General features: G+C 37.9%; 2 protein-coding genes across 4 annotated transcripts; one reads left to right on the top strand and one right to left on the bottom strand.

The window, feature by feature from the left end:
• Window positions 1-70,738: 70,738 nt before the first annotated feature.
• RAB28 (RAB28, member RAS oncogene family) lies at window positions 70,739-130,467 on the bottom strand. 3 transcript variants are annotated; one of them, XM_085223462.1, is made up of 9 exons: window positions 130,326-130,467; window positions 123,463-123,559; window positions 118,526-118,614; window positions 110,397-110,526; window positions 81,822-81,925; window positions 79,023-79,100; window positions 74,053-74,100; window positions 72,366-72,466; window positions 70,739-71,383 (listed from the first exon to the last, which is right to left on the bottom strand). In XM_085223462.1, exons 1-8 carry the CDS (start codon window positions 130,401-130,403, stop codon window positions 72,371-72,373), a joined length of 720 nt encoding a protein of 239 aa, XP_085079588.1. In that variant the 5' UTR covers window positions 130,404-130,467; the 3' UTR covers window positions 70,739-71,383; window positions 72,366-72,370. The 3 variants fall into 3 exon arrangements, with proteins under 3 accessions (XP_085079588.1, XP_085079589.1, XP_085079590.1); XM_085223463.1 differs by lacking the exon at window positions 74,053-74,100; XM_085223464.1 differs by lacking the exons at window positions 72,366-72,466; window positions 74,053-74,100.
• LOC146544524 (uncharacterized) lies at window positions 130,402-135,316 on the top strand. Its single transcript, XM_085223466.1, has 2 exons — window positions 130,402-130,712; window positions 131,193-135,316. The coding sequence occupies exons 1-2, from the start codon at window positions 130,402-130,404 to the stop codon at window positions 131,248-131,250; spliced, it is 369 nt and encodes a 122-aa protein (XP_085079592.1). The 3' UTR covers window positions 131,251-135,316.
• The last annotated feature ends 8,863 nt before the right edge of the window (window positions 135,317-144,179 follow it).

The following is a 144,179-nucleotide window of genomic DNA, read 5'->3' as shown; positions in this document are numbered from 1 at the left end:
AGGGATTACTTCTCATATCATGCTTTAATCCTACAAACTGAGGAGAAAACTATTTTACTGCCTTACACTTTCTGTAACATTTTAAAAACACACATAAGAGTGTGGAGAAGGACAGGCTCATTAAGCCTCTTGTGAGAGTAAATGGTTTAGACAATGCCCCCAAGAAAAAAGGCTTGTAATAAACCTCTGCTTGCTTTATCTTTTCAAGGCATGGATAATTTATCCTATGTCAGACGATACAGGCTAGTCAAGCACAAGAGAGAAAGATTTTCTCCAGATTCTATCCTGCAGAAGCACAATAGTATGCAAAGCATTTTATGAAGCCAACAAGCTACATATTAAAAGCTGAATTTATGCTATGATATAATGTAGCATGAACATCACTAGAGAAATGACTTATTTCAATGATAAGTTTTATCATTCACATACACAGTACGTTCAGATGTACTGTGGCTCAGTGATAAGTTATTTTTTCATTTTGTTAATGCCATGCATTCCCAGTTTCTTTTCACAAAGATTATTACATTAAGAGAGAACTTAGAATTTAAGTGCAGCTTCCCTTCAGTATACATGAATGAACATAATCATGAAGGAAGATCAGTCTTACATTTATCTCCATTCATCCAGACACCTGAAAAGACAGATGACTTTGCTACAGCATTTCCTACTGCAGGGACACTAGGAGTAGGCAGGAGGTCTCTCGCCCTTCATATCAGCAGTTATTCTGCAGATGTTACAGCAGTCACTGAAGTGATAAAATTATCAGTAATACAGATTTTTAAAACCCTTGTTTTCTGTTACAAAATTCTAGTATTTTTGAAAAATTTCAACTATAATAAGAAGTCAGACTTTAAAAACACCTGTCCATCAAATACTGTCAGTTTGCCCTGCCAAAAAAACTTTGTTTCAAGCTTAACTAATGCATTAAGTACAAAGCCAGAAGCACCATTTTAAATAGAAATGAAATACCTTCCTGATCCAGCACTTCATTTGCACTTTTTCAAAATACAATGTCATTGACAGCTTCATTTCCCCACCAAAATATATCATTCACCAAAATCAATGTTTTCTGATAAAGAACTTAAATAACATACAGAGATTTCAAATGCAATACAGGTAGGATTCTTTTAACTTTCGGGGGAGAGGGGAGGGGAAGAGTCATACAATCATTTCCTCATATCTTATTTTCTCTATCTCTTGTGTTTTCTTGCACACCCATGCAGGTACACATGTTCACTCACTCTCAGAGATCACAGCCATCTTCCTCCCCTTTCTTCACCCATTCAGCCTCTACACTGTTTCAGCTGAATCTCCTGCAATTACAGTTTTATTCCATTGCTTTATTCACTTCTCTGAACAAAATTGCTTTTCCACAGCACTTTTAGTTCTTACTGTAGGTCTGGTTATTGTCTTCATAGTCCTTATCTTACATGTCATTGGCCCCTTGTTTCCAGATAACTTTATAACTCTGCCAAACTTTTTCATTTCACAGCAAATAGACTGAAAACATACAACAGCAGCTAGAAACCAGAAATAAATCCCACACAGATTGACCAGTCTGCTTTCTGCAGACCACCAACAAATTCTATCTCAATTTGTGAGTGTTCTGGATTTAGACCTTGTGAATTGCTGCCCAGACAACACTGGGTTTGACTCTTCTTTTATTTACATCCAGTAGGAAGCTTGGCAGTGACTGCAAATGAAACTGGACCAGGAATCAATAAAGTAATGTAATATAGCCAAGTTCTCATAAAAACAGAGCTTTTGAATCATGGCTGTGAGTCGTTGCTATCAGAATCAGAAAAGAGGCTACACAGTTGCTGAGCCTAATCCAGTTTTGCCTTTTCTCCCTTCTACATTGTTAAAATAATCAGTATCTCTGAAAAGAAATTACCCTCTTATACTCCTGCTTCATTTTCCAGAGTCACCTGTTCTGGCCAACAAAACAATGCAGTGTGGAAGAAACTATAATATCCCCTATACAAGGTTGTTGCTTAGAAGGCAATTTTGGCATTTAATTTCGAGGTCCTTCAGAGCAGATACTCATTTTCCCATTTAAATCATGGAAAGAGAGAGGAAAATGTTTAAACTTTGCAAAGCAAAGCAACAATTCAAAATCTGGCAGTGCTAGTCTCCCTGTTTCCCAGGGGAGGATTAATTTGCTTCATTTAATTCTTTGCTTTTTATTATTTCAATTGGAGGATATAAAAATGCTAATGAAAGTTTTGAAGGATAAATTCTATATGTGGCAACTGCTTAAGATAAGAATAAAATTTATGTAGACTGTAGACATTTTTATCACATTTATGTGACCTATTAATGATAAAAGAAATTTCCTTCATCTAATGAGCTCTATCTTTATAAATGTAACAAGGGGGGATATAATTCTTACAATAAATTTAATAAAGCTAAAATCTTAACTCCGAGGTACTTACTATGCTTGATTCTGTATTTAAAGGAAATGTTGTTAATCTTTACATTGTTTTTATTACCTACAATATGGAGATCACATATTTCAATATTCATTTTACTTTATAGATCAGATCTTGACAGAGATTTTAAAGAAGCCATCAGATAATCAAACTGAGAAAAAATCATAAATGCTATTTTTAAAAATTTTTGCAAAATTCTCTATTAACACAGCATAAATAATACAGGGAATTACACAAGACCAGAAAATAGCACCTAAAATATTTTGCTATTTTATTGTCTTGTTTTCTATTAAAGCCAAAATAAATACTCATCAGTACTGACAGAATGCCCATATGGAAAGGCAGAGTGTAATTGTTGGCAGGGCTGAAAAGTGCAAGATGAGTTGATGAAGAAATTTCTTAGGTAAAGCAATGGGAACATCACTAAAACAAGAAAAATTGTGGCAGGAAAGAGAGCTGAGATAGGACCAGGTACGCGTATCCACATTTCTAAGATTACTTTCTATCACATGAAGCTTTTAAATCGTATCTTCTTACATCTGCATATGTCTTTGGCAGGTCTCGAGACAGATGCTTCTAGACTGACTTCAAGAGCTGCCTCAACCTGACAGTTAAAATCAGTTCTTGCGCTGTCACATGAGTTAAAGTCATATCAAAGCCTATAAATGCTATCTTGCCTTCCAGGAAACACTCAAGAATTGGAGCAGAAATTTTCTTGTGCCAAAAAAGAGCTACTTCATAGACAGGAATCATGCCAGGTCACTGATGTTTGCTGCCAATTATAAAGTGTACTAGGGAATAAAAAATAGAAAGAGTATAGAATTTTTTTAAAACATAATTTCATATCCCCTTATCCAAAATCTCTTTCTGACTAGAAAATAGAGGACACATTTTTAATATACTTCAGGATTCTCTCTTCACTTAAAAGTGATAAGATTCCATACTTTTCTCAGTGTTACTTCCCATACAGTGACACATTTTTCCCCAGAAGCCTGTCCAAGTAAATAAATGATACATTTAACCATCCACAGCAATTAAAGTGCATGGCCTGAAACCAAAATTTTCTGGTTTAGATGCAAATATTTGTATAATTAAAAAAAAAATACTTAGAAGTTAAAGTTTTATAAACAACTAGAAAAAAAATGATCAAAGCGAGTGTTTTATTTTTAATTTAAAATCCAAATAAAGAATAAGTATATTTCACCTTTCTCTATATGCGTATCACAGCCATCTATTTAAAAAAAAAAAAAAAAAAGTTCAATGGTAATTGGCAGTATAAGAATCACATTCCTTCTGCCCTTTGCTCAGGCACGATGCCACATAAGTTTGATGCCATAAAATTTAATTTTTTCATTTTGAATGATTTACAGTGGAGCAGAACTTGTAAATCAGAACAGTAACAGGGGTTATGAATAGGGATGTATGTTTTTCCAAAATGTCTAAATGAAATATTTTGAAACATGGTAAAAGAACTGCACAGTTCTCCACCTGGCAGCCATAATTGAAGTTAATAACACTTGTTTAGACATAAGGAAACTCTTTGACACCTAGACCTTTTTTTTTTTTTTTTTTTTTTTTAATAAAATGATCAAACAATCATCATCTAGTCTTAAGAAATCAAAGCAGTTAGGTCTGGCAGCATGTTATTTGAAGGCAGTCTTGCTTTCAGCTATGTTTCCAACTGTGCCTAATAATTTTGAAAATATGTACCCATTTCTTAGCACAATCCCCTATTTTAATAATATACAATATTGTAAATCCTATTGCAGCACTTAGGAGCCATTACCATCATTCCAGTGACATGAAACACATCGTATGAAGAGGCTTTGATAATTTCAATGTGCACTATTGATTGAACAGCATTTCAGATGCACATTTAGACTTTCCAGTCTCTTTCTTTGACTATGTCATAGCTGTCATCTGATGGGATGCAATGGTTTATTTCCCCAAAGCTAGTACAAGCACATTTTGGAATATTACTGTTATTGTCTGTGAGGGCATTCAGAAAACGCAACCCTATAACTGGGTATAGTTCCTCTAACTTTACATCAGCCTTTCTTGAAAAAAATAAAACCAAACTAGTCAAAGTTTTGAGGCCCTCTGAAAACGGCTGATCAGCTGAGTCCTGCAAAACACTGCACTAGTTCATTCCTGGCCAGAGTTTCCAGAGTTGGTAAACTTGGTAAACTTAAGTACAATAATGCAGAAAGACATTTCACTTCACATAACTCATCTGTTCCAATCTTGAATTTTCAATCTACTAGACTTGCAAACTCCTGAAAGCTGTAAAATTCTTTTTCTTTACTACCAGCAACCTTCTACGTCCTCTCATTGGGCTCTGGGTCATCTGGATCATCTAGCTCTTTTGTTAGCTGCCTTTTTATCTCTTGTTTCTATAATACCACAGCACTATGAACAAAACCCCAAGGAACATACATCTCAGAAATCAGATTGGTGCAGTAAAAGGAGAAATTGTCCTCATGATTAGACTTTCGTACCTTGTTTTACATAATATGGTGCAATTCTACAGCCATCACAGTTATGCTTGGACCACATCAATCTCTTTTTGAATGTTCTGTCATTATTTCATGCAGCCTTAAAATTCTCACTGGGAAGAATACTTTCCAGATCTGTGAAATATTCATCACTTCAACATTTTACAGACTGCACAACTTCAAATGAAGGCAACATTTAAATAGGATAATTTAGAATAATAATAATAATAAGGCAACCTTGAGCAAGCTGGTAACACAGTGTTTAGCTTTGGCTAACCACTGATAAGTCACTCAATCAGAAATGTAAATGCCAACTTAAGAATCTGCGTTAAATGGAGGTAGTTAAATTGTTGTAAGTCCTTGTACCTGCAAAATCAGAAAAGGCACATTCATTCAGTAGGTGTCCACATGAGTATAACTCATGACTGCCAGCATGGATGACTTAGGAGCATCAGAAGATTTTTAAAAGTGTATTAATGGGTCTGACCCTATATAGATTGTACAGATAAAATTTCTGTGGCTTTCAAAATGAGAGCAGGATCTACAGCATCCTGGCAGCCTAAGTAGGCACTTAGTAACACGAAAAGCCAGGGGTTGATGATGTCATCCGTAAGGGCCTACCCCTATAAACACAGGAAATACCAATCAATTTATATCTCATCATCTTAACCCTGTACTTCTAGGTAATGGTTTTAACCTGTATTCCTTCCTTTTCCAAAATGTTGTTCTGTTCCTCTTAACTTGATTTACTCTACTTATTTCAGCTGCTGACTTTGGCACATTATTTCCAGCTCTAACCAACCACAGTTTGAAGACATATCCCTGAGCTGCTCCAGTGTGGATTGGTGGGGAACTCATTCACATCTGCTCCAGCTCGGGCTGATAGCCCTACCCTGGTGAAAAGGGTTAGGCCCATTTAACAGTCTCAGACCCCATGGGCACAGGTGCCCACACCTGCTAAGCCCCAAGAAGAAAACAAGGCTAAAGTACTATTGGTACTTTATTCAGTATTTGACTTAGCTGTTTTACATGGAAGCAAAACCAGTCAAAGGGAAAAGCAGATTTTGCAACCTCACAAGCAAAACTGTGCACTGGCATGTGGCTGAAGGAAGCCCTGCGTTTTGTTTCTCAAGGCTTTATACTCTTTATACCCAAAAATAAAATACCTAGTGCATGGCAAGAAGGTCACCACCTGATTCCTCAGCTGAGCAGGTGAAGCCTTGTTTTGTTTGTTTTTCCACTTGAAACTACAGAAAACTCTTCCTGGTATAATTCACTTTAAGGTCTAGAATTTTTGCCAGTGATAATTGCTGAATTTACATGTATTTAGAACCCAGTGCTTAAATAAAACAGCTACATAGGGTGATTATATATAAATGCTGTGCCAATTTATCTGAATAGGAATGTAGAAAATTACTACTGATTACACAAATACTGATTAAAATTTGAAGGCAAATAAATAGCATCAATATATGTTATATATTTGTCCAAATGCTCTTAAGAGTCATGCCAAGCATAACTTCCAGTGAAAGTAGAGGATGGAAACACAGAATTATGCTGTTGGATGGCCTGGATTTAATCACAAAGACAACAGTGACCATTGGTTTAAGGTTTGCTCTGTCTCTCTGTGTCTCTGTTTTTCCTTGTTACCTCCATGACACCAGAAGCTGAGCTCATACCAGGAAAAGTCTGATATTAAATCACACTTGGAGTTCTTGTTGAATTTGCTCAGGTTTTCCTTTTGCATAAGTTCATAAAAAAGCAAAGAAGTAAAGTACTGAAGTCAAGAGCAATGTTCTCAAACCTTACGCATTGCTCATCCACGCAGCACTTGCAAGTGCCTTCTAAATCCTTTGAACCCACAGACGCAGATCTGCCTTTGGAAATGATTACTGTGTTCAAAACGTTCTCTTCAAGCTGATTTACTAGAAAGAATGCTGAAATTTGCATAAGTTCTGCCTTGGACAAGGAAAAAATTATCATTTTTATACTCAAGAATTAATAATCTATTTAAAATTACCTAATGCACAAGAGTGTGTTAGTAGTAGTTAACATACACAGAGGATGAAATTACCCCAGTGTAATCATTACTCGCAAATTTCTATACTATTCGTCTTCTAGGTTCTTAGGTGACAAAGGTCAGTACAACTGCATTAGAAACGGCAACACTGTGCTGATTTGCTGATGTTATCTCAGGTGAAGCTGCTGAGTAGTCATGCAAACAAAAGGATCCTGGACTGAGTACAGATGTTTCCTGCAGTACCACTTCATCAGCTATTAAGTTTACACTTGTGAATGTCATAGTCAGTGGTGTCCCACACAGGTTTGTAGGACTCCAGGCAGCATTTCTATATAACTCTATATATCAGCATACTCTCAGAACCTAACAGCAAGGTTTCATGGTGCTCCATACCATTGCTGCCTCTCTTCTTAAGTGTATTTAGTACCATTATATCCATCCCTTGTCCTTTTAAAAATAACTATAAAAGGCAGTCCATGCTCCCTTCCAGAAGAAATCGCTCCCAGCACTTTTGTATTCATGTGTCTAACAGTTTTCATTTTCTAATTAAATTTTGCAGTTGAATAATACAGTGCATCCTTTTGGCAATTGGGAAGGTGAAGGTAAAACAGATGAGAAGCTGTGGTTTAGAGACTGATACCAGATTTCATTCACAGATTTTTATTAGAAACAGCACGCATTTTAAATGAGAGGAACTGTTCCTTCCTGTCAGCCACAGAACAGTCAGAATCTGCTCATTCTAGAGAAACCTTTCCATTTCACAATGCTTAACATGGATATTCCTAATACATTTGCAGACACTATAGAAATAAATCCTCAGTGATGATAAATTATACACAGATATACAGACTCTAATATCAGATATGAGCTTTATAACCTAGAGTTACATATTTGCCACTAAAGTTACTAGTTTCTTATTCTTGTACACTATTCTTGTATAGTTGTATATTATTCTTATCCCATGTAGCATGCAAGATTAACAGAAACAACCTTAGCATTCCAACAAGACAAATGAAGATAAAACTAAAGATTTAACTAAACTAACAGATTAATCTCTATTTGTTATCTTCCCTGAAATACTCTAGTGAGCTAGCGTATAGGTCTTTTTTTTATAATCCTCAGGGAAAATAAGGATTAAGTCCAATTTCTGCACTGCTTTACATGTTTTTCAGACATGGGAGTACTTACCACCCCTGCTTTTTAACTACATCATTACTTAATCAAAATATTTAAAATGAAGTAGTAGGAATAAACAGAACCAAACTGAAATGTTATGGTCTCTAAATTTTCTGTAGCTTTCTTTGTCTCTTATTTGAAAAAAAAAAAAAAAAAAAAAAAAAAAAAAAAGACTATGGTACAATGCAGATGACAAAAATATGATGTCATTGGGGGAACATATGCTTATTTTTACAGATTCTGCTGGGAGTCCTCTGTATATGTAGAACTGCTCAAACTGAAACTCAGGTTTCGTCCAGTTGATTTCTTGCGAACCATAAAACAGATTTCAGTTGTCTCTGGTGTTATTTGTAGAAATACGTATCAGTGAGATCAGAAAGCTATTATACATTCTCTTTTTTAAACATGTCCCAATAAGCAGTCTGTTATATTTCTGGTGGTGCAGCATATTAAGTTACCTTTTAAGTTCCTGCCAGTTGAGAGCTCCTTCATTCAAGGGAGAACCCCAGTTTAGCTTCAGGCTAGAACTTAGCAATAATCATGTTGTTTTAAGGATCTAATTTAGACTTTCTGTAAATTCAAAGTGTTGAGTTAACCATGCTCTGTTTATTTGTAGAATATTTTCTGACACCTTGTTACACAATTAATCTACAACCTCACTTATAACCCTGGTCCTAAGAATAGAGGCCTGATGTACACAACCCTTGTCACCTGTAACATAATGTATTCTTTCACTCTTGTCCCACTCGTAGATACGAGTTTCCTGGACAAAAAGGGTCAGGCTGAAAATTGGCTATTCAACACTGCCGGTAGAAACAAAAATGTACAGAAGTGAAAACAAGAGAAAAGAATGGATGAAAGAAGTCATTAGCAGCAGCCCACTTCTAAATCTCTGACTCCATTTAAGTGGGGAAATATTTTGTCTCGGGCTTCAAGCTGGCCCTTACTCACCAACATCCAGTGGCAGCTCAGGCTCTGCACTTCACCCTGTCTGAATGCTTTTACCAGCAGCTCCTGCAGGCAGGGTTGGAGGCTTCTGCCATGTGTATGACCTTCAGCCCTTCTGAAACAAGAGAAGAAGCAAACAGATGAAAAGCCATTCCATTCATTCATAAACATAATAGTTTTTACTTCAATACATACAATGGATAAATGTTTTTTATATATATGCTATATATACACACAAAAAAAAACAAAGTGACAAATTGCAGAAATGTTTGCATAATGATTAAAAAAAAAAAAAAAACCATGAAAAGGGATTTCCATCATCATCCAAAATACCTGTAACTCCCTCCTTCCCCCCCCCCCCAAAAATAGTATATATCCCAGTCCAAACAGCAGAGGTAAATGGTCAGATCTTTCCAGTGAGATTCAATCTCAGCTGGTATTGTTGCAGTAAACAATCATATTAACAGATACAGAAAGAATACCCACAATCTGCAATCCTTTGACAGTTTCTTCTTTTCATCTGCTCAGATATGGGCAAAACCAATTAGTACCTGACATACTGGTTGCTCCTTGTAATGTTATCAAACAGCTAAAACTAAGCTTCAAAAACCAAATACTAATTTTGTTTTTGTAAATTGCAAACATCAATAGCAATAGAAGTTAATGCTTAGAATATACTACTAATAATCAAATCATGTATTAATAAACAAATGAGCTACTGTTTCTTGGATGTTTAAAGATCACCAGAAAACTAAAAATAACTCTCTAGATAACAGTGAATCTTAATGTTTTCATTCCCTTTAGCTACTTCAGTAAAGCCCATTCCCTCTTACTTACTATTAAGCTATCAAAAACCAGCTAGGGCCACTGACTGATCTGTATGAATAAGAAAACTGTTCAAGCTGAGTAGCAGCTCAGAACTTACCTATCAAGAAAAGGAAATCATCAAAGCTATCCCCATCTAGGCTATGTTAGTGCAATATAGAATAGGCATAATAATGTATAGCAGCATTTATACGTATATGACAAATGAAGCAAGAGCTGATGAATTGTCCAGCAGTTTTAAAATGGTTTGCAATTTCCCTCACATGTCACTCCATTAGTTGTTAGCTCCTGAACTTGCCACATAGAAAAATTACTTGTGATTTGCTGAGCAATAAATATACATTTATATTCAATGGAAAAGTTTCCATCTCCCAAATCTTGAAACATGTGCAAAGCCTCAGATCCCATTATTTCTTCTAGATCGGATTCTGTATATGTTACTTAACAGTTACAAATTTTTGCAGTAATTCAGACATGCAGAGAGGAAGCTCAGACAAATTTCCCTAGAAGACCAGTGAATAAAATTGGATTCCTTAGACCAAGTTCTGGGATGTCCCAGCTTGCAGATAGTATCCTGCAGACTGAGCTGAATACAGAGCAGAAGCTCTCAGACTTTAGAGTGCTTTCATAACACTGTGTTTGAAATATAAACTGCCTGATTTACTCTGACCATGAAAAATATGCTGAATGGGTGGGACTTTGGCTCTAATGTGCCCCATATTCGCAGTGTCTTCATTTGAAACTCTCCTAAGAGTAATGAGTAAAATCTACCAAATATAAACGAACAAATAAATACACCACAAATTTAACACAAACAGTGGCAAAGACTCTGTGAAGATTGTTATGGTCTTGACAGTTGCTCTATTTTATAGGAAAGATGCTCAAATACTGCTATTGTGAACAGTAACCTATAACTGACGCACCACAACAAACCACCCAAGCAAGACAGATATACTCAAGCTCTACTCCTGAATGCTGTAGCTTAAGCAAAGTTACTTATTCATGAAACTATTGACATGACCTGAGCTATCTGACATATTAATGATCTAGCAGGTAGATTTTTGCTTGAGTTGTGAAAATGGGATTATTGGAGCACGGTCGTGGCAGCTGCTCTTCAGAACTATAGGAAAGCTTTTATTTTGCAGGCTGCCCTTCTTTCAGTGAGACTCTCTTTAACCTTGCAGGGATCATGCAGGAAACATAAAAGTTACTGAGGCCTTACTGACCTTGTCAAAGCCACGTGTGGGAATTTTTAAAGTTTGAGTTGCTTCAAAATTATAGCAATTACTAGAAATATTCTGGGGAAAAAAAAGAAGAAAAAAAAAAAAAGAAAAAAAAAAGACTTTCTTTTTTTCCTTCTGTCAGTTCAGATTTCCCAATTGAAATTGTCATTTTCATCTGCTAGTCTCTTAAAAAAATAGAATTATAGACACTTTTTTGGTCACTGGATAACAGATGGTATAAAACAGTGTGGCACTCAGTCATAATTAAGTCAGACCTAATATGCATCTGTCAGAAACTGTTGACCTTTGCTGATGATGGTAGGGAAAAAGCTTTGATATTCTAGTACACATTTAAGGATTTTTGAAGGAAAAATGTCAAAGGTTTGGGTGTTCTGGCAGGAAATTACCTCTTGCGTTCCTAATGACAAATGTTTTTAGCTTAATCTAAGTAAACAATGAAATGGTGATACTTCAGTTGGGATTTCTAATGCAAATTATCATGTTTCCTATGCTTTCCTTGCAAAGAGTCAAGGAATTGTAGAACATATGTAATTTTTAAAATGACAACGTGTCAAAGAGAAAGAATAAAATCTCCTAATACAACTGGCAGCTTTCACCTACAGCATGTGAAGATGAAGGAAAACTTCAAAAGGTAATTAAAAAAAAAATGTTTTCCGACATTTAACTATACTACATGACTTATATATCGTGGACAGCAAGAGGACTGAGTACACACAGAGCTACTTGGCAAGTATCTGCAGCTTAGCAGCAGCCAGCGTTGGAACTTGTAACACCGCTTATGCTGTGTATTACTCTTAGTCTCTTACCGTAGCTTTTGGCACAAATTGCATGTCAGGTGCCTGCTAACAGTGCTTGTTTACAAAGTCTAGACACTGCACTAGAGCTACACTGGAGCCAAATGACTTTACCCAACATGATTGTGTAGGCATTATACGAGCAAACATCCACAAGGACTGGTAGGTGGGTAGCAAAAGGAGAGGGGCAGAAGGAAATGATACCCAATGGCTAGAGTACTAACCCAGCTTCTCTGTGCAATCCCAGATTCAATTTCCTGCCTGACCAAGGCTCCCAGTGACTTCTTGGCCAAAAAGTTTCAGTTCATATCACAAAGGTCCCCAGGCATGCAGGCTTCCTAGCTCCACCGATATCAGCATAATTAGAGGATTTACACCACGACATTCCCTTATGAGCCCAGCCCATAATATTTCTCAGCCTTCCCTCTCTAGATATAAAATAGTAGTGATATTCAGGGAATATTTCCTCAGGGAAACATAGCAAGGATTAATGAGTTAAAGATGAAATGGTAAGAGAAAACAAAAATCTTTCAGCAGAGAAGGGAAACATTATTTTTCAAGACCTACAACTTTGAGAGAGCCAGACATATTTCCCCTGTATTGAGAAGTTACAAAGAACTCTTTTAAAGTCGTTTCAGTATTTCACATTAATTTATATTAATTTAACCTCTTATTATATTATTTTTACAATCTCCTAAAAGTATATCCACTCAGCTCCCACACTCCCAAGTATCTCTGGATTAACTGGTGCACAAGAAAAGGTGGTGTTGTCATAGCTTGATTCCTTTAAGCAAGTTATTGTATTGTTTAGCTTCCAGGAAACAGAAATTTACCTAATCCCACACAGAAATTCAGGCTTGAAAGCTGTACCAAAGCCATGACAAACAAACGAAAAGCTGATTTGGGAGATGAAGGAACATAATCTTTTCCCAGTGCATCTGCAGAGGAGACTGCAAGACAAGTGTCAGTGAGAAAAATATCAAGTAACATTCCTCACTGCCTAAAGCAAATAAATAATCTAATGCCAATGATTAATGATCAGGTTGTTTAATTTATATGCCTTCTTGGCCACTGGAAGAAATGCATGTGGTAGCATATCACATTTAGTTTCATTAAAATTTTTTTCCAAATGCAAGGTGCTCTGCAAAATCAGCCTTCAGCTTTGGAATAGCTCTTGCTTTCCAACTCCAGAAAGGAAGCCAGTGCTTCCCAGCTTTACCCTGGAAATGCCATTACTGCACCTACCTAAACAACAATAAAATCAGAATGGAAAATAAACTCACATGGAGAAGAGAGCAACAGGGAGCAGCACCACCAAAACAGGAAAATAAAATTACCACACACATTTAGATGTAGAAGATCTTGTTTTAAAGATACAATGCCAGGTGATTCAGCCATCATTCACTTTCCATGGTTTGACAGCACATAATATTACTTGTTCTTTTGAATTAACAGGGCTTTAGTGATATTTAAACTTCTTGCTGCTACACTAATAACTTAAACTTTTGAAGTACATTTCTAGATTTTTTGAAAGACAGTCAAAATCACTCCAAGAAAGGAAATGCTGTTCAGAAGGCAATCTATGACTGAGCTCCTGATTCTGCTTTTATGCAATGAAATATTGATGTTTTCATTAATCGTTTTGTACTCTTTTTTTTGCTGTGAAGAACTACTGTAAAATTTGCAACACCTTTCTTATAAACCTCCAAATCTTTCTTCTTATTTTCCAATTAAATTAATGGGCATGGTAATTCTACCTGATATCAATTTTCTGCAACTATATTCAACGGCCTAGCAGAAATAGTACTTCATCCAATTAAACGCTACTCTATTGCATTTCTTGCTAATACTCCAATTTCCAATTTTAATTAATCGTGAAAATGTTTGTTATCAGTGTCTCATCTTTATCTAAATCAGCCCCATCACCTAAATATAATGTTCTTCACATCAGCCATATTCTTATTTTCCCCAATCAGACAAACTTGGAACATTACAACACTTCTATAGAAGAGACTTTGGCTGCTCCCCTTGTGTCAGTGCAGGACCACCTCTCAGCATTGCCAATTCACCCTCCCTATTTCAGTCTCTAGCAACTACATTCAGAAATTTGCCAAAAAAAGAAGTCAGTGTTAATTTTTAACTTCAGAAAAATAATCAATCAAGGCTTGGTCACCTCCCCTGAACCACTGAAATTTGACTTTACCTTTGTTTTCACTCTCCCATTGTCCCCTATCTATCTATCTATCTATCTCTTTTTCTGTGAGTGTTACTAAAGAACCTGAGTTCCCAAGAACATGGCAGACATCCTTTGCATTCATTCCCAATGCTTCCTGCTCACATTTCATTTCTTTATTAAACTCTCCTTTCTTTCCCTTCTACTTTTATGAGTATCAAACCTCCACACTGATCTCCAAGCACAGCAAATGGTGTGGAAATCTGGACCCCAGCCTCGTGAACAGCTTCTATTTCTCTTATGGTCCAAACTAAATGCCCTGATCTGGCAGGAGTTCAGAAATCCAAACAAGAGCACAGATCCCACAGAGCTCCAGCATGTATCACGCTCCATGAAGGTGAACGGGCTGCTTTGCTGCCATTGATCTGCTCACACATTCAAAGCTAAACGTGCATCCAAGCTGCCAAAGGGAAATTACAGTCAGAGCTCTCTTTCACTCATGCTAATCCCTTATTTCTGGAATAACACCTTGCTTTCTGCCTGTTGAGAGGGCCTAATGCAGATGTCGCCATCCCTTTCCCAGCTCTGCTCAGGTTGTTGGAGCCATTTGGACGAGGGGCTCCTCACTGTCAGGTCAGATCTGTCTCTGCTGACAAGGAAGCTCTGGATGCAGTCGGGCTTACCTCCAAAGGTTGTTCTGCTTTGTTTTGATTCTTGACTCCATATGGAGGGCAACGCTAGGGTTTGATATTCATCTGAACATTTGGGTGAACACTCAGTGCTTTGTCAGGACTCTGTATGAATACTGAATTCTGAAGAACTTCAAGTGTACCATGAAACTGGAAAAATTCAGCTGCATGCTGAGAGAGGTGGCTGGAATAGAGGGTAAGGTCATAACCAGGAGTGATCGAAACTATAAATCTTGAAAAATTGTTGTTTGACCAACAAATATTCTTCCCTTGATGTCCATTAAATTTTATAGTGCAGGCAGTACTTGAAAACTCAGAAGTAAAAGTGTTTCGTACAGCTTAGCATTGATGGTAAGCACTTGAGGTAGAAAAAAGCCTTCAGGAAGGATGATCTGAACATGTTTCTTCTTATTTAAAATCTTAAAATCTTAGAAATAACTGACCAGTGTTAAAGGAAGAAAATTTCTCCAAGGGACAAATGCCCAAGCTCCTTTGTCTGAGGCTGGTAAGTCCTGGGAACCCAAAACTGCCTGTAAGGATTCTCTGGCCAAGCTATGGTTTGTAGCCCACTCTGATGGGTGACAGAGTAGAAGAATTAGGCTGGTCAATCCTTTAAATATCTCAGGGAGGAAAGGAAGGCTTTGAGTTTTCCATAAAGGCACTATGATAAAGAAACCATCATTTTACCCTGACAATTCAAATTTCCACTGTCCACAAGAGAAGCTATGAAGAGCCATCTCTCACAGAACCTAATTCTCCATGTGTTATTGACCCTCTATAACTGAACAGGGCAGGAACTGTGACCAGGTCTGCTGGCACATCTCCTCATGGCAGTGGTGAAGAACTGTACAGCTGTCAGCTGGGTTACCAACCACAGCAAAATCACAAAGGTCTTTTCCAAAACCAGACACAGGAAGATGTTGTGCTTAATGTTGAAGTTTCACGTGAGATGTGCTTTGTCCCCTGATAAAGTCAGAGAGAGCTCTACCTTCCTCTCAGGTTTTCAGAAAGTAGTTCATCCAGCTCAGCTCATCCACATCCTCTGATCTGAGAAAGCTGTTGATGGTCTGCATTAGACACAGAAGAAAGGGTCAGTGCTGAGAAATATGATGCAGCTTTGGCTGAAGAGAAAAAGTATCTGGCAAACAACTTGAATCGGTGATCTGTGACTAACTTCATCTATCTCCTATGACAAGTTTGCACCCTGTGGCGGCTTATATCTCCACCTGCTGCTCAAAGCCTATGTAGCAGCAGATACCCTTTTTTCCTTTTGCTGCGGCTGAGTTGTAGACAAATGTAGACACCCAAACAGCTGATAGACCGCAGCATTAATTAACAGAAATTACGTGTGAGTATCACACTGCAGAGGTAAAGATGAACCCTAGTGGTACAAAGAAAAATCACTAATTGGCTAAAGAGCAGAAGTTAACACACAGCTTGCCAAAGGCATTCAGGGGCCATTTGGCCCCAAACAGTGAAAGGCTTTACACAGTTCCCAGTGCCAATACAACCATGTAATTGGGTCGCTGCAATGTCAGCAGGCACACAGCTCAGCAGATACAGGAATCCCACTGTCTCAGGAGCTCTATACATACATAGAGATAGAGCAGCTGCTTAGAAACTGAGCTTGGCTACTTTTAAGTAGTATATTAGCTGTGAGAAATGGTATTTCAGCAGTGCTCTAAAAACCGCTGAGTGCTTATCAGTTGACAGAGACAAGGCGTTGACACTGAAAGGTAAAGCCTCATGAAAGTCTCATCTGTCTCCCTTTGTCATGTTATTGCGCTCCATCCAGTAGAGAAGCCTTATCTAGAAAGAGCAAGGTCCTTCTTTTGTTTCTCGCCCTTGGGCCAGTGGGCAGATCCAGCCCTGCACTGATGAGAAGACACAGAATTACGCTGACTTTGCAACTGCAAAGGACAAAGAAACATGCAGAACAACTGGGATTTTATTTCCCAGTGATATTTTGCTACAGTTCTCCAAGTAGGGCTCAGATTTCTAGGTTTCTCCTGGTTTACATGGCCCTGAAAATCTCAAAAGCAAGAACAAGCAGAACACTGACTGAAGGCTGAGAAGTGAAAAAAAGTAACTTTATAGCCCTCTTCAGTTAAGGTGCAGACAGCAGTTAACCCTAAGTTTCCCTCCCGTTGCACACAAGGGGTCATGGATAATCACTTATGACTAATTGCACACTTGTGTCAGGGAGATGGCTTTTCACATCTGGTTCAGATAATCCTACAGTCCTGAAATGTTCCACCAAATGTTGCAAAAGAATACAACCTGTGCAGTATAACAGCTGTTGGATGACCTGAGCCTGCAGACTGACACCTAATAACACATTTGCACCCTGCAAGAAGATCTTATTACACCATGGTCATTTTACATGGTGAAGAATTATCATCTTCAGGATGAGAATTCCACCTTTAAAGCAGACCTATAAAGGTTCAAGGAAATATTGACCAAAGAACTGACCAACATGCCATAGATCCACATGTCAGACTTAGGGAGAGGGGTCAGGACAAGGAAAAAGATCTTCTTTATAAAGTTTGAGTAGCAGCTCCTCAGTCAGGGGTCATAACTTTCTGACAGATCCACAGCTTCAACCTGCAACATGACTTTTTCTTTATAAAGCGCTTCATACCAACCTCATGTATCTTCTTACTAATCTCTCAATCCAACGATTTTGTCAGAAAGATGAAGGCAGTTAGATGTGACAATTCAAATATACGAGAATCACCTTTTTCTCCCAGGAAAGGACGGGTGAAGATTGTCTGATGGATCTGCCAAGAGATCCTAATCTTTGTTTACAGGTGTTGACAAAAGAGCTTCAGACCTCTCTCTCAGTTATTGTAATTGTTTATTAGCTCTGAATTAGTTGGTTCTCACTAACCCTTATAAAGTGCATTTAAAAGTTTGCTCCAGATATAACTGTTCCGTAGATACAATACGAGGAATATAAGAGGTACTCATCACAGACTTGAAGAGTTTGAGTTCGCAGCACAAATCTCTCCACACGTCACCTGTAGGAAAGTGGTTCTATAGACCAAAAATACTCCTCAAGGACACTAAATTACTAATGGAAATACACCCTTCAGGAGCAGGTAGAGCTATTTCCCTACTCGCTACACATGTGAGCAATTTGTTTTAGAACATCTATCTCCCAAGGCAAAGCTGAATTTTTGTATTCAGTATATTCAAATACGTCTAAAGTCTTCCGTATGTTATCACAGTGGCAAGTGTGGAAACCGACACGAAGTGTGACATCTGTGAGGTTGCTTTCTTCTCCTTCAAAATGTCCAGCTTAATGAGATGGATTCTGTACAGTCAATGAATTATAAAGCACAATCGATGTCCACAAAAGAAGTATCTCCAGAAATGCTTATATATGCCGTTAAATATTGCACACGACCTAGTGAGCCCAAAACCTCTGCTGCCTTTGCAAAGATATTATTAGAATAGATTCAAACACAAAAGCAGTTGTTGACATTACAATAAGTCTCACTGCTTTAAATACATTAAGATGAGAATATAAGAACAGTTACAGAAAATTCTAAAGTGAATCATAATGGATTTTGTGGAATTGAGATGAAATAATACTGTGCAAATATGTTTTCATAGTGAGAATGAGGTGACAATATGAACTTGAAATAAGGTACGCCATTTCATTATTACAATATAAGGAATGATGAAACGTGACCATTTATATTATCTAATTCAGAGAATAGCAAAGTGGAAGTATAAATTAAATAACTCAGAACAAGTAAGACCAACATAGAATTATAGCCTTCAGGTCCCTCTAGAGTGCATTTCATGGAACAGTCCTGCTGTTTAAATTGGTTTTGCTTGTGTTTCAGTTTAGAAAGGCATGTCTGTCGTAGTTTACTGAAGTCTAATTTCAATCTTATCTGGTTTTAAAATCCCGAATTGCCAAGCTTTGTTCAGCTCAACACATAAAATCATAGAATCATAGCATTGTTTGAGTTGGAAGGGGGCATTAAAGGCGATCTAGTCCAACTCCGCTTCTCAGTACTACAAGGTCAGACATTGCTAAAACATCCCATCTACCTCCCTGTTATTCTTCTAGGAGGATCCTGCATTCCTCTCTATCACAAACTCTATGACAGCAATGCAGGGGAACTGTGATTGCAATGCACCTAGCAAATTTTCTCATCAGAGAAGGACAAACTTCTATTTATGCTAATATGTACTGTAGTTCCAAAATGCCTCATCTGGCATGCACTGTTGTTTAGTTAAGGCCACAACAATTTATGGGCTTACATGCACATATATTGGACAAAAGGCCAGTGTAGATGTAAGTTAGGAGGATCTAGCATTGTAGCAAGGAAGGATCTACTCAAGGCTGGATAGAGTAAGAATGACTTAAGAAAAAAGAAAACAAAAAAGGAAAAACATGGCAGCAAAGTACAATCTTTTATGTTAAATAGATATGGAATTCAGACACAACTCTGTAGTACTACTCTCTGTTTTCATTACAGAGCGATTACATTTCAGTGAAAAAGGTTCCTAGCCCAAAACAGTTTAATGGATCTAGAAGACTAGTCTTTCTAACCAGAGGGGAGAAATCAATATGGGGTGAATGAGGCTTCTTTTATAAGAACAAAAATATGCACTTTTTTTTTTTCCTATATAATAAAAGATGAATCACACCATTTCAATGGCTTGCTGCTAGAAGAGCAAAAATTGTTGCAAAAAACATTGTTCAGCACGGGCAAAGGTAGGTCCCAAATGCACAACTGGAAACCTGCATTAATGAAACCAGCTGGGAGTTCCATACATCCCCTTGTTCATGGCCTGTGTGTTCCACAAATCGCAAACTGCAGATGTAGGATAAGCCTTAAAAACTTTATGTTAGGCGAGAGTCCACTTTATGAGTAGTACTGGCAATATTCCACAACTCAAATCAGTTTTGCATAGTGAAATGTACTCCTACAAACTGAACCCAGCCAGTTTCTCTGACCTGCCCAAGATAAACTTCTAAATGAAAAAGCAATCTCTTGTACATTATAATAAGATAAAGATATAATGAAACATGACTTTTAGAAATATTATAAGGAAAAAATAGGTAAAAATCATAGTATTTAATGTAGAAAATATTCCAGCAACTGGGAATATCATAATCTCAGCCTTCTGCAAGGTCCACCAAGGCAGAACATGCCTCAAAAATCAAGCATGTTAACTATTCATACCATACTCACACTGAAGTATTATACATCTATGGAGCAAAAGATAACTTCAAAGGCCATGAGTGGGGTGACTTTCTTACAGTGAAAGCTGCGTACAAACACAACAGACCCACTACCAGCTCTCAACTGTTCAGAAGCACCCCTTTGGGTACTTTTCACCTTGAGATATATCAGAGGTTCTTCTTAGGATTAAAAAAATCTAAAAGCTCAACATATCAAAAGAGATACTGAAATTCAAAATAATATTTCTGCCTGATTACTGTAAAATTCCTCTAATCCTAAATAGACAATGTAAGAAAAAAAAAATACATTCCTAGAAACAATTTAGTGAAGAATCTAACAATGATTTAATACAAAATTATTACAAATGAGTGTGAATATTGTGATTCTTGTCACTTTCAGAAATTATACACGCAAATACTCCTATCACTCACTATGGCCTCTCTGTGCAGCTCCAGTATAGCAGAGGCAGCATAAATTGGTTTCCAGAAATTCCTAGAATTCAGAGTGGCTGGGGGCCAGCACAGGCAGAGTCATGGAGCTCTGCCACACCGACAGGCTGGGGAGATGCTGCAGGGAGTGGCTGCTTCTTCTAGCCTGCAGTTCTAGTCTAACTACTTCTTCTAGTCCAGGCTCTTCTAGCCTGCATTTTTTTCTGGCATGCTCTGCCTCTCTAGAAAATTTCTTGAACCCCAAAATGCCATTACATGCATTTTACTTGACATTATAAAAACCTTATTGCTCTCACCTGTGTTTTCCTGACTTGGTTCCGCAATCAACTTTTAAGAACATTCTTGAAATCCAGAGACAGGCTGAAGAATTTCTAAAAAATATGCCTAAATCACAGTGCATGTTCTCTTCTGTTGTGTGCAGCAAGTGTAACATACAATTGCAACAGTGGTAAAGTACAGCTTGGAGAACTTCTCAGATCTTCTCAGAACTACTTCCCTTTTTAGCTAAGCAGATAAGATATAAAACCAGGCCCATGTTCATCTTTTGAGTTTTGTTTAGTGGTATTACTGAATAAGTAATCTTTCCCCCCTTCAATTCTGGATACTCTTGGTTGGTAGACTGGGTTGCTAGGGGAATATTTGCAGTGGAAGACAGAATTTTTTCCTATATGTTCCTGTTGAGACCTTCAATAAATTAAATTGGTGGTTTTGAAGTTTTTCTGCCTACTTGCTACCATAAGTCTCTAAATAGAGCCTCTATAGTTTTTTCTATATAACCCATCTTAGTGTTTATAAGGTGGTAGGAGTTGTGGAACTTACCTGCAGGCTTGCCAAGGTCAGTGTATGAGCATAGCTCTGCTTTATTAGACTTTGGATACATTCCCATTTGGAGGTTCATTTTCGAATGTATAAATCTCAGTTGGTAAAATACCATTACCTTCTAGCAACTTCTAAGCAAAAAGTCTACGCTCACCTCATACATCAGCATAAATCTAAATCATATCACCTTTTATTCCCCCTTCTTCCACAGCTGGTCCAGCACTCAGTGGGAAACTCCTGAGTTTCACATCTCGGGGGAACACTTTGCTTTGCAGTGGTTGCCACTGCACCAGCGCAGTAAGAGCCATTTTTATCTTTGCATGTTTTGCCAGAAAAAAATATAATAATTTGAACTCCCGGAAACAATTGCTATAGCAAATAATCCTCAATTACAAAACTTCAGAAAACATTCCTCTTCTTCTTCCCTTTGCAAGAGAGGTCAACAAGAGTTTCGTTTTTCTACATGATTTCTGCAGAGTTGCCACAGAGACTTTAAAAATGCTTTTACAAAAATGCATTTCCAGTCAGCTTGCACTCCTGCAGGTGCAGGAGACATGGTTTGCATGACCAAAATCTCCTGTTCTTGTGAGGGCTCCTCTGCCCAAGAAATAGCACACAGCACTTCTAACTCTCCTCAAAGCTCCCCTAAACTCAGAGTCATCCCCCAAGAAACTCCAGAATCATTCACAGAGCTCCACTGACTGAGACTCATCAGCTGGTACCAGCTTGTTTTGGGTCACTTGTAGCAAAATTGATTCAACCATGTCTTTGGGTTGTGGCAGCCTCCAGAGCTTGCAGTCACCTAGGCACTTACTCAAAACTGCACTGAATGAAGCTGGTGGGTGTTCTTATTGAAGTTGTGCTCCATTACTTTATATCAAATGCAACCGATTGTATGGAGACTCTACCAAATAACTCCTTGGCCTTGAGTTTTTTTCCTCCTAATTCCTAGTTTCCTCTTGAAATGTTTCTTGAAAAGTTTCTTCTTGATGATGCTAGAGCCCATCTTTAAGCGACTGATTCTTTTACACAGTCAACTAAAAATGTTGTCCAAAACCTTGCAAGAGAGCTTGCATCTGTTCCACTTCCAGAAATACAAGAAGGAGGAAAAGAGGAAGACAGGGAGGGAGGGAAGGAAAAGAGAAAGGAAGAGAGAAAGATGAAAGGGAAACAAGAATGGAGGACAGGAAGGAAGGTGGTGGAAGGACAGACTGAAGGAAGGAAAAACAGATGGAAGGATGGAAGTGAAAAAGGACAGCTAAGCAATGTATTTCAAATTTCACATTTACAACCTTTTTATTGTCAGCTGTACCAAGAAGAGTTTAGTCTGCTCACAACATCCTGAGGGCCACATTCATTCACAGAATTGCTCTGTGCAAAATATATGCTTTTATGATAAAAACAACTGTGAAAGAAAGAAGTAACATGAGCTGGGGAGAAAGGTCAAATAAGTCTAATAGTTCTCCAATGCATAACCATTTTTATTGTATTTTCCCACAGCATTCAACATACATGCCTGCAACAGTACTGGAAAGAAAAGAGGCTGGGGAATAAAAGAAGGCAGGAGAAACTTCAAAGAAAAACTGCAGAAAATAAAGAAAAATTGGAATCTGAGAAAAGGGAGTTAAGTAGGAAAGGGAGAGTACTTCTACCTGCATAGGAGCAGTTCCAACTAGAGCTAAAGACTAGTCTGTAAATCTCCGCAGGTGCAGAGAGGGTGACAAAACTAAAAGTAGTGGAGATATGGAAGAAGGAGACATCATCAACAAGTTTTGCTGCCGCAAACAGATGCGAAACTGGGTGAAAGGGCTCCTGCACCCAAAATGAAAAACAGCCAGAGTGGCTCCCTCAGCCCCACAGCAGTCCCACTCACTGCCTGCCCCGTCCCTGTGTTTGCAGCCTGTGCTGGAGGCAAGAGGAGTGCTGCGCTCATGGCACTGTATGCACATGGAGAGCAAAGCCCGCAGCTCCGGCTGTTCAAAGCATTCTTTTCTAAACAGTCTTCTCATTTTAAAAAATCTCTGAAACTCAAGCCTCCCACACCATTATATTTCTTCTGCCTCCCATGAATGCCAACATATACTCAGGCAGTGTTGGGCTAAGAAATGCATTCCTACCACCTTGAAGGAAAAGATTAATTTAAAGCCTCCCAGAATTCCCTACAATCAAAATACTCTTTGGCTATTACCATGTCTGAAACATTACAGTCAACTTCTCATGAGCAGTATTACAGAAATAAAATAAGCAACAGCATACGCTATTAATTTGTTTAGAAAATGCCATGTACATTCTAGATGTTCAAAAAAAGACAGTTCCTACCCAAAGAATGCAATTCATAGTGTAATGACAGCACACTGGATAGTAATGAAAGCAAATGGAGAAAGCAAACAGTGAGAGAGCCACCATTAAAACACAAGTGAGACGTTTTGCATTGGCCAGTTGTAAAGTGGAAGGCAGAATAATAGCCTTTCTAGCACTGATTCATAGTACAGCTACGAAAAGAAATACTTTAAGACCAGTTCAATCTACCATAGTAAGATCTATCTGAATTACAGAGCCTACAAGTCAAGATATTTGTGAGCGTGCTGTTCCTTGTGTAATTTACACTCCAGCCCTAAGTGATTACTGGATCAGCCAGCTGACATATGGGAAATATTTGCACAGAGCTGTGACACAGGGAAGTTTGTGGTTTAAAAAAAAAAAAAGAGAGAGAGAGAAGGAAAAAAAAAAGGTGCTGTTAGTATGGAGACTGTGCCACTCCAGCTGAGTGAAGCCAAAGTTTCACTTGGAAGATTTCCCACCAGAACTTCCATCCTCTAAACGGTGTTAGCAAGAAAAGTCTTTTGCATTCACAATGTGTTGCTTTCACAGGTAGAAGGGCCCATTGCAGCGAGCAGCTAACGCATCTCTCTCAGAATCTCCCTATTCAAAGACCTCTGACAAAAGGAGACATTTACAGAATGAGTATAGAGCTGATGTCAGAACTCAGGTGTTGAGCTCTACGTGTGCCTGCACTTGCTGTCTGCCACGCCACTCTTCACTGCTATGTGTGTTGAACTGATGCCATGATTCGGTTGTTAAGTGGCCAGCTCTCAGTGGTAGCAGAACAAATTAACACACTGTATAAATGAGCTTGGCCGTAAAGCCCTTTTAAATCTACCTGTATGATAATTGCTTCTATAGCCAAAGAGGGTGAGCCTGTGCTTCATCTGCCCTCCTGGGGTTACTGCTCTAAACTGGTTTGTGTTTTTTTGTTGTTGGTGGTGGTGGGTTTTTTTTGTTTGTTTGTTTGTTTTACAGAAGATGCAAGATCTCATCCAATGAAGTGCCAGTTCATTTTCCTGCTCTGGAGTTGCTCCTGCCCAGCTCAGTCAGCCTGTCTCACCAGCATGGCCATAGAGAGAGGAGCTGCCCACCTCCCAAGCCCTATAGGTTTGCACAGTTATTGAGACAGTTATAAGGAACTGCTTCTCCTTGTGTGATTTGCTTTAATATTGAGGAAACCACTCTAAAGTCTTTCAGAGCCCTTCATGCTTAAAAATAAATAAATAAATAGAATTTTAAAAATCATGATTTAAAAAAAAAAAAAAAAAAAAAAAAAGATTTGACACTTCATACATGAGATGAACCAAACTAATTCATGGAAATGTACATCCTCTAACTAAGGAAAGTATTTTGTTACCATTGGTGTTACCAGCTTATGAGAACTGACAAGATCACAGCCCATGGTGGTGTGGCTGAATGCCTGCAGAAAGAAAACGGCTTTTGTAAGTCATCTGGAAAGAACCTCCTCACAGCACTGACTTCTGCTTGCAATGGAAGAAACAGTCTACTTTCAAATGGGAATCAAAAAATATTGCTAAAATATTTCTCTCCATCAGCCAAAAGATTGGTCTTATAAATATGCTTTTCTGCTAATTCCTCAGAGGATGACAGCTGGGTGGTAGATTTATACAGCTAAGAAAAAAAAAAGAAAAAGAAAAAAAAAAAACTGAGAGGAATCCAAGCATTTTGAGGCATCTGAACTTTTCCAAACTTCCATACCTTTCGAGCTTCATTCCTCAATGCTGAACACACAGTGATTCCTCTAACAGTGTTCACTATTAAAAAAATAAAAAATAAAAATGCATCTTTAAACTGCTGTGAATGGAAATAAATAAATGTCTTGCAATGATTATCTGAGATAAGAGTATAAAAAATTATTGTTAAACTTCAGTTATAGAGAATTTGTTGTCAAGGATATGTCGGGGCTCAAGGAAAATATGAGCAGGGTGGGGAAAAAAGAGACTGCTCAAATTTTGATACAATTTTCTCCTTATTTCTTAAAAAATAAAAGCATGGTAAAGTCCATTAAATGTTTTTCATTCATTTCTCATAAGTAAAGGAGAAGACAAAGAGTGGTGTGAGGCAGCTCAGTATTAAAATCCCTAAAGTACTGAAATTCAAATTTCTAAAGCAGAATTTGAGAGAACTTGGGAAGAACTGATCTTTGATATTAGCAAGAAAGTTTAGAAAAACAACCTGGGATATTTTACTATAAGCTAGATAACTGGAATAGATACTCCTGATCTCAGTGAAAAGAAATACTAAGATAAACGTGGAAGAACCGAAAGATACCAGGACTTCAAAGTAAAACCAAAAACATCTGCATTTGATCTTAGTAAATGCAAACAAATACATTATAATCAAAGACAACATACTGAATAAGTCCTTTTAAATGGAAGCTCCAAGATAACTAGAGAAGGGCTGATAGCTTAACATCTGTAAAGGAGTTCAGTACCATGTGACACTTAGAAAATTCCCATAAGAGAGGAGAGCACTGTCACAGTACAGAGGTATATTGGCCAGTCTGACTTAGTTTTCTCTGTTCTTTTGCTCTTGGTACCCAGCTGGATTGGTAAAACTGACCAACATGGCCAACAACACAAGGATCACGTCTCCTGCTTTGGTCAGGTTCAGCTATTGGTATCACGCACAGATAAGCACATTGTAAGAGGTTTGGTAGTAGAAAAAAAGGAAGATACAGAAGAGAAAGAGAAATCCCTTGGCAAAGTGACTCGGCATTGATAATATAGCCATTTTCTACATATCTCTTTTCTGGCTCTGAAGTAAGTTAGCAACGATAGACAAAGATCAGAAAAGACAGACATATTCCTTATTTGATAACTCTTATATTTTGAAAACTTAAAAATACCCTACGGTTTTTACAGTGAGTTTTAATTCTGTCCTAAATGCTTTATAATTTTGCTATGTGCTGTTAAGTGGCAGTCATGTTCTGACACAGGATTGCTGTAATTCAAGGGTGAAAAAAAATCAATGCACTACTGTGTGAGTGGTCTGGGGAGTGCTTTAGAACCAACCAGCCAAAATGCTCAGCATTTATTTCATTATACATTGTTATTGTGCAGAGGTGGCTATAAAGTCTGCAGGAATTAATGCCCCATGTGGGTTTCATTGCAGGACCCGTGCATGGACAGAGGTTTTAAGGAGTTTTACTTCTAGTATAAAAATGAATTGCTGTTAAACTATGGTCGCTCCGTTAGAACAAATTTTTAAGCTAGAACATGCCTAGACAGTGATCCTTAAAAAAACTGTAAACTAAACATATAATTTATCCTTCCCCAACTATTAGTAAACACTTAATGTAAATGCTTAATGTAAATTTGAATGTATCATGTACTCAACAAGGATAATATTCTGATCCTTCTCAGAAATGAATTTTCCCAGTGATGGGAATGTAAATCAACGCACAGAACAAAGCAGTGCATCATCTTCCACACAAAGCAAGTAGGTTGCCTCCTGCTCTGGGAATCAGGTACATGAATGTAAAGAAACTTCAACTCCTGTATTAGAGATGAGTAACGAACATCAAACGGTTACCAGCTCAGATTTCTATCATCTATTCTCTTTTTCTCTCTTTCCTCTCCTACTTCCATATGGCTCCTCCACATCTTTCCGATATTTCCCTTCATCAGCATGTCCTTGTATACTAGTTTCTCCAATGATATTATATGAATACATTAACAGATTATCAGATTCCATCAGATTCCATTTTCCTTTTACAATTGTCATTTCTGTAACCTTAAGTAATCCCTGAAGATGAATTCATTTATTTTCTGTGCTGTACAAGTTAAAAATACTGCCTTAAAATATACTTTCAATTCTGTGAATGATTTTTTTTTTACTACTGTACGATCGCATTTGGACTAAGTTGCCCCATGTGCCATCTTATACCCGTTCTAAAGCCATATAACAAACCTAGATCTCCTGAAGACTTGGAGATTTAACTAGTGTGCTCAGCTTTCTCTTCCAGTAATAAGCAGAAAGAAAGTCCAGAAGTGGATTCCACGTGAAACCTTCTAAAAGTTCAACTCTTTACATCTTCATTTTTCCTTTGGCAGAATGCAGCAGAGATACATCAGTTCAAACACCCACGTCTGAACTCCAAAGACCACTCTAGCAACAAGCTGTTGTCACCTGCTGTCATTGCTCTCCTCCAGCATATAACCACTATCAAACATCCCAGAAACTTGCCAAGAGATGGATCACATGGTAGAGGAAAGCACACCACAGTGAAAGATTCACTAATTGCCTACATGTTCTTAGAGCCACCTTTAAAGTGCAGGGTTTCTGGGAAGAACTTAGACTCTTGTATTTAAGCTGGGAAAAAAAGAAAAAATGCAACCCATAAGCCCTCTGAGGAAAGGAGAGAGGTAGTAAGAGATAAACAGGGGTAGGGGATGTCAGGATATTTTAAATCTTTTCCTGTCTTTTTCCTCCCCCTTCCCCCCCCCCCCCCAAGAATTAGCCTTATGTCTGACTACATTCATGGATACAGATTTAAAAATAGCTAGGTGACTTCCTGGCTGAGGGAAACAGAAAGATATAATTCAAGTTCATTGGCTGCCTAGCAGACATTACATTCTGTTTTCCTCTGCGCATTTACACAAAAAATTGCCTGTACATACACAGCCCTAAATGTGAAAGTTACATTCAAATTCACAACATACTTGTTCAGTTATTTGGGTGCCCAGTGGTTTCAGGAAGCTGCCGCATATTCCATCAAATCATACCCAGCTCTTCAGATAAAATACTACTGTAAGTAGTCACATACTTTATCACTCAAGTAGAGACTGAATTCACTGGTTTCCACTGCATCAGCATCCATTCATTGCTGCATCATATACAGAATTTGTAAAGAAAACATTAATGCCTCTTGGCTTTTTTATTTCGTAATTCTATCACTAGGGGACTTGGGAAACTGCTGAGTTAGGAATCATGTATTGGAAGTGTATCTGAAACAGGCTAGAAAGGACAGATTTGTGCATCATCATACTGCAAGGTCCTGCATGGGCCGTAGGAGCCCATATCCCCAAAACGTGTCTAAGTGAGCAAACAAACTCACAGCTAGAAAGAGTAACTTAATCCCTTCTTCCAGGCACATTTTAGCAACATGTGGAAGCCACTAAGTGGGTCACAAGAGATAAGTGACCACACAAGATAAAATGAGACTCATCTGAACAGTTGTAACTGAGACCCGAACCAAAGCAAAACACACCAAACCAAAACAAACAAACAAACAAAAGGTCGGAGTAAAAAAAAAAATAAATGAGCACACTGAGCAGCAGGCATCCTAGTACAGGCCTGGTGGATCTGAGTGTAGCTGAATTTATATTGTATAAAATGCAATTTGAAAAAGGGTATGTGAAGGACAGAGCCTTCAGCTTTTACTGAGCATGAAAGAGTTAATAGGGCACACATGGGAGCATTGCACAGAGCTGGTGTCTGCAAAGCACCAGAGCTTTCGGATGGCAGGGATAGAGGGGGATAAGTCCTTGAATGAGAAACCTACACACGTTATACAAATACCAGTTGGTAATAGAAAGTACGAAATAAGGCCCACACCTTTCTGAAACCAAATGGCTTTCAATGGAAACAGAGCACAGAAACATTTATAGAAGCAAAAGGGTGACTCACTGCTTGCATATTGAGTTTATTTAAGAAATGCTTGTCTTACTTGCAGGGTAACATTTTAAGTAGGTGGTCTCCCCTTTTTGAATGAATATTTGCTTCCTTTTCTCAGGCAGCTACACAGCTTATAAAACGTTAGGGTTTGTTTCCAAGTGTTGCCATTCTGCACTGTTTAAATAGCACAGCTCTAGAAGCCAACACATTTTGAACACATTACCCACCCAGACTACCAGTCATTAACCAGCAGCTGTGTCTCGGCCTCCTGCAGAGCAGAGGGGTTGGGAGGATCCCAACTGCAGTGTGGGATCTACTGACCCACGTTGCTCCTCATCTGGTGCTCTCACACAGGAGATGAGGCCGCTGTTTCAAACACACCTCATCACCTTGCTTTGCTTCATTCCTTGTGCTTTTCACCGGGTGACCTTTTCAGTCACCTGCACATTTTAGTTTAGAGGTCTTTGTTTGTTTTCTGAGTAGCTCATATTTGTGGCTCTCAAGCATGTGCCCTTTTGACTCCACCTTCCCAAAGGATAGTCATTTTGGTCATACCTACTTGCTTTTGCTAAACCACAAAACAACACTTTGAGTCTCTCGATAAGGTGGTTAGTCCTGCTGCTAAGCTCCAGACACAGAGTGCTTTACACCTGTTGCTATTGTGTTAATTCTCTTCGGCGATGTTGTACATCTCAATGCTCATTTCACTTCGGGCATAACTGGGATAGATATCTTCCATATTTGATCAAATCAAAAGGAAGTTTTTCTCTTTCCTCTTCGGGAATGATTTCTGTGAGGCAACTTTTCACTGCAGAATGCCGCATAAACAATAAATGCCTATTTGTGTAATTTGAGGTAAATGAATAAGGGTTCCACATACCACTAAGTGATGCCATTGAGTATCCAGCGTGTCCACCAGCAGGAAGGACACCTCTTTTCAAGGGCACACAAGTCTTTCCAAGCTCCTGCATGATATCTGTCAGTCCCACACAGCTGTTTCAGACAACTTAGATAATTCAAATAGCATGAGTGTTGATCTGTATTATTCACATAAGACTGTGCAAACAAAATAGCCTGAGGATCCTTCATCCCAAAGAGTGAATTAGGACAAGACTCAATAGATGCGAGACAAAGGAGTAACATATCATCTGGGCAAACCTACACCTGCAAGACCACTGAGGATGGAGCAGCTTGAGACAACAGACATTGGACCAAAGAGCAAGGCTGTTTCTTGACAGTGAGGGTGAACCTAAAGGGAAAGTATATACAGTCTATACAGGCTAGATTGAGAGATTTTTGATACTTCAGAGAAAAGACAGCAGAAACTGTGGCTGAGTCAGCAACAACAGCTTTCAGTCAGAAACCTTCTTGTAACTGGTGGATATTTAAGATTTGAAGAAGTTGCTTAACAAAAATGTGGAATCTCCATGGTCTTATGTCCTGTGTGCTACCTAAACACACAGACACATACAAAGAATGCTTTTTCTTACTTGTCCTTCAAGTGAAAGCTAAAATCCAAAGAGAAAAGCGCATGCACAGTGTAACAGTTATAAGGTAGGGTACCAAATTTTGCATTGAACAAAGCCATGACAAAACAGGAAATTCAACCCAAAAACCTGAAATCCACATCATTCCTATACATCTATGCCCATTTCTCTAATACTATGTACGCACAAACATGACACCCATCTAAGAGACATGACTGAAAGATCGAGACTATTCTCAGGTATGCCAAAGTATTTCCACTTGAAGATAAGCATTGTTTTCAGATAGCTTGAATCACCACAAGCACACTTTAAATAGTGATTCTTGTTGGCAATTTTGTGTACAATCTTCAGACATCAAATTTATGTTCAAGAGTACTACACTGAATTACACAAATTAAAATCCTTGCACTGTGTCTCACTCCAATATATGATAATATTTTCTATTGAATAATATTCTAGAGAAGTTTGAACTTATTTAAAATTGTTAGGGTTAAGGCAGTGAACTGTTCACCTTGATTTTTCTGACAGGCTGATCATCTTTGGCTTGCACTGATTTCAACCAGAGCTGCACTCCCTCTGTTTGTACCAAAATTGCACACTCGTGTAAACAGAAGAATAGCAAAGAAGTAAGTATAAAACATGTTTTATGCTTATATACCTTAGGGTGTATTTTATATATATACATATATATATGTGTGTGTATGTATGTATGTATGTATACACACACACACACATACATATGTAAGGGGGGAGAGCTGAAATATCTACAATATCTTCCAATAACAAAAATTGATCACTCTTTATATTCAAATTAACACTGAGAGGGAAGTCTTGTCATGTGTTTGCAAACAGCTCTATTGGTAGCTGTGGAAAAGCCGTCAGAGGTACCTGGCCTTCTGCTGCTGGGTCACTCTCTTGTGGAAGATTTTTAGCCAGTTCAGCCTCCCACTAATAACAAACAGATGTACTTAATGCTACTGAATGTAAATATTATTCTAACACACTTCTGCCTAGTTTTCCGTGAGGCCCTATTTTGAGCCATACATGCTTGCGAATCCCCTTGCCCAAGGGTTCTGCAGGTGGCCTATCTCATGGTGCCATTAGAAAGTTAATTACCTGCAAGGGAAGTTTAAACAAGTTGTACCAAAAGCAGTGGAACTAATAAAGCCTGGTTTCCTACAGATTTGTGGCTTGCATCATTCTCTCCTCCATCCCACAGCAACACAAGCCCCTTTTCCATATTCCTTTGATAAATTCCCCTCCCTGCAACCCACTGCCCCCATCTCTCCTCCATCTATCAGCTGCAGGTCAAGCAGGAGGCAGCACACACCCTACTTGTTTCTGAGTGCTCTGTGGGCTGTCCAGGAAGTGCAAGCTTACTGGTTTCTGGTCTATATTCTATATTGATTTTTTTCCTTCTATCGGTACACTCAAGTCCTTCCTACCCTTAATTTATTTCACAGTACGCAGGAATAGAATTATATTAAAAAAAAAAAAAAAAAAAAAAAGTGGGACATTTTGTCAAAATTGGCCAGAAAAAATATTTTATTCTTTTAATTTTGGAACCTTTTTTCCTAATAAAGCTCAAAGTATGATTTTACTAGATTTATTCCCTTAGAAATTTGGCCTAAAATATTTTATGCTCTCAGACCATCTGCATACATCTTTCCATTAGTTACAAGGATTTTTTTCTCTCTTTCTAGCAGAAAATCTTTGAGACTATTCCAGTCATTGTCTCCCCTAGTCCTTCATCTCAGGCGTAGTTAGGGCTACAGAAAGATAAACCTATCCCTACCAAATGCACATATTATCATACAGCACTAAAATTAAACTGAGAATTTTAATCTCTCGCTGCCATGGAGAATGAGATCACAACCTGAACTGCTCTCAGATCACTGAACTCTTCAAGGACCAAAGTGTTTTATTTCCTGTTGATAAGCTTGTCCCACAGCTCTCGTGGCATCTTTTCTTCAATAAGCAATGGTCTGAAAGTGTAATTTTCTAGGACTTTCCACCCAGTCCTGCCTTAGGACTGATTATAAGCACTGCAGGTCTGCAAGTTACACAAGGCATGTTTCCTAGACCCTTACTCACAGAGAGATTAGAGTTTTACAAGTGAGGCCTTTCCTAACAGCAAAAAAAGCAACAATAATGTACCTCTTAAAATAGCATCTGTGGACCTGGCCCAGCCCATCCAGGGATATTTTTTTATCACCCAGTAACTATAACACACATGTATATTACTATCCCTGAGCTTTCTGGGCCAGTTCTGATTAATGTTTCCCCAGGACACAGCGCCTTGCAAGCTATGAATCATTTTGCTTGATTTTGTCTGCACTTTTCCATGTCAGCAGTTTTCCTGCCCCACTGCATGATGACAAGAGCAGCACGCAGAGTTTGTTGACTGCCAGGCGTTGTGCTGGCTGTCACACCAGTAGGAGAGGCAGTGGGAACAGATCTGCTTTGTTTAAGGATGTGCAGTGATTTCATAGGCATCTCCCCGCTCTCTAGCTCCATCTGCAGAAACAGCAAACCTCCCTTCCCAAAATAATCCCCATGTCAGATTGCTCACAGGATAAAGGAATATTTGAGGCAAAATTGTTTTACCACAAGGCAGTATGATGCAGCCTACAAAAGCCTGAGTGGTGACTACCCAGTTACTACAGTCCACTGTAATACCCATCTCTGCAGCCTGCTCCCATCTGAAGAGCTTGACCCTGTAACACTGGAATTTCCCATGACACACTTGGCCTCTCCAGCACACTTACACTGCCTTCATTAATGAGCACACAGCTGCTAATGCTCTTTCCAATGCCCATCAGCGCCGTATCAGCCTTGCCCTTTGAATCTCTCCCCTTTGGTTTCCCCCATTTTGGTGTGTCGCTGACTCCACAGCGAAGCTACACCCTTTATTTTTTTCTGGTGGAGAACACGTTAACTACTTTTTCATGACAATAGTCATTAAAGATCTATCATGAGTCAAGCCTTCGGTCAGGACTTTGTTTATTCTGTATGAGAGTTTCAACGGAACTTGTTCCAACTGTAAGCATCCATCTTACAGCTGATGAGAGACATAGAGAGAATTTTGTTTTGACCACCCAAAATAAACACTTTTGAGAAAAGAGATACAAAGTAAATAGTAAAAAGACTTTAAAATATTAAGAGGAAACTTGGAATGCCTGAGGACATTACATACTGTCTTCCCACTTAATGAGATTAATTTATTATCAAACTCCTCATTGAATTGTAAATTATCACTTAAACATCTATTTCAGTAATTACTCACAACTTTAAAAACAGAGGGATGAAAATGCTAGAGAGAACTGTTAGAGGAAAAGGAAGTTAAGATTCAACTTCATCTTGGTGCCTGTCCTAACTGAAATATCCTGTAGGGTGTTGTGTGAAAATGAACATGCAGACACCAGCACAGAAAACCCATATAGCAGTTAAGGGGCTTTCAGTGTGCTGGGTGTGGGAGGACAGGCCTGGGGCAGGATGTAAGCCTCACCGAGGGAAACAATGGCTGTAAATTGTACATATTCCTTGCTCTTGCCCATGCTTAAACACATACATATTGTGATCCAGCAAGCAAAAGAAGCAAAAGTGTGCTTCCTTACAGTATTTTCTCTTCCCCGTCCCTTTCCACTTCTTCAAGGAACGAATTGGGTCCAAGGAGAGAACGGGGTTGGAAAACAGATGAACGCCTTGTTGTTCTCTGTGAGGGCAGGGATGAAGAAACAAACAACTTGCATTACTCACAGGAGGGGGTGAAGGGAAAGAGAGCCAGTCTGGATGAGCTGGATTTTCCTGGCTCCAGCAACCCCCTCCTGGAGTAATATATTGAGCCACTTCACGCCCTCCACTTCTTTATCTGAAACATGCTGTCCATTCTCCAGCAGTTCTTTGCCTTCCCTCACAGTCCTGCCCTTCCATTAGCTGTTTCTTAAAGAAACCAAGAAGATCCGAGGCTCAACAGAGGAGGGAAAATGCTCAGGAGTCACAGGGAGCCAGGGACTCCAGTGCCATCTAGGAAAGAGATGGGAATAGCTTAAATACTTGGAAGAGAGGAATTCCGGGGTGAAACTGCTAACTTTCCTTTTGATCTGCCACAGACTTTGTTGTGTGGCTAACACACAACAAGCTATTAAGCTACACAGAGAATAAGGAAAGTAAAAATAACATTTCTAATTACTGCATCAGACTAAAAACTTGAATGGCAAAGTGGCAAACTGAGAACTTATAGAGAGGACTGGAATAGTTTTGGCAGGCACCTAACATTTTTTCAATGTTTTTAACCCCAAATACATTACCAATATTGAGAGAAAGCCAGTAGAAACGAATTGTGTATTTCACCTCCTTTGCTACTCACTGTAACTTAGATTACTCTCCCATATTACCAGAAAGACTGATATCACCATCCATCTTCTTATGTTCTCTAGTAACTATGCAAACTAACAAAATGAGAGCACAAACAATCACAGTTTTAATTCTGTAAAATCACAGAACATACAGTGACCACTGGAAAACAGGAAAGATTAATGTCCAACCATTAGACAGCTTTGCAACAGACTATTAGGAGGCTAACTTGAAATTGGAATATAACCATTGAGATGACTACTGGTTTTTGAGTTATGTTGGAAGACAGCTTACTCTGTCACCGAAGATACTGAGGGGAAGGCTTTATGGACCTCATTTTAATTCACTTCTGATTTTTCATAGAATCCTACAATCATGGAATCATTAATGTTGGAAAAGACCTCTAAAATCATCAAGTCCAACTGTCAGTCCATTCCCCTCATGTCTACTAATCATGTCCCTCAGTGCCACATCTCCAAGTTTCTTGGCCATCACCTCCCTGAGCAGCCTGCTCCAATGCATCACCACTCTTTCCAAGAAGAACCTCCCCTAGCGCAGCTTGAGGATACCCTGAGGAAAAGTGACCTGACTATTCAAGACAGAAGCGAAGAAGGCATTGAGTACCTCAGCCATTTCCTCATCCTTAGCAGTGATGTTCCCTGCTGCATTTAATAAAGGATAGAGATTCTCCCCGGTTTTCCTTTTGTTGTTAATGCATTTGTTAAAATATTTTTGTTATTTTTATAATGGCAGCCAGGTTAAGATCTAGCTGGGCTTTTGCCTTTCTAATTTTCTCTCTGCAGCAGAGACAGAATCCAGAAAGCAATCCACAAAGTCCAGGTCAGTTCTAAAACATGGCAGCCCAAAAGTGAACAGAGGGAAACCAAAGTGAACAGAGACAACACTTTGTCATGAGTACTGCATGGGTAGGACACAGCCTGACCCACCTGCTCAGGTCACCTTGGCTTCACAGAGTTTCTGCAGCACCATTCTCCTGAGTACAACGAAACAGATATCCAACATCCATGTCTCAGCAGCTTGGTAGGAAAATAGACTCTTTTATCTTCTGCAAATCTAAGCACTGGTACGTGATAATCCTTACTCAATGCCTGGAGTGACTTCTGGCACCTGCTTTGAGTATGAAAATTTCTGTCCCAAATGCAGAGGCCTTGAGTCAGTCATAGGCAATGCACAGAACCACTGAAACACCTCTCTGTCTCTGCTTATTAGTCAATAAATAACTATAGAGAGCAGGTCCATTTTTTCAGACATAAATTATTCATCAAGGATTTCAAGATCCGCTGGTCTGCAGTAAAGTTAGTCCTAAACACGTGAACCTTCGAAAAATATGCCTGAAGTTCCTAAGTCTCTGAGTTGGCTTCTGTAAATTGTTTCCTTTCAATTAGTTTAGAGACAGGCACAGATCAGAAGGCAAAGGTAAATGAGTTTGCATTAATTCTGTGTGTGTCTCTCTTTCTCTGCAGAGGTAGTAAAAAGAAAAGCATCCCTCTTCTTCCCACAGATTTCAGATCTGCTGTCCTGCACACTGTTATCACTGCTAGTTGCGTTTCATCATGGACAGAGATCTCAGCGTGGACAAAGGCTTTCTGTCTAACAATAGGATCCCATGAAGAAGTTTCCCACCATTCCTCCAGCATTTACAAGGCAGCACACGGACCTAGTACTAGCAAACATTTAGACTTTTTACTGGGCTCCTACTCTTTCATGGATTGGGGCACTGTAGCTAATACTCCATGCTAAGAACATTAGCAATGCACTTTCCAGAAAGAAATATTCTTAGTCATCTTTCAGACTGGAGCCAGAATTAAGCAACTTGCGGTAGTAAAATAGAAAAACTTAAATGTAGCTCTGCCAGAGCTGGCCAGTGACTGAAAACAAGAGCATTCATGGACAAACTCCTGGCCCTGCTTAAGGCAGTGAGCAATTGCTGATTTCAGTGCAGGCCGGATTTCACCCTAGAGGCAAAGCCAAGTATTCACATTCCTCTTTCTGTAAAGAACTCAAATTCTCTCAACTGAGGATATCCTCAGTGCACAAAAAACAGCCATGTATCTAACATAATTGCTTTTATCTTCAAAAGCATAGCAACTGGTCCAGAAAATGGATCGAGAGGCTTGTTAAATGTTAAACAAGTTATGCTCTTCTGTCTCTCCCCTATGTTTCCTCCTGTTTATTTTAAAAGGGAGCTTTTTAATCCAAGAATCTAATTTCCCATCCTGCAATGTTTCAAGTACGTGAGTTATGGGCCTCACTAGGCCGATAAAATACTTACAGGATTTCTGAATTAGCTTTACCTTTTCTAAAATCATCAATTCTTAAAATAAAGTAAGAGGAATATCCGGTGGAAATGTGTTTTATCAAAAGGAAAAAAAGTGCTCCTATATTTAGTCCCATTCAATACAGACAGTTTCAAAGCAAGACTGTAAAGTGAAACTCTTAGACAACACTATATAAACACATTATTTAAGCCACATTCTGAATCTGATTAATTATAACAGGAGATCAAATGTTAACAACTTAAGAATCTTCACTCCCACCTATACATATGGGGTAGTTTAAAAAGTACTATAATTTCAGAGTAATAAATAAGAGCTCTCACTTAAATTATACAAGCATTATCTTTTGGTTGCTTTAAAGGTGAACGTACAATAGAGAGCTTTTATTGCAGAGTTTTTAGATAGAAGTTGCCCATATATGGCCTATGAGAGAACCAAGGAGGAAAATTATGCCCTTTGTAAGAACATTTAATTCACATTCCTGTTCTGTTTTCTGTACAGCAGTTACGCTTATGACAGGTATGCATTCCTGCACTGCTTACAATGTGCTTTTATATGAAAAAAAAAGTTCATATTCATTCTTAGCTGAGAACACATCTTACTTTGCCGTGAGTATTATGGTAATCCTGTTTCGTAACAGAATAAAACAGGCCAATTTTCTCAGTATTTAAAGTCCAAATTCAATTTGTACCTTTACCATTTTTCTTCCGGTTATAATTCTCAAATATTGGACAACTTCCACTAAGCTCTAAATCCTAGAAAAATATATTGAATGTTTATTGCCTGATAACAATTACAGCAATTTTCAGTATAATCAGCATCACCACATCCTGTAGTCATCATTTAACAGAAGGGGAAAAACCATCTCCAGTCCAAACCATGACACAGATAGTCCAAGCTCATTCCAGATGAGAGAGAACAGAAAGGCAAGCATGTGATTCCAAGCTACCAGTACAGAGCTTTTATATGCCATATATCACCTTATAAAATTCAATAATGGAAGTGAATCTTCTATTTGAGGTTTTATTTATTTTCATTTTTCCTTCCCTTTCCTAAAAGTAGTCAGAGTGAGCCAGAGCTTCATTTTGAATTAATAGTTAAAGCGATAAACATTAAAATGGGAGACTTACAAGGAAAGAAAGCCCAGTACTTTGGAGAAATTATAGCTACAGCAGAGCTGAATTCTACCCACACAGGTTTTCATGGGGTAGGATCAGATTCCTGTCCGAAACAAGTTTCACAAAAACACACACGGGTTTGGCATCAGCCAGCAACCTATGTCTTTGTCAAGGGTTCAGCAGCACTCAGACTCTGAACATGAGTGAATTCAGACTACGAAAACTGCGGGAGGATGAAAGCTATTACTCTTGTGTCAGTGCCATGTTTGAATCAGAAGTAGACAGGATTTTTATCAGGTGTGTCACCACACCATTATATTGAATCAAATATATGTTATCTTTATTATGCTTCTGTATCCACCATCAATTTACAAATGGATATCAGAAAGAAAACTGTGATCTTAGTTATTCTGATGCCTGGTACAAAAAATTAAGGTTATTTTAGAATTCAAAATGACCATTTGCCAGTAATATCTGTTGTACATCTATCCCACTTCACAGCAGGTAAATCAAAGGAAAAAGTTTTAACTTTCTGAAGCAAATACGTACAAAGCTAGTTCTAAGTACAAACGAAACAAAACACCTCTAAACAGCCATTGATCTTCTAAAAGCACTCAATATATCTAGCTAGCCCAAAATAGAATGAAAAGTCAAGGCATCAAAAATGTTAATAAATATTAGTGTTCTGGCAAACTGAATGGTTCATGCTGAAACGCTTGCTTTTTGATCTGCTATATATGTCAACTTTTTCTCTCACAGCTCAACTAAAGTTACAAAACAGTCCTGCTTTGCATTGGAAACTAGGACCTTACCCTCCCATGTAATTGATCTTGCATCCATCCAGGCAATACCTGCCCCAGAAATACATCTCTTGATAAAATCTTCTCATGCGCCACTAAAAATAATTTAAGAAAGGCAAAACTCATAAAATCTTTCACTTGGAAAATGGTTAAACAGAGGGAAAAAGCATTAAAAAAAAGTTCAATACTCAAGATAGCCTTTTTTTTTAGATAAACTCATCTTTTTTCCATTCTATTCCATTGTTCTTCAACAATAAATGCATAATAAGAATACATATAGCCAGCTGCAAATATCAGTTCCAGAACCCAGGTAGCTGATTGATGTCAGAGCTCAACAGAGCAGTGACTTGGCTTAACAAACTGCTATCTGTCCTGGCACAAGCCTGACATCACCCCTAATCTATGATCTCTTCCTCTTGCCTACCCTCCCCTAAGCCATCCCATTGCACTTTGATAGTGCAAGGTGATTATCTCATCCAAAATGTGATTTTTATTTCAGGATCTTCATTATGTTCTCACTTTGTCACCAGTTTCCCTTGAGTCCATGGGTAGGTTCCATGTTTTCTTTAGATATTAATCTGATGGTTACACTTGACAGAACCCTTCTGAATGAAAGGAAGAAGACATACTAAAACTCAGGACTTTAGGGGCTCTAGTGTGCTCCATCTTGCTGCTAGGGAAAACAATTTGCTGTAGGTCTGATGTGACAATATTATTCTTTAGCTTTGGCCAACTAAGAGCATATAAATAATTCCACATAATTCCATGTCCAAGATTATGCCTGATATTTAAGATACAGATCACACGGTTATGATGAGCTGTGTAGGAAACAAGTATGAAAGATTACAATGATGACAGTAGTATTAACTACTTGAAAAAATATGAGTAACTTTTTCTACATTAATATTTTTCAACAGCATATAATAATGGCATGGCTCTGAATTACCACTTCAAAAAAGTAAGTGGATACTCTTGTGCATAACTGCTTTTCTCTATGATTCCAACTGCATGATTTCCCTAACAAAAAGAACAAGCAATAACCCACCAAAATCTTAGGCAATGTTTCCAAAAAATGTCTTCGTGTCTAAGGAACTTAAACTTGTAACTTTTGAATTTGTAATTAAGCAATAGTGAAGAGTGTTATATATATGAAGAGGTAAAGAGATGGGGTCTAACACATGAAAAAAAAAAAAAATTGAAGGGGAGTCACATTTATTATTTGAAGAGACAAAGGTACCAACTACTAGAAGACTTGAACTAACTGGTATTAACCTTATGTAATATGTTCACTCTTCTAATCTTAGCTCAGGATTAACCAGTATCATCAGTCAAAGGAAGGAGACTGAAATTTGGAGACTGCCTTGTTGGGAGATAAATGCATAGTATGAGCTTATGGAAACAGGTCTGGATTTTTTGCTTATGTAAGGGGTCAACCAGAGGAAAGCTGTAACTCTAGGTTAAAGGTACAAACACATGAAACAGGTGCTGCCTTCCTCCTTGTCAGCTAGCACAAAAGCATTTCTCATGCAGTAGTTTTTTGTCTGCTGCTGGTTTTCAAGTGACTTGAAGAAGGATCAAGCCCTAATTTCTTACCCTGGTGCAGAAATTCATGGAAGAGACCCAGGCCTCCAGATGACTGCATATACAACTCATGTATAACAAGTCCCCTTCTCTTATTCTCCCTTCCCAGCATTGCCAACAAGAACATATCCCTTCTGCAGCTAAACCAAGAACAAATAGTAATCTCTTTGGCTTCCATGCTTTGAGGACAAGACAAGGTAGAGGGAGTCCTCTGACTTTGAACATTCAGTGGTCCTGTCAAAAAGGTGATGGGTCAGCTTAGCAGGCATAATTAGTGTCACTCCACCACCATTCACTGTGCCCAGGCTTTATGTGCACAGTACAAATAGCTCAAATAGGATCAGAAATGATGACCCATGCATAGATATCACCCAGTGATGATGAGCACACAGAAGAGTGTAATTAAGCAAGATGTGAGGTCTCTTTATATTTGTGGATCTCTTGCAGGCCTTGTGAACAGAAGAGGTGACAGGATTGGGCAGCTGAGTGTAAGCAGGCTCAGCAGGGAGAGTGAATTCAGTCAAAAATGAACAAATCCATTACGCCGATCTCTACAAGCACCTAGAAACATACAGGTACTTTAGGGCACAAAATGTAACTTATTTCACGTTCAGAGGCACTCTTTCACTTTGTTAGGTCTTTGGATTTAAAAAGTCATAATGGCCTAATGACCATTGCTTGGTTTGAGCTAGGCAAGATCAAAATGACTTCATCCTTTCTATAAGTGGCTTAACCCAAGGAGCAGGGACTGAGTTGCTTCACAGTTGTAGAAGAGATCTCGTTCACTGCCTTCATCCAGTACATGATCCCTTCAGGAGAGACATGACTGACACAAACTTTGCAAGACTTATAATTGTTAGAGACTGCTTGTTAGGAGAACAAATTGCTGAGGAATAGTAAAACCTGCTGGAACATTTGTGTCTCAATTTAAATATTTTGCTATTATACATTGACTGTCATTAACTTCTATACGAATGGAAGTTTCACAAATTAATGGAGGTTCTCCCTCGTTCAGAAAATAAAAATAAACAACCATGGGTGAGCCAGTGTAAAAATTCACATCATAAGCAACAGAACTCAATGTGTTAAAAACCATTAATCATGCTGAGGTCAACCAGTGCTTTACATATTTCCTCCCCAAACTCTGTCTTGCGGGTGATCTGTGTCCTAACAGGTTTTGTATTGCTGAGTTGTAAAGCAGTCCTGATGAATTGTTTTTGGCACTCATTCTAAAGCTTTGAAAGCCTGAGTCCTTGAAAATAAAAAGCAGAGCCTTCCTTTAACATTAGTCTTGGACACCACACTGGAACACAGTCTGCATTGTACGCATAACAGGAGAACAGCCTATGGGCTGCACATATTTTTGGCTGTGACATTGTGGGGAGTCAGAAGGCTATCAGCAGTGTCATAAAGTAAAGCCATTAGGGAAACAAGCACGCTTGAAGGGAAGGCTATTAATATTAACTTTATTCCTCCTTCATTCTGTCACAGCAACTGTGTGACTTATCAGGATCCCTCCAATTCCCACCATCAGACAGTGACCCAGTCCATCAACCCTGCTGTTCTGTTTTTCCCACTGCCTTTCCTTAAGTTCTCACTCTCATTACTTTCCTCATGCTTTTGACAGAAACACGTCTTACTCTCCTGCACTGTGTGAAAAAGAAAGACACAAAAAACCTCTGGCTTCTATCCTTTTCTCCTGCCTTTTGTACAGTTACCATAAAAACCTATATTGAATTCTTCCCCACTAACTTCATTCTTCATTCAGTTCAGTATGGCTTCTCCCTTGAAGTTATATCCTTCCAGGTACAGTGAAGCACATCTCCTACCTGGTGTTCCTGTCCACGTTGTCCTGCTCTTCTTTCATGGTCTTTCTATTTTCACCTGCTTTTACAAACTCTTTGCTTTGCTTCTCCTCTTCATATCTAATCTTCCTTTTCTTTTTGTATTTTAGCTATATGTTCAATGTGTTAGACAATAATCTCTTTCCTTTTCTTTCCCATTTCCAACAAAGGATCCAAATATTTCATGCTCTACCTCTGCCTTTTCTCTATATGCTTCCACATCTATGTAAACTGGCTGTCATTTCTATCTCCACTACCTCTCCAGTCTACAACTCAATTACAGAGCTGCTCACAAGAAGAAAAACAAGTGTTGGATAGTCTTCCACTGTGAAAAGAACTGTAAGCATCCCATAATCTATCATCCCCATCAAGATTTCACATTCGCCAATTATTTTTAGGAGTAGCATTCACTGTGGCCAAGTTATACATCTAGTTTACGTCTAAAGTCTTCCTCTTGCTGTCTTCTTACATCATCAAAATACATCAAAATGTCAAAATACATCAAAACATTATCAAAATGTCTGTGTGGGCTTTTTTTATTATTAATCAACAAGATCTTTCAAGTGTTCATGTTGTTGTAGTTTCCCCTAATTTTCTGCCATTTCTTAAAGAGCTTTTGTTCAACTCTTACCTCAAGCCACTCCTCTCCTTGAGTCGTTGCAGGCTTCAGCATGAAAATTTGAGTAAGTCGTTTATATGGAAATTCTGCTGTTCAGCAAACTGACCTTCAAGTATTATGTAGATCCAATAGGTGGAAGCAGGAAAATACTCTGCCTCTCAAATAGAAATGAAGAAGTTTTAGAGAGGCTTGACAGAAAATAGAACAATTCACCATTACATTACAGCTCCTTCAGGAAACAGGACACAACGGCAGTTCAATTGGCAACCCAGAAGTTGTTCTTGAGCAGGATGATGTTAATACTTATGCATGAAAGAGGCAAATTCATCACGTGCCCCATGTCAGAGGAATTTCGATTCTGCAGCTGCTACTACAGTCCCACATTCTTATATCCACTCTTGGATGTACTGAAAGACACAGAACCATTGGTTGGTAGGCTCGTGGGGTTTTTTTTGCTCCTGTTCACTTACCATATAAAGTTGTTGATTAAGGAATGTTACATTATTTTTAGGAGATTTTAAAAAGCAATATGTATTTCATTGTCATATAGCACCTGTTATATGGTACGCTACCTCAACTCCTCATGCATCTATACTACCTCTACCATAGTTTATTCTGACCTTCATAAGATCACCCAGATCTTCTAAAGTTACCCATAATCAATAGCGCAAAAGGACAGAAAAATAAACTGGATTTCTATTAATAACCCATTTCACACCTAAAAATTATAGTATTAGTGCTGCCCCAGGGGTGAAGGTCTACATGGTTTAACTCTCCAAATTAACTTTTCATAAAGTCTGCAACTTGTATTGACAGATCTGTTTTCCATTTATTTTCACCAAAGTCAATAGGAATCTGTTCATTAATTTCAGCAGAAGGTGAATCAGACAATTATTTTTCGAGATACTTGACTTCATTCATCATTGTTATCTACTATTTATTCTTCACCACTTCAGTAGGGTTGTGATTACAACACAACTAAACTAAACATGTCAGAGAAAGTTAAAATACTTATGAAAAAACATAGTTGTTTTAATGAAATTATGGATGGCCAATAACAATTTTTAAGACAAATATTATCCGCATAAGAATTAAAAAAAATTTAATGACACAACTTTAATAAAATGCTGCTGCCTTCATTCCAGTAGCAATTTTTAAATAAAGTGGATTTAAAAAAAAATTATGTATTTTTCACAGTAAGTATAATTTCACCTATGATCAAAAATAGCATTAACATAGGGCTGTGATGATCACATAATTCACACATACGTTCACTTTTACTTAGTTATTTCACGTTTTGTTTTTTTATTTACTTGTCCGTGCCATGTCATGCACATTTTTACCAGTAACTTCTCAGAAAGAATTTTCTCTTCCATGCTTATAAATAGCCGAGCACAACAGGACCCCAATCCTGGCTATGGTATTCAGGTGCTTCCAGAAATAATTTAACTTCTAATTTTAGGGTCATCAGTATTATTTATGGCTGGCTGCAAGAACAGTCCCATTTAATTCTACATTAACTAAAATTGTAAACAACATTGCTGTCAGTCCCTTGTTTTTATGATAGGAACTCTGGATTGAATTAATGATTTAAGCATCATAATTCTCTCTCTCATGTACGAGAGAAAATGTTTTTATATAGCCTCTCATGTCAATAAACTCAATGTACCATTTAATTCCTCGTGGAAACCAGTGATCGATGTTCCACCTCAAAATTGCTAAGAAGCACTGTGTTAGCCTCTAACCTCAGCTGCCCCAGTATCTGCTGGGGGTAAGTGGCTGCAGCAAAAAATTTCTTGGTCCTTCAAGCTTGCCAGTGGTCTGATTTAGAGCAGCCCACGTCACATCTGGCTAGCACTGACCCCAGAGGGCTGCCTGCCAGCTGGGATTTGCCAGAACATAGTGTGCTTTGGACATTCCCCTGTTCCCACAGTAACGTTCTTGTCAGGGGCTGTGGGGAATGTGCTAAGCAATGAGAATACCCAGCTGAGGAGACACGGCACTTTTCCAGGCGGAATAGAGGGGCTCAGACAGACACTCTCTGAAGCTCTTTGCAAGAGCAAACCCTCTCTCTGCAGCACGAAAAGATCACACCACATTACACCAGTCATGGCCCAGAAGGAGAGGAGAAAATGCTGCCTAGGAAGGCATATCTATTTTAATTAATAGGATAAGCAGCATTAAGCTGTGACAGCAGTTGGTAGGAGCACTGGGGTAAGTCAAGGTAATAAAAATTTTTAAAGTTTGTTCTTACAGGGCACTATTCTACCTTGAAGCAGTGCTATGCAGGGTCTGCAGGGTTTTACGTGTGTATTTATCACCATCCATCAGTTGAACATCGTATCTGTAAGATCACTGTATATAAGTGCAGGAAATATTTTGAAGAGATGAAATATTTTTGCACTTCATCTCTCTAAAATACCTCCTCAGGACAGGTCCAGACCAACACCCAGCCGTGTGTTAAATTATGGCTTTCTCAAACACAAACACCATTTGAACGAGCTTTAAAAGCGAGTCTCTAATGACTGAGCACTCAAAAATCGCACCCAGTATTAAACAACAGCCCTATCAACCCCCTCCGTGCATTATCTCCTGCTCCTTCACTTCCTGTCCCAAACCACTCTCCGGGGCCACTCAGCAGCATTGGGTAGTTACCAAATTCCTCTCCCATCGATCATGCTCCTCCAGCTCTGTGCTTCCGAAGCCGAGAATAGCTTTGCAAATCCCTGATGAAATGCATAAAGCACTTCAGGGGGAAGGTTGATAAATGAAAGCTCAGTAGAACTTTTTTGTTTAGCACAAGAGCTTAATGGAGCATGAGCAAGGTGGGTGGTGCACACCTTCGATGGGTGGCTGGGGGAATGCAGCACAACTTTGCTGAGAAAAAGGAGGAGACAGAGACAGTAAACATGAAGCTGTGTGCTTCTGGAGAGATGATTTCTTAAATAAGTGTGTTCCAATATGCAGCCCGCATATTTTCTACTGCTTTGAAATTGCATCTGCTTCTTATAAGAGTAGGGTGATTATTATATAAGAAAAGCCTATTTGCCTGAGTATGTGGTTACACATTTTCTACTGACTTCACAAATTGTTCAAATTTCAGTATTTGTTGGCTTCATTATAAACCAGTGTTATTACTGGCAGCTACTTTAAGGTATTAAAATTTTTTTATTTTTTTTATTGTTGCTGTAGTGTGGCATTAAGGATCAGAAACTCATCTGAGAAAAAGTAAAAGCTGAAAGGGCAGGACTCTACACCATAGCAAAGCATTGTATTTCAATTTTAAATCTCACTGAAGTAATTACATTTTGCTCTCCAAGCCAAGGTACCAACAGACCTCCCAGACATGTGACCAAGATCTCATCAGTTGGAGTTCTCTGGTTCTGACCAAATCCTGACTGATCACTGTGTTCACTGAGGGGACTCACTTTGGCCTTTGCACTTTTGCACACCTCCTATTGGAGTCACTTCTTGATCTCTTTCAGGGTTATTTTTTTCCTTTGTACTTTAATATTTTCTACTGACTTTTCTTGTGACAAAAAAGGAAGCACAAAGATTTGCGGATTATTTTCAATAGAAGCAGGTCTGGAAGGACTCCTCAGGTCATCAGCTCTGGCTTTCACAAGTTCAGATAATTGCTTTCACGTAATTCATCACAAATAATATCTGTTTGATTTGTTTGTTTTTCGTGGGTTTTGTTTCTTTCATTCATTATGTTAGAAGACTGTTTCAGAAATTTACAGCTCTGGAGGGTGGGAATATTCTCATTTCCAGCCCAGCTGCATTTACCAAAACAAAAAAATTTATATCCATCTGTTTTTTATGTCACTGTTGTTCTCTGTTTTGTTCTCTCTTTCAGTGAAAACTACAAATAAAAGTGAAAGCAGTGGTGAAACCTCTGCTAGATCATTATTTCTCTTCTCCCACTGTAGCTAATTTTGTCCATCACCGTTATAAGCAGAGAAGAGAGGCTGATTTCCAGGAAAGCAATCTTCCAGCCAGACCTCTGCCTGGAATCTTCACTGAAGCCAAAAGACTTCAATGCCTCTTTTGTCACATGTAGGTAACAAAACTTGCAATACAGTGGAATTAATAGTAACAGCATCCTTGCAAAGGTCAAGTCATCCTTATGGATGGAGTCGCAACTTATTGAGAAATCTAGGAAATCCAGTAGAAATCCATCCCCAATAGAAACAGATTAAGCCTGTGTTCACTGCTTGTGTATTTACTCTGTTCAATAAACAGAAACACAAAAACTGGTTTAGGAGATCTACAGTTATAGATGCAGATAAGAATTTCCCTTCACAATACTAAGGCAGAATTGCACAAGCATGTGAAGTTTAAGGATAGCAGGCCTGTGCCCACCTTCGTACTGTCAAACTGAGACTGCAAAATATATCCCTATACATTACTAATCAGGAACACTTCACAATGAAATGAATAAACAAATATCTGAATGTTAGGTCAGCTGCTGATTTTGAAGACAGTATGAAAACCATCCATTATTTTCCTTTTTTCTAAACCAGTGGGTTCAAATGAGGGTAGTTCCTAATCCAAATGCACCAAGAATGTAAATGGACTCCGTAAATCTTTTCAATGAGGGACAGAATCCAACTAAACTATTTCATTTCTCAGGGTCACCAGGAGACACCTTGCCCCCTGAAGGGAAAGTCCATCTCCTGTTGTCTCCTCTCAGGCAAAAGAAGCTCAGGAAAATCAGGTTAAGGTCAACATGGCTGAACAAAAAGGCTGAAAGCAAAATCAACAACACGCTCATTTAATTTACGGGAGCACAACACATAGGTTAGAAAGTGTATATCAACCTTGCTAAGTGGATGAGAAAGTAAAGCAGAGAAGCATATAGCTTTCCACAGCATTCCTATCCTGGGCAAATGTTCAGTACTTACAAAGCCAAATTTGAAACAGTCTGCAAAACTACTCATTACAACAGCACTGAACTCTCCACAGGTTGCCTCAACATCACCTCTGTTCTTGGGTAAGGATGCAAGGATACTCACTGACCTCAGCTCCTCATAAGACATCGCAAAGACAAAAGACTATCAGCTTCCTATCAGTAACACCACCTTTGTTCAAATGACAGGTTATTTTGACACCTACTGGCCAACTCAGAGCACAGCATTGTTAGATTTCCAGGTTGACATGATGACAACAGGAAGATGTTTAAATTGAGTCAAAACAAAAAAAATCAAGATCCTTTCCTCTTTCATTTTTTGTTTGTTTTTAATCCTTCTACTCAAAGGCAATGTAAGAATCATAAAAAGGCAGGTTAGGCTGACAAAAGTCCCAGGCAAGCCTGACACTTGGCATTTCTCTAAAATTACTTAAGGAATAAGGAGAGGGAGGGGAAGGAAGAAGAATATGGAGACTAGGAAGCAGGATGGTGCTTCAAGAGTGCAGCATTTACATTTGTAATCACTGGTGTGGCTAATGGCTTTAAAATAGCTCTTAGGCATTGATGCACGAAATCCACTGCCATGTCCAGGTGTTGAAAAAGGACTTGGCTGATAAGAAAAGGCTGGTCAGGACTAAGAGTGCTACCAATGATATAAACAACTGCCATCTGGGGAAAAAAGAAAAGGATTAATCACCATCGGAAGCTAATCAGAACACCATTGCCCCTAAATACAGTTAGTGGATTATAGTATCAGAGTCCATACGGAGAGGGGCGCTGGTATATTACAAGTCAGTCAAAATACAGCATGAAGTAAAGTCTAGGGTTATGAGATGAAAAGATTAATGAACCTTGTTAAATTTTGATACTGGATATTGTCAGCTCTCCTGACAGGTTGACATAAGCGCAGGATCAGTGACACAGACAAAATTAAAATCTTGACCAATTAACTTTGTTTACAAAACTGAGAATTACAAACATCCAGAAATGGGAAGTATTTTGAGAGAACTGAGCCCATTGTCCATGTATTCATAAATTTAAATATTGTTCCTCTTGATTTTCTAATAATCTTTACAAGAGTTTCCTTGCTCTACATTTTCCTGACTGTGCAACCAAAGAAAGTGGGTATCTCAGAAGGTAAGGTAAAACAATGTTCAGATTTAAAAAAAAAAAAAAAAAAAAAAAAAAAAAAAAAAAAAAAAAGATGAAAGCAAAACAAATTCTCCCACTTTCAGTTATCCCCAGCCAGTCCTTTGGCTAAACTGTAGACAACACGAGCAGCAAGTCCTGACATACTGTTAACAAGTAATGAATATAAGCAACTTGTTACAAGTAAGCAAACATACTTGCAGAATATTTTTTACCAAGGAAATTAAACAACTAGCACCAGAGTTGCCATTATGCAGTGAGAAAGGGATGGGGGAAAAGAAATATAAGGAAAAATAGATACTATATGCACAAGTTAGAATAGAGTTGAGAGAGCTCATGTAGCCAACTGAATTAAAATGGCATTGGACCCTGACTGAGTATAGGCATTTTTTAATATATGGGCTTACCAGCTAATATAACCTCTTCAGTATGGCCACAAAATGACAAAATGAGACTGCAGACAAAATACCATAATCATCTTTTCTGCAGTTTGACCTGATCAGGCAGAATGTTGCTCTTTAAGCCATGCCTTCCCACTGAGACAGGGAATATCTTCCTCTGCTCCTCTAAAAAAATAAAAAAATAATAAATAAATAAATAAATAATAAAAAACAAAAAACTAATGCAGTCTCATCGCACTGATAAAGCTAGTGTCTCAATCTCTCTTATCCAATGAAACGAAGAGAGAAATTCTTGAGTTCATGCCCTCCAGCAAAGGTGGCTGAAGAGCTCAAGGCAGCATCTACCGCACCTAAGACATTAGCAGGGCAGAATCAGCACTCCTGAAACTTTATACCATCGAATGATGGAGGTAAAATTCCCTGGTAGCTATTGAGCCTTAGGTCAGATATTCCACAGCTGCACTTCTAACACAAAAACAACTTTTATCTTAAGCCTCCCACAATGCTTGGTCTGCCTTAAGCAACATTCCCCTTGTGCACATGCAAATGGGCTTCACCTGCTTGCTCTCCTCCTGTGGGCAGAGCCAGTAGGGTTCATATTCGTGCAGAGCGGGCAGAACAACAGAATAAGGATATTCTCTGCCAATCCAGAGTGGAAGAGTCTGGATTTTAACAGGGCTGCCCAAGAAGACCAGCATGGAAGCTGTCACTGCATCAAAAATGCAAGTACTCCTGTCCCAGCCATATACGTGGGAGAACAGGAAAAGCTTGTGAACAAATTTCATATAAATGGTTTGATTGTGCTGTCTCACCAATATTTTATCAGCTCACACCAACACTAGAAAAATATATGTACATTTTACTGGGTAAGGAAAGATACTGTCCTGTGTCTTCCAAGAGAATATTTGAGATATGTGTTAAGAACAGCATCTAAAAGCACTTAAAATGACTAAGGCATGCTACCAACACTGCAGCTGCAGTGGGTACGAGCTGGAATGATCTTTAAGGTCTCTTCCAACCTAAGCCATCCCATAATTCTATGATAGGAAGAGGCCACATGTGGAGGGGAGAAGAGGGAGGCAGTGGCTGGCCAAACTGAGGTAATTTTGCAGCTGTATGGGTTACAGAAATATATGGGTGAAACAAAGGAAACCCCAGAGCCCATTCTTCCTCCCACTAATTTTCTGGCCTCTCATCTCCAAACATCTGCTCTCCTTACAGTTATGCTTCTCCTGGCCTATTTGAGGATTTAATTTCAAATTATACATGTGAAAATACAGACTGAAAGCCCATTTTACCACTAGTTTGATCACTAGTGTCTGAACTATAATTTTAAAATGCAGTGGTTGTAATGTAGTTATGTTTCTCGTCTGCTATGTGAAGTATAATAGGACACAGAAGCCAGGCACCCACTGCATCAGGCACTACGCAAACATATTCTGTACAGTCCTTCCTCCATGAGTTTACAATTTAAGTACACAAGGGTTGAACTATGTTAACACTACTGCTACTTCCTTTTTTTTCTAGGCTCTGTAAGACCTAAACATCAAGTGTACTGTATATGTTATAAATATTTTCTAAATATTATTTACCCGAGAGGCATGATAACAGCTTTGAAAGCATAAGTACAATGTAGAAACACTTAAAACAGACCCAACTTTCCCATGCCTCTCCCTTCCAACACTTATTACACAAACACCCACTACTGTTTTCTCCTAACACCGTTATGGGAAGCATTTCCAAGCAAAGCAAAGCTTGTCTTTACCTTCGAGGCATCACTTAGCAGTTGTCTTGTGCCTTCCCCCAGACAGCAGTATCTCCAGGCTGTCCCATGGCTTGTTTATTTCTGACTGTGTCTTTTTCCACATTGCCATAAAGTTAATGGAACATCCATTCAGAAAGGGCAGGATTCCCATAAAAAACACTTCAATTTCTCCCCGCTACATCTAACTGCTAGCAAGCTTCTGTACTACACTAAATTACCTTTTTTTGTCCTTTACTGTACATGAAGACAGCACATCCTGTAGGGCCTTTGAGATGTTTGGTCCAATGGATAGCTTGGCACATTTGTAGCAGAGAAACACAACTGGAGTTTATGATAAATATGATGCCATACTCACTTCTGAATTAATTCCATCTTCTTCTGTCTAAAAATACAAGTTGAAAACTAATCCTTCCAGTGAGTTTCCTGAAGCGTATTCTCTTTCCATCTTTGAGCTGTTTCCATTTTGTGTCTCACACAGAATCGAGCAGCTCTGTGATTTGTGATAAATGTGAGAAAGCAAACAAGAGAACACACCACCTGAATTTTCCATTACAAGCTACTGAATACGTTCTTACCAAGACATTAAATGTGAACTCCTGTGGAACAGACTAGAATCTTTCTCCTAGGTGACCCACCAGCAGAACTCCTGTGATTTGATCTCTTTTCTCCTGGGAATCATATTTAAACTGAATTAAATCTCTGTGAAGATTCGTATTTGTTTTCACAATTTTCATGATTTTTCTTTTGGTAGCCCCACTAGAGAAGTTACTGTAGTCAAAAATTGACTAGAAACTATTATAATAAAAGAATACCTCCAAGTCATCTTTCTTTTATATATGCACTGCTCAGGAAAAACATCCATGTTTTAACCAGTGGTAAAGTTGACAAGTTCTCTTGTAGTGGATATATCTTAATATACTGAATTTTAAAAGATCCATGGTGATGATCAAAAAGATCCAAAAATGTATTTAATGGACATATAATTGCTGAAGAGGCTACAGTCTTAAAGCTATTCATCATGTTTTAAGTAGTTTATTACAAGTAACTATAGCCCATTTAGGACTCAAGGATCTTTGATTTCACTAATATTAATATTTGTCCTAAGTTACTAGTAATGATGAATACCAGCGTGAAATGATCCCTTTTCTTTTCTATAGCTGACCTGCAGCCACAGCCACCCAAGCTGCAAGCCCAGCGCAGATGCACCAGAGAATCCATCTTACAGTTGCAGTCTTGTCTAGGTTTTTTTTCCTTTGTTTTACAACTTATCAAAACAGCTGTAGGAGCTTGGAGGGAAATGAGCAATTTAAAATTGTTGTGTATACTAAATAGTTGACTACTCAGCCAAAATAAACTTTGGCCTTCTAGTAGCTTTAAGGCAATACTGGCACATGTAAAACAAAACATCCAACAATACATACCACGATGAGTGCCAGATGTTCGTGGGAGAAAACACACAGCTGTTGGGCTTAGATCACCTGAACTCTTTTTCAAAACCAAAGACACCAGTCACCTTTGTTGAGCTGTCAGATTAGCAGAGGGACTGCAAAGACTAGAAGAAGGGAAGGGCCGTCTCAGTTACACCAAAGAATGCCAATTTATGCCTCATCAGCGAGCTGTCATGTAGAATTCCTTGTGATAGACAGGAGTAAAAATAACTAATTTGTCTTAAATGTACTGTTAGCTACATTGAAATAATCCAGTCATAGTTACTCTTCTACTAGAGCCTGAGCTTTTCTCAAGTTTACTGTAAAAATCCAATTGACTCCAATTCTGTTCTTCTACCCAGAAACAGCACTGTGCAATTCATTATGGAGAGGTTATTTAGAAAGACTAAATTTCAGCATGCCACGAATTACAATCAAGTGGAGTGCAAAGTCCTAAATTCTATGTAATAATAAAATAATAGTTAGGAATTATGATTATCCCACATACACAAACATAAGATAAATATAGGATGAGATGTATCCCTGACATGAAGTTTCAATAAACATGAACTGCACACAAAAGATGGAGATAGATTACAACTAATCATTAGACTATTACAGGTGGAGTTACTATTCACATTAAAGTATGAAGAATTTATGAGCACGTGACAGTGGTGGATCACTATTGTATATTTTATTCTCCCACCTTTTTGCTATTCGTCAGTGACCTTTTCTTCTTCTTTATTACATCTATATTTAAACTAAAGATCCTTTTGTAGATATATTCTTGCCATTAGTAAATAAAGGGAAAGGTCTGCTCCCAATTATCACAAAAAAATAACATTCAAACGAGCAATCCCAACTCCTACCGTATGTTGCTCAATTAATGATTTCTGAGTGCAACAAGATGTGATAATGGGCTTAGGATATTTTCTCTCACTGAAACCAAAAGCAAAACTCACACAGCAGTAATGGATTTCTCACAATGGATTTCTCTCCAAGAGCCTATACATTAAGTTCCTTGTTCTCCGTCTCCACATGGCTACTCCATTCCTATACTTTAATGCATCTGTGCTGTAATTGCACAGCACAACTCTGTAAATGGCAAAATCATGCACAAATGTTTTCAGTTTTTATAATTCCCTTGGAACCAAAACTTTTTCATATTTGTCTGATAAGAAAATTACTTCATAGCAACAGACTTAATTCTGCAGCAAACGATTGTTGAGATTGGTCTTTACTGATTGGGCTGTGTGCAAAGTATCTCTCAGGTCCACCTGCTTTCCATAGCCTGTGAGATTCTCATTGTTTCCTATTCTGCTATTAGTTAAGGACTAAAGGGAAGATGTAGATTAGATGTTGGGAGCGAACTGTGGAAGGAAGGGACGCCATTTAAAGGGACCTCAACAGACTTGAAAGGTGGGCCCAGGTAAATCTAATGAGGTTCAACACAGCAAAGTGCAAGGTTTTGAACTTGGGCCAGAGGAATCCCAGGCATTCATACAGACTAAAAGGAACAGTCCTTGAGAACAGCCCTGTGGAGAAGGACCTGGGTTTCCTGATGGATAAAAACCTTAATATGAGCCAGCAGTGTGCTCTTGCAGCTCGGAAAGCAAATGGTATCCTGGGCTCCATCAAAAGAGGAGTGGTCAGCAGGGACAGGGAGGTGATTGTCCCCCTCTACTCTGCTCTTGTGAAGCCCCATCTGGTGTACTGCGTCCAAGTGTGGAGCCCCCAGTACAAGAAAGACAGGGAGCTGTTGGAGAGGGTCCAGAGGAGGGCTACGAAGATGATCAGAGGCTGGAGCATCTCCTCTACGAAGACAGGCTGAGGAAGCTGGGATTGTTCAGCCTGGAGAAAAGAAGGTTGCGGGGTGACCTCATTGCAGCCTTTCAGTACCTAAGGGGAGCCTACAAACAGGAGGGGAGTCAACTCTTTGAAAGGGTTGATAACAGCAGGACAAGGGGAAATGGTTTTAAGTTGAGGGAGGGAAGATTTAGATTGGTTGTAAGGGGGAAGTTCTTTACTATGAGAGTGGTGAGGTGCTGGAACAGGCTGCCCAGAGAGGCTGTGGATGCCCCATCCCTGGAGGTGTTCAAGGCCAGATTGGATGGGGCCCTGGGCAGCCTGGTCTAGTATTAAATGTGGAGGTTGGTGGCCCTGCATGTGGCAGGCGGGTTAGAGCTTCATGATCCTTGAGGTCTCTTCCAACTCAGGCCATTCTTTGTGATTCTGTGAATTCTTTACTCAGAATGGGGGGTGAGGCACTGACACAGCTGCCCGGAGAAGCTGTGGGTGCCCCATCCCTGAAGATGTTCATGCCGAGGATAGATGGGCTTTGGGCAGCCTGAGCTGGTGGGTGGCAGCCCTGCCCATGGCAGAGGGTGGAACTAGATCATCTTCAAGGTCCCCTCCAGCCCAAGTCATTCTGTGATTCTATGACTCTATTGCTACCTCAGTAAACAGAATTCAATCCATAATTGTATAACATATTGAGTGCAGACCTATAGTAGGTGTGACATTACCCAAATGAACACAATTACTAAAAACAGGTGAACAATTTTAGTTCAAAACACTGTATTTCTTTATGAATTCACAGAAACACAGAGAAAACACAAAACTATCATAATGAAACATAACAAATACCTTGAATATTTTCGGTTCCATAAAATCTTATGGGTGGTTTCATTGAAATACCCCCTTTTTATGAAGTCTAAGAAATTCAGTGCTTCCTGAAGTTGTTATATTTTAATTGCTGTAACAGCACAAAACATTTATCCATACATCTGGTTAGAATTCCTTTTCTTTGACAAACTTAATCAGTGTAATTATCTATTTGACAGACACAAAGTTAGACAAGGAGAAACCTCAACAAGACATAATTTACATGCTTCAATTAATCTTTCTAAAAATTTGTACAATCCAACAGATGGATCAAACTCTATGTGAGTATTTGACCAAAGACTATAAATCAACACTGACATGTTTTCTTTTAGGCAGTAGCTTGAGAAATTAATATTGTTTCACAAAGTTAGACAAAGGAATTGTAAATCTTATACTTCTAATAGCTCCCTTCCTCATAAAACTATCTGCTACACAGAATATTAATGATGCGGCATTCTTAACCATGGCAAAGAAAGGATAGGTTAAACATATATATATATATACATACACTATTCTTGTTCAAACACTTTCTTTTATTAATATAAAGAACTCCATAGCCTGCACCACTGCAACTTAATTCACGTAGTGAAATTTCCAGAAAAGCAGATGGCCACTCTCATCATCCCATGTCACAGCATGCTTTCAAAGCAGAGACACTCCTGTGATTTCACACCTTCCCTTAAAACTAAGAAGTGCAAATACTGTGATATGGAAGCAAAATCTTACCTGGGGAGCTGGCATTGTTCTGGGGAAGACTCCGGTAGATGACTTATGACCACAATAAGCGTGGTACCGATACTCAGTACATCTTCAGTCAGCTCTCCAAGAAGTATTTTGGGTACATAGTCTGAACACCCTTCATTCTGGAGTAGCCTGGACCTCCCATGAAGAACAGGTAAACTTGCTTCCTTCCTCTGATCATCAGAACAGGCAGCAGACGCAGTGCTGCAGTCTTCAGCAGGTCTGAATGTGACCACCTTCGTGTTCCCAGCAGCACTACATGCCGAGGAACCCCTGCCATCCTGTCCCAGGCAGCAGGCACCTGGCAAACCATTGGTCTCACACAGAAGGTGCTCCTGCCCCAGATGAGCTCTTGCATGATATGTGGAAGTAGCCAGAGCTTCTTCCTGGTACAGAGAGATGCTGCTGCTCACTAATGGCATCTTTCCATAGACAAGTTGATGTCACTTCAGCAATAGGAAAGCATAAAACTTGCATCTCTCCACCAATATGAGAGTTCTTCGTTTGCTAAATACATCTCTCCATCTCACAGGCTCACCCTCAAGGCTGATAAAAAAACTCAAGAGGGTACAAAACTGCCCCCAAACATTTTCCAACTTCATTTATCAAGCCAATATTGAAAACATTCTAGGGTTCACGCTTTTCTAAAACCCTTCCTTACTGAACCATGAACATACTCCAGAGGTATGCTCTTTTGGCTCTTTTCACTTAAATGTGAAAAGCAGAGCTCCAAAGCTGCAAAGTCCTAATGCTCTTGATGTCTTAAAGATTATTTAAAATAAAATAAAATCAAAATTAGTACCAGATGGGAAGGGGCAAGGAGGCCAGAGAGACTAAAAAAAAAAAAAAAAAAAAAAAAAAAGAGAGAAAAGAAACATTCTGTTTTATCTGCAGTTATTTTTGGCATTTCATATTGGTACTTGAGTGTTGTTTTTTTTTTTTTTACCCTTCAGCCTGCTATGACTAACTAATTCCAAGCTTAACTGGTAGTGACTATTGGCAATTTTACTCACTCGTCAGATAATCACAGAACATTTCCACATCTTTTATTTCATAGCCCTAGTCTCATACACCAAACTTTACTTGCAAATACTGTTCCCACATGGATTATGTCTTCTGGTGATTCACTGCACTGGTATTTGTGCCCTGCTTGCTCCTTAGGCCTTGGATCACACTTGAGCTCAGACTTGCTCTCAAGGAGCCAGTCAGTGGGACTACAGAAAGATTGAGAGCCATCCCTTGCACAGCATGGATACAAGTTTTGCATTTACAGGAAAAATAAAGCCTTATTTCACAATATAGAAATAACTGTTACAATTCCTTAAGCAACTTGGAAGCAGAGAACAAGATAGCACATTTTTCAATCTTAAGCTTTCCATAAGGAAACAAAAAGAATAATGTGCAAAACCAAGGAATGATCATATAACATGGATAATTTGTAGCAACCAGTATAAGAAAAATCCCACAGACTAAAACGAATTTTCACAGATTACTGATTAAACATTAAGAACATGAACAAATCCTCAACAGAATCCATTTGTGGTAACTTGGAATAATCTTGAGGGATGTGATTCTCTGATATACTTAAGAAGCTGAAAATGTCCCTTTTTACAACATTGCTAGTTCAATGTATCCAAAAACTTAATTAAGATGCAAGACAATTGGCTTTAAATTCTACTAAATGTTGCCTTGCAGCCTTGGCTCCACCCCAGTATAATTATTTATACGTGCATATTATATTCCATATATATTATATTCAAAAAAGCCATATGGAAGAACATTAAGGCTCCAAAGGAAAACACCAAGGAGTCAGCAAAATGCCAGGGCCTCCTGTTCCCCATAGTGCTGTCTGCTCGCACACACATATGATACCCTCCCTCAGATATTGCTCTGAGAAAGGCGCAGCACATTCCTCTATTTACTACACCCAAATGAAAACCTTACTGTGAGGGCAGAACTCATTTCCTGGCGGGCTGTTTGGTGTTGTACATTGCTCTGGTAACCAAGTGCTCACCACACACGCCCTCACAGCATCCCATCTCTATCCTCTTCTTGGTCCCCATCCCTTTGGCTGGCGGCCGCCTTCCTATTTCTCACGCCCTCAGCCACCCAATTCCTCATCTACTCTTGGTTGGAGCCACACCTAGACAGCAAGGTTTCCATCCAAGATGTAACTACGGCCAGAGAAGAACTTCAAATTTTTCTCCCAACTGCCTTGAACCCCTGCTGACAAAATTCCTCTCATGTTCCTGCAAAGCTTTTTTGAACTGAAAGTAGAGAACTGGAAGGGGTAATATAACACAACAAATCACCGGAGAAATTGCAGCAGCTCTGCTGATAGTTTTTACAAAAAAAAAAAAAAAAAAAAAAAACACAATTTGTAGAGAACAGGAACTCATTAAATATATATACATATATTCTTATATTCTACACATACACATATACATACTCTTACATGGGGTTAAAATTGTCACCTGGAGGAGCGAGAAAAACTCACTTGCAAAGTCCACCTACAGTTTAAGGGGCCCTCACTCTGCACCACTGCAGGTCCATTTCCCAGCAATATTTGCTGAGGAAAGAAAGACTCAAGAAACAAAAGCAAAATACATTACCCACTCTGAGTTAACTCTTGCTGTCTTCATAAATGTGAGCTTTTGTAAAAATAACAGTAACAAGAAATTACACTTACAGATTGAACTTAGATTTAAACAAGCTTAAAATTAAATTTCATAGAATCATGGAATCATCTGAGTTGGAAGACAGCAGTAAAGGTCACTTTGTCCAACTCTCCTGCATAAGGGCAGCAGCAAGAGGAAGGGGCAATGCATTCAGGGCAGCAACTGAAAAAAGGTAATTGGAACTTTCCATACATTGACATTTGGTAGTCAAATCAGCACTAACCTGTACGCTGAGGAACAACTGGTTTTGATGGAGCGGTTGGTCACAAGCAGAATGACATATGCTCCTTTCAAGATCTGGGTATCTCTGCATCTCCCTCTGCAGATTGTCATCAACCAAACATATCTGCATAGTGCAGTGCAGATATCTTTTCAATCTGGATACGTTTTTCCTACTTGCAACTTTAAGACCAAGTGAAATGTCTGAAGTTAAATAAAAATTAAAATCGGCAGCACAATGACAAAAATAATGTGCTGGGGTTTATCAAATCCCAGTTACTTTTTACAACATTTATTCAGCTGTTCTGGATAAAGAATAAGATCTAAAATATTTTGAAGTATCATCAGATGTAAGACTCTCTCATAAATTACAAATTGAAAGGTCAATGACCCTATGAGTGTAAATGGTAACCAATTAGTCACCAAGGGCAAGAGTCCAACTATATGAAACCCATCTCCTGATTCCATTTGGGTAGCAGACTGAGTACTGCATAGCTGTGTGGATAAACCTTCAGTCCTTTAGGAATCTATTTTTTTAATTAAAATTTAGCAAATATTCTGAAGCCTTAGAGTGAAAACACCCTTGATTCAAGGAGCCTCTCCTTTCTGCCATAATTCATTGTACTGCTCATAGTCTTAGCGCTTTCTAAAATGGGCATTCTCCTGGTGAATAATGCAAACCCACTTCATTATATTTCCAGTTATCTCCTTGGATTATGAAGTATTAATCTTGGTTTGAAGGAAAAGAAACCTTACAATCTCAACACACAACAGATATGGTACCTGACTAGATGCCATTGTTAATCACAGGAAGGGACATTTTCTCATTGGGGCACAGATAGACCTGTGTAGCTAACACGTTCTCTGCATTCAGCAGGGATGGTTCAGGCAATGCCAATAAAACAGTAAGCCATGCAACCCAGCTCTGGACCCCTACATGGAAGATGTTTGTAACATCACCACTTAGCTTTTCGGTGTTGGATAGTCTTGATTAGCTTCACAATGGACATTTGATGTTGATGGTGAATATCTGATGTTGAGACCTCACCTGGAGTCCTGTGTCCAAATCTGGGCTCCCCAGTACAAAAAAGACAGGGATTTCCTGGAAAGAGTCCAGCAGAGGGCCACAAAGATGATAAAGACCCTGAAGCACCTCTCCCATGAGGAAAGGTTGAGCAACATGGGTCTGTTCAGGCTTAAGAAAAGACGACTCAGAGGGGATCTGATGAATGTCTATAAATATCTAAGTTGCGGGAGGCAAAAGGATGAGGCCAGACTCTTCTCAGGAGTGCGTAGCAATAGGACAAGGGGAAACGGTCACAAAGTGAAGCATAGGAAGTTACGCACAAATGTGCATAAGAACTTCTTCACAGTAAGGATGAAGGAGCATTGGAACAGGCCTACCCAGCGAGGTTGTGGAGTCTCGTTCTCTGGAGACATTCAAGACCTGCCTGGACATCTACCTGGGCAACCTGGTCTAGGGAGCTACACTGGCAGGGGGATTGTACTACATGATCTCTAGAGGTCCTTCTATCCCCTACAATTCTGTGATTCTGTCACATCATCACTTATATATGAACACAGTATCCAGAACAGCAGGAACTTGAGGACAGCCTCTCTGTAGTTTCTTGTGGGAATGTAGGAAGCCTCATTTGGTTTCCATCTGGAGAAAGTGGAAGTCATGTTAAACAGAAACACTACCCAATATTTACCAGAGTCCAATAAATAATTTTAATTAGCAAAATCTATGTCCCTTCTCATTTCCACCCTAAAGTTGCACCATACCCCACGTTACCATCTTCCCATATCCACATTAGGCCTTTGACTCCTGCCTTCAATGGCAGCTCGTTGAGGTGAGGTCATCAGAATATACATTTCTAAAACAAAAGTTTTTGATCCAGGAGAGGAACTGCACAGGAAAGATCCTAACCATACAGAGCCATCACTGCCATTATGTTACACTCCCTTCCTCAAGTCATATTCACCATCAGATGGAAGAAAAGCCAGGTCTGTTAAGAACAGCAATTGCACCTTCATGAAAAGAAAAACATGCCAGCAAAACCAGAATGTAGTGTGAAGTATTTCTTTGCAGAAGACAAAAGGGTATCCCAGTGCATTTCTCTCAACTTCACTGTTTCTAGAAACCATGCGGACGAGAAGAAAGCAGTTATTTGAGGTAACAACCATTCCTTTTTGAACAAAAAGAAAATGCACAACGAAGAAGTGAGAGATCAGTTTCTAAAACTTGGTATAACCCAAGCCCTACTGTCACATGCTCAGTGCCTTACTTCAGATATTTCAGAAAACATAGAAACATCCCTTATGCAGAACACAGCAAGGTTGTCTTTTTGAACACCGTGTGTTGAATATCTGGGAGCCTCTGGGAGTCCAGGAAATGATGTGTTTGCAAACCGACTTTCTGCAGGTGAATAGATGTGAAGAGGTCAGAGAGTGCTCAAAAGGATGAGATAAAAGGTCACTTCTCCCTCACAACGTTTGTGCAGACTAAGGAACACAGGCCATAAAGAGCTATACAATTTCCCAGGAGCACAAGTCTATGAGAATATTTCTTCACAGAAATATTGAGGATGTATCTGTGACACAGCTCCCTGCTCCCTCAGCTGTGCTTAAGGGATGTGTGCAATGTCCTCTTATGCTCCTCTTCCACATCTTTTTGGCAGTGTCATTTTTCTAGTCTAGGTTACAGCATGGTCAAATAACTGTACCTCCTTACTGTGGCAGTGGAGTTGAGGGAAAGAAGTGTTTTGGAGAAATGACAACAAGATTCTCCAGCTATCTTCCTATTTCTGCACTTTTCATTGCAGCTCTTATTGCACTGTGTAATTAGAAGTAGATGAGCTGTAAGCAAGCATGCCATTTCTACACCACAACAGTGAAAGCAACACTGCACCATTGCTCAGCAGCATTCCTTGGTGGTGCGTAAGTTATTGTATTGATAGAGTCAACATAGCATAGAGTCAGCTATATTTAACAAAACACTTTTTTTAATATAATAATAATTGTAGGTATTTCCAAGTTTTAGCCTCATTATCTAATACATGCTTTTAGCAGTTCTGAAATATTGGGGTTAAAACACATCCATCTAAAAGTCTGCTAACACCAAGGCACAGGTATGAGTACAAGTGGATGCATGTTTATATGTATACTTATACACATAGCCACGTGGATGTGCGTAAGCAACATAATGTCCCACCAGAAGCCACAGCAAGACAAGTCGATCATGCTTAGAAGGAACTTTGGGATGTATTCATGAACTTGCAAGTGTAAATCAAGACGGGGATGTGTCAGACCTGAGACCTATCTTTTCACTAACAGGTGCGTATTGGAGCTTTCACAGTTAAGTGGAAGATAAGGATGCAAAAATACTCAGTTATACGTTTCCTGCTTAATAGAACTGAATAGAAAAATCAGACTCAAAAGAAAATAAATCTCACTTGTGTTCATCCAAAAAAAAAAAAAAATAGTAGCTGAGATGACCATTGTTCAAAATAAAGCTTAAGATTTCAGACTAAATATTTGCTTTAAGAAAACAAAAACAAAAGCAAAAATGACTCAGTGAATGTAAGTTATTGCTAACAACTCTTTTGCAATTACATGCCTTCAATAGATCGATGCAGAAGCATGGCTGCTGTTCAGGATGACTGAAATTGCCAAATACACAGGAGAAAGTTTTCCTATATCTGATTTATAAGACCCAAACTTTCATTCAGAAAAGCCATAAAATCTGCCCTAAAAAAATATTTACTGAAAAATGGAGGCTCATGTGCATAATAATTTATCACTTCGATGTATCAGAAAATGTGTACAAAACCAGTTATAGAACTTTATCCCATAAAGAAATGCAGAGCCAATAGCCCAGTTCTCGTGCAGATCCTATCACATCTTTCTGCCTTTCGTCATGGTCTCTCCCCATATCTATGTAGGATGTACATGATACAAAAGGCTCTGCACAGATCCTGAACTCAACCTTCTTTCACGTGTGTGATTTATGCTAGTACAGAAATGAGCAAAAGTGCACAAAAACACCTTCATTTTGAAACTATCGCATTTTCCTTGAGTCCATCACTTTGTCTTTTTCCCCTACTTCTATTTTAACCAAACTCTCCCAACGGGGCCAAATTGTATGAACTCAAATGCATTCTTTTGCAGTACATGCACAGATAGCAGCAAAAAGCAGACAATGTTATGAATTATATAACATCACAGGTGTCATATAAGTACATATAACTGCTTCAAGGAACTAGATTTGCACTGCAAATGAGAACATTCACCCGGAGTTTCCACATCTCCAGAACCAGCAAAGTCAGTAGTTATCAAGTCAGAACTGCTATGGCTATCCATTTTTGTATGATAAAATCAGGAAAGAGCTTAAACTGAAGGACTTCCATTTCCTTTCGTACATTCAGTGTGTGATTACTGGTGGGATACAATTCATTTTCTTGCAGTTTATGCTAGGTTGTGAGTTCACTCACTGTTATAAATGAGTTGTCTGTATAATTGTTACCAATTACATGCAAATTGCTGCTAAATGGCACAGGCAGCCCATTTGTGCCAAATGTTGGTTTACACTTTGCTGTCTTTCCAAGACACTGGGGAGATAAAAAAGCAATTGGATTGATGAGTGGGATGTCAAAATTTCTCTCTAGTTTCCATTATGCAGTTAAACATTGCCTCACCATTCTCTGACAAATTCTGGAATATATCCAGAAATCACACTTCATTTTTTCCAAGATGATCAAATACCACCCCAAATCTGAGCAAGAAGTACCAGTTCTTGTTTATTTCCATGTCAAATGCTACAAAGGGGAGCTTGATAAGTTTTGCTGCACTACAGGTCCAGTACTCTGATTTTAGTGGGACATGTCTAAACCACTGTCTCCAGATTCTTTTCTCTCTTTCTGATTCATTATGGATCTGAAGAATCGTTCCAAAAATGGCAACTCATCCAGTAACAAGTAAACACTCTGATCATACAGCTGAACTACATCTCAACTCGTATTTTTTCCTCTTCCTTCCTCTCAACATTCTGTATCATTCACGATAGGAGGAAGCATCAGAAAGGCAAATGAATATCTAAAAATACCTTCTTATATTTTTGTTTTCTTTTGAACTTGGGTGTGGCTTTCGTTTACACTATTCACAATGGATAGCAAATTTCAGAAACAACACTGAAATTCCTGAATGAACTTCAGTTTCAAAGGCATTCACTTCAATGGAGCCAGAATTTCTGTGTCAGCAAAGTATGCCAGAAGGTATTTAACTTCAAGTGTGTACTTAAATCTTGTAGACTTCAAGGGAACTTAAATATGTGCTTAATTTTGAGCATATGCTTAAGTGCTTTTGGTGAATAGTACTGAACCACAGCCTTCAGCTCTCTGCGAAGGAGAGAATGCTTTCCAAAGTAACATTTACTTCTTAGGGCACAGTGTGTGTCTTTCAAATCCTCCTTTGATGTTTCTTGGTCTACTTTGTTTTTAAAAGCTCACCAGAAATCAAAAAGGATTAGTAGGTCATGATCTTGCAAGCTACCTGGCATGGATCAGCCCAGGAACAGACAGAAATGGAGTTTAGCTGGCAAAGAAAAAATGTTTGCCTAAAGCAGTTTGCATGATCCATTTTTCTGAGGGAGAAACTAGTTAAAATCCATCTGAGATCTTATCTGCTATTTATAATCATTCTTTTTTAAAAAGAAAGCAGAAAGTAGAAAGCTGTGTATAGGATATTCAGCAGATTGTAACTAACAAAGTTGACCATTAGTAAGCACCAGACACCTTCACCTATGCCACTGATACCTCACACAACATAAGCTGTTCAGTCAAATCGTCTTCAAAAGAAAAAAAAAAACCCTGAAAAATGTACAATTAACACAATTTGTATTTTAAGCAGGGACTTAAATCCTATCTTTATAGAAATGTTGGCTGTCAACATGATAGTAGAGCATAGATATAGAGAAAAGTCTTGAAAGTGAAATTAAAAAAAGATCTGGCTTCCTAAGCTATTTCCCCTAGAATTCAGTGCTCTAAATGTGGTCTCTGAGCAAACACCAGCTCTTGACCTCAAATCTATATTCTTCTCAGAGGCCTGTCCACCAGAATAAGGAACTCAGTGTAGTGGTTAGATACAAAACAAACCTGAAATTGGTACCTTCTTAGGTTTGGTTCTGACCAACGTTTGAAACAAGATTGCTTTCAGTCAATTGGTTATTTCAGCACTTGACATCACCCCCACATAAAACAAGGCAAAAGGCCAATTAGCTAACTGGAAATTTTCCAGTTCAAAAGCTCCGTCAGTGCCAAAATGAACGAAGATGAAGTGGAGTAGAAAAAAGTTTAAATTGGCTGAACAGTCAGCTCTCTATGGGGAGCTGAAAATAGAAATCAGTTCATGGAACTCAGGAGCTTCACTATCTTCTATTTGGGGAAGATCAAACTTCTGCATTTGCAAGTTAAACAGGGATCCCCAAGGCTTCTGGAGAGTACATTATAAAAAGAGGTTTTATACAGGACCTGTGTATTTTGCAAATAAAACTGCAGCACATTAAATTCTAATCACATTCTAATCATAGTAACTGAAATCAGAGAATAAATTTGTTTCCTACAGATAATTATCTGGACTGGTGTTTCAATCTCAGATGTATGCCATTACCCCTACACAAACACAGATAAGTTTTGGCTGCTTCTTTTCAGCAGCATTCAGCTACTTTGACATTTTAAGTGGTTATGAGTTGTTTTTAAATAAAGACAGCCTAAAAAAATCAGATGGATATGTTAAGCAGCAGTACTTGAACTAAGAGAAAGAATGCAAGTATAGCACTGTACAATAACATCTTTGCTTGGGAAATAATGCTAAAATTCCAGATGTCAGCACTGTAAACATCATTTCTATGAGAGTCATTGCTGCTTTAAGTACTTCTCCATCCTGACCATCGTACCAATTCTTCATCTACCATCAGAAATAAATACAACTACTCTAAGAAATTAAATTCTCCTCACAGAAAATTTCCCATTACTACATAACTGTAAATTATGTTAAGGAACAGCAATTTAGTCCTCTGTCAATGACAAAAGATAAATAGAACAGCACAGTTCCAGTCAGATATGCCAAGATGCACTGCCAAAGAGTTAAAGATACCAAATTACGGGACATTTTGTTCTGTTTCCAGTCAGCTACAGCTTCTGCACCAGCTCAGGTTAGTGATCTGACCAAGACAAAGTACATAGTGACTCAGTCAGTGCCACTTGTTCCCCTTGTTCAGCAGCCCTGTGTTGGGTCTCAGATCAACACATGCAATAGGGGCACCTTCTGACCAGTACTCTGTACTACAATTCTATGAAAAGGTCACAATCTTAAAACAAAGGTTACAAAGCTCGGTTGTGAAAAAGCAACCATTTAAAGTAAGGTAGACATTAAAGGGAAAAAACATTATTTTATATACTTCATAGCACCAACAATTTTCAAATTACTCAAAAGAACACATTTCATGTAATTTTGAACTTGTGCTTGTTCTTTAAGGCTTCAAAAAAGAAAGTTCAATTACAAAGAATCCCATGTGTTTTCGTATCTTGTATGAATTGTCAAAAGAACCATACACTGGGAGGAGTTCATGGACTCATCTCAGGTTCCGGCAATCACAAGTTGGTCATAAGAGAAAACAGCATCGTGCTGCTCTTTATGAAAAAGACTAGAGTTGGCCCCACCAAATTTTAGAACCACAAAAGAAAGAAATTGCATACGAACAACATTTCAAATGCACATTTTGAAAGTGCTGATAATTGAGCGCACAATCGCACAAAAGATGATGCTGACCATAGCAGTGAGTTCAATTCAAACACAGCTTTTAGCTATACAGCTGTTACTGCACTGATTCCTTACAACTGCTCTGAGCAGGCAGATCACTTCATCAGTGTGCATCTGTGTAAGATCAGGGCCTGAACAAGTTTCTTCCCTTCGTCTGGCCTCAGCGCCAGGAGAGAACATGCCTGCCCCCCACCCCTCTATGTCAGTGGACATTAAGCACATGTCACCTCGCTTGGGGAGAGTGCTACATTATTTAACCCTCATTGCTGTTTGTTGAATTACTCTCAACCAATTCTCACCTTCCAAGAAATTTTTAAGCTCATTAATATGGTATACACTTAAGCCAGGTGCGTGGGCACTTCGGGGGCCAGCAGTGCAGTGTTACTTGCAAGAGACTGGATATAGGGTGCTGGTTGCCTGCTTCCCTGCTGCACACCTTTCCCATTCAGTCTGTTCCTCCCTATCAGCCTACAGATAGCCCTTGCCTTCTCTGCCAAACAGGCAACTCCCTCTCTCCACATTGCTTAATCCTCCGGAATTATCTCTGACCTTTCCGCTCAGCCCAGTGGAACACAGACCGTACAGATGGCAAAAGCACCCCGAATCTCCACCAACAGCTGCTGTAACACTTCAAAGGCAGCTACCACAGCCCTGGGATTTACACTGCAGCTGGAATCCAACGGCTTGGGTGGGGTCCCAAGGGCTGAACAAAAAGAGCAAAGCTCATTTGTAAGGATTAAAATGTGGACAGGTAATGGATCTAAATGGGATGGCTAAGGTAGGGAAAAGGCAGGGAGAGTGGAAGTCAGTATACAAAACAGAAATTTAGAAGAGGTTAAGAGGGGCAGCAAAAGGAGGGGTTGGGGGCAGAGAAGACACAAGAGTCGTGGTTAGCATAAATAATATACGTGGATGTTAGGGAGGAAGAATGAGAAAGTCTCATAAATGTAAACAAGCACATTCAGAGGAGGTAGGACTGAAATATAAAAAAAATGGTGAAGAGATCAATAGGAAGAAAACACAGATGGATGTGCAAGTCAAAGACACCTAGAAAAATACATTGAGAATAAAAGCTCACAAATGGACAGAAAAATCCATTGGTAAAATAGCTTGGAGAAGGACGCATCATAGCTTTCACAAAGCAGGTCACTCCAAATGTACATAAAAGCAGAAGTTTTTGATGGTTCAGGTAATAATGAGCTTTCCCTAACAAGTCATAAGAAAGCATCCTCTTCTGAAAAGTTGAACTATGACAAATTTTTAAGAGAAGCATATTTTTTTAAAATCAAAATTGCTAAGGGTTTGTCATGTTCATTTTCTGCATCTCAAAGTTTGAATGGCTCAGTTTACACTGCAAAAAATCTTCAGTAGACCTATATTCTTTCATTATTTCTTGTTACAGGCCAGCCACGTTACTTTTAATGTAATTTGTTATCTCAGGTAAATGCTACCACTTACACAACAGGCAGCTTTCATCAGAAGGCATGAGTTTAGAGATGTGAATCTTCCCACCATCTAAGCCTGCATGCCAAAAGCATCCTGGGAGCAAACAACTTCCTTCACATTTGCTTCTTTTGCAGACAGAAATTCCTCAACATCAACACCAACAAAGTGAAAAGAATGAAGGATCGTTGCCAGCTAAGTACCAAACATCTTTGGATAGGCCTTCAATACAAACTGATGGGCACCTTATTTCTGTCATTTTTCACAAAACTTGATTTAAACTTATTATAAAGTGTGGGGAAATTTTTTTGAAATGGCAAAAATATTCACATTTTACGACCATACAACATGTTTGTTGGGAAGCAGGACTATAAAGTCGACTTGTAAGTCCTGGAGAAACGTTGAGATCTTGATGTTCCAGCGAGATCTCAGAGAGAGAGTGAGTTTACATGTTTGATAATTGAGTATACGGGCAGAGGTACTGACACAGGCACACCAAGAAGAAAAATATCCAAGGATTCAAAAACAAAAACAAAAAACCTTACCAGATGCTTTGGAGAATGTGAGCTTGTAAATTCATCAGCTACTTCAGAATGACTCTTTGAAGCAGATGTTCCTATCCAGCAGTAAGTAAAAGACAGTTTTCACCTTTCAGTTTGCCTTTTACCTTATAGTTAAACACCGTGCAGTGGGACATGAGCTCCGTAGGATAGAAGGAAGAACACAGATGGTAACCCTAGAATAAATAATTTACTGGAAATTCACACCTACACCTACTGTTGAATCTTTCTCAGCAACTCAGCTTGTTTCAGAAAAATTTCCCATTTCAATGCTAAAATATCACAATGCTAAGTCATTATCATTAAGTTATAAAACTACACATTCAATTGCGTACAGAACAGTTTAAAAATGAACTTAACTTTCCAATTAACTTTGAATATACCAAAATAATATCAAATAGCACATTCTATGAGAAGACTTGGGTGGGGGCAGATCATATAGTGGCCTTTCATTACCTGAAGGGTCCTACAGGAAAGCTGGTGAGGGATTTTTTACAAAGGCATATAGCAACAGGACAAAGGGAAATGGCTCTACAATAGACAAAGGTAGATTTAGACTAGATATTAGAAAGAAATTATTTACAGTGAGAGTGGTGAAACAATGGAACAGGTTGCCACAGAATCATAGAATGGCCTGGGTTGAAAAGGACCACAATGATCATCAAGTTTCAACCCCCCTGCTATGTGCAGGGTCGCCAACCACCAGACCAGGCTGCCCAGAGCCACATCCAGCTTGGCCTGGAATGCCTCCAGGTATGGGGCATCTACAACTTCCTTGGGCAACCTGTTCCAGTGCATCACCACCCTCTGTGTGAAAAACTTCCTCCTAATATCTAACCCAAAGAGGTTGTGGATGCTTCCTCCTTGAAAGTATTCAAGGCCAGGCTGGATGGGGCTTTGAGCAAACTGTTCTAGAGGGAGGTATCCCTGCCTATAGCATGGAATTAGATGATCTTAAAGGTCCCTTCCAACCCAAACCATTCTATGATTCTTGCCACTTGGAATTTCTTGAACATATTTGTTTTAAATTTTGAACTATTTCTTCAGCAGCTCTATAGGAATACTTATTTGAAAGACCTTGTCACTTTTTCATTTGAAATTACAAGCTTCTGTTGCTCAACCTCATTAATTTTCTGAATCTCCAAATGTTTTGTCATAGTTTATAAGAAAATGCACTGTAGAGTTAAAAAAGGAAAAGCTTTCCAACTTGGAATTACGTTGGCTTAATTTTTTCCTCACCTTACCTTAGATGTGGCAGGAGAGAACTGCATAGAACAGGAACAGAGGAGAAATATGATGATCACAGAGGACACTGCTTTTTATTTGTTTTTGTTTTTTTGTTTTTTTAACTCTTAAATAGAAATAAGACAGTCCAAAAATAAGTCACTCAGTTAATAAAAATGACTGATCCTAATTGATCTATCAACAGTTTCTAATGCACGTTGAATATATCACTCAACATTTAGAGCCCAAACAGCCAAGTGAGGTTCATCCATATTCATGCAGAGTTATGAGCATATCTACTACTACAAGAAGTAATACTGATGTGGGAATAAAAATACACAAAACATTAGCTTTTTTTCAGAGCATCCATGAAGACAACTTGAGACTTCAGAAAAGTAATTACTTTTATATCACAGCTTTATTTCAAGCACTGATTCTTCCTGGATACAATTTATACATTTTGCATTATGTATATACATTTATGGAATACTTTTCAAGTTATCCCTAAGTAAAATATATTAGTTGTCTGAAAGTATTCCAGCAATAGTTTCCCCAAGTTACATTTTGCTGAACGCTAGTTTAGATCACAGGAGAAAAAAAAAAAAAAAGGAAAAAAATGCTTTGGCAAAACTTCCATAATCATACTTCTTCATTCATTTTCATTCCAGTATCAGTCAAATAGGAAAAAACAAACACAGTTCTACTGCTTTACTGAAATATAATTTAGAAGAATGTAGATTTTTATTTTTCAAAGTGTGTGGTCTTAACATTTCATTTTCTGCCAGTCAAAAAAACTGCTTGCTGCTTCTCAATGTAAAATGGTGCAACACGTTTTTGAAACTTGTAATTGCATTGTAGCGATGGTGACTGTTAAAAGCTCCTGGCAATCCTAGAGCCTGTGTCAAAGTAGGAGGACAGCCAAAAGTATCAAAACAGAGAAGAATGATACAGTCATTGAACTGCACACATTGAGCTTCTAGGAGGATTAACGCTTCTTGTCACAGGCTCCTGACTGTAGTTGACAATATCTGCTTTCACCACTCTCTGTCATAAAAGAAAAAACACAGCAATAATCGGAATCAAAATACAATATTGATGCTGGCAAACAACTCAACAGATACTTTACTATGAAACATAGAGGGAAAAATAAATAAATTGTGCAAAACAGACAGTTCAGTTTTCTTCAGCATCTTACAGTAAGTCTGATCAGGTGTTATTTTCTCAGTCTAAATAAGTTGACTCATACTAAGCAGAAAGAAGTGCCTTGGTAAGTTTTCTTGACAATTTTACAGAGCTAATAAAAAGCAGCAATGCAAAAAAAAAAAAAAAAAAAAAAAAAAAATCAGTGAACGCATTTTTTTTTTCTCCTCAAGAATTGTTTTGCATGTAAATTATAAAACAGAATTTTACAAAGACTATGGTATGCATTCCTTCAGAATAACCGTCTATCTTAACCAGAAACTGCAGGTAGCTCATCTTTGCCTCTTTAAGCAATTCAGAGGAAAATACAGACAGAATTCAAAGCAAATTTCAAATACAAACATCCTTCAAAAAAAAGCTTAACTAGGCATCCAGACAAAGACTGAATTAACATAAAAAGAACTTCTGTGTACTATAAATATTCATTTTCTGTGTAAAAATCTAACAGATATTACCCATTCTATTTACAAAGCATTTAATGGAACTGTTGGTCTCTCCCACATGGGGAGAGAAATAAGAGATACCAGTTTTCTGTCCATTTTCATTTGAGGCAGCAACGTAACATTTTGAATTTTACAGCAGTGAAAGCCCCTCTTAATACAATAACATGAAGTATTACCAAGTTTCTATGAACTAAGGGATTATTAGAAATGCCTCATAATTGCATACAAAACTTCAAATTAATATACTATATATTATTTCTGCTTACCAATGTAAAATACATCATTTCTAAGAGAATCTACTATAGATGTTATTTCATGTAAAAGCAATGCAGTTTGAAAAAAAAAACAAAAAAACAACAAAAAAAAAACTTCTACATCAATACCTGAACTACTGCATTGAGCAGACTTTACTCTGGCAGCTGGAAGTGTTGTGATGTTGGTTATCTTCTTCAGGGTAGTTCACTATTTCTGCCCTGACAACATGCTGTTCAGTCATGTATCAACACAATGGACAGAGATGAAGGAGAAGAATGAAAAAAAGAAAAGGAAAGGGAAGAAAAAATGGAAAGACTGATCAGTAGTTGAAAAGGAAGAATGAATGATATAAAATGACAGCGCAAAAGCTAAAACAAAGTGCATTTCTTTCCAGGCCCTATGCAGAACAGGAACTTATCTAGCAGAAAGCATCACAATCAGCATCTGTTTTCATTCTCAGGCTTCTTCAAGAACATGCACTTTCAAAGCATCAATGTGAAATATTCATGCATGCAATCAACAAAAACTTATTAGAGGAGAAGGGGCAGAAATAGAAGGGAAAGAAAAGGGAAGATAATTCAGTGGAAGGTGACAACGGCCTCTTCCTTTAAGCCTGAGGTAAATAAATTTTACAGTAGTCAGCTTTCCTATCAGCAACTCTAACAAGTGTTTAAGCGATGTGTGTGTATCTTTTCCATTACATAGCTCTTACATTACTGCTAGATATTAACCAAAAACTAGTGACAAATTAAAACCTCACATCAAAGCGCTGCTAGCTTTGATTTTACTTCATATAAAGAAAGAAAAAAACTCTTTTTTTCCCTAAAGTCAAAACAAATCTGTTAAAAGCTTTCTATTAACAAAATGCTTATGAAAAAGGGAAAAAAAAAATCATATAACTTAAGCACAAAAATTGCAGAGAAGGTCTGCTACGAAAGATAGAATAATCTTTTTCTTTAAAACTCCAACTTTTACGCAATGCATTTTTAAAGTTAAAATGAATGGCTAAATGAATGTATGTCACCATTTTGAAGGAAACAACATGCAAACTGGATTATGTGAATGTACAAGCAGTACATGTTAAAGATTATCTCTGTAAATAAAACCTATATGTCAAACAAATACTAGTAATTGAATTGCCTGGTAAAGGATCTGAATTTATTAGCTGCTGATGTACTCCTCTTGAGTTTAATTGATCACATTTGTACTATCTTATCTAGTAGACAACATCTGTGATTTACTAGACTCCTGGCCTGATGTTATCAAGGGAAAGGTTGCTAAATCCATGTGAAGGGGTAGTAGGGGTTTTAGCATTAAACAGCGTTATCTGACCTCACAGGACCTAGTTTCATCATACCAATCTTCTGACTAAAGCCAAGGAAAAAAATCTTGCAATCAGTAGGCAATTAATTGGTCGTCAAAACATTGGTCCAAATCCCATCATGTAAACAAGGCTAGGTTAGTGATCTGTGTTTAGGCACACTGTAGCAAAAAGTTGACTAACATAAATGACAAGGATTTTCTAAAGGAATCTCGCATATTTTTTAAAATACACATTGCAGTATTTATCTTATTAACTTTAAGGTGATTAAAAGCTTTGAGCTTCTTTGTATGTGTATCTGTACAGGACAAATCTATAATTGCCAAGGTTCAAACCACTGTTAGTAATGACAAAAAAAACTTACTCGGTGCAGGTGCTCTGAATTCCCAATCTGCCAAACATTTTATTATACAAAACTGGCACATGCACACCCTCATTTCTTGAGCTGGCATACAGCTAAAGAAAAAACTACAAATCACTTACAAAAACGCTACCTCTTGCCAATGCCAAGGAACAAAGCTGCACCCCATGCGGTTTTTATACTATGGTTGAAAGTAAAAAATACAGAAAGAAAAACATTTGATTAGTAGAGGAGCTATTTCCTCAAATTTCATCAGACCCTTGTGATTTAAAGGAGAGGAATTTGAGGACTGAAAATAAGTCAGAATCTGCAATTTTCTGACTTTGGAACGGTTCCATTTCAAAAACACGTTCCAGTCACACACAAACAGTAATCTATTCCTTTGTTTCACCACAGTTTTGACTAAATAAAGGTTTGATTAACAGTCATCTCAGCATGTTAACAGACAAGATTTAGTAGCTCTTGCTGAGATAGTTTAAAAACTTACCACCCCCAAATGCCTGTTCTATTCCTCTGCTGGAGATCACTGCTGCCAAAGGAGAGCTGGTGGAATGTAACATGTACTTGCACCTCATCCGCTTCAGCACAAAGTCTGGCAACTTCACTTAAAAACAACTTTCATCAGCAGTTTAAGCTAAGCTGTTGAACTTCACCCTGACGCAGCCAAGGCACACTATCACCTTCTATTTTCTGATTGTGCTGGGGGAGCGATAAATTCCAGCAAAAAGGCAGTAACAAATATCTTGGGTTGCATTAACGTCTTAAACTGCTGCAGCTGTTTTCTAACACAATGCATGGCAAATAATTTAATTTCTAGGGCTTGTTCTTGCACTTAATTAACAGTTTAGCAGTCAATTTGAAGGGGAACCAAGACTCCATCTACTTTTCAAAAGGATTTTTGTAGTTCTGCCAGTCATCAAAGCACAGAAGCCACAAGTCAAGCCCCACAAATTCATGCAAGCTGAAGTAGTGTGCTCACAATTCTTATTACTAACCACAGGTGAGTGACAGTGATTCTCCTAATGACTGTTACAATTGGAATCGTTTTTTAAAGAAAAGAAATATGATCTTCAGCCATAAAATCACAAGAAATAATTTATGAAGAGTATTCTCAGCATTAGACAATCAGTAACCATGAAGAAATATACAATAAATCATAACTGATAAATCATTTCACTGTTGGTGCCTTACAGAAATTCAGTATTTCATGTTATTCTTTGTTACCACCTAAACTAAATGAAGACACTTGATGTTCTCCAACAAACATAAAATCATAGAATATCTCGAGCTGGAAAGGATCATAAGGGTCAGCTCCTGACTCCACAAAGAACCACCCAAAAAATCAGACCATATATCTGAGAGCATTGTCCAAGTGCTCCTTGAACTCTGGCAGCTCAGAGAGGTGACCACTGCCCTGGGGAGCCTGTTCCATGCCCACCACCCTCTGGTGAAAAACCTTTTCCTAACACCCAACTTGACCCATCCCTGATGCAGCTTCATGCCGTTATGCTAAAATATACTCAAAATATAAACCATCCCATTTTTCAAAACAAAGAAACCTTGCATTACACAGAATACTGAAAATTCAAAGACAAGATCTTGGAAGAAAACAATGCACATCTGTAAAACTAAAGGGTGTTTTACTCTTTGCTCAAAGAAGAAATCAAATACAATGCTTGCAAATTAACTAAGTTGCACTTATTGTGTTTTGTTTTGTTCCTTGTGTAGCACCTATTTATCTGTTTTTATAGTCCAGTTGGTAGAGTATTAAACACCTAGAAATGTTAAGGAGCATGTTCACATAGCCATTCTATAATTTAAGGAAATCTAAAGCTGATTGCAGAGAAATTTGAAAAACAAATATCTTCTCTTTCCCCATATACACACATGGGAATCTCTATCACAAACTATTTGTTGTATACCAGGAATCATCTAAAACCACCTCCATTCAGCCAAAAGACCCACTTCCATGCTTTTGAGCAACAGCATCTACACATTACTTCAGTAGAGCTTTTCCACTGCAGACTAATAAATTTCTCTCAAGAAATGTCCTTCTGTTTGTTTCTCTGAGGCTATGAAGGTTAACATTTTTCTTTCTCTAATTTTATGCACACTTTCCGTTTCCAATCTTAAAAACTAACCAAGGTGTGGAACCAAATACAATGAACCTTAAGCTACAGCTAACAAGACAAACACTTAAATACAATTCCTTTGGTTTCTCACAGACTTAATTTTGAATAATTCCTACTGGCTGCTCAAAATAGCAAAGTCCTCAAAGTTTGTTCAAAGCAAACCTTTTACTGTTAGGAAAGTATTATTGCTTATTCAGAACAAATTAAAATTGTGCTTCGTTAGAAGAATCTTGCAAAGTCAGACTGTTTCTCTGTTTAGCTACACACACATGGAGAGACTTCTGCTGGACCTGAATGAGGAGGCAACAAAATTTCTTCTTTAACCACCTCCACTGACAGGTTTTTCTTTTTATTTTGTTGTTGCTTGTGTTGTTTGCGCCTGGATTTATTTCCTTTTTTCATTTTTTTAAATTTGGATTATTTTCTTTAAATCACTACAGCTTAGATTCACATTAACAGTAACATGTGGGCCATACTGAGTATTTAGACTGTGCATATTAACTTAGTTATTGCTACCATAATTTGCATAATATCAACTCTGTCCTATCTGCATATTGTACATTCCACTGATACATTCAACATCATTAAAAATAGTGATTATTTATAATAAGGTAGGGAAAAAGCCCACTTAAAGCCAGCACCAGTTCAAACTAGATAGTAGTGCATTCTTCAGACAAGTCTACATGGAGGTTCTTACTTTAAAAATACACACTTCCTTTATAATGCTACAATACTCTACGTAATCTCCTTTCTCATATTCTTATTTTAATAAGGTATTTAATTCAATAAGGTATTTGCATACCTGCCTACAAGTTTATATCTGAGTTCGCAGGACGCAACAGCACAAATCTAAGACCACTGCTTCAATGCAAGCTAAACAGTTCAAAAAAAATTAAGGAGCTCTTTATGGGATTAATTATTCACATACAAAACATTATATAGTTCAGAACAGTAAGTGAATGGTTCCCCAATAGTAAACAAATTTTGAAAAAACACTCAATATTTATTTACCTATAAATCACAGCTTTTTGAAACTCTTCTCCTTGCTTGTTAGGTATTCACTCTTAAGTATATTTTGCCATTTTACTATTTGCAATACAGTTTTGTAGTTGACCACTTCAACAGAGATTGTAAACACTGAAGTGGTGAAACACTTTCAGAAATTGCGTATTTATTATATATTTCAAAAAGCAGAAGACCAACCTGTACACAAGATGCATTTTGTGTCATTGGTTTTGTTTCTCTTATTAAACTTTTTGACTTATTTTGGGGATACTCATTTAATGTTAACAGCATCTAGCAATTCTAGGATACCATGTCACCATCTCAGCCAGTTTTTGGTTTAATAATTGTAATCCTAAATATCATTACATAGTAAAGGTTGCCTCAGTAGTATAATCTTTGCTTTTGAGGTTTCTGAAACGGTTTTGTGTAAAATCCTTTGGTTTAAACCTATGTGCTCACAGTCTTCCTGGCAGGAAAATTATATTTAGAAGCAGGAACCTGGCAGGAGAAGGCGGTAAAGAGACTATATTGGAAAAGCTCTTGATTGTTTGCTTATTTGAACAATTAACACATTTTAGATCACCTAACATCCACTGATTTAAATAAATAACATCAACTCTAGTAACTAAAGTTAAAGAAATTACAATTTAAATTAAAGAAAAAAACAAAAACTTTTTTTCCTATTAATTAAAAATGCCATAAAACTACTTTTGTTAGAACTATTTTGCATGTAATGATTACATGAAATATTCTTTTCAGAAACAGTAAAAAGCTCTGTTACAGTTCAAAGGAAGATATGCAACAAGGTTTTGACATGCATTTGCTGTGTTCGCACCTCTAAATCACTATTAGCCAATATAAGAGGATAGGTGATATGCTGTTGATGATTCTCCACCTATTGCTGGGAAACACTGTCCTCTCAGTCCTTTCTTGCTGCAGAGGAGATGACAGAAAATCCTCCAACTCAACACAAAGAAAAAAAAACACGAAGTCCAAAAGCAAAAGACTAAGCAATTCCTCTAAGAGGAGATTATTTGGGACAAACACAGTAAGAAAAATAATTTCAGATGGCAGGAAGCCACATTAGCTACCCTAACACCCAATACCATAGGTCTGTCAAGAGTGGGTATACTCAATCAGAAAAAGATTTGTTTCGCATTTGTATATGATAATGTACAAGTAGGAAATAGTGCTCTTAAACTGAGGCAAACAAACCTTACTGAGGAAAGCATCATCGTCGTGTATTATAAAGGCACATAATGAAAACTAAACTCATAGATTAACCAACCAAAGAACATCACATAGTTAATTCTTGACTCTGTAATTGACAAACAGGGCAGCCTGGGCTAGTGCCTGGCAACCCTGCACACAGCAGGGGGGTTGAAAGTAGGTGATGATTGTGGTCCTTTTCAATGCAGGCCATTCTATGATTCTTATGAAACAGTACTTTTTTCCTATTCAGTTCAGTATATGTCTATACTGAACATTAATTTAGAACAGTTACGCTTGCCGAAACTTATGCCTTCCATCTCTTAAGCTTTTAGTGTTATAAAATGATATTGCTTTAGTATGTAAAGAATTTTAAAGCAGTTATCATAAACACTGAATATGATATCAGTGTACAGTAATTTATGTATAGATAAGAGCATCTTTTACGCTACCTGCGAATGCAAAAATATAAGGAGACATTAATGTCTAAGAAAATTTTTATATACTACAAACAGCTCTCAAACTATTATTTTCTTTAGTTTTTTTGAACATGCATTTTTATTGCTTCAGCAAGTTTATCACGATGGATAAAGATTATTATATTTTTAAGAAGCTGTTGTGATAGTAACTAACTGTCTCTAGTAGAATGGGTGCAGTTCACTTAAAAGGATAGATATTAATTTGCAACATTATTTGTGGTTTTTTTTCTAAATACTAAATAAAATTTTAAGCACAACATGTATTTGTGGAAAATCACCTGTGATTGTTCCATTTCTGCTTTGTTCAATTTGATGCCAAGGATGTCAGCAGCAATTCTTTGAAAACACAGGAAGACCTATGGAAAAAAAAAATTACATCATATTTGAATGATTAAGAACAGACATCCTAAGAGTTCTTTCAAATATATCAAGCCATTCTTGAACTGTAAACAACAAGATATAGAGAACTATGACCTGTGCAAAACAGATCTGAAACAATCTCATCTGGTATATTCAATTTTGTTTAAAAATTGGGGAAAATAACTCAACAATGCTATGAGGAATGAACAGTACGCTAGATTGTTAGGCAACACTTCTACTCTGCCTCCAGAGGCTTAAGTTTAAACAAGCTTTTACACAACCCACCTCTCAAATACTGCTCTCAGTGCTGTAAAATATGAATAAGGGTATTCACTAATGTTTAGCAGAAAAATATTTTACCAGTGTATTGTGCAATAAAGACATAAATTTCTGAAATTCAGAACAACTGAATTGTGCATCAGCACCACCAAAATCTCTGCTGTGTAAGCTTCAAAAACATTACGAACATCAAATCCAAGCCATTATGTATTTGTTTAGGAGTCTTACAAATGATTGTATGTGTTCTGTTATTGAACAGAAATATCTAAGTAAGCAAAATGTGGCATGGCATGGAGCAGCCTAGCCATTAAACTTCAGATGTGGCTTGACAGATAACACTGAGTGGGAAGGCTATCTAAAATAACTCCTTTACTTCACCTCAATACAGTCCACCAATCTTACTGTTTAGGGAGCTACTTTTTAAATCTGATTAAAGGACACAAATGATACTAAATAGGAACAGTTTAAGACTCTACTTCTGCTGAATGCAGAATACTGTCAAACTGCATCTTATGCTCTGAGTGGCTACACAACTGAGCACAAAGCCTAACCTGCCAGCCTACAGTGCTTTTCACCATACAGCCACCATTCCAGAAGGTAAGGCCTGTGGAAGCATCAGTCATTTTCAAGGAAAAATTAAAATAAATAAATAAATAAATAAATAAATAAAACCATTCACACATTTTTTTCTTACAGCTCAGATGGAAGATGAAAGCGAGTGAGTGGCAAAACCAACAAACCACTGTCACTTCCAAAATCACCTTACTTTCTCTGATCTACTTGGTCTACTATCAGCCTACTGTACTAACACTCATACAGCAAGGAAATGGGCAGACCTTTTTCAGAGACCTGCCCAACCAAGCTCTGTGGTGTAATTAAACTGATCACCTGCTGTGTTGAAGTTCTGTGCACAAAGCACCAGGTGGGAGCTCAGTGCTCTACTTATGCAGTTCAATGGAGAGTACGACAGTTACGCTACAGTAAATCTTTCATGAAGTTTAATGCTCCTCTAAGGAGACATTCAGATTTTTCTATGTATATAAAATTATCTTTTGCAAATGAGTCTGTTGGAAAGATCTGAGGTAAACAAAACAAATCACTTCATCTACCTTAATTGAGCATGTAAGACTCCTCTAATCTATACCCACAGCAGCCATGGAAGGCCCCTCCCTAAATCACTGTCCAGAATAAACACCCTGTCTTCCCTGCACAACTACCCAAATACACATGAACTGCAGTAACAGTGGAAAGAGTTAATTCAAACCTATACCGAAACTAAAAATGAACTACTGTAAACTATTCTTCATACCTTCTTTTGTCAGTAGATATTTAAACAGAAAGTTCTGGTTAATGCTTTTAGGTACGTTCGGATTTACTTTTGTTTTTAAACAGTAAGTTAATAAAAGTACAATTAGCATATACAGTGGGATGCTGCTGTAATTCATGAATTACATCATCAATTAAGAAGACATAATAAAGATTCCTCCTTAATTTGTAATGTTAACTATATCCATCTTATAAAAACTACTACTTTACCACAAAATGTTTGTCTCCTTGAGAAAGGAACACATTTCATCACATGCAAACTTCACTGCATGAACTATTATAAAATTTGTCTTCTCTTTCTAACATAAGAAAAACATTTTCAGACTTTAAACAAAAATTCCTGCCAAAGATTTAACACAAACTCTAAGGAGAATCAGGATTCACTGCATTTGTATCAGCAGTATAACACAATAATCACACAAATTATAGAATCTGGCAGTCCACTGTAGAAGTAATAGAGCTTTCATCAAATATCTTTAAACAACCAGTGATGCCATTTGTGTTACAGAATTATGCTTCCATATAATTGGACATGGCCTTACTGTTCAGTAATACTCAAATAAAATAAGCTATGTTGCCCATGTAAGACAAAGACAGACTTATGTTTTTAACTGGAATCACATAGTCATTAGGCATGTGATAGAAATCAAGAAAAACAATACAATGTGATTTCATCTGATACAGTCAACTAAAAGAGAACCTTTTCTCCCATACACTTCCAACTAAAACAAGTATCTAAATTAGGTCTGAAATAAATGATCACTCTAAAATGTGCTCGGCAAAGCATTACAAATACCAGAAAGTTCAAGTTTAAATGGACCCACAGAAAAAATGTCTTCTAGCTCAGAACCCATATTAAAAATTTTGATTGTAACAGGATCTTGTGAATTTATCAACTGTTAAAAGTTTCTCTGTTGATGCTCTATAGATGAGACTTCACCTGGAACAAAGGGTGACAGCAGAGATCTAACAGGCCTCATTTCTCATCATGTATAAACCAGAGTATTTCCACACTAAGATCAACCCGCAAAGCAAATGAGAAGACACTGTAATTAATAAAGAACATACACATTCACAGAAAGATCAGTACAGAGTTTATTTTTCTTACTTACAGAATCTCCTGTCTTGGCTGACACAAAATGGCTACTGAAATTGTTTTCCTGACAAAATCGCTGATGCTTATCAACTTTCACTGTGCGCATATGCTCCAAGTCAACTAGAAACAAGTGGGAAAAAAAGATTATTACAGAGTAACATAGAGAGCTTAAAGTATCCTTAGGTAGTTATCTGTCTTAGAAAACTCATTCACTGGAAATACATAAGATGTCATCTTACTCTTTACAGAGGTATGCAAATGCCAGTTTCTTTTTATAATCGTATGTGAAAAATAAAGAAATCACAATGAACATTGTGCATATTTCTGGACTCACACAAGCAATTGGTAACAACTTTCCCACTAACTACACGCAGAAAAAAAAATCTGAGACAGATCAATTAAATTTTGTGGGGTTTTTTGTTTGTTTGTTTTAACAAGTATGATGTATAATGGTAGCCCAGCATAAACTAGAGACACAGAGTTCACAAAGTACATCTGAAATGTGTTGGAAATAACTTTACTGCAGAACACAGTAGAGCAAAAACATTCACTATAATAAAAAAAAAATGAACTGAATAAAAACACTGATGGTTAGTTATTTTATACGAAGTCTTCAATTCCACGTTTCAGAACATTTTCATTTTTAGCATTTATAACCAGTGGAAGCAAAGTAAAGCTTTCAAATGGTATTTTATGTTAAAAAGCACTCGTTGCCTACAACACAACATGGAGCTCAAGTCTTGCACAGGTTTTATTGTGCACATTCCAGTTTTTCCAAATCTGATCCTAAGGTAACTGGAAACTATATTGAAAAGTTTCTCTTTTTATTGCATTACAGTTCCTATAAGGGTGTTGACTCTCTGCTGTCAAATTATAAGGCAAATATATTCAGAAGGATTTAAGGACAACCAGGCTCTTTGAGTCAATACAGGAAAAAAAAACTTAAACTGATTTCCTGAGGAAGGGACCCAACTGACTTGTAAAAACTTGTAAATTTGCAAATCTAGTAAGCCTGCATAATAGTGTCATTTGATTATCAGCTGAAAAAAAAGCTCTCATACTACATAAAAGGCTTTATTTTAAAATGATATTGGAGGTCTTTAATTTGTAGGCTCTGGAGATTTTCTCTTGGAGATTTTTAGTCTAACAGGGGATTCCTACACCCCATTTATACTGCTTACTTTGGTTAATGTGGAGTTTTTGCCACATATTACTGTTCCTCACACATCAGTAAGGCCTTGTTTATAAGAACAGGCCTAAAATCATCCAGTTACCACAGGCATTAATTTGTGAAGGACTAAAATACTAAGCTATTAACACTAACGTTTGTAGTACAGTACTTCATCATATTAAATGTAGAATATACAGTTTTACAAAAAATAGGAAGAACAAATGCATTTATTAGGATAAATCCCAAAGTCGATAAAAAGCCTCATACAGTCTATGTAACAGTTGTTTAACTTCTTTCTCTTAAAAATAACTACCAGGAGAGAGCTTCTGTTGAAATGCTTTTAAGAAGAAAAAAAACACAGCATACTCTCTAAACAATATCACTATTAGCTATTAATTTTACTCTTCATATATCAGCTTTAAGTGCAGCCTGGAAAAAACAACACTGTGATTACTCTTTGGGGAAAAAATAAAATAAAAATCAATATATTTCCTTTATTTTTATTTAACAATGTTTTAAAGGAACCTTAACCTCACCTCTGTATTGAAACTTCAAAAGTCTACACACAATTACAATTAAAAAGTCAACCACTGATCCTATTTACACCATATCTCTAAGACCACAGTATACTCACGTAAGCCTCTAAACACAAGCTCACAAGTAACAATTTCTCTCAATCTCTCTTTCCCAAGAAGAAAAGAACAGAGGTCACAGGAACACACAAGCATACAAAAGTTACATGAATTTTCAAGAAGAAAACATTCTGCCTTGTAAGAAATCGTATCCCAAAATGCTTCTTATTTTCTATCAAAATATGGTCAGTGGAGCATATATTTTGCTACAGTAGAGAAATCAAAAGCATGCAGGATCCCAGAATCTACAGACCGGAAGTAAAAATCAGGGTAAAACTGTGTTTCTGAAATTTGTGCAACTCCTCTTCCCAGTTAGGAGTATTTCATCCCATGGCTTCTGAATTCCGGGCAGTCTGCAGCAAACTGTGCAGTTACTGTTACAGAAGATAACTGCCAGGTAAACGTCCATATGCGTGCACTCAGCTCACAGTAAACACAAGGCAATTCATGTTACAAGCATTAGCCCTCACTGAAAGAGGGCACAGTTTTAGTACAAGAAAAAGATTTCAAGTGCTAATAAATATTTAATCACAAAAAGTTGTGGAGCACAATCATAGGCAGTTACTGAAGATCAGCTAAAAATGCAGCAAATAATTACCCTCTAGTTTTTTTCAATTATTTTTATTTCTTTGAACATCTGATGTTGGTCAGTAGAATATGCAGAACTCATAGCTAACAGGACATAACTCTTGTCTAGCTTTTATTTAGACATGATAAAGAAAAGACTTTAGGAGGGATCTTGAGGAGAAAACTTATTTTCTAAATAGGTGTTTATAAGAACTGTAAGGAGGAAAAAAAAAAACAAAAAAAACCTCATAGCTGGCTGACTTGGGCTTGTACGATGAATCACTCAGCGGCAGGAATAGGTGTCTTTGGGATGAAGGATGATACAAGGATGTACTTAAGCCATGAAAAGCTTAAAGGCAAAGACAAATAACTTTTGGCTAGAAAGAAGAGAATGATACATAAATACAGTATGATTTCACAAACCAGGAAAATGATTTTGCTGAATAGTCTAAATGACTAGATAACATTGTGCTTGCCAATAAAAAGGAATTTCAGCAATTACGATGCAAAAGATGAACATTTTAACCATGGTAATGATTATGATAGGCCATACCTAATGAAGGTCACGAAAAAAGATTTGGACTTATATCAAACACAAACATTTAGAAAAAGACCAGAAGAGACGGACATTTCCACGCCAGACTGTTCAGTCACCCTATTCATCTGAAGCAAATTAGGAAGATGACAATAGCAGGAGGAAATTAATAGCTCTGTTTTTACCAAGGATAATTTAAGTTGATGGCAAGAAACCACAAGGAGACGTCAAAAGGAGACACAAGGATTTTGTTTGCAAAGGAAAAACAACTTGAACTATTCATAAATAGTGAGATCCTAAAATACACAAACATTACAAATTGTTACTTTGGTTCAAGTGCTTGCCTACAAACTGTGCTATCCTTATCAATAAATAATGCTTTTTCTGCTCATTAAAAGCTAAAGCAAGACCCAAATGGATAAGTTTTACAGTATATAGCAAGAATATTTATTTGGTCTTCGAGCTTGTCTGGTGGGGAGAGTCACTTCAACTGAGGCAAACAAAACAATTGTGGTTCTCAAGTAACAGATCTACATGTGTAGTATGGACAGATACCACATAAATATACCTGCACAACAAAAATAGACTGGAAATTCATGAATTACTTCCACCTAGCCTGGGAGATGCAAATGAAACTCTCCCCTCAAGAAGAAACTAGAACAGATCAGTGTCTGCTGCAGCAAGAGATGAGGCTCGCTATAAGACTTGCTTTTCACAAACTCTGCAGAGTTCCATCTTGATCTGTAGGAGACTGAGCATAGATCGAGAAAGGTGAAAAAAGAAGAGTCTGGATCTCGCTCTCATAGAAGTTGCAAATGCTCTGTCCAAAGCATTGCTGAAGGCATAAAAAGAAGGAAGAAGAAAACTGCAGAATCTAGATAAGGAAGAAAGTCAAAGAATATCACAGTTACCTCTGTGGTGCAAGTGACAATTCAATGACAAGGACAAAATTGTGGGCTTAAACTGGGACTAGAGATTGGACTGGCTCACATCTTCTGGTGACTGAGAAACTATTTTTTCCATCATTCTTCAAACTACTGATATACATTGCTTAATTGCGGTGAAAAGTGATAGACAATGCTACATTAAAGAGGAAAGAAAACAGTAGATGAATATTTTAAACAATCGTCTGCAAGGCTAGGCTATCTGACTGGTAAAAATTCTGAGCAAGCTCTTGAGACAGTATAAGTAATCAACTGTAAGTCACATTCCTGTATAACTTTACATGAGAAATTAGGAGTAAGCCACAGACATTCTAGCTTTTGGTTAGCAGTGAGGGAATGCAAGGACACTAGGAAGTGGGTGATTTACAGTCTCCACTACACATAGCCATTCAACAGCAGTTGAGTCTCAGTTGAAATGTTCGGCTATTTTTGTCTTGAGATTCCCAAACTATTAATGCTAAATAAATTAACACCAAATTTATTTACCTTATGCTGTTTAACTGTATGTATCATTCCTCTAAGATAACAGAGGCTTGCAAAAAGTCTCTGCCAGTGGATCCATAATAGTTTGGCATGCTATGCTTCCATGATTTCCATTTCAGTACAACACAAAGGTGAAAAACCAGTAGCCAGGCAACGTAAGTACTGGTTTATTTCTTCTTTTCCATTAAATGAACTACCACAAATACAATTAACTCACTAGAATCACTTCACGTAATGAAGTGTGATATCAAATCCCAGAGCTGTTTTGCCTTTAAATTATGGTAACAATAAATATGTATAACAATAGTTATAACTCAACCGGGACAGACAACTCAGTAAGTACTTTAAAGTATCATTAATCAGTGAAATGATGAATGTTCTGGTTTCATCACCTTTCAAAATGGCAGAAATCTAACAGTAGATCACTTTGATTTAAATGTTGTTACCTAAACAAGTAACTGTACATACTCTAAAAGACACCAGAACATCATTTATGCAGAATGTAAAGGCTGCCACTTGTGCTATGTGTGTGCCTTTCCCACAGGACTGCCACTGTCTTCCTTCATAACATCATTAGAGAATAGTTCCATGTAAATACAGTGTTTTTAAAGTCAGAAGGCATTGATTTTTGCAATAATCTTTCTTTCAGGTAATTCTGGAAGAAACACAAATACATAACTAGAACAGATACTAACAAGCAGCTGAAAAAATGGTGACAGTACTTGTTCAGAATGTTTTAAACAGCTGAGTGGCATGCATAATGCGTGTTAAGCAAGTCTGAATGTAGTAGTTTGCTGACTTTTCTCCTGGATTGAGAGATTACATTTACAAACAGTAATGCACAATAAGGTTATTTTATTATTCCAGTGATAACTAATCTAGCCATTTGCTAAAGCATCTGTATGGAAAGAAACTTTAAAGATATAGCTCAGAGTATTTCAGTAAAAGGATGCTTCTCCACCCAAAACTGAGTCTTTCAAAACTTCCAAGTGTAACAACTACAAGGCAATCTGTTCTAAAAGGCCAGTTCTTCTTTCAGGCTGAAATTATTGATTGATATTTACTGCATTTATACTAAACTCTGTATTAACATAAATGAATTCACAACTGCCTTGCTTCATAATTATCACACATATTATGCTTTCATATTTTAAGATAATTAAGGGTAGTTTGAAAGTTATGAGTAAACATCTATACTAATCTATGGTAGTGCACAAAAATATATTCTTTTACAGTATGCTGTGAAAAACGAAATACAAATCTTTCTGCAAAGTATTTGCAGCTGTTCACACAAGGTATACAATTACATAATGTTTAAATAATGAGCTATCACGATTAGCCCACACAGACATGACAAGTAAAATGCTTTAATAATTTATTAATTTGATTTACATGTGCTTAAAATTATGTACATACTTTCCCTTCTGAAAATACTCCAGGGTCATAAAAAAGGGGACTGTATATGGTGAATTTTTCATCCCATTTTGTTATAATTTCAGGACCACTTCTTAAGAACAAACCTAGTTTGAGTACCTGAAAACTTAACACAGCCACGAAAACAACATTTATTGTCTTCATGCAGCATCCCTGCCCAACAAGCAGTCAGTTTAACTGCAGTGCGAAGACTGCTTCACCTGTGCAAAAGCAGAAGTGTCTGAATAGGGGAATAGAAAGGAGATTTCTGTAAGATTTTATTCCAAAGAATAAAACAGAAATCCTGATTCATACTGCGAGCAGCTCTAGCCATGAAGAGCCCCTCTCAGGCCTCCTCTGCCATAAGCAATACTACCCAGTTTCTCTTCTAGTTCTGCCATCATTCCAAAGAAAATAGGGAAAAAAGCAACAAAAACCCTCTCCAGCTTTTTATTGCACAGCTTACCAGTAACCTACTGCTTTCCCACTGAAGGATGGAGCTAGTTAATTGAGCCTTCATTTTCCATGAATATTTGAACGGATTACTTAGAACTTCAAGCAAGGGCACTTTCATTTTCTAATTAGACACAAAAGCTCTTTCTGTATAAATAATAAAATTATCTAATATTTCTGATCTTATTACTAATGATGACTAATTCATAACTGATACAACACTATAAGAACTAGAATTATGCAGAAATTATAATAAATTCAATTCATCAGACCAAAATGGCAATGAGTCTGCAGTACTATCAAACATTAACAGTTTAAGATCTAGTTTTATTAAAAATCAGTTTTGACTTGCTACTTTCCAATTAATTTTGCACACAGTTTTCAAGAAATTCAAGCATTAATGCCAAAGTGCAAACTGCAACTTTTTGTAGCTGATTTTTTTTAGTAATTTCAAGCTTTTTTCTTACACTAAAATTGTATAGCTCCCAAAAAAAAAAAAACTCTTTCATGGAAGTCCTGAAAACTATATCACAACTCTGATTTAAGGAAGCTCAACGAAATATAAATATAGTTCCAAGTACAGATTTTCTCAGTAATTTTTTTAGGTTATCAAGAAAACATCTAGAGTGTTGATCTGGTTATACTCATGTCAGACAAACTACATGTCACATTAACTACCTCCAGGAAGTTATTCCAAACACAAAATAAACTGTTTATGCCCCTTCTCAGATAGATAGCATGACAGATTGTTATTAGTTGAAGACAGATGAAATACATTAATTTGATTGCAAGCATGTGTTTACTTTCTCACTGTCATGTACACTCTGCTGCTGATGCTTCCCTATGAGGATGTAGTAACAAATCACGTTATATTAGAAGACTTGCTAAGGGAGAATAATAATAGCTGGTGCTGCACTTTAATGCTTAAAACACTATACTTAACATTTCCAGCTATAACAGGAAATCGCCGGTTCCAGAAAGCAGAAAAAAAAGCTTAAAAACTCTTGTGATTTACACAAAGCTGCTTAACACTTCCTCCTCTAAAAAACTAAAATTATCAACAAATATGTTTGTCAATTACTGAAGAAAAATATAACCTTTTAAGTGCCAAATACATGTCCAGAGCTCTTGCAAAACCAAAACACAAATTTCCACAGAGACAAGATAAAGAATGTATGCTCAATATAGGAAAAATAAGGTGGACAATTTCCAAGTCTCCTCAGTTAAAAGCACAACAGCATCTTGCCCTTGAAGTGAGGTTTCCCTGTTTTCACATATGCCTCCTATGGGCCTCCATTTAATTCTACAGAACCTATTTGGAATTCTGTTTCCTCTCAAAGAACAACAAAGACTAAAAATCTGTAATAAGCTTCTTAGCATAAGGGCAAATCACACAGTAAAGTTAGGTCAACAATTCTAACATCTTTTCTAATTAGTAAGTAATAGGAAAGAATGCATTTAGCATTATAAGTTCTCTTTGATTTATATTTAAAGTGGAAGCTCTTGTCTTTATATTAAGATTCCTACATAAAAGTATGCTATATTAATTGAGACTTTAAAACACCGGTAAACAATAAAGGACAACAGCATTTTTTCTAAGGCTCAAAAAGGTTAATTGGATTAACATCTCCAAGATTTAAAACAGATTTCAGCACACTGAAACAATGGGACAGGATCCTCACCTAATAATAAGCATGTATAATGTTTGGTAGATGACAGGTCATTTTTAAAGAAGATACGTTAACCTTTGCAAATGCAAACAGCAGGCATCTTTTCATACCAAAGTAAAATTTTTTTTGAAGGAGAAGGGGAAGAAAAAAAATTACACACCCAAGTTTCTTTTCAAAGCTAAGATGATAGATGAATGATTTACACAGCTTGAAGGGACAGTTAAATAGAATAAAATAATATTTTTTTCTCGGCTAGACATTTCCCATTTTCATTTTTCAATAAATTCTTGGCAGAAATTTTTGCCACCATTTATCATTTGACTGAACAGAATAAGATTGCACTGATAGCCACTATGTGATCCCCTCTGTTAAGCACTTACCATCCTCATCGTTACCCCTAATATATATGCTTTTGGAAACAAGGGGAATAGTAAAAAAGTATACTATGAAACAAACAATACTATAAGGTAACTTAATTTATCTTGTAATTAAAACATACTTACAGCAACTCTTTTTTAGCTTTATTTTCCTTTCTTTATGAAAGGGTACCACTATAGCATAGAAAGCAAGAGAAGAGGAGGAAAGGTGCGTTTTGAAGCCATCTGCTTACCCTGCAACTCAAGTGACTACGTACCCTGAAGATACATCTGTACTGCAGACAGAGCCATCACAAAGAGAGAAGCCAATTAACTTAAACACATTAATCCGGGCACAAGGAGCGTAGATGTTGCAGCACAGACCTCTGTGCAGATTAACTTACCATGTATCTCTGTTTATTGTCTGCAGTATACATATCTATACAAACACGCCTTTAGGGTAAGTTTCACACTTCAAGTGGGAACGTGAATGAAAGAAGATGAAATGCTTTTTCTGCACAGTATTATGGAGTTTGATCAGCCTGCTGTGTGCAGATGAATGCCTTTCTCGCTCAAAAGCATCATCTCACAGGGCTTTAATGCTGTTAAATTTCACACTTTGGGTTAATCAAGATTTTACCTTCTGCAAAGAAATGTATGCTGAGATTATAAATTACTCCTGAAGTAAGACTGTTTGCTAACTATTGCTTTTTATCTAGCCAGTCAGATCCTGGCACAGCCCTTATCATTTATAAGTACTTTGCAATTACAGATAGTCTGCTGCCTAATTCTTTTCTGAGTAAATTAGGCAAACGCTTTTACAAATGAAAAATGAAACATGAATGAAAAAATAAACATAAAGCCTTGCCTAAGATCACATGAAGTTTCACTGAAGCATTTTACTTCACAGAAGCAATTTTACTGCTTTATACACTAAATTGACTTTCATCTTCTTTATCGCTTGCGTTCAGGCTTCCTAACCCTTGTGCCAATGAGGACTGTACAGCAATTAGGTTTTCTTTCTTTTTATGTTAAAGCTGTTAATTGGACCCAAATGTCTTTACAAATTGCTATTTCCTTAAGATAAGAGAGGAACCATACCAGGAGAACACCTCCAACTGATTTTCCTTACCATATCAACCTGGTTATACCATCACTGGGCAGTCACAACGATCAACATTGTACTCAAATGCAGCTAGGAATGACCTATTTACCAAATAAAGCTGAGAAAGCAAAACAAATCAACTTATATCCAAGCATACCACAACCAAGGATGCCCAGCAACAACACTAGATGTGCAAGTTCCCTCCGGCCCACCCTGACACTAGACAATGAAATAGCAAATAGAATTAGCAGTGATACAGTAATAGCTATGGAGATAGCTGGCAATGCTGTTGATTAAGCACTGAAACGCAACTAAAACACAGATAAAAATGTGTAACAATTATTTTGTATTTGTGAAACTCCAGTTGCAGCATTTCTTCTCACTTCTCACTTCCTATTTAGGAAGTTTCTACAAGTAATAAATACATTCCATTTGTTTTGTACCATCCTTCATAACAACAGTAAATAAGGGTAAACACTCAAAAATCAAGCTGCAAATGGTACTTCATGTTTCTAATTGCTAGTGTTTCAGCAATATTATGAAGAAGAGGTTATGCTATTTAGAATCTATATTTTCTCTCACAAACATAACACTGCCCTTTACAGAACAACATACAGTAAGTACATTATTTGATCATAATCTTGTAAGAAAATGTTAACATTATGACAGTATGCATTTTTTAAATATTCATATGAACTCTGAGCAAATTAATTTCATTGTGCTGTGTCAAGAAAGCATGTTGCTCTTCAGATAACATTTTGGTAGTAGTTTCCAAACCTTCCTATACTGAACTTTAATGACTGATCCAAGCATTATGAAACAAAAGTTACTGGCAGAAAAATAATAACATCCTTCTTCCAAATCCAAGTGAAAATTTTTTATTCAGAATTACTGAAACAACATAAATAAATGGATTTACTTGTGAGAAATTAATGGATTTCAATTTTTTTTCCCATAAACTACTTTCCTTTCTTGTAATATAAATATAAAAGCATTTTAAAAATCTGATTTTTCATTAGTTCAGCTAGAGATGTTCTACATCCTGGTTCAATTTGACATTTTAATTAACTCAACAGAATGTAGAAAATATATTACTGCACTATGATTACTGAAATTCAAATCTGAATGATCTCTTTTTACATGTTCTTCAATACCTTAACTAAGACATGAAGTTGTAATGTAGCAAACATTCAGAAGATGGTGCTAGTCCAATATATCTGCAAGCCACAGATGGATCAGCCTCTCTTCATCTCTCAAATATTTTAACAAATTCTGATGCACCTACCACCTCATCACAGAATTTATCCATGCCAGGAAAAGGTACAGTCACCTTTACTTAAATGCTAAGACCACTACCAAATTGCTACAATCAGTCTAAAATTCAAAAGATTTCGTGAATTGACAAAAAATAAATTTCTTTGTAATTTCATAAATAGAGGATTTTAAGAAAACTCATACGTTGCTTAAATCCCAGCTGCAGTCATTTTCATCTATGTTTTACAGGCAGCAACAAGAGCTTCTTGCCATAGCTTCAAGGCATACCAAAGCTCAAAAACTGCTGCTATCCTATCTCATTTCTGGTTGTTCATTCCCACCTTCATGCCACAAGACACTATTTGCTCCTCACCTGCTTAGGAGGCCACGCAGCTCATATGAGATTACAAAGCTCAGTAAGCTGATCCACGATAAAAATAGCTGCTTCCTTTTTGCTACATTCTTTTTAACCCAGCTCAAGCCATCAATCTGATCTCCCACAGGGCAGGAGTCGTAACTTCAAGCTGCAAACCAGTTTCATCACAAAACTGACCATCTTGAAGCTACAGCCCCTGGGAGCACCAGGGGGCTGAATCCCTGTCAGCATTCAGAAGGGCAGACTAATTAGAGTCAGTCTCACTACTGAATATGGAAAAGTAAATCACGTTATTGAAGATGCATGTTGTTTTTATTAAGGAGATTAGATGCAGTTTGTAATTACATTGTTGGGTTTTCTTGTGTTACACTGAGGTGTCTGATACATTTGTACTTGTGTCTATGCTTTATCATGCTACAGCATCTTGTAAACTAGGTATAGTTGGACAAATCATTTCTTCCAAAAATAGGAAATCCTGACATACTACAACGCCAAGCAAAGAGCTTTATCCTTTATATAGCAGTTCCTGAAACAGTTATCTCTAAAGAATGCATAGGAACATATCTCAAAGTAATACAATTCACAAAGCCATGGAAATGAGCCGTAAAAATCTTCTTGTTCCTATAAAAAGCATTTACGTAATAAATAATACCTCCTCACAGGATCCACTCCAACATTCTCAATCAATCTATACACACCATTTCTACTGGAATACTTCTGTTGATTTCATATCAAATCATATCAGCCATGTTATAAAGCTGGCTCCTCTCTTAGGTGTGACACTTTCATCCGATGCTCTCAATTACCTGCTCCTAACACAGCCAGCCCAGGTCACTTCCAGGGCCCTTCCGCGCCTGACTTCATTGCTGATTCTAGAAGATGAAATAATGGATTGGAGACACTTTGGGTTTCTCCTACAGACAGACCCCTTTGGGAGCTCTCCCACAACAAAAATTATAAGTGAACATGAAGTCATTCACCGGGATATAAAAACAAGCCTTAAATGTTCAAAGATCAGGCCAAGTCAGTATTATTGTTATTATAATAAAACTCCAGCATTAAGCAATTTCAGACATCACTTCAGTTCTTCTTCCAAACTTTTTTCAGTGTAGATGCAAGATTGGCACATATTTGAGTGAAATTACTCAGTTACTAGGCAGTTTATTACTGCTTAACTGTTCCATGTGTATCAAATCCTCTTTGACAGCAGCCCAGCTTTTCTTCCATTTGGAAGCTTTTGTAAGTAATTATTACCAAGCCAAACAGTTTTCAACTGGCAGTTAAAAAATTAATAGTACAACTCAACTTTGTAGTAAATTAGATTTTATAAGAAAAAAGACTGCTTAGCAAAGAAATATAACATACTTTGATTACAACAAAAGGAGAAAATAAGTTTACTATCAGTAATGATTTTATTAGCTATTTTTTAAACTGATCAAGAGCTGAATTCAGATTATATTTCAACAATACAGCAATTTCAAACCAAACAGTAGAAGACTGTACAAATCTTTCCCACTTGCCACCTCACATATTTTAATATCACTGATCAGTCAATCAGGTTAAAATAAACAATTTCTTTCAATATATCTCTCAATAAGAGATTCATCAGGGTACGTGAAATCTGTTCTCATCTCAAGTGGAACAAGCACATAACTTGTTTCTGAGCACTTGCAAACCTTTTCTTGTGACAGCACCACCACAGTATAAAATAACTCCGTGAGTTCATTCAAATAAGGATTGTTCCCTTTGCTTCATTCAGTTGAGGTTGGATCAGTGAACTGAACCCTCTGTGAAGTACTACTTTTGGCAAAAGCAAAACTGGGTTAGATCACTTGTGAAACCGCTTTCTTAGAGTGTGAGTGTTGGGAGACACTGAGAGCGCTTGGATTTGGACACATGTATACACTCAACTTTTTTTTTTTTAAACCCATAATTACTTGAATTTAAAAATATTAAGAAAGCAAGTTGAGGTTCAATTGAGACTTCTTTTTGCAAGTTTTTGTTTTGCTTTTTTTTTTTTTTCTCCTAAAACCAAAGAGGATTTTAAGAGTTTCTACTTCATTCAATTTTTACTGAAGTTAGGGAAAAGCAATCAGCTATCTCTGACTTAAAGGGGAATTCAGATGCTGAAAGTGTGTTTTTCTATATCATTTGGTTATCACAATATCAAATCATTCTTTGCTTATACCCAATCTACTTATTACACTTAGGAACTCTCAAGGACAAACCTCTTCCCTTGCTAGGTGTGAAAAGGAAAAAGAGAATATGAGTCAAGAAGTTAACATCTTGGAGTTAAGTAATCCCAAGATATTATCTATTAAAATTTTAGCATAGCCCCGATGATTTCTTAGTTTCTTTGTGACTTAACACACTTCTTCACTTTTAAAAGTATGTTAAGAGAGCATGGGGGTTTGGCACACACAATTCCTAAAGCTTTTGCTTTAGCTAGTGGTTAGGCAGCCATGTCAAATCACAGCCACACTGAACTTTCGACCTGAATATTGAAGGCATAGTATAAGTCTGGAAACCCCAACATAAGAGCTAACAACATAACAAAGCAACATACCTAGCCAGTTTAGTGACAGCACCGCTTAGTACAGGTCATAGTATGCTGAGGTTAAAAGAAAACAGACACCTTGATTAAAAAAACAACAAAAACCAACACCATAGCTTTGCAAAGACTTCTGCAGCCCCAAGTAAAAGTCAAGAGATTTGATTAGAAACTGGTTCAGAGCTCTCACCTCAGTGGCTCAGCACAAAGTCTGCTCTGCTGGACTCACATTTTCTACACACACAGCCTAGGCCAGTTGAACAGTCAAAAAATCTGTTGGGTTTTTCAATCTGCATGAAAACACTCTCACACCCTGGCACATGCTCTGTACGAGTACAGAGTACACAAGGACACAAGAAGCTTGAGCTACAGGAACTTATTTTCTCCCTGCGCTGTATTCTGGCAGCACTGGGCATGCCTGCTCAGACAGACTGTTGTCCTAAGTCTTGGAAGGTGCTGTATTGATAGCCCTGATGGTTGGATTGGACGATCTTGGAGGTCTTTTCCAACCTTGGTGATTCTATGATCTCACTCAGGAGCAGACCAACTAAAGCCCTATGCAGGCCCTAAGAAAACTGCCCAATCTAATTCCAGAGATACACATTCACCACTATCAGGCCACAGAGCATTTCACACTATAGCCTCTCAACAACAGTAAAGACAAAATGTTTCTGAAGGAACTCTCTTTTCCCCTCCGAAAGCTCTTTGCAGTACACTGTGAGGACTGAGCAAGGAACATTCTAAGTCTTCCCTCTTTCTTTCAAATATTCAACATCTGATAAGTTTATGCCTGTTTACGTCCAACAGGAGAATCAAATTTGATAACTCATAAAAGAAATTCTATTGCTTTAGAATGCTGCAATCATGCACAGGACTCTAATACCTGTGACACATAGTGCCAGTGAACAACTATCCTCCTATGCTTAGACTTGGAACTCTGGGAATTTCAGTGAGCAAGATCCCCTCATTAGAATCAGATGGAGACAGATGTACCTGCATGGTGGGTGGGCGCTGGTGGACATCAGCCCTTCCAATCTCTCTAATGAGCAATTTCCCCAGATTCAAAGAAAAATTTCATAAAAAGTTAAAGAGAAATGGCAAGTTGCCTTCTACTACCACCAACCTAACTGCTTGGGCTGCTGCTTCTATAAAACACAGGGTTGTTTTTTTTTTTTTCCCCAAAGAAAATTATTGTTAAAACCATTTGGCCGAAAGTGAAGAACTATTGAAAGCTAAAGTCAGACTGGCAGCTTGCTCTTAAAATTCCCCCCACCACTTTTATAAGTATCGTTTTGCTTGTGGCTTTTAACAGCTGTTCACACACTCCTAAGCTAGATGTGAACTTTTATTTTCACAAAACTAAACGGGAAGCTTTAAACAGCATCTGATTTAATTTTTTTTTAATTAAAGCGGAGGTTAAAAGGACCGTGGAAATGGATGATGCAGCTGTGCTGATGCTAGGGAAAAGAATTCCAGAACAAGAAGTGAGGTAGAGTAAACATACAAAGCAACTTTCACAAAACTAAGTGCACGCTGCACTTAAGAGATTTTATTAGCTAATGGCAAGTTAACCCTATGTTTCTTCAGAAACGTTGTCAAAAATTAAGTTACATTTCTCAAATATAATAGAATTTGGCCACCTGCTCTGTTCTTGCCTCAGAACAATTCTAAAATTAATTCCAGAACGAGTGAGTTCACAGGTTGCAATTTTATTCCCAAATACATCTTATGTAACACACTAGCAGAACTAGGTTCACTAGCATTGCCATATATTTACTGGTTTGGCTTGCCAATGATTTTGCCTTCCCCTGCATTTAGGTCTCTTCATAGAATAATTTAACCTTTTAAATCAGATTTGCAAATGTACTTGGATACAGAAAGATGCAAGCATTCATAAGGGGACAATTTTAAGCACTGGACAGCGAGGCAATGGTTAAATCACATTTGAAAATCCCATCAGACAGGTATCTACATTTTTGAGCATTGGCATAGTCATGAAAATTCTGCCTTTATAGCCTAATTACTTAATAAATGGCACCACATACATTTTTAAAGGAGAATAAAAATGTCAAGTTCTATTTTACATGTACATATTAAATAAAAAAAGCACACAATGACAATATAATAATTCTAGATATCATCACAGTATTTAAAGGGTCTTTCCTACTCAAACACTTATGAGAAGTATAAACATACGTTTAAGGAAGAAAATTCATAGGATTATGAAGGAAATGCCACATTAATTCTCATGGATTTATATACCCTCCTGACTGTAGCAACTCCAGATGAAATCTTTTCCAGTGCAGTAGTACATATACTGTATAAACCAGAAGACCTTAATAGTTCATCCATCAAGTTTACTCAGCCAGAGAAGCTGCTAGAATTTTTATAAGATGTCTACTATACTAAAGAAGTATGCGTTGTAACCCATACTCCTCGAAACCGGGATATCATCACAAAGAACAAAAACCTAGTGTCCACATCTGGCTGTGTAAGAAGCGTGTGCAGATGATCTGTGAATGAAAAACCAACACTATGAAGAGCACTTCCCTTGCACCAAGCACAAGGTGTAGAGAGAATGGAGAAGTGCAGAAGAGTGAGATATAATCCAGGCAGGACAGCAGCAGCGAGTAGAGGCAGGCAAGCAGAAAATGTTAGTGATGCAGTGATTTCTGTTCCCCTCCCTTGTCCATCCACATACAAGAAACTCAAGGACAAGAAATAAAACAAATCATTTGCAACAAATACAAAAATCTGAGCTAATCAGAACCAGGAATCTAGAAGGTTCTAATCAAGTCACAAAAAAAACACCACAAATTGTATCCCTGCTTAATGTTCCCCTGGGACATAACTTGATACTGTCTTTGATGATGCAAATCCCTAACTTCTATTGAGTTAGTTCCTTGCAGAAACCAAGACAATTTGAAAATGAAACCCAGGTCACTTGTGAAATATTTTATGCAGGTGCATATAAATTACATTTGTGCACTTAAACATAGCAAACCTAACAAACAAAAGTTCACCGCAGGGAAACATAAATATAAAGCAAATAGATCATTTATGTTTCTGAACCTTCTGTGAATGAAGCCATGCTCCAAGAACTGTGATTAATATACTGTACACCACTGACAGATAAAATGATTCATAGTAAACCAATTAACAAAACATGTTTCATATTAGACAGAGCAAAAAGAAAACTCAAGTTCCGTAAGTATGAAGTGGTTGCATAAGCAACTTTTTGTTTAGCTGACTAGTAGTGCTGCCCTCAGCCCTACAAATATACATAAATCAAAAATTAAACCATCACTTAATAAAGAGGCAAAAGGAACTATCAATGACCAATAAAGATTTGGCAGAAACACAGCTCCTTAATATTTTACAACTTAAAAAAAAAAAAAAACAATAGAAATTTGGCCAAAATTTCTGAGAAATTGATATGCCCAACACACAGGATCACGAGACATACCTACTCTGTAAGTGTTCAAAATCAGATGGCACAAACAGAAGATACCTCATTCCCATACGGTATTTCTTCATCCAAAGAATACCAGAACTACTCTTTTTCGTTCTATAAACTGGAAGTGCTCTCCTCAGATTAAACGACTGTGATAGCACGTATGCAACCTAATATCAAAGGCTAATGTGGTGAAACTAATAAAGTTCAAATGGAAAGAAAGCGTAACCACTTTCATCAGCAAAAGAACATAATCTGTTCAGGACAAAAGAAGCGTTTTTTATTGCTCAGTGACTTCTTTGCACCTTGGCTTCCTAATATCTGGTTCTCTGCTGATGGCAGCAGTCTTGGCAAGCTAGCAGATTATGCACTGGGTGAGAATAAAACTGTCAACATTTCACAATGATCTGTTTGAGTTCAGTCTAACTACCAGACATGAAGCAAGAATCAGAGAGCAAAATATTATCATCACCTGTGCTGTGTAGGTCAAACCTGAATATACAGAAAGGGCTTATAGCTAAAATCTCTAAAATTAATCTTAGTCACACTCATATCAAAGGCAAAACAGCACAACTGACAGTGGAACCAGGCAGTCAGTTTTGGATGTACTGTTTTATATTTCCTGCTCAAAACAGAATCCAAAATATCTTAAAGCTTACTGCCAGACAGCTGCCAGTAGGACAAAAATGTATCCCATGGAAATATCACAATCAAAATACTATTAAAATATTCTTATATTATCAGTTGTTTCAAAATTAAGAGATAATGAACATTAAAGTTATTTCTGGTGACTGCTCGTGTGCAAAGATATGAAATATATTACAGTAAAACAACCAATTTCTAAGTACATTTCCGTTATAGAGAACTTTGTGACCACATAAAAGGTGTTTTGCTGTCCATCTTACTCTGTAGTGACTCACTTCCATTATTCACTGCCACGCTTTAAGTCTAAATACATGAAGGAAACTTTGATGTTCATTCCGTGCTTCTGAAGCCAATAAGACTGCTTGGAACAAGCCAGGAGAACTGTGTACCATGGCACTGTGACTTCAGTATAGTACTTACTCTTTCATGAATAGTAATTACTCTAGCAAGTGTGTAAAGCAGACAGACCCAGTTACATAAGGCCCAATGCAAGTTTTATGAACTGCAGAAAAGCATGATTAGTATGGGGGGGGTGGGGGGGGAAAACATGTTTCACACTTTTATTGTAAAGAACATTAGAATCTCACAGAAACTGCCAGAACAGATGTTCATAAATTGGGCCCTTAATCTACAGCACTTTCCAGGTTTTAAGCTATATCCACTGGTCTGTAGAACATATTCCTCTCTTTTTAATATAATTCTTCTGTTTAGTTTTTTTAATAAATAAGTTTATGACTTTAGTAGTGTTGCCAGCTGTTCCATTTTGATTTACTGTCAGAGTCTGCTTTAATATATAGTGGCTTTTGTGGCTTACCCATATAGATTACATTTTAAGCTTCAAGATATCACTATAAAGCAGCTGGAAAAAGTACTGGCTGTGCTCAGAAACCAGCATTATTGCTGTAGTGATCAGCCACTTAAAGATGCAACAACACCAGTAACTATGCTCGAAAAACCTTTTTGATACACCATTCCCAAAATAAAACTGCAGAAGTTACTGCGTAAGCCAAAGACCTCTTGATGCATATTCCTTATAAAGCCAGTCCAAGAAAATTAATAATTAACAATTTGGCAGCATATTAGCTGTCAATTCAAAGATTTCTACAATTATCACTCTATTATTTCATTACACTCTTTAATTGTTCTGTGTAGCTTAAGACAACTTCTTAAATGCTTTCACATAAACAAATAAACAAAAAACCCCTAAGTTCAAACATCACAAAATCCAGACATTGTCAGTAATGGTTCCTGGTAGGTATCAATAGTGTTATAGTTACTATAGCACAAAAAGAAGAGAGTGAAGAACACAATAAATATGTTCTAGGAAAACAGAGAACTTTCTTACATCCTGAACTCCCACTGCATACAACTCCTGATACAGTGTTTTCTAGAAAATATCTATCTTTTCAGAAGTGAATACTGCTCCTAAAGAACTGTCAATACTAAGAATCATTTTTAAGCTCACAGAATATAACCAGACTAGGCTTTTTTTTTTTCTTCCATTACCTGCAAACACCAGAGTAGCCTTATACAAATAAACTACCACAACTGCATTCTTAGAATTGACTGATGGATCAAAAGTGAAAACTTCTGCAACACTCTATAATTGAACAAGTGCAGAATCAGACAGACCCACTAGATTTTTTTTTTTTTTCTGTGATAACATCATTCATAGAAGACATAAAAGGAAAAACCAACAAAAAACAAAACCAGCCTTTATATTGACAATTTTCTATGTGGACAGTAGAACATAAAATTTTAGAAACGATCTACTTAACAGTCTGACCAACAACTCCTGTACCCTGCTCTCTTTGGATGTTGGTGGTATAGCAGTAGAGGCTGAACCTCTCGACAATATTCCATTCCATGTTGCTGCTGTGTGACAGATGGCAGCAGAAGGGCAGTCTGACAAAATGGCGTCTGACACGGAAGTGCGGATGAAGCAAAGGGGTAGAACATTTGTAATAAAATGGCACCCATTGACATTCATCAATACTTGCTGAATGTATATGGAGACCAAGCAGTGGATGTGAGCACAGCGAAGCGGTGGTGCTTTTCAGCACTGGCAAAAGGGGTCACCTCTGCTGGGACAGATCATTACGAGGGCAGCATGCGGGCTCCTGGTCATCACTGAACAAAATGCAGAGCTAATGGAGGTAACCATGTTGAGTGTTTTGTAGCTGAGAATTTGCTCTACCAAATAGTGGTGCAGTGCTCTTTGTATCTGCTGTAGTTTCCACGGAAATAAATAGGAGGTGTTACTTTCAGAGCAACCTACATATATATGTGTGAAAAATGTATTTCAAAATATGAATTCTATCAGCACTTTCTTTTCTAGTACAGTATTATTGCATAAGGAAACCTACTGGACAATATTTAACACAAAAGACAGACCACGTGGTATATGCAAGAAAAAATAAAGAAGAAAAAAAAAAAAAGAAGAGTAATCCAAACCAGTATTACTGTCTATGGGCTACTCATGAAAACATCAGAGCAGACTTAGAGCAGCTGACAGGAAGTCACTAGAACTGCTCTAAAGTTTACATCTATATAACCAACTGCAATTTTTTACCTTCAGATTTGAGATTCCCCACACTGAGAAATGCAGAATAAGGCAGAAAATGGGATGTGGCTCATTTTACACAGTTAAAAACTTAAGCATTAGAAACACTAATCTGAATAAGATGGGACCAGACAGCAAATTATTTTACAAAAGAGCAACATAGCAAGAAGCTCCTGCGCTATTATCTTAAAGTCTAAGAGAACATCAACTTATCTAAAATATTTTCAGGACATTGGTTCAGAACTGTGTTTTTTCATATAACAAACTGGTATTAGTCTTATTAATATCTGTTATCTGTTATGAGTATCTTCCATATTAGCATAGCCTATCCTTCATCCTCTGACCTGATCTGAATCAATTATTGGTTATTTCCAATGAATTTTTTTTTATTATTATTTTTTATAATCCACTGGACCAAATAGAAAAAGCTTATGTTTTCCCTGCTGGTTTGGAAGAAACTTCTCTTCCACATTTTCTGCTTTACAGAGTAGTAAACATATTCAGTTACTGCATACGTTTCAGTTCAAGCTGCAGCATACACAAACACAGTATGACTGTTACTACATTTTACTAGTCTGACTCTAAAACTGTGAAGCAGTTGAAAAAAGGTAAGTTTTATCTGTTTTAAGCAGAAAATAATGCCACAATAGCACTTGTCTCTTTTCCCTGCTTTGTCCAAAATCCTAGCACTAATGCCCTATTCACACTTGAACACTGGTTATCCTCTATCATCAACTTCCTTTAATAATAATATATGAGAATATATTTTCACGGTAGCTAATGGAGACATTCCTACAAATCAATGTGCTGCAGTGATACAGAAATAAAAGCTTATTTCACTGTAATGATGCTTCCAGACTTCCCTTAAGTCAGGTGGTTACTTGCAGTTAATGATCTGTGACATACCACACAAGTAGTCCTAAAAAGACTTATTATCCACTGCATGTGCAACAATATTTGCTTTATGGATGGCTAAATGAATGAAGACATTCAATGTAACTGTAAAAGTAAAATCAAAAGAAAACTTACAAGTAACATGTTTTCTTTGAGTAAAAGAGCTGTGAACATTTTCCATTAATACTTAACCTTTTGCTGGAGCAGTGCAACCACATATAATGCTAGAATCCATAAAGCCCAAGAGCTGTTCAGGGTTAACACTGATTAACTGCCCCCAATCAGAAGTTATAACTTTTAAAAATTTCAGAGAACTTCACTCCGTAAGCGAAATCAAATTGCATTTATATTATATGGCAAAGGTAGATATAGAACACTTGCAAAGAAAAGAAATTCTTTTTTGGCTTAAAAACAGGTTTGTTGGGGTTTTCTGTGTGGTTTTTGCGTTGGTTTTTGTTTGTTTGTTTGTTTCAATTCAGTAAAACAGACATTGAATTGTTCAAAACCATGTATTTTATCCTGCACTGATTTCCATTTACATAATAATAAAAAGAATAGCAAATTAACTTAAAATAAGCTATAATCTAACAGCACAATATCTCCCATGACTCTAGACTGTGCAGACATTCACACATTTTCTGTTTATAACTTTTTTCATTTACTAGACTCAGCTTTTGTCCACCATATGTCCACTGTAGATTAACTATTCCCCTAGGTACAATTAAGGGCTTTCCATTTGTTGTAAGAAGACCTAAGTATGAAGGACGCAGCCAGAAAAAACATTTCTACCTAAACCAAAAACAGAAGCACATTCAGCCTGGACTATGGTTTATGCAGCATCTTTTTTATTAGATGTGTGTCTACATCACTAAATAAACTGCAGACAAGATCCATGGAAACAGCAAGAGATCTCTCAGCATTTCATTTGTGTATTATTATAAAAACAGGATACATATACTGTTCTAACCTCTGTATTTAAACAGTTTATTTCTATTTCCATTTTCAATGACATCTTTAAAGATTTTTCTGAATTTAAGCATAACTGTTAGCAAATGAGAACATACTATTTACTGGTACTTCTATCACACCAGCATTTGAGTTCCAACCACACTAACAGTAATCTACCAGGTCTTTGAAACTGGTCTCAGTTCTTCATTGGTCTTAGCACACAAAAATTATGTAAGCAAATATATGTATGTATGTATGTATATTAAAAAAAAAAAAAAAAAAACAAGGGAAGAGCAGATTCAAGATTAAGTATGGGACAGAGAGGAAACCAAGTCATCCACACTCACTGAAGTAAGAAAGCATAGCATAAGAACAGTGTACTAACTGGACTAGTTCATAACTACTCCCACTTTCTTGTTACGATACCACACAATTAGAATGTTAAAGTTGTTATTTCCAGCAAGCAGTTTACACAATATCTAATCTGCCCCGGTTTAAGTGAGTACAAATTTGCTGAGCTTTGTACACCTGTTTCCATCAGCACTCTAACCATACAAATCTCAGATTTGGACAACTAGTGTAATAGCAGAGTATCTTTATGAGTAAAACAAGTATTAAGAGATATATTATTTAGCCTCGTCCCACACTGTAGCAGAAAACTGAGCAAGTTCCCTACTGGCCAACCCTATCTGCTGCATGTCAGAAAGTCATCTCAAGACAAGCGGGGTAAAGATAATGACAATGATCATTAACTATCTTTTGAGCAACAGAACAGAATATGATTTTCTGTGAGCTTGGTAACAGAACCAATACCTATGGCACATGTATCATGATTTATTATACTTGTCCACGTGGCAGTAGAACAGCAACAGACTACTTTGGACTGATGGTAGCTAGCTCCACTACTATTATAGCAAGCATGGTTTATGATTACAATCTCCCAAGACAGATTCTTCCTCAGCAACAGAATTTTATCACTTTACATCTTGTATGCTTCTGGATTGCTCCCATTCTTAAAGTAATATCTAACGCATTCAGACACTAGTTGGAAATATATTATTATGATGAAAAAAAGATCATTCTCATCTGTAATTTCTTCATTCATTAAAGTTTCTAGATAAAAATGATTTTATAAACGCTGACTGACAATTTCATAAAAATTAACTGACCACTGAAAAAAAGCCAAATATATGACTGTAATTTTCTATTAATCTTACAAGTTTGTCAAGACAAACATTCTATACATATTTTAAAACAGGGTAGCATTCTACATTTATTCAAATGAGTTGGTAAATGGACCGTAGCACAGGACAAGGTTTTCATTTTAAGGGAGTTTCTACATGTAAGTAGTTTACTCTCCAATCCCATGAGTATGTGTGGGACCTGCTGTCAGGCATAGAGGATCTTCAGTTTAATCAGGTACAAGACTCTGAAGAACAGGGGTCTTTGCATTTGCTGTTCAACACTTGCCTTAATTAAAGGTGAAGAACCTAACAAGTGCAAGCCCACAGAAAACAAGAACGGAAAACAGCTGAGGGAGCTTGGGAGGAACGAGAGTGAAATTCTAAACTTCAATATGCCAGAGTTTCATAAAGAGTATTAATGAAGAAGTGTCCTGAGTACCAATGGGGAGACCAAGTGGCTGAGGCAGTAAGCAAGTCCAAACCCAGACTGGGTATGTCCTGTTACAAGTCACATTCTCATTAGTACAGAGTACTAAACACTCACAGGTATCAGGGCTGAAGAATGTTTCTTTCTGAATTCAGATAAGATAGGTAAAAAGATTTTACATTGTATGTAAATGCAAGTTAAAGTGTACACTAAAACATAACCTTTAAACTTCACAATGTAATAGCATATCACTTCCTGTTCAGAGATATCACTCCAAGATCAATTAATCATGGCTAAGACGAACAAACGGTCAACATTCTTAATTAGTGTTGATGCATTCTCCTCTGTGCCCTCATCTGTCATGAAGACTGTTTAAAAATCTGAGTTATTAGTCTTTATTGAGGAGTGGATCTGGTTAATATCTCTAGGGATAGAAATCATTCATCCATCCACTATACACTGGTACCTGATAATTCCTAGCCCCTACATAAGCTATAGATAACCTAAGACCATCTAGGTAACTATAAATCAAAGTGAGCGTAGCTCCCATGCAACCTGGGTTAATTTCTGTTTACAATATATCCACTGAAAACGTTGGTAGGACACTTGAGGAGTCTGCTTATAGATTAGTGCAAAGGAAAATATATAAAGTAGTAGTCAAGGTAGACAGGAAAAAAACACATCAGTCATATATAACACCATGAAACCTCTCTACTTCACTTCTACTAACGATCAGAAGATCCATTGTGAATTACTGAACTTCAAATTAATACTAATTGTAAACAAAGTCTTTAAGTGCCAAAAATACACTTTATTCACTTAATAACCAGATTAATATGTAGTATACAATATAAAATCAAAGTATTTTACAGAAGCATATCTTCATATCTTAAAAGTTATTGCATTGAAGCTCAAAAGCATTTGTTAATCTTTACAGTGAGGCTCAGACATTCATTTCTGGTGCAAATTAAGTGGGATAGAGCAACACAGAAATAAGAACAGATTAAATATACTTTATATCAAATAAAAATAAAATACAGTAAAGTTACAAGAAAGTAACATTTAAGATTCTACAGCAACTGTAAATTTCAGGATTGTGATCTCATGATTTAGGATTAATACAAAAAATAAATTTGACATTAAATTTTATAAATCTATCTGTTTTTCACCAAATACACAAAATGGAGGATTAGAGAACAGAGGACTAACAGCCAACCAGACACAGCTGCATGAAGCAGATCTGGCAAGATTCGATTTTCATAAGATCTGACTGAAATTAGCTTTCTACTCCCTCTGATAGAAACTGTTGATGAAAAAAAATGGGAAGGAGTGAAACACATATCAAAAAAAAGCACCCAGGAAGAAGATAGTCACCTTAATAAAGTACTGCTTTCACAAAGGAGAACTTTCTCTGAAGCTCATTTTCAGAATTGGGCAATGACAATCCTCCATTTTAGCTACTATGGAGGAAGAAAAAAAAAAACAAAAACACAAGGGCTAGGTAAGAAGGTTCGGAGATGTGAAGTTCAGATCTCAATTCACATTATTCTATGATTTTCAAATCAGGTTCTGATGGATGAGGGACTGCAGACCAAATAGAGCTTTGTATGTAGAAGTTATCTTCCTGGTATTCCTTAAGTAAATCTTAATTGCTTACTCTCAGAGCAGGATTTTCCAATCACTGAGGTTAATTATCATGCTTTCAATGGACATACAGTAGCTTACTATATTCATTCTTTTAATCTAATGCAGTGGACAATAAAAATGGAAAAGTCAAAACTAGCACTGATTCATTTAAATCACAATTGAACGTTTTCTGTGGTGTAATACCGAAGAAAGTCCAAACAAACTTACCAGAGTTACTACAAATTACTGTAACAAAATAAACAAATCATTAAGGTTTATAGCCAGTTTAACAGCTAGTACACAATTACACAGCATAAACTACCATACTTCAAGTAACCTCCTTTCAGTAACAAGATTATCCAAGGAAACTATTTTATCTGATAGAATTAGTGAACAGTTTTCTATATATCACTGGGAAGGAAAAAAGATTTTTTTTTTTCCCCCCAAGCTGTTTTTTGTTTTTTAACTCTAGTTATATTCTTTTTTTTTTTTTTTTTTTTTTCCCCTGAAGCACTACAACAGAAATCCCAAGTGTGTTCATCTCAAAATGGAAAAACAATGTCTGAGAAAAATAGGTAAGTTGCAAATGAGAGCTTAAGCCCAAGCTACATATGCTCAGAAGAGCAGCACTAATTTAGGTCACTTTCAAAAAGGATGGTTTCAGCCAGGCTTCCAGATTTTTTATCTAGGTATCTAAATGCTGGCCCAACATTTCAAATACCACACAGTTATTTCCAATCATTCAATTTAGTAAAGCCTTTTATCAGAAAGAAACTTAACTGTCAGAAATAACCCCCATTCATAAAAAGAAAAAAAGGAAGAAAGACCCAGTGAACTGCAGGCAAGTCAGATTCAACTCCGTGCCCAGGAAGACCACAGAGCAGATCCTCCTGGAAATTGTGCTAAAGCACATGGAAAACAAGGATGTGACTGGTGACTGCTCCTTGGGCACTTGACTGACAATGGCCTTGGCTCTCTACAACACTGCTCATGGCAGCAACTATAAACATCAATGTGTTATCAACATGGTTGTTCTCCTAGAATCAAAACATAGCATCATACCACTCTAAGGAAAACAATTCTGACCCAGCTGAAACTAATAAAAGGTCAAATAATGTCTGACAAATTTGGTGGCCTTCTACAATTGGGTTAATTGGGTTACAACAGGGCAGATAAGAGTAACTGACATCAGCTATCTGGACTTGTTCAAAGCATTTGACATGTTCTGCAAGACACCTGAGTCCTGAAATTAGAGGTACGTGCATTTGAGGAATGGACCATTCAGTAGATACGGAATTGGGTGGATGGGCACACTCAAAGAGTTGCAGTCAACAGTTTGATATCCAGATGGAGACTGGTGATAAATGGTGCTTCTTAGGGGTACTATTTAGGATCTTTGTTGGCAAAATGGACTGCGGGATTGAGCTCACTCTCAGGTGTGCAGATGACACCAAGTCGTGTGGTGTGGTCAATACACTGGAGAGAAGAGATGCCATCCATAAGGACCTTAATGTCTCAAGAGGTAGGCCTAGGTGAACCTTATGAATTTCAACAAGGCCAAGTGCCAGATTCTGCACCCAGGTCAAGTCAATTCCAAGCACAAACACAGGCTAGACAGAGAATGGACTGAAAGTGTTGGTGGATGACTAGTTCAACATGAGTCAGCAGTGAGATCTCGCATCCCAGAAGGGCAACTATATCCTGGATTGCATCTAAGTCTGGAATCCTTAACATAAGAAGGGCATGGACCTGATAGAATACGTCCAGAGGAAAGCTATAAAGATGATCAGAAGGCTGGAGCACCTCTCCCATCAAGCTGAAAGTGCTGCAGTTGCTCAGCCTGGAGAAAAGAAGGCTCCAAGAGACCTTACTATAGTTTTCCAATACCTACCGGGGGCCTATAGGAAAGCAGGACAGGGATTCTATGTCAGGGAGCATACTGATAGGACAACAGTTTGAATCTAAAAGAGCGCAGATTTAAATATTTGGAATAAACTCCTTACTCAGAGTGGTGATGCACTGGAACAGGTTGTACAGAGAAGATTTGTACGTACTATCCCTGAAAGCGTTCAAGGCTAGACTGGATTCAGCTTTGGGCAACCTGATCTAGCAAATGGTGTCCCTGCTCATGGCAGAAGTTGGTGAAACTTCCCTGGTAGCTTCATCCTTTTGGAATATGCAAGAATCAATATTATGTTTCTATGTAATATTTATCTTCTTTTTGTACCCATCCAGTGCCTGACTATAATAATCTCTCACAGTCAATTAAAGTATTGAAGTGAAAACCTTCCTAGACATTCTTCTATTATCAGTGTTATAAAAGCAATGCACTTCTAAAAGTTAATTTTTTTTATCATACTGAAATAAAATTAAAGCAAAGGAATGACTTCTGCAAAAAGCATCTCCCACATGCCTTCTTTTGAGTGATACCAAGGAGCTCAATGTGTGTAACAACAAGAAGCATCCTTAGGATCACATGAAAGCAACACTTTGCTTTCTTTCTTTATATACAACTTCTGATGGAAAGGGAAGTAGGTAGCAACTACACTGTTCCTTCAGCTGCTGTTTTCTTAAAGTGAAAACTCTTTCCCCAGTTTGCTTTCACACTTTACTTTGTTTCTGCAACTATTTTATGTTGCTCTTTTCTTTATTAGAAGAACATTGAGAGTGAATGAAGACCTCAAATATGCTAATAAGGTTGTTTCTAGATTTCTTCTTGGAAATTAAGGAATTTGGAATCTAACTGGGGAACTAAGTAGGTGATGGTTGGGTAAAGTTGTATACTTTGGTGGACAGAAGAACATTATATCTTACTTACACGATCAAAAAGAAGTTAAAAATAATAATAAACCTAAAGAACAAAAAGGTAATAAGTAACCTTGTGCAAAATCAGAAACAGCACGTAAAAGTCTAATAAACAACTTATAAACATGCCCAACATGCTTACTTTAATAGATACCAGTGCTTAATTTACCAGTCTCTTGATATACAGAATCGTGAAATATACCTGTTATCAGATCCAGAAATGTTTCCCAGTTCTCCATTCTAGAAGTATGCCATGATTATATCCTGAAGCCCTATCAAATTCAAACATGGATGAGAGATCTCTCCACTCCTGCATGCTGCTCTCCAAGAAAAGAAAACACAGGCAGAGAGATTGCAACACATCCCTCAACCTAACTGCCCAGAACCTTGAGGTACACCCAAATATGTCATGTGTGCATTACTGCACAAGCCAGTACCTGTTTCAATTTACTAATGATATATGCCTTGTGACTTTTCTTCACTGGAGAGCAATATCCAGAGTGTTCCAATTAATATTTAAATATGAATAACTTACTTTTATTTCCAACCAAGGCCACAAGTGGCTGCATTTCTGATTCTTCAGTCACTTTTTTAACCACATTATACCAGTCCTCTAAATTTTCAAAGCTCTGGCAGTTGGTAATATCATACACCAAAAGAATACCCTGAAGAAAAAATACATTTAAAATGTTACAAGTTGTAGAAATATTTTTAATATGGTAAAGTCTAATTTATTATTATAGTAAAATAGAAAATTAATCACATTTTATCTTCTAAGGAATTAAACAAGAGTCAGTGCAAGCTGATGTAATAAACATGTGTTATCACAGCATTTCTCCTGCATTACAAGTGTTCCAAATTCAGACACTAGCTGATCTACAAAAGCAGAATAAAATGGCAATTCAGGAAGGTGCACAATTAGTTATACTAGAAATATGCCAAAATGCATTATGAAAAAAAGGTTTTTCTTACAGATCATAGAATCATATAGCAAGGCAAAAATCACACTGGACAGAGACTTATTTCTGCAGATCTTAATTGCAGCTTAACTCTTCCCTCCTTGAAAAGGAAAAAACAACAACAAACATGCTCAATAACATACTCCTACATACTGCCCAACTTACTGCATCTCTGTCCTCTTTTGGGAAGAAAAGCCAGCTGCCTCCCTTACCTTGCTTGTAGTAGACAAGCAAGATGCACTACTGGCAATCTTTTTGCCTTTCAAAGAAATACTAAAAATGTAGTCAAAAGTCAAGAAGAGGAGGGTGTCTCAAGTATTTCAGAGGCTGTGGACCAGGCTGCAAGTAATAAATACTCAAAGTAAGCATTGTTGAGTGTCTTGTTCATAAAGAATAATGTTAGAATTGGATTCTATTGTGCTTGCAGAGTTCACATCTGGAAAAAATCCCTGCAACTGCACACTGTCTCTCACATTCAATATTCATTAATTTTCTTAAAAAGAAAAAAAAGTCCACACAAAACTAGTTGATTCAACGGTTCACTGTCAACAGAAAAGATTTTCCAAGCACAGCTTTTCTGAGGTTTGTCTGGGCTCAGGCTTTGCTTAACTGTTTCATTAGTACTACACAAGATGACAAAATACAGTGCAAGCATTAATTTCAAAGACTATAACAAACTAGCAAAGACTGTAGTAGTATTTGAGTAAAGTTTAGATTACAAGATGAGAAGCAATCCAAAAATAATAGGATGCAGTTCAATAAGTACCATGACAAGTTCAAAGGAAGCAATAATCAACAGCACAAGGATAGGAAACACCTGGCTTTCTAACAGGTTCTATAGAAAAGGATCAAGGAGTTACAGTAGATCGTGGTTGAATCTTATTTTTGTAGCCACAAAAGCAATTATCATATTGACATGAAACATACCAGGTGAAGTACTGCATCCAGCTTTGGGTACAATGTCAAGAAAAGGGTAGGCTAGGAGATAAATTTAACAGCACCCAAAGTTTGGAAGTCCTTACATCAAAATTTTTAAAAACCTAGAATTCTTTAACGAACATTACATCGATGGATAACAAGCATGACAATGAGGGTAAACGTTTCAAGAGAAGATAGCATGAGTCCTTTTTGTGTGCTTTCATACACAGTTTGCAGATGACACTTGAACTAGGAGGATTAAGCTGATATGCTTAAGGGCCTGGCTAGCATTCCATACGTAGGTAAGTTCAAGGAATGGGCAAACAAGAACCTTTCAACATTCAGCAAGGAGCAAAGTCCCACAGCTGGGGGGCAATAGATAATTCAGGCTGGGAACTGACTGGGGAGCTGAACTGAAAGTGACCTTCAGGTCCTGGTAAACAGCAAGCCAAATCAGAGTCAGCAATGATCCCTGGCAGAAAGGATGGCAAACAGGATTTTGAGTTGCATTAGCAGGAGCATAGCCACACGAGCAAGAGATCTGATCATAACCAGATCTGATCAGATCCAGTTTTAGGTCCCCCCCAAAACACATTAATTAATATATCACAACAGTGGTCCACCAGGACAATCAGGGGCTGGAGCACTTTTCCTGTAATGAAAAGCTGAAGGAACCAGACTTGTTCAGCATGAAGAAGAAAAGTCTGTGCAGCCTTCCCACATCCATCAGGAGGCTACTGAGGTAATATATGGGTTCTTCACAGTAGCACATGGCAGGAATGTGAAACAGTGGTTGTAAGTTTGAATGAGAGTTTCTGACTAGTTAAAGGGAAAGCTTCTTTCATGCAGATATGGCTTCAGAGGAGGGCAACAGATCCTACTGAGATTCCTTCAGTCCCCATTTCCTTCCTCTGCAAATGAGTAAGTGTACACAGCACACTTGTAGCAATAGCAGTCAAGTGTGCAGCATCTTCAGCACTGAAGAATTAAGATTTAATGTTGACTAACTCTGTTCCTAGTAATTCTTCACAAAATGCTACACTGCTACAGGTGCTCTTGCCCTATACGTTCAGAAGAAAAAGCATTCATGGTGGACTTACCATGAAAGACATTATTGAATGAAGTTTGGAACTAGAGCTCATCTGACTTCCCTTTATTTTATCCTCTTCTCTGTGAAATAGAGCACTGCCATGAAAGTATTTTTGTTTCTCAACCATTCTCTTTTTGAAGCTTGTCAATACTTGTTATATTTGGCAAATACAACATCTCAGACTCAGGGAAAAACGCAGCACACCATCCAAGTCATAAAGAATACTTCCTGCCTAGATTTCTGCCACAAAAGCACTCTCTAAGCAGCTTAATATGTTGTGAATAAGGACCAGGCATAACGCCACAGCTAAAATTTCTCATTTTTCCTTTTAGCTGAAGATAGAAACTCCATCATTGCTTTCACAAAAGAAATATATTTTCTACAAGCTTACACTGTCTGCTCATTCTGTACTCAATATACAGTAAAACCTGCTATTTCCCTATTATGCATGAGGAATTGAAGTGGAAAATTAACACTAGCATTTTTTTTTTTTTTTTTATAACTCAAATAACTAGCATGCTCCCTGCCAAGAAAAAGGTTCAAAACATGGCATATTGTTCTCCATATGAACAGTATGTTAAATTCTCTCATCTGAAGCGATGGCACAAGTAGACCCTGCTTGCATAATTGCAGTTTAATAATAGAGCTGTTTTGCGTATATGAGTACAGAATCACAAAGAATGGCCTGGGTTGGAAGGGACCTCAAGGATCATGAATCCCCAACCCCCCTGCCACAGGCAGGGCCACCAACCTCCACATTTAATACTAGACAGGCTATCCAGGGCCTCATCCAATCTGGCCTTGAACACCTCCAGGGACGGGGCATCAACAGCCTCTCTGGGCAGCCTGTTCCAGCACCTCACCACTCTCTCTGTAAAAAATTTCCCCCTGACATCCAACCTAAATCTCCCCTCCCTTAACTTAAAACCATTTCCCCTTGTCCTGCAGTTATTAACCCTTTCAAAGGGTTGATTCCCCTCCTGTTTGTAGGTTCCCTTTAGGTATTGAAATGCTGCAATGAGATCAACCTGCAGCCTTCTTTTCTGCAGGCTGAACAAGCCCAGCTCCCTCACCCTGTCTTCACAGGGGAGGTGCTCCAGTCCCCTGACCATCTTCATGGCTCTCCTCTGGACCCTCTCCAGCAGCGCCCTGTCTTTTTTGTACTGGGGGCTCCACACTTGGACAATGTGCTCAATGGACAATACATATGATTATTGAAAAATAATACATATAAACATATGAAAAATACATTGTCCACACCTGGACAATGGCTCATATGTACAATACATATGAGTACTTTCTGTTTCAGAATTATGGGATATATTTAAAAAATAAGCCACTGGAAACTCAGAATATTGCAGAAATGATTTCCTAGTCTCTAGATAAGGTCTGCAGTACTCTTTCTTCTGTTAATAAACCAATTTATGAGGTAGCGCACCGCCAGCTCTTAAGGATACTCTAAATTAGATATGTGGATAGGGACAGCAATTACAGCTTAGAGATGGGATCATTTCTGAAATATTTATCATGCATACAACAACAGTACTGTTATAGAACAGAACTGCAATTATGGAAGTATTGTAACAATATTCAACCAGTCAATAAACTCATACCAGATAATCAACACTTAAAAGATGTCAAGTTCATGTCGGAATTTGTCACAATAAAAGAAAGCAACAGAAAACAATAACTACAAAAATTGCTTTGCTCTTCAGGCTTCTCCTCAGTCACCCTCCTTCTACAGTAGATTTCAGTATGTTTTTTTTTCTTTTTTTTTTTTTTTAAATACTCATGAAAGATTAGAGCAAATTTTTAGTATGCTCCCTTAGAGTAAAACTTAATTTTAGCAGAGTAGCAATACCTTGCAAATCTGCAGAAATACTATTTTTACGGGACAGAAAAGGTTTACAATGTACTCATGATTAACCACTGTTGTCTTCAATGACATTGAGGATATGATTACTTATGTATATATGACTGAGTTGCCACAATATAATGAAATACAACTGTTTGTCAGCTTAACTGTGGTAACTGACTATCTGACCTCTCTTGGCTCTCTCAATTCTGAGATAAATGTGCTTTAATTGTTGCTGACAAAAAGTTGTTTCTTAGCAACTTTCATTTATAAAGATCAAAGTCTTCTCTCCAGCTTGTAAAACTCTTCTGATTCAACAGCAAAATTCAACTACCACAACAGGATGCAGAAACTGTACTGTTTTAGATCCATGGGGAGAAAAAAAAAAAAAAAAAAAAAGAAAAAAGCAAGTGTTGTAAGACAGCAAGTAAACTGCAATTTCTCCAGCTCCATCCATGCAAGAAGATTAAGTAGATCCTCATCATCAAATCTGGCATTCTTACTTTAAAAGATGACAAGGAGATGAGAGACATCCATCAAAAATGGAACCATGACTTACCTATACAAGCTATCCTGTAAAATTGATTTGATTCTAATCAGAAAACTTCCAGTAACTTCTGAAAAAAGTACACATGGATCCCCCGCATACTCCCCCTGGTGTCCTGATCACGTTTCAACTGAGGTGAAGTGAATGATTTCAGCCAGTGTATATTCTCAAAAATTCCACCTACCTAGGATAGTCTGTTATTTTTTAGGTAGGTCTACCACATAATTGAATTTCTGAGCAAAAAGCCAAAAAATTCAGCCATTTGTGATTTCTGAGTCTCATCATCCAGATAAGGAACAACATTAATCATGCTACAGCCATCTGCAAATACTGTACCAAAGCATGATGCACACTGGAGGCATGTCACATGCTGTTCTACACACATACTTCAAGTTGGAATGATCCAGACTTGCAAAATACATGCAGACAAACACAATTTCTAGAGTACATCCAATCTGTCTGCTTTATGTTTATGTATACTGTTTGCATTTCAAAAACAAGATGTTGAAAATCCCAGTCGCACCACAAAAGCTGACCAGGTATAACACATCATAGATACACATGCTTCTTTTATAGAAGTCTGCCTGAATTTCTCCAATATTTAAAAATTTTTCTTGTACTGGGGAATCCAAAACTAAACACAGTGCTCCAATGCAGCCACAAAAATATCAAAGAACAGGATAATCACTTTGTTTGACTTGTTACCCCTGACCTCTCCCCTCCTCTGCACCCCCTCCAAGAACTCCACTTCCAAAGACTTTTCACAGAATGACTGAGGATGGAGGGGACATCTGGAGCTCATCTAGTCCAGTGCAACATCACCTGTGCAGAACTGTGTCCAGATGACTTTTGAGTATCTCCACAGAGGGAGACTCTACAATCTCTTTTGAGCAGCCTGTGCCAGATCTTGGTTAATGTCGTAGTAAAAATAGTGATCCTCGATGTTCAGACAGTACTGTGCTTCAGTTTGTGACCATTGCCTATCACCGGGCACCAATAAAAGCAGTCTGGCTATGCCTTCTTAGCCCACTCACTTCAGATATTTATATACATTGGCAAGCCTGTTCTTTTCCAGACTGAATAGTCCCAGCTTTCTCAACTTTTCCTCATATGTGAGATGCTCCAATTCATTAAACAGCCCAGTGGCTCTTCACTGGTCACTCTCCAGTTGATTCCCAACCTATACTGCTGCACTGTTATTCTGTCCTGGGTGGAGGACTTTGCCTTCTCTGAACCACATTTCTGAAGGCCCATTCCTACTATTTGTCATGGTCTCTCTCAAGATCAGCTCTCACCTTCAGCATATTGACTCTTTCTCCCCAGTTTGGGGAGAAACTTACAGTATTTCATTCCATTGTTCACATGATTAATAAAATATACATGAAATAGTATCAATCTCTAAGGAAGTCAACTTATAAGCAGATAACAGAAAGATATCAAGTTATGGTACACTTCCAGTTGTCTGTATGCTTCACAAGTCACTTTTTGGTCTGTCCATTCAACCTACATCTCTTGTTGGTGGGCTTTTTGTGTGTATTAATACCAGGAGAAATTACTTTAAATCTTGCTAAACAACATCCATTGCTACCTTCTTTGCAGAGGGCCACAGAAGGCAACCGAGCTGTTTAACCTTGCTAATTCCATACTAGCTCCTCCCAGTTAGTTTCTTGCTGCCTTTCTGTCTATTTACCCAATATTTTTCCTTCAAATTACTCCTACTTACTCCATCTTTCCCCTTTCTCCTTTTACAAAGATACAGACGCTCAACATTAAATAGGCTTTTGCCTGAAAGCAAGCTGAAAGTGGTGCTTTTCAGAATTATTCTTGGTGTTTTGCACATATATGAAAATAAAGATAGCTTTATCTATCTTCAAAAGATGATGCTACAAACCTAATAGAAAAGCGTGTTGAAAATCAGCTCCAGTGATAAGAAGTCTAAAGTTGATATTGGAAAATAAAAAAAAAAAAAAAAAAATAGGCTTACAATGAAGAGTTGGGGAGGAATAAAAGGAAAAGAGATTGAATGTAGATTTCTTTGTTGTTGTTAATGAATCATTATAAAAACAAATTACTGTGCCTTTAAACTTACTGATAACTTTTTCACCTACTTTGGGGCACTGACATTATTAACTTTATGATGTACCATCATCCATAAGGAACTCCTAAGGTTTATCACCAAATTCAATACAGGAAAAAGGTTAATTGCCTTTTATTTCTCTCACTGAGTTTACTTGGGGCATATGGCATCAATTTGTGATTAATCAAATTCTGCCTGTCATGGAAGTCTGTTGCTTGGTGTATCTTTCACAGGCAGCAAATTTTTTTTTATTAAAGAAATAAGAAAAAAAAAAATCTATAAAACAGATGCAACAGCTGAAAACATTTAGATCTTTTTTGAAAGTGACAAAATGATTTGGTAAAGGCAAACTTATGAATTTAACAATAATATCTACTCTCCTTAATCACTCCTGTGTTGTCTTTATGAGTACAAAACTTCTATCTAATACAAGTTTTAGAATTCCATATTCTTTCTGCTTAAATTATTGTAGATTTAAAAAAAAAAAAGATAAATTTGTTTTCTGATAAATGTAATATTAAAACGTGATGCCTACTGTTTTCATTACCAACTCCAAGTTTAAGAGTGTACATTTTAGGATCAATCATGTCAGAAATTCTGGCATATAGTACTTCCTCTTAAATCAGCTCATAACTCAAGATACCGTTATAATATATAGCTCTTACCTAAACCTACCACTCACTTTATATTGCTTACTTGATTTAAAAATAAAATAAAAATAAAACAAATATTCATGGATTGAAGTTCTGTGAAAACACTTAGCTACCTGGTTGTCTCCTTTTGTTTGCCCTCTTATAACCTCAGTTGTATGTATGAGTTTAATGGTGTAGGATTGCTCTTAATTTCCTCCTTCTACTTCTTCTCCCCAGGAGGCATCTGGGCTAAAAGCAGTCCCTGTATCAACCATGTGGATATCCAAATCGCCTTTACAATTTACTATGATTGCTTTTCTTAACTCAAGACAAAAAGCATAGAAACATACATCTGTTCTTGAGCTATTCAGATCTACAAATGCACACTCTTCCTTTGCTTTTGAAATCAGCTTTAAATAAAAAAAAAAAAAACCACCACAGTAGCATGTTAATATCAATTATTTTTAGATTCAGCAGAGATTCAAGATCTACAAAGCAACACACGGCAAGATATTTATAATTGCAAACAGTTTCAGTTAATTTTATATAATTACTATAGAACCAATTATCACAATCAATACCGTACCTGAGCTCCATAAATATATTTATCCAGCATCTTGCCTCCAATTGTTTGTCCCCCTACATCCCACACTTGAAGAGTAACATTCAAATTTCCTGGAAAAGAAAATTATACAGATTACTATGTAACCTGGAAAGCTTAGATACAATTAATTTATATTATTATGGCAGGTAATATCTCTTAGCATATCAACAGCAATAGCTTTTTACAAGTATAACACAAACAGTAACCAAATTTAAAGACAAAGACAACCATCATTTGGGAAAAAAAAAAAAAGTCACTTGTATCCAGGTAACTCATTACAATGTCATAAAACCATAGCTAAATATTCACATTCCAACATAGTTATTTCACAAAATTGTACACACCGTATATCATTCCTGACTAGAAGTTATACAACATACTTTACTCAAGGAATGCATAAAACTTCACAGGGAAAGTTCTACAGTGCAGCACTTGGTAGTGGAAGGTAACGATGTTAACCTAACCATATTGTTTCATGTTCTGTGCCCCCTTTGCCTTCCAACTCCACATTTGTAAGGAAAATTCACAATGGAAAACGTGCAGAGTAAATGTATTTTGGTAGCGATGCCCTTCGTGTTACTATAAAGAATTATGTGGTTGACATTAACTCAGAGATGCAGATACAAGTCTACACTGCCAATGCCAACTAAATTTCCTCTATCCACCACCCCAAAGCAGACAACCAAGTTAAATATGATTTACATAATTTCATCTTCCAAGAATCTGCACCAAGAACAGATCTGCCTTTCTACTCTAAACAGTTTTAATATCAGTTCTGAATACTGTTGAAACTGTTAACAGGCTTTCAAAACATGGTTACAAAAAAAAAAAAAGCAGAATATTTAATTCCCTGCAAGTCATACATATTCTGGAGGCCAAAAACTCAAATCCACAGCCTATGCATGAGCACACAGCAGCCTGTGTTACAACGTGCTTACAGATATTATAATACAATTTGGCCTGTTTTGCAGTAAGAACTGTACTAAGCAGATCTAAGAAGCACTAAAGTAATAAGTAAGGCCTTATCACTAAAAAATTTCTCATCTCCACATAATTACACGTTAATAACAACTCTACATGCTCACAAACAATCATAACCACCTGAGCTTTATTCCAAGCAGTATACACATTGTGACAAATTCCCCATCACAACATTTGAGTTGAGTGAAAAATACAGTATTTTGGGTTGCTAACACATACTTTCAGTTCAGCTACTTCAAGTTATTAACAACCTTATTTCACACTATGTGAGCTGCTCAGCCTTCAATTTAAACCAAAATGCCTTACATGTTAGTAGTGCAAGTATGCTCCACGGAAATATATCCCAGTATTCCATGACTACAAACAACAAATTAGAACTACATAGCTGAATATATGCTACTTGTGCTACTAATACTCCACATTACACTTTTATGATGCATTTTGCTTTAATCTGGTTAAAAGCACAAATATTCTAAACTGCTACTATGGTCAAATATGCAGAGATGCATATGAAACTATCTATTCAGACTACTTCTAAGGTACATACAGTTCTATCTACAGTAAGATACAGAAACTCCAAATGGAGTTTGGTAAATAACATTACGAAACTCTAGTTGAGTAAAGGCAACCTTTCATAAAATAAGAAGCTTATTTGTTTTGACCGTGCATCCACTATGTATTAATTGATTATTTTTAAATAATATAACAGAAGTTACTGCAAGCAATACAGGTAAGTCTTCCAAGTCTTCCATCACCTGGATGGGATGAACTGGTGAACAGGCAGTCTGAAATGACTGTGCAGTCTCAGTAGGTAAATCAACGAACATTCTCCAAAGTCCACCATGCTGAAGTATTGTATTGGTTGTATGCATTCTACTCCTCACCTTAAAAAACTCATTGTGAATTGTTAAATTCTCTTTACTAACAACAGAAGAAAGAAACTGAAGAGTAAAAAGAAAAAAAAGAAAGAAAAGAAGTTGGGATGTTCATTTAAGTTGGAATGGTTCTTAATTAAGGCCTCACTCCCTATGCAATATTTAATTATCCCCTTAAAAAAAAAAATATATATATATATATAGGTCCTGTAACACTTCTTTATGTTCAGACTGATTCTAGGGGAGGAAAAAAAGTGTTAAGATTATTCTGACAGAAGGAAGAATGCCAGACCATTTGCCTACCAAATAACCCGTAAGTGACTATGAGAGCAACAGAAGAGTTTTTTGCAAAGTAGTTTGAAATCTGTTTGTTGTTTTGTCTTTTAACATACTAAATGGGAACACACTGAAGAATGGAAACAAAACAAGAAGAACCTGTGTATAAAATAAGACAGTTCTTAGAAACAAAGTTAACATACAATAAAAGTAACTGAAGAATCCCAGAACAGGAAAATGCTAGCACTTCTTAAGTTTGTAGAAAAAGCATGCAAGCACAAAACTAAAATAGCTAAGGCAGCACAGTGCAGGTATCCAGGTCATTTCTGGTATGAACTGAAGCCACGGAGCTGACTGAACACCGACCCTGCAGAGGTACACTTGGTGCACTGGTTAACCTTACTTAAAGTGCTGCGCAGTCAGGATGGAACTAAAAACAAGTCTGCCCACTTCTTGCACTGAAGACTTAAAAAATCCTTTTCACAGAAGAATCTTGTTTACTGGACTGCACCCACAACCTTCCTAAAAGGTATTTGACTGTGGCACTTCAGAATTTCTATCAGCAGAACGCCTGACTACCATATAAGCTATTTAAGCAGTAAAACCTACACTGCGGCTGAATCCAGACTATACAAAGTACTGCATCACAAAATACACTGCAATTGATTTGCATTTGGAAAAAAAAAAAAAAGCAAAAAATTCAAACAAACTGCACGATTTTTTCAGCAGATGAATAATAGAAGACATTGTTCACAATTAATCAAAGATTAATTTAAGTCATGAATGAAATAAACGTCAAACAAATAAATAGTCAAGAGATTAGTATTTGCATCAAGCCACGTTGTTTTAGCAAGTAAAATATTTCCCTTTTTTTTTTTAAAGATTGTATTAGTTACTAAAAGAAATGGTGAAAAATAGACTTCTTACTAAAAATAATAATACCAATATTTTATTAAAGAAATTAAAATGGATTTTGAATACACCACAATATAAACTTTTGATGATTACAACAATTTCACAGTTTCAACTTCTGACACATTGCTTAAAGGAGAAGAGCAAATTTCAAACGCTGTAAAATAGTCAACTGCCAGCTCTCCCACTGAGAAATCACGGCTCTTTTTCCTACTGATATACACATTATAATTCTTGTGCAGCAACATGAATTAACGTTTCATGTAAATAGAAACGGCTCTGCAAACCCAGAACTAATCAAGAAATCAGAAAAATCCATTTACTTAAGCAATGCTTTCCACACTGGCATTTAGAAATTTTACCCCCCACTCTCTCACTCCCCCCACCAGCCCACCTTCCCTATTAAAAAACATACAGATTTACACCTCCCTAAATACATACACAGGCATGGGCAAAAACTGAAAGACGACCTATTGAAAAAATGCCTTTTCCAAATATGAATACATTCTATGTCTGTAGTATTTTGTTAACAATAAACAAGTAAAATAGATCACAGACTTTGCTGTTGTTTTGGTGCTATTTTTATCTACTCTCTGATTTTATTAAAAAATAAACTAGAAGTAAAATATGAATGGGTCAATAGATGATAATTTTCTACGTTTTCTACTTAAAAAGAACATTTAGAATCCCAGTAATGTACTAGTAGCTTCTGCATGCTTAACAACTGGAAGAAAAAAAAAAAACTTGCAAAATACAAGTTCTCAGCATGCACACAGCACAATTTGTGGACATATTCCACTTGCAAGCATTGCTATAAGCACCAAAATCACCAAAGCAAATCAGTGATCATAAGAATATCTGAAAAGATCATTCTGTTTCACTTTAGAAAAATATATAAACATAAGATATATTATTGGCGATGTAATTTTTAAAAAACTAAGTTCAGGAATCTTTTATTTTCTTACAACTGTAAGTTACAGGTAAAATATTAACTATCTGAGTTGGCTTCTCCCTCTACCTCCCAAGGAAAAAAACACAGAATTTGCATCAAATTTATCAACTCTCATTACAACTTTCATCATCTAACATTTTTCTAACTTTGATTTCTGAAAACAGAAGAAATTGCTTTTAATGAAAAACTTTCAGGCTTGGAAACTGAGCCACCAGCAGTCAATGAAAAAACTTATTTTAAACCCCAATTGTTCAGAAACAAGCTTCTAGCAGTAACTATTCTTTCTGAATTATTTCTTTGCATTTTCCATGCTGTGTGCTGCAATTGGCATCTAAATAGTTTCTTTGCCGTCGTGAAGTGAAACATCTTGAATGCTCAAACTGTATTTTTATGAGTGCTGAGGGACCCTAAATTTTAGTGGTCTATTAAATGCCAGCAATTTCATGCTGCCTTGCATAAAACAGCATTCACATATTAGAGCACCGCGATTCCATAGCTGCATTATGCTTCTCACACACAACCCAAATACGCTGTGCATTTCATTTGAAAAAAAACTAAAACTATTTCTTTCAAAACACAGATACTTTTTCCAATGACTATACTTAAATTTCCACTTCATTGTTTTATGCTTGAGAGTGCGCTCTAGTAGAGATAGCAAAAATCATGAGTACAGGTAGCATAGCATTCCTCCTACTTGCAAGCAGTGTTTAACTTCAAATCTTTAAGATATGTTGCAAATACATAACCCTATGCCACCTGGCAAGAATATATTTTGAGAAAATTTACTTAGCAACCTTTCTTTATTATTATTTTACAATAAAAAGCACTCCACTGAGCTTATTTCATATACATTACTTTGAAGACTGTTTCTGCAGGTTTTACTGTGTCCCAATCTTTCAGTGATGGAATCTTCATTCTCTTACCTGGCAGTATGATCCTTTTCAAGTAGAAATCCAGTCCTATGGTTTGTTTGTATTGTTTTCCAAATGTTTCTTGGGCAAAACGCGTGGCTAAGGATGTCTAAAACAGAACAATATCAAATTAAGATGTCATTTCAAACAGCATAAAGCTTTAAATTAAACCAAGTAGTATGAAATATACTTAAGCACTTGCTAAATCAATGCATGCTGACAGTGCTCAAGGATTTGTATTGTTACGTGTTCCAGATAGATTCGACGTAACAAGAGGAGATAGCAATAGCCACCAAATTGTACAGAAATCAGCAGACACATTTCCTTGGCATTTAAAGACGCTGCAATTTTCATATCAAAAAATATTACACAGATTTGAATGAGGCGCCATTAGTACACTCAACTTGACACAAATCTAAGTGACACTACCTATACTTGAACAGCTGGCTTTTGGTAAACGGCCATTTCTCAAACAAGGGTCCATTCTGATGCAGAACACCCCAAACCCTGACCAGTTATTTTCTGGAGGGGAAGCTGTGGGGAAAGTAGATATCTGCACAGTGGAGAGCCCCACAGGGGCTCCACAGCAGGGCAGGATACCTGCCACTGCACATTCAGGCCTCAGGATCAGCTACTTCGTGGTGGCTAAGACAGGAAGAGAGACTGCAAACAGTTCAACAAAGAGAAGACTAAACCCATGTTAAAAATGCACATTTGCAGAATCGTTCCTCTAGACAGAACTTTGGAAACTTATACCTTCAATTTATATTATGTGGATTTACAAAAGTAGACCAATGCCCTGAAGGCATAGTAAAGAATCAGTTTTTACTACATACTGCCAAAAGGATACACAATGTCATGAATTAACAAAGCACAGCTATTCCATTACTGAACTGTCAACAAAAGATCTCCATGTAAAAAATAAAAACACAATCTAGTGTTGACAAAATAAAGAAATGCACTCACAAAGATAATGAAAAGTATGTACATGGAAAAATACATTACAATAAATATGAATGTCAAATAGGGAACATAACCAACGTCCAGTTAATGATACATACTTTGAAATTTCTTGTTGACATGACATTCAAAATATAAGAAACAAAGCAACTGCAGAAAAATAGAAAATATTTTATGTATTTGCACATATGGAGAAGCTTGAGAGCTTCACAAAATCCTTGTGCTACCTGAAAACACAAACAAACAAAAAAAAAAACCTCTAGAAGGACAAAAAGGAACTTCTGCCAGATTTCAGTCCATCAAGACCTGAAGATGGGAGTCACGTCAGCTGTTGTTAGAGATTGCTGTTAGAGTACATTTAGCTAAGTAAAATAGCACCAACAGTTCTAAAAAAGCGAGAATAGACGAGTTCTGTTAATGGACCTCTTGTAACAAAGATCAGAATTACGCTATCAATGTGTCAAACACACGCAGGGAATAAAGATAACTGACTCTTTTTGGCATGAAAACATGACCAGAAGAGCTAGGGCATTAAAGCTCAAGTATTAACAGGCAAACATTGTATTCAACTATACAATTACCTGCGAAGTAAATAACAGAAGATACACTGTTTTCAATCACACTGACATTCCTATCACTGTCCACATACAATAAGTGGTATTTTGAGATGAGAAGATATGTTTAGGAATTAATTAAAAAAATAAAAATAAAGATTATGTCAGCATTTTATTTACTTCATTGAATTCAAGCCCAAAGAGAATTAAAAATAAGTAAATGGGAGTGGGGAGAAATAAACATGAACTTGCATGGCTATGGTTGTATATTTATATCACTCTGGAAAGGAAGACAACCACAGAGGATGAATCATGAGAAGATTGTTCTGCCTACAGCTATGTGATAGTAATATTGACATTACAGATAAAAAAAAAAGTTCAAGACAAATTTATTCTGTAATATTCAGTAAAATCAGTAGTGTTTATTTTTTAGATTATTTTTTTTTAATGTCAACAGTTAGCACTGCAGTATTATAAAGACATTATTTTTATCTGTCAGGACCTTAAATATAAGAATAAGAACATCACAGAAAAATAAATACACCACATCCACTGCATATTCTTCCTTCCCACAAAAGAATATCAATATCCAGAGTGCAGATTAGAACATCATCTGGTTGTATCAGTGTTCCATTTTCTCCAAGATGCTAATTTGGATCCCCATTTAATAAGCAGCCACTCCCTTCTTGTTTTAAGGGCTCAGTAAATATTAGCTTTATTACTCTGTGACACTCAATATCCCCTGTGAGCTTCTAAGGGTGTTAGTAAAAATAAACAACATACGTTCAATTAACAGTCAACCAATAAGAGCAGCAAGTTATCAACAGCATAGCAAAGCTCTCTTAAATGGTTTTCTTCCACTGTGCTCTTGAATGCAAAGGAATTTATAGCAGAAATCCATTGAGTAATTCCTTTTTAATTTTTTTTCTAATAAATGTTAGTGCTGGGTTACTAGACTGGAGCTCTCTATTCACAGAACAACCATTTATCCACAAAACACTGCAAGCAACAGCTCCAACTCCTTCACAACAGCAAACAGCAAATCATCTCACTGCACATTCAGGTACAATTAATATATAATGCAATGCAAATCATCCCACCAGTCCTAAAACTGTTCTTTATCATGCTTCTCATGAAAAACTGTGTAACAGTTTTGCCTGTAAAGATATGATTGGTATCATCTGTGTAAAACAAAGTTAAATAATGGTTCAGCAGAACTGCAGCTTTAAAAACAAATTAGATGGTTAGAAAACTTTTTTAATAAGATTGGGTTCAATATAGGAACTCTCAACCATTAATCCAGAGATCAGAAGATAACATGATACCAAGAAGGCCTTAGTCCACCGCATCACTACTAAGCCAAGCAAGCTATCACCTCTCCCAGCCAACCTGACTTTAGCCCAGCTTGGTACGTTCATACATTTGTCTGAAGTATTAAAAAAATAATAATAATAATTATCATCTTCATATACTGTTCTGAATAGCAATGCAGCATTGAATTCTGGTCTTACAACCCCTCACCGACAACTGAAGTTCTCTGAGTTCTGACATACAGTAACCAAGACAACAGTAAACATATACACACGAAAAATTACACCATTCTGAGGGTGAAATACAACAGGATATTTGAGGTGAAATACAACAGGATATTTGAGGTGAAATACAACAGGATATTTGAGGAGTTTGGGAAATAAAGATACAAGGAAGGTGCAGGTGAGATGAGAATTTCTTGTTTATATTTTTCAATGTCATCAACAGACTCCAGGAACTGTGCTGACATGCCATGCCTAGACACCCACCCACTCTGAAATAGAAATAGAAAAGAAGTATTAACGAAATAGCAACAGAACAGCGGAATAGAACAAGCAGTGATAGGCAGCTCTGACACTTACTATCAGCCTGACAAATACAATCCTTTGAATGAAAATCACATAGAGCAACGCTTTCAGAAAGTGAAACCAAAGGATTGAATCACTGTCGTAAGTAATTAAAACCAAAGCCAAAATTGAATGGGATGCAAGCTAGTGCTGGAGCCACAAATCTCCATTCACATAACAACTTTACCAACCAGTTGAGATCCAAAAAGCAATATTTATCCATCCCTTTCCACCCTCCCTTCTCAAAGACCAAGCTGTAGTTCTCCAAGCACAGTAACATTCATGTACCATCCCTGCTGGCAAGAATTTTAAGATAGGCAAAATGAAAATCTTAGGCTAAATAGAAAAATGTTTAAACTAATACAAAAACAAGTAATTGCCCCACTCAGAATTTCTGACTGAGAACAGCCTAGCTCTGTGGGCTGGGGCACAAGAAGCCTTTTACAAGCAAAGGAAGCAGTTCTGTCACCTGAAGGTAAAGTCTTCCCACTCCTAACTACTGACGAACCTTTGTTCACTGACATAGAGAAGACTATCAGGACTCCTAAAGTCAGGCATTTATCTACAAAGACAGCTCCATCCACACAGGACACTTGAAGTTTTCCATTTTCAAAATGTAACAGTGAAAATTTTTAGTCAACATTTACGAATATTTTGAGCCCAAGCATGACAAGACCCAGAATTAGCACAACACTTCAAGAAGGCATCCTAACAAATCCTAAAGTGAATAGGACATCACTCCATATTCCAGCCTACATTTTACCACATGTGAATACCTACAGCAGGTTGGTATTATTATCTCCTTCATTTTCACCACCACTAATGGAAGACATAAGGTGTTTCAGCCTCCATTTCCAAAGGATGGCAAACAGATGGAACCTCAGCCTCTCCCCTCCTCCTACAGCCCTGGTTTCAGGACCTCCCTGCCCATGAATAGCTCCCAGATTTCATTCCAGAGGTCCAAAACTTTTTTCAACAGTAGTAACCAGAACTGTTACCTATTCCAATAAAAGCCAACCTGTGCATAGCGAGAGTAGGAACATGTGAGTGATAATGTCTTCTTCTTCCCCTCCAATCCATACTTGAACTGGTTTATTTTAATAGAAAAATCATTTTGGCTTGGGGAGAGGGAGCTGACTAAGGACCTCTATACACAGCTTTAGGCATCTATGATCCTTCTCACCATCCGAAGCAAGGAACCAATTGCTACTGATAATTCTTGGATTCTTTGGCACATTACCTCTGCTTCCGATTACAGATTTCTTTTAAGTTTGTTTTCCTAGTTTGTCTGTTTCATACACACACAAGAAATGTTATCTTATTAATATCTCATTAACCAATCATTACTTTCCTCAGTTTTTCCTTTCAACAACTCAGCATTTTCTTACTATCTTCATTTTATTCTAATGCTCTTTCACGTTTTACCGTCTCACACTTCTTTCATTTCTTCCTCTTTCTAACCTTGCCTCCTTCAAGCTTGCTCCACCAGTGCTTACTCCTTGTTTTAAAACTTTAAGCATTCTATAATTCATCGAGCCACCACAAAATTAACAAATAAAAGCACAACATCACTCCCTCACCTTATGGGGGGAGAAATTCCTAGCTAGAGCAAACATAAATATATCCTTAGCTCAGGACTGATTCTGACTTGTTTTAAAACTGCCACCAACACTTCTGCAGAACTTTAATCATACTGCTTCTAATCGATGTGAAGAAGAAAAGTTTTTCACCTTCAGCTTGCTGATGCACAAGGACATCTTTCAATTTTTTCCCTGGAGAACTGAAGCCGAGACAGCCCCAGATGGCCAAAAGGGAGGAAATAAAATATTTTTTAAAAGAGGCGGAGAGGAAGCAAGCAATGGAAAGAAGTCAAATCTGAAAAATCTCACACTGAACACACAATATGTGATATCTCAAAGATGTATTCCATTATTTCCTACACCTCTCTTCTCTAATGATCCCAGTGACAGAAGAGAAAAAGCAATGTCTTGAATAGCAAATGAGAGGCTGGGTATGTATGTGTGCAAAGACCAGCTGTAAAACAGATGTGAGAAGCAGGCTAGTTGAAAACATATAAACATATGCACGTTTCAACATTTCAGCCAAATGAGTAGCCAACAAAGGAATGGAACCTCAACAATTTAGTCTTCCAAGGTGCCTGAAATATCACTAGGCATGTTTTACCCTTCCACTTCAAAATCCAATCGCTTCTTTATTTTAAAAGATCTTAAAATGAATCCATTATTGCACATGTTTGCTGCTAGGCCATAAAGATGACTGGAAGAAGCCTCTATTACAGCATCATCTAGGGGGAAAGGGAGGAAAAGCAGCCCACCACAACCAACAGATACTCCTCATGGAAAATAAGTTGCACTTGATGTGCAGGATTCCTGGAGCCAGAAGAGATTCAGTGAGTGGCAGCTCCAAAGTGAAGGGTAGGAACCAGCGTGAATCTGCATCAAAACTCAAGAATGCTGGAAAATCCCTATTTGGCAAGAGATAGTGCCAGTGTGCTGAGTGGGAATAGTGAAAGGATTCTTCCATTTGAATGGAAAACTTCTGGGGAAAGCCACTCATGAAACAGCACTCCAGCCATCACTCCTGTGCATTTATTATTCTCTCATCACACAGTCCATCTACTGCATCATACAAACACAACACTACTTCAAACTGCATCTCAAATGACTAAAGGAAAAAAAAAAAAAAGCTTTTATTGCTTCATAAAGCTCTGCTGAAGTGAGTAGGACGATGATCACGCTCTCATGAAGCACTTATTTCTGTTAAGGACATACAGCCCATTTAAACCACCTCGAGTAATCCTGCTTTCAATCTAAACTGCACGAGGCAAACTTCCCACCTCCCTTCCTTATCAAAAATCAAAGGCAGAGGTAAACCTGTGTTCTTCAAATACACAACCAAACAAGTATTTGGGGGTGCATCTCACAAGAGGCCTCAGACTCCCAATTACAACAGTTGTAATCACAACTGATCACGTTGTCACATAAGCACTGGCATACAGCTTTCATTCACAGACTGCTCCTAAATAACGATTTTGTTGGCGACTGGAAGAAAAACAAAACAAAACGCAACCGAAATCTGCAGCCGGCTCTTTCCGAGCCCTGGAGCTGCGTCTCAGAGTGACGCAAAGCGCTGCGGGCGCCCCGTAGGCACGGAGCTCTGCACGGAGCTCCGGGCCGAACCGAGCGCTCCCTACGCGCAGTTCCCCGGCAAACGGAAAAGCAGCTCTAAGCCGCTCTGTTTATTAAAGCTCAAGAGAAGAAGATTACAGCCGCGCACGCCCGCTCATTGGCGAGCCACGCCAGGAGAGCTACGGTACCGAAACCTCACGGAGCGTTTCGCCGCCGAGTGCGGAGCGGACGCGGAGCTGCGCCCAGAGAGCGGCTCGAGCAGGGGGGGACCGGAGGGCGGCCGGGGGGGCGGGGGAGGGGGGGAAGGAAGGTGGGGAGGCGGGCGCGGCACTGACCTTCCCTGCGGTGCCGTCCCCCAGCACCACGAGCTTGAGCTGGCGGTCCGGGCTCTCCTCCTCCTCCGAGTCAGACATGCTCGCCGCGGGGAGAAGAAGGAGCGCGGGACGATCACGGAGCCGGCCGCGGCGCCCAGGCCGGAGCCGCCATCTTCCCCCAGCGCGGCCGCCGTCGCTATGGGCCGCACCGGACGAAACCAACGAGAGACGGGAGGGAAGGGGGAGTGGACAGGAGCTGGCGCAGCGAGACCGGCAGCCGCTGCGTGCGCACGCAGGGGGCAGCCGCGATGCCTTCACTTTCACCCCCCCCCAGCAGGAGGGCGAGTGGCGCAGCCCGGCGCCGGGCTCAGATCGGCAGTGGTTCGGCCCGGAGCGACGCCCCGCGCGGTAACTAAGGAGTACGGGTCAGAGGGCGCGGGGCGGAGCCAGGACCGCCTCGGAGGGCGGGGACGGGAGCCCTCGCGGCCCCGCCTGCGGGATTGGTGCGGGGTCGGGGGCGGCGGGACGGGAGCGGCGAGGAGGGGCAGCGTGGGGCTGGGGTTGGCTCCGGCTCCCGGCTGCTCCCCCGGCGCTGAGCTGTCCCCGTACTGAGGGGCGTGGCGGGGTGCCGCGGGTCTGCTGGCGGTCAGAGCTGCCGGCGCCCGGTCCGAGAGATCTCAGTGCGGCGGTGCATCAGGTGTCACAGAACTCTGAGTTAATAGCACTGTGCTCCTTTCTCACAGTCTTAATTCCTGCCCAGTTTCAGGCACAGCCTTGAGAAATTATTGCTAGCTATTTTTTTATTTGTAAGGAGCAAGAGACGTCCAAGAAAGTTAAGTGAAAAGCACTGCACTAAGGCTAACTCAGAGCTTTGCTCTCCCTTTGCAGCTCAAAACACTGCAGAGAAACAGAAGCTCTTCCAGTATGCCATCACCAACCATGTTAGCCCACACTCCTTGGAAGGGTGGGAGGATGCCCACCCTTCATCCTGCAGCCCTCCATTAACCATTAACCTCTTCCAAAGGGCAGCTCTGGACCAGCCACCTTCAGATCTAGGAAGGGATGACAACAAATAAGCAAGTCCCTGGGAGATTGCCTTTGGATACATAAAAGCTGTGGTCTGTGACCCATCTTAACAGATCTAGGAAATGTAGCAGGTCTTAACAGAACTAGCTGAATCTACTTGCATGGCTAAGGCCCATTAAGTTCTTTGGTTGGGTTTTCACAGATTGATAAGATATGTATAAAGAAATATTGTCCTGGAGTAAAAAACAAGTATGACAGCAAGCATCACACCTTGTCTGGCCTATTTTCTCCAAGCTGCAGTTCAGCCATCTTTGACAGCTGTTTGTCTAACTTCCAAGAGCCTCCAGATAGTCATCAAAAACTGTGATGTCTCTATCTACTCAAAACTTTGCTATCCATATAGATAAACAGTAATAAAACTTTACCCCCAACCAAATTTTAAACCACTGTGTTGTTATGCACAAAGACCAGCAGTTTATAACCTCCACCTGACAGCAGCAGTCTTTCACGTATTTGAAAATTGTCTTCAGCCTTGTTTTTTGTAGACTAAACAACGCCCCTTCTTTCCATCGTTCCCTGGGTTGTCTTTACTGGACTTCTGATTATTCAAGTTGCTTTCCTTTGGCCCCTCTCCACTTACTTGAAGTGTTGTGCCAAAACCTGGATACAGTACTTTGGTTGAGGCCCTGTGAGTGCTGAGTGGAAGTGTTACTTCATGTGTCTTGTATACCAGACTCCTGTTTACATATCCCAGTATGAGGTTTGCTTTCTTCACAGTATGACATTACTGACTCATACTGTTTCTGATTTACTAAAAAAAAAAAAGTTCTGAATCCCCTCCTGTTATAAAAATGTCATTCGCTTTAAGGTTTGAATTATTGTATATATATATATATACAATAATATATACTATATATATGTGTATATATGTATATATAGTTCTTTCTACATGTCCCCATGGAATGTCATCCTATATTTCAGGCTGCTCAAGCAATTTGTCATTATAACTTTATTAATAAATTTGTCCTCCAAAATGCATGCTATTCCTCCCAGCTTGGTTATGTCTGCTACCTTAAGAATCATGTTCTTTATTTCAGAGTCTTTATGCATGCAATAATGCCAGATCACTGCACATCCATATGTGACACATCCTTCCAATATGCCAATAACAATTATTTGTGTATGCTTTAAACAACTTGAACAAAAGTGACAGCATAAACCATGTAAATTATATTTACCTGATGCAATTCCAAGCTAAGAGTGTTTAAAACAACTCTGTATAACACCTGGATGAAAATCATTCCTGTTTCAGTCTCTCTCAGGTTTTCTGCTTGGAATGTTTGTGAGAAGTTTCCAATCTTACAAGTACACAATCTTACTGAGTCCTCAGTGAGATCACGATTCCTTATGCAAAGAAAATTACTCATGTGTTCAGCTGTATGCAGAATTGAGGCCAAAAGCTTTCTCAGTGACATTGTTTAAAAAAAAGTGGAGAAAAGGCCCAAATTTCTAATGGAAAACCAGACAGACGCACATCTATGTTACTTTCTCATGCTTAAAAAAAACAAATTAAGCATGTTACTCATCAAGTATTTTCCACTTTGAATCATTTTTGGTGTAATTTTACTGCAAGTTGTCCTAAGTAGGAATGTCACAGGATCAGCATCAGGGTACAGCCAAGTGGCATTTATCAGGAGGAAGGGCACTGGGGATGAATGTGGAATTTTCCTTGAAGACTCCTCACATACAGGGCTGTTGTGCTCTCACCACGAGGCTTTTAAAAGCTCTACACTCTTATCAGGGCAGACCACTTATAAGCTACCGGGAATATTGGTGGAACCGTCCCCACTCCAGCTGATTCTGCTGCAGTCTCCTTGAAAGTGAACAGAAAAATATGAATTTAAGGATTCTCAATTAAGCTATCTACAACACATAAAGAAAAAGGGCTTTTTTCTCTTCTTTCTCCAGAAGAGATGTTAATACCCATGCTCTCATAGCATAGGTTAGCATGTAAAACACAATCCAAGCTCCTCATTTTTATTACAGTTTTTCCACCAGGAGCTTAGCTTTATGTTTTCCCACATTGAGGACCACAGTTCAGTCATAGAACACCTTTGCACGCATGCCTTGCTGTTGCCTCAGCCCTTAAAGAAATTTTGCTGGGTAAGCCAAGGCTCCAGCCCAGAGAGAAGAGCTGGGCTGTGTACCAAAATGGCCGCCCTGCACTGACAGAGCACACGGCGCCTTTAGGGCGCGCGTCAGGAGGTGTGAGGGTGTTACGGCCATTTTAGACAGGTGCAGTTCACCTCAGGATGGAGGGCAGCAACTGAGGGGAAGGCAGGAAGGAGCTGATGTCACCCTTAAATACAGGAGAAATAAGATTTGCTCAATGCTTTTGTGTGAGAGAGAGTTTTAGAGGGGTTTGGGGCTGAGTGTGCAGAAGTGGGACAGTCAGAGGAATGTGTTCCATGCTCAGTGTATTCTCCTTTGCAATATGACAAAGAAATGTCTGTGTTGTAATACATATCCCCAGAGTTAAGTTTCTTCCCAGTACATGTTCATTTTTCCTCTAGAAAACTCCTGATTTTTTTTAGCTTTGTCATCTAAATGAGTGAACAGTATAGGAGGAGCTATTTCATCTCTGTTGTAGCATTCATGAGCTTATTTGTCTTGAGGCTGCATTGCTTATCTATTTAAATGAGCGCTTAGAAATTAAAGAATAATTTTGTAAATAAAAATGGAAAAATGACACAGGTAAAAACACACAATCAGACATCTCAGCCCAAAAGCCTCCTTGCATTTGTTAAGTGGTATGAGTTACTTGTATTGCAAGTGTTAAGTGGTCAACTAAACTCCTTTTTCACTATGTTAAAAATCTCTGCATGAGACTAAATCACATATTTCTGAAATTGCATTCTTAACTAATTATTTTCTAAGCCTCAAGAGATTTTTATAGCTGAAAGGAAGCTGGTCTTGGAAACATGTGAGCAACGGTTGAGAAGTCTTAGGATTAACACACTGAACACACTGCAGACCCTTTTATTCATGATAGAAGTATGTTCATAATTTGAATTTTTTCTTCAGCATTTTTTTGGATACTAAGAATGTTTGAGCATTGCTTTGGAATAAAACTTTCTTGTAAGAGTACCTTAATCATACAACAACGTGGAAATTGAATATATGGTATTCAGTAGATAATCACTGTTTAGATACTTTCTCTTTTGATATTAATTATACTCTCTGCATATTATTATCATATTCCTTTATGAAGAAACATCACTAATAATCCTGATCATACTTTCAGTAATAAAGTGAGATGGAAGTAATTTGAAAATCTCCAAATTAAATTTAATTTCTAAATATGAAGCTAATTGTAATCTCATCCTCAGTCACATTTTGGCCTATTAGTCAGGCTGAGCATTTTCTATTGAATTATGGAACCAAACTGTATGGAGAGTTTCCTATGTCTATACTTCAGATAAAGGGAGAGAATTTCAATTCCCTTACCTGATAGTTTTCAGTCAGTGGACTGTTGGGTGTGTGAAACACCTTACAGGAGTCCCTGAGAGGTTACTGAGAAAAACAAGCCACATGTCAGAAAGCTTATGTGTAGTCAAGGTAGGATTTCACTTTCACCTGAGACTTTCAAGTGTCTGTAAGTTAAGTCCAATTGCTGCTGCTGCTGCTGTTGGAGGTTGCTACTTCATCTCCCACCTTTATCAGCACAGAGTGAATTAAAAAAAAAAAAAAATCTTCATTTGATCTGGTTATTTATTTTCCGCTGCAAAATAAACTACAATCACTACATCCTTGGGAAATAGTTATAGCAAAAATTAATAAATTGTGTAGTCCTTCCCTGTGTCAGAGCTGGGTTTACTCCTCCCAAATACTGGCGTTAGGTGTGGGTCAACCTGAACGAGGTGGAAATATGGACTGATGGAAAAAGGAACACAATGTGTGAGATCCTGCAGCCTTTCTGCTATTCTCATCTGCACTGTGTCTTCAGTACTTGAGGGAGCAACACATTTCTCTGTTTGATTGGGAGCCATGTCCTCTGCTACCAATACAAGACACTCCTTTTTGTTCTGCTATTTCTTCTTGTGCTTACACACATACACACAAATTTCTTATTGTATTTCATTCATGTCAGGTTTTCTGTTTCAAATCCTTACAGTTGAGATGCATGGACTCTCCTAATCTTCAAGATGGAAATTGCTATTATATCTAATTGGGTGAAGAGGGTGTCCTTGAAAAGAAAAAATGTTGCAGCAAAAGGTGGAATGTACATCAGTAAAAAATAATAGCAAATCTATTATGTTGATCTTGCTACTATGCTCTGGAGCAGAATAGAAAATAGCTATTACTTTTCATTGCAGTAGAGATTTGAAAATATTTTTTATTGTTTCTTCTTCATTGGTGTCATCTCTAACATCTTTGCCAAGTCATCTTTCTTATGTGCTGTTTGATTACTGTGCCTTGAGTCAGACTGAATGATTATTGCAGCTGACTCGACTGTCAACTGAATGGAAATCGTAAATAATCATTTGTTTTTAATACACATAAAAAACAGTTCCTACTCAAGTTAGAAATACTTGCTTTTGGAATAGCATTCTTCCATTTTGCTTCTTGCTAACCCAAGGTCATTTAAGGAATAACTGTCTTAAGTGCTTGGTGATTACAGTGATGTAAATGTCTCTGGCCCAGACTCTGCAGTGAACAAGACTTTCCACAGAGGAATATGGTTAAACCGAAGGCCGCCACTTTTATGAACTACATTGCATAATAAAACGGGGAAGAACCACTAGCCAGCTGCTGTCCACAAACTACCCACTAAAATGGGACCAGTGAGGTTCACCAAGCATGGGACTATGGAGGCCAAGCTAAATGTTTAAGAGATGGCTAACCTCATCCACCCTCCCACAAAAGTGGCAAAAGCATTTGGTGCTAAATAACGCATCTTCTTCTGCCTTGTCTGTGCCAGGGAAAGAAGAGTGAAGTAAATAGCAGCTTTTTTTTTTCTTTTTTTTCTTTTATTTGTGTAAGGTGCTAAATTTTCCCTACATTGTGAAAAGGAAAATAGCTAAATATCACCTGGCCAGTATTTAAGACACTAACAGAAATTCTGGCCACAGCTGACATGAAAAACCCACATTGGAAATTTGCTCTCTGGTTGTGTGAATTCACAAACAAGTTCTCTGGTCTTTCCATTAGCCAAATTTGCTAGTAAAGCCACACCACATTTGCAGTGTGGTAAACATTTTTTTCTCACTGTTGAAGGAAAGCATGTTAGCTAACTCAGTAGAAAATCCAGCTACAGCCAGGCTAAATAACAAAAGCTAGAGAAACAAAAAAGGTCAAAAAGATCTAGAGAACAAGATCTCATCTATAGGAAAGGCAGCTTAAATTCACACAAAATGAGTCTAAGTTCTACTGAAAAAGCCAGTGAAAGTTTGAAATTTCCCATCTCACTAGAATAATAGAGAACTGTGTCTTTCTCACAGCGTTCACCTGTTACCAATCTGGTGAAAAGTAAGGTCATAACATTTTTCTTCCTTTTATAATGAATGTGGAAAACAATTCTAGGAGTACTTTATAGAATCTAGGAAGGTAGTACCAGAAGGAAGTGTCTGAATCATCAGTGTCTTCTTATAAAATCTAAAGAATTGGAAGAATTAAACCAAGAAGAACTCATAGGTAGTGATAAAGACAGCAAAGCTGCACGCACAAGCAAAACAAAATGAGGCAGGTATTCATTCACTACTTCCCATCAGCAGGCGGATATCTAGCTGCATCCTGGAAGGCAAGGCCTCAGCAAATGCAATGATTACTTGGGAAGAGAAATGCCATAATCCTGCACATTCTCACTTCTTCTTCCTTTTCCCCAGCATCTGTTTCTGAGCGCAACGCAATATGGTATGGGATATTCCTATGGTCAGTTGGAGTCAGCTGTCCCAGCTTGTTTCTTGCCTCCAGCTTCCTCAGTGGGAGAAAACGAAGATACTTTGGTTGTTGTACAAACATTGCTTAACAACAGTGAAACATCAATGTGTTATCAATGCTGTTTTAGTTACCAGTTCAAGACATAGCACGGTACTGGCTGCCATGAAGGAAATTAACTCCATTGCAGACAGACTCAGTACACACCTGAAAATTTGGTTGCTAGTTTCCAAAAGCAGTCAATTTATATATCTGAATCTTATCCCACATCAAGTATTCCAGTCCACAGTTACTGAGGTCTTTTGGCCCAGAATAGCTATAGCCGCTGCTATAGTTTTCAAACATCCTTTTATCAGTTAACTAGACTGATCCTGCTTTTTGTGGTGAGCTTATCAAGAAACGCATTCCTCAAGGTTGCAGGTGAACCTTATCCTTGAGGTAGCCCATCCCTATTGACATGATACATTTTTCAGTAATACCATAATAATTTTCCCTTCAGCTAGCTCACCCATTTTAGTTTATCTACTGATTTTCACCTCTCATTTGATGAGTAGATACCCTATCTTTGTCAGTCTACATAGACTATACCTACCTAGATGATATCTCCCTTGTCTAAAAAATCTTTCAGCAAAGAAAACTGTCACATCAATCTGACACAATCTACCTAAAGTAAACCTGTGTTGCAACATATCGTATTTTCTACTTACCCAAGGGTTTTGTAAATTATTCTTTTATCACCCTGAACGTTATGCCAAGAGAAATCAGTTGGAAGTACATCAGTAAATGCTTTTATATAATCTATCAATCTATGAAGATATCATCTCCTTGTGAACAATTCATAATAAGATAAACTCTGTTTACTGAATAAATAAATGACTGCAACTGATTTTTTAAATATCCATGATAATGAATGTATCCTTTCAGTCACTTTTGTGGTCAGTCTTTCTATCGTCAATCTTCATTGATCTCATCCAAAGAACTGGATATACATGAGCTGAATGAATCTTGGCATGGGAAATTCACTACCATCCCTTTTCTGCCAAGTCTGACAGACCTGCTCAAAGTCATATATAATGTCAGCCTCAAAGGCAAGATTAGAACACAGGGCTCCTTACCTTGACCTCTCCAGAAATACATTTATTTCCACTGCTAAACTGCAAGTGTTATAGTTGTGACTGCTATACCTAAACACACAATTCTGTGTTCACTGCAGCACATGCCAACCATGCTTTCCATGTGATCTCACCTAATTAGTTCCCTAGACTCCTAGCTTCTCTTTTACTAGTCTCTCTATAGCATGGAAAAATATTCTGAGCTGTGATCTGCTTGGTGGAACTTGAACTTCTGTTCCAGCAGCTTTTCTCCCAGAAAGAGATCCCTTTTGGTTATACTCATGGTTTTGCATCTGCATAGGTCTTTAAGGAGCCCCCATACTACATGCCAAAAGTCTGTTACCAGTCCAGTTACACCAAGATGAAGATGTGAAGAGATGAGAGCCTGTTGCTCCACTCCTTCACAGTTCCACCTGCTTTTCTAAAAGTATCTTAACTGGAAGGTACTGGTGACCCAGTACAGTTGCCTGTCATAGTGAATAAAGCCACCTCATTATTTCCTTGTTCTCCTCTATGACTGTGGCAAATTCCTCATTCTTCCTTTGTGCCTGACTTGCAAAGTTGCAATTTTCAGGGAGCAAATATGATCCAATGGCTCTAGTTGTGTAAATTGCTTAAGTGAACTGAGATTCTAATCCATGACTAGGGATTTTAGCTGCCTTAATTGTATGAGCAGTGTCATAAGTCAGTTGCACCTTGGTATGCACTCTACAACTTCCTGAAGGGAGGTTGTGGTGAAGAGGGGTTTGGCCTCTTCTACCAGGCAACAAACAGGACCCGGGGAAGTGGCCGCACGTAGTACCAGAGGAGGTTTAGGTTGGACATGAGGAAAAATTTTTTCTCTCAGAGAGTGGTCAGGCACTGGAATGGCTGCCCAGAGAGGTGGTGGAGTCACCATTCCTGGCAGTGTTCAAGAGGCGTCTGGATGAGGAGCTGCGAGATATGGTTTAGTAGCTTGTGGTAGCAATGTTAATGAGAAGACGGTTGGATTAGATGATCTTATAGGTCGTTTCCAACCTTGTGATTCTAAAAGTATGGAATTACTCAGTTGGATGCACACTTTCTTTTGAAACCATCATGGAAGGTTAAGTTTGCAGACACCTGAGCTTGATTTTCTTGAATAGATTATTATTCCAGTCAAAAAATGAGCTTGACATATTTATAAAGCACCATTTAGTAGCCTCCTACTCATGCTCTGTTTTGTGCTTCTGGTGTGTACGTAAGATGCAGGGCAGCAGATGATCAGGCCTGATGCTGCCTCCACGAACTGTGTGCCATGTCAGTGCAACACGTCGGCAATGTAAGACAAGGATGACTGCACCACTAAATATGCTGTGCTTTGACAGAAAAATGATCCCCATCTGAATAACTAAACATAATGTCTTAATTAATTTTGAAACATCTATTGTGCCCAACAGGCATTCTTGTCACTAACCAGAGTGACAGAGGGCTCTGACTCACAGAGGGTAAACAGCTGCAGCAGTTCAAGATGTTATCATCCTCACTCCCTCCGTTATTTTATTCCACACCTCTGCCGGCGGTTACCACCACAGCAAGAAGTTTGGAAGGAACAAATGTGCACCCACACCTCCCCACCCCACAGCCTCCTGCCTTCCTTCATATGAACTCGTCTTCACTATGGATTCAGCCATACCCTGAGCAGCAAGCCGGGGAAGTATTCCTTCTGCCATTTTGGTTGTGCAGCAAACCAGCTGATGTCCCAGCTGAGCAGAGGGGGATCTCAGTCAGATTCAGCATCTGGCCTGGGGGAGCCAGGTTTAATAAACATATTCTCTTGGATATTGTTGGTATTATTTACTACAGTGCAGCTCTGTGATAATGTAGCTCAGCTGAAATGACAAAAAGCTGTAGTTTCAGAGACCTTTCCTGTCCATCTTTCTTACTGCACACAAGTAAAAGTAAAATGAGAGAAGATTGCTGACAATCTGTGAGTCTGACCATCAAAATAATGTCTGAGATAACTGATTTTCAAAACTCTACTTAGTATGTGTGTTATCAAAACCCATGACTCACTCAAAACACTTTCGTTCAGCACTAGTCAGTGTGCTCCAAACTTAATTTCCTCCTAGGAAATGCTTTATCTTTGAGGCAACTTAATTTACCAGTGCCAAAACTATAGGTGTTCCAGACAGAACTGGATTAGCTTTATGGTATGATTATCTCAGATCTGGGTTTAGCTAAACTATTAGCAGACAGAGGAATACAGAAAGTTGTCAGTAAGGAAGAGATTAATAGGAAGCACCCCACAAAAAAGTTAAACAATGTCTATGACAGAATTTATATAACTAATTTTGTACTGAAGTAGACCATGTAATTAAAGTCTTGAAACTATGCAAGTGTTACTAGCAGGAGATTGGGTGTTCTTTTCAGTCCTGAGGCTTCCACCACATACCCTTGTAACATCTAATAGTGGTTCCAGTCCTATTGATTTTACTAAGTTATTCTTCAGGGAGAATGCCTGCTAATTAATAACAAAATTAAGAGATCTGTTTTCTCTTGGCAATGTGTTAAATAATTTCAGCACTTGCACACTGCATTGGCTGTGAAATACTATGAAATACTATGAAAATTAAGTACTATGAAAAATGCACGCCTAGAGTGCTAAGAGAAACAAGATGCAAGCGTACAATTAGATGTGTAAGTTTTTCTCACCATGAGATACCATTTGAAATGTTTGGTGTGTTTTACTTCGGTTATTTGGAACTAGAGTAAACATTTTTGTAAGAAATTGTGATATTGGTCTTGATAGTGTTCCCTTCAGTGGACAAACACATGCGCACATACAGCTGCTGTACACACAGACTCGTGTGTATGTGACAACTGGAGCACATCAAGTAAAGTGGCTCAATACTAGACTCTCACTGGCAATCATAAACTTGTTGGATGCTGCGCAATTCTGACACTTTGCTGCGGTGCTTCAGTGGCAGCTGTAATCTTCTGAAAAGAAAAAAAAAAAAAAATTGCTCTTATAAATGTCTGAGCTCTTTGGTCAAGTTCCTGAGATCCTTCGCCTACGCAAAACCGCCTTGTCCTGAAGCTCTGTTAATGCATTAAAGTGTTACCAGAGATCTCCACTGATCTCACTTTGTCATCCAAGAGCTTTTCCAAAATATTCCCTGCTAGATTTTAGCATTATTTGGAGTGTGTTGGTATGTTTTCATTTGTCCTGAATCATTCGATGGCTCTCAAGTGTAATCCAAGGATCTTTGTGCCAGACTCTTGCCATGAGCATGTAAAGAATTTTTTGAGATCAAAGGAGAAAATCTGGCTGGTCTGAAGAGTGATATCACTTCTAACCCTGGTTTATTTTCTGCCTGGTGAGAACGAAGAGAAGAAAGCTTTATACAATATACAATGTAAACATAACAGAAGGTACAAGCCTGTCAGCCTATCATTGACATGAGACATGCATACCTGGATTCTGACAACGGTATTTTGTGAGCAAATGCAATAATGAAGCTTTTAAAAGCATGCATTTAAGGATGGTGGCTGGTGTCGAGCTGTGTTCATACAAGTCGTGATTTAAAAGGCTGGAGGCCTCAATGTGAGCCACTAAAATTCAAAATGACAAAAACTTTAAAAAATTTATTGCTCTACATTTAATAAAATATACATTTACAAGCTGTCATTTTGAAATACTGAATAACTCAGAGTTTGGAATGCTGAGCACCAGTTCAGATTGTGCCTGAAGTACATTGCTTCCTATTTACAATGTTTCTCAGACACTCAGAAAATAATCTTTCAGTCCAGGAGATGTCCTTTTGTTGTATCTCTGTTAATTTGGATTTGTGTTCCCCTCTCTTCCCCTCCACCCCCAAATTAACTAACTTTGCATGAAGTTGTCATTAAAAATAAAAAGGCATGATTAAAAGCTCCCTTTCTTCTTGTTTAATGTGCTAATATGAGAACATTAAGGCCAATGTACCATCTACTGCTTGGTTGCTGCAGCTGTCTGGAGCTTTTATTAATTTACAGACTCAATTATGTAGACTCTTAAATCCAGAATATTGGTGGGTGGTAAGGTAGATGGCTAATGAAGAAACATAGGGTAGGAAACTCCTTTAATGCCTGTTTTATATGTATCTTGGGTAACAGTTTTAGGAGAACAAGGATCAAAGATCGTAACTTTAAGAAACTCTCAAGACGAAAATAAATGTACACGGTTTTAGGCACCCCTAAAAATTATGAGATGGCTAATATCCCCATGATTCTGTGGTCTGATCTAAAACAAAAATATTAAGCCAAATGTTTGGCTCTGTACAATAAAAACAGATTATCTAATAGTTTCCAGTGGGAAATATGAGAAAGACCATTCATAAAGCCTCCTAGTAGTTATGAATTATAAGGACTTCCTCGTTTTCAGTATAAACTGAGACCCTGATAGAAACTGTTAGATATTTATGCATATGCCCTCAAAGGGACTGCACATGGACATTTTTAATTAACATTATTTGCAACACCTTCCTCAAGTTGTTCATTATTAATTTGACATGTTTTGAAGTTCTTACCAGAAAGTTTTCATCACTCACTCTAATTATACCATTCTTATGTGACTTTAATACTTTCAAAAGGATATCGTGATTTGCAATTTACACTTATTTTACTTTAAAAAGAAAACTCTGATTAAGTAATCCAGGTCACAGCATACCAAAAAAAAAAAGAGGGGAGAGGAGAGGAGAGGAGAGGAGAGGAGAGGAGAGGAGAGGAGAGGAGAGGAGAGGAGAGGAGAGGAGAGGAGAGGAGAGGGAGGAGGAGAGGGGAGGGGAGGGGAGGGGAGGGGAGGGGAGGGGAGGGAGGGGGGGGGAGGGGGGGGAGGGGAGGGGAGGGGAGGGGAGGGGAGGGGAGGGGAGGGGAGGGGAGGGGAGGGGAGGGGAGGGGAGGGGAGGGGAGGGAGGGGAGGGGGGAGGGGGGGGGGGGGGGGAGGGGAGGGGAGGGGGGAGGGGGGAGAGTGAACAGGGGAAATTAAACAGCTGTTGGGTCATTCGTATTAACACGTCAATGGGCCTTCTCTGTAATGAAAAAAAAAAGAGAGAGAGATAATTTAAAAGTAAAGTCATAATTTGTCAGACTTTCTGCATTTCCAGATATGCCTCTGTTGTCCTCATTTCACCCTGCCCTTTCCAGCTCCCCAAATGTTTCAGTGTTTCCCACTGGGTATAAAGGAGTATATTGCCTTTATTTCACCTCATCTGTCTTCCCTGTCCGGTTGTCACTGCCAAGACGTGGCAAATACCCCTTCGCATATGTACAGCGGGACACTGGAAAGACCTGAAGGATCAGCAAAGTCTGAGGTGAACCATGAAAGGCGCAGGAAAGCCTGCTTCTCCTTTGAGAAGGTCCAATGAGTTTCAAGTGTGCTTAGATTTGCTCTTTAGGTAGAAGCTCGTGCAGCAGTGTAGTGCCTTAGAGAAAACCGGCACTTGGCACTTCCCAGTTATTAAATTGTCTGCAGAATCTGCTACCGTTTTTATTTGCAAGTACACCTTTTCGTTGAAACTTGGTGACAGTGACCCGTTTTGTAGCTGATAGCGTACACTGTAGAACACGAGGTGGCAGTGTCACACGCGGCGTGCCAAAGGGACTGCGGGCGTTCGGCTGTGCCCCGGGGGGATGGGGCAGAAGTGGGCACCACTGATGGTTTGGTGCTTCCTGTGGAAGTGAAGGGTCCTTTGTGTTCCCGGAATATCCAGAAAATACCCCATGGAAGGAATAAAGAAACAGTGTTTGCCACTGGACAAATCTTGCTTCCTTGCAGATCTCCATAGTCTCCAGGTTTGAG

This window comes from Meleagris gallopavo, chromosome 4 (assembly GCF_905368555.1).
Source record: "Meleagris gallopavo chromosome 4, MGAL_WU_HG_1.1, whole genome shotgun sequence".
NCBI lineage: Eukaryota > Metazoa > Chordata > Aves > Galliformes > Phasianidae > Meleagris > Meleagris gallopavo.
This window is presented reverse-complemented; position numbering and strand designations above follow the sequence as displayed.

Coding starts and splice junctions, on each gene's coding strand:
- LOC146544524 (XM_085223466.1), top strand. CDS start 130,402: ATGCTCGCCGCGGGGAGAAGAAGGAGCGCGGGACGATCACGGAGCCGG. Junction 130,713..131,192: donor CCGGAGCGACGCCCCGCGCG/GTAACTAAGGAG, acceptor CTCCCTTTGCAG/CTCAAAACACTGCAGAGAAA.
- RAB28 (XM_085223462.1), bottom strand. CDS start 130,403: ATGTCTGACTCGGAGGAGGAGGAGAGCCCGGACCGCCAGCTCAAGCTC. Junction 123,560..130,325: donor GGGACGGCACCGCAGGGAAG/GTCAGTGCCGCG, acceptor GTTCTGTTTTAG/ACATCCTTAGCCACGCGTTT. Junction 74,101..79,022: donor CAGAAATGGAACAATCACAG/GTGATTTTCCAC, acceptor TTTCAACCATAG/TATAAAAACCGCATGGGGTG.